Source organism: Pecten maximus, chromosome 3 (assembly GCF_902652985.1).
Source record: "Pecten maximus chromosome 3, xPecMax1.1, whole genome shotgun sequence".
NCBI lineage: Eukaryota > Metazoa > Mollusca > Bivalvia > Pectinida > Pectinidae > Pecten > Pecten maximus.
In genome coordinates this window covers 50,985,292-51,126,066 of record NC_047017.1, presented here as the reverse complement: position 1 = coordinate 51,126,066, position 140,775 = coordinate 50,985,292, and the positions used below count along the sequence as shown (strand labels likewise).

The 140,775-nt window shown below is 36.2% G+C and overlaps 4 protein-coding genes across 4 annotated transcripts in view; all 4 read right to left on the bottom strand.

Annotated features, from left to right (window-relative positions):
- LOC117324494 (clumping factor A-like) overlaps positions 1-10,814 on the bottom strand; it is an 11,274-nt gene extending 460 nt beyond the window's left edge. The window contains exons 1-3 of the mRNA XM_033880374.1: positions 10,751-10,814; positions 1,763-3,894; positions 1-194 (exon numbers count right to left, since the gene is read on the bottom strand). The exon at positions 1-194 is cut by the window's left edge and continues 460 nt beyond it. Of these exons, the coding sequence (XP_033736265.1) occupies positions 189-194; positions 1,763-3,856 (2,100 nt within the window). The 5' untranslated portion in view covers positions 3,857-3,894; positions 10,751-10,814 and the 3' untranslated portion in view covers positions 1-188. The remainder of the gene's footprint in view (positions 195-1,762; positions 3,895-10,750) is intronic.
- Positions 10,815-40,291: 29,477 nt separating this feature from the next.
- LOC117324492 (beta-N-acetyl-D-glucosaminide beta-1,4-N-acetylglucosaminyl-transferase-like) lies at positions 40,292-84,552 on the bottom strand. The gene is made up of 8 exons (XM_033880373.1): positions 84,367-84,552; positions 71,552-71,732; positions 53,406-53,641; positions 52,881-53,071; positions 51,583-51,705; positions 50,757-50,852; positions 50,263-50,402; positions 40,292-44,745 (listed from the first exon to the last, which is right to left on the bottom strand). Exons 2-7 carry the CDS (start codon positions 71,730-71,732, stop codon positions 50,360-50,362), a joined length of 870 nt encoding a protein of 289 aa, XP_033736264.1. The 5' UTR covers positions 84,367-84,552; the 3' UTR covers positions 40,292-44,745; positions 50,263-50,359.
- On the bottom strand, positions 80,231-80,843 carry LOC117322801 (late histone H1-like). The gene is made up of 2 exons (XM_033877745.1): positions 80,746-80,843; positions 80,231-80,711 (listed from the first exon to the last, which is right to left on the bottom strand). The coding sequence occupies exons 1-2, from the start codon at positions 80,841-80,843 to the stop codon at positions 80,231-80,233; spliced, it is 579 nt and encodes a 192-aa protein (XP_033733636.1).
- Positions 84,553-106,028: 21,476 nt separating the features above from the next.
- On the bottom strand, positions 106,029-130,293 carry LOC117324491 (steryl-sulfatase-like). The gene is given in 8 exon segments (XM_033880372.1): positions 106,029-106,286; positions 106,288-106,397; positions 107,014-107,298; positions 107,836-108,154; positions 108,156-108,535; positions 109,824-109,946; positions 120,498-120,790; positions 130,138-130,293. Coding segments are annotated over 7 exon segments (1,737 nt in total). The 5' UTR covers positions 120,781-120,790; positions 130,138-130,293; the 3' UTR covers positions 106,029-106,049.
- Positions 130,294-140,775: the final 10,482 nt, after the last annotated feature.

The following is a 140,775-nucleotide window of genomic DNA, read 5'->3' as shown; positions in this document are numbered from 1 at the left end:
TAGAACATAACAGTCGTTAAAAGTCTAGACCTACGTTGGGTCTGTTGCTTAATTATCTTTAATATAATTATGACAGCGAAAAGAGTTTTTCACCACGTACGAAACATAGGTTGGAAGTAAGTTCATTTAGAATTGTGATAAGATGACGTCACGTCGTCGCACAGCTGTTCAGGAAGGCAGGTCATACTTTAGATCTGAAAGTACAGGAAATATATATATGATTAGTAAAACAAGGATTATTTATGATGGTAGGTATAGTTCAACCTGTCAATATCGGTATAATATCGAGGGTCGTTTTTCAGCGTTTATGTCTTATTAGACTCTTTCAGCAATTAACCGATTACTAAGTGGTCTCTACTTATAGATGGTAGTATCTTTATGTGCTTACACAGCTGCATTATTTTATGAAATAAAAACATAAAAGATGTTGTAAAAGCTTGTGTCCATTTCCGGCATATTTTAATGATAATGAATCTATTTGAAGCCATTTAATCTAATAAACCACAATGACCACGAATGATGGATGAAACATATTCGTTATAACCGAGTCGAAGCCTATTAAAGAAAATCCCTGAAAATTAACATTCATCAATATGCAAATTACTAATCTGACCCTATCGATGTTCATACGGAATTCCACTTAATCATCAGTCATGACTATGTTGTATTTCATTTCCTTGTATAAAGATTTGACATGGCGTAATCGATAAAAGTGTAAAATTAGAAACCACGTGATCACACATTCACGGCACCGACCACGCCCCTTGTATACGCACAGTTGATCATTGTCATTAATCGTTCAACGGTCATCAAATGAATATCTGTATGTCGGTCTGCGTGTCTGTGTACATATCTCTGTATGTCGGTCTGCACGTGTGTGTACATATCTCTGTATGTCGGTCTACACGTGTGTGTACATATCTCTGTATGTCGATCTACACGTGTGTGTACGTATCTCTGTATGTCGGTCTACACGTGTGTGTACATATCTCTGTATGTCGGTCCACACGTGTGTGTACGTATCTCTGTGTGTCGGTCTGCGTGTCTGTGTACATATCACTGTATGTCGGTCTGCGTGTCTGTGTACATATCTCTGTATGTCGGTCTGCACGTGTGTGTACATATCTCTGTATGTCAGTCTACACGTGTGTGTACATATCTCTGTATGTCGATCTACACGTGTGTGTACATATCACTGTATGTCGGTCTGCGTGTCTGTGTACATATCTCTGTATGTCGGTCTGCACGTGTGTGTACATATCTCTGTATGTCGGTCTACACGTGTGTGTACATATCTCTGTATGTCGATCTACACGTGTGTGTACATATCACTGTATGTCGGTCTGCGTGTCTGTGTACATATCTCTGTATGTCGGTCTGCGTGTCTGTGTACATTTCTCTGCATGTCGGTCTACACATGTGTGTACGTATCTCTGTATGTCGGTCTACACATGTGTGTACGTATCTCTGTATGTCGGTCTACACATGTGTGTACGTATCTCTGTGTGTCGGTCTGCGTGTCTGTGTACATATCACTGTATGTCGATCTGCGTGTCTGTGTACATATCCCTGTATGTCGGTCTACACATGTGTGTACGTATCTCTGTGTGTCGCTCTGCGTGTCAGAAGTCCTGTGCTTGCGCATTGCTACTATAAGTGTTTTTCTGATTCGTTGAGGAGCCTGCCGTCAAATGCTTTTTTTCGAACTATTTTATTTTTCGAGCCATATCGGTGCTGACTAAAGCATATAATTTAAACTTACCGCAATCTTTGACATTTCTAAGTTTTGCAAGAGTTGATTTAGTAGATGGTCTGAGGCACCGTGAGCTGTAATGCTTTGTGAAGAACTGCTTGATGCCATGTGTTGTGTCCCTTGGTCCTGTGCTTGCGCATTGTTACTATAAGTGTTTTTCTGATTCGTTGAAGAGCCTGCCGTCAAATGCTGCGTTTGAATGGTGTTTGACGCAGCGCCGCTGTAACTGTCTTTTTGGCTTGCAGCAGTGTTTGCACTCAATTGTTGTGCGTTCTGGATTTGAGCTTGTTGGGTTTGTGCTTGTTGGGTTTGTGCCTGTTGGGTTTGTGCTTGTTGGGTTTGTAAAAGCAAGCCTTTAGAATGTGCCGTTTTGCTCTGGCTACCCTCAATTTTCCCTAATGCTTGTAAAAAGTTTTCATAGTCAGCGCCGTTATTTGAAGATCTAGTTCTTGTCACTCCTCCTATCAACTGCTCAATAAGAGCTAAATCGTTCCCAGTACTTAAACTAGAACTGGCATCAAGATCATCATCACCAACATCATCATCGCCATCAGCACCAATATTCGATTCGCCATTACGGTCAGTTTCAGAGCTTGAATCCAAGCCCGCTTCCATGAGTGCTAATTCTTGTTCCATTTGTTCAATACTGTTAATATCTTCATTAGCAGTACTCGGTTGCATGTCGTTGTCTTCAGCGCTAGTTTGTTGGTTGGATTCCTGTTGCATTTGTTGCATACCATCATCTGAATCCTCCGTCGACTGCATGTCACCGACTTCACCGCTGGTCTGTTGTTTCATGAGTTGTTCTAATTCCTGTTGCATTTGTTGCATCTCCTCATCTGAATCCTCCGTCGACTGCATGTCACCGACTTCACCGCTGGTCTGTTGTTTCATTAGTTGTTGTAATTCCTGTTCCATTTGTTGCATATCCTCATCTGAATCCTCCGTCGACTGCATGTCACCGACTTCACCGCTGGTCTGTTGTTTCATTAGTTGTTGTAATTCCTGTTCCATTTGTTGCATATCCTCATCTGAATCCTCCGTCGACTGCATGTCATTGTCTTCACCGTTGGTCTGTTGTTTCATTAGTTGTTGTAATTCCTGTTCCATTTGTTGCATATCCTCATCTGAATCCTCCGTCGACTGCATGTCATTGTCTTCACCGTTGGTCTGTTGTTTCATTAGTTGTTCTAATTCCTGTTGCATTTGTTGCATATCCTCATCTGAATCCTCCGTCGACTGCATGTCATTGTCTTCACCGTTGGTCTGTTGTTTCATTAGTTGTTGTAATTCCTGTTCCATTTGTTGCATATCCTCATCTGAATCCTCCGTCGACTGCATGTCATTGTCTTCACCGTTGGTCTGTTGTTGCATGAGTTGTTCTAATTCCTGTTGCATTTGTTGGAAATCATCAGCATCCTCAGAGGGAATGGTTCCCCCCATACCTCCACCCTGCATACTGCTTGTCTCTTCATCGTCATCTGTTTCGTTACTGTCCTCACCGCTCAGCCCTGCTAGTTGTGCTTCTAGTGCCACAATATCGCCATCCATGTCCTCAGAGGCACTGTTTGCAATATCTGTATCCTGAATAGTTGGTATTACTTGGCTTGATCCTTGTTCACTTTGCTCCATACTGTTTGTCTCTCCATCGTCATCACCTCGCAAATTTTCCAGATTTTGAAATTCGGGTTCCATAGCTTCAATACTGGCAGTATCTGCTTCGTTACTGGCCCCACCGTTCAGTTCTGCTAGCTGTGCTTCTAGGGCCGCAATATCGCCATCCATGTCTGCATTAATCTCCTGGCTATTGGCAATACTAGGATTTAATCTTTCCATTTCCGCTATTTCTGCCAGTAGACTTTCTATACCGTCATCGGAACCATCTTGTGCCATATTTGCAGCTGCCATTTCCGCCATTAATGGACTACCTTCTACCAATCCTAGTATGTCACGTAGGCTCATACCTGGTTCACCTACGGCATTACCAAGCGTGGAAGATTTGTCCTGTAAACTAGTGAAGGCATCAGAGTAGCCATCGTCCTGACCATTAGCATAGCGTGCGAAGGCTACTGCACAAAGGGCAAGGAAAACGTAGAGCGTCATTTTGTCTTCTTGGTGCTAGTTCCTTTAGTCAAATCGATCTGGAAGATAATTGATTTCTTTTAATATATATTAATTACTCTTAAAAAATACACGTGTTGAACGATGTTTTAACTATAGTCTTCATTTCGTAATTAAAAGATAAGATTTTCTTGCGACTACGTTATACTACATATACATTAAATTATGTATTGTAGCTATTTTTAATACATTTTCAGATGCTCATGTTTTAGATACGTTTCCAGCTTGATATAATGTTTACATACAAATATATCAACATAACATTAAATATAACTTAATTAATATACACATTTATCACATACATTGTTAACTCAAATGTTACAAACGTTATTAAATTATCTTGTTATCTTACTGACTCCAGTATAACAACGATTATCACACCTTGTTATCGAACTGACTCCAATATAACAAAGATTATCATACCTTGTTATCGCACTGACTCCAGTATAACAAAGATTAGTATACCTTGTTATCGTACTGACTCCAGTATAACAAAGATTATCATACCTTGTTATCGTACTGACTCCAATATAACAAAGATTATCATACCTTGTTATCGTACTGACTCCAGTATAACAAAGATTATTATACCTTGTTATCGTACTGACTCCAGTATAACAAAGATTATTATACCTTATTATCGTACTGACTCCAATATAACAAAGATTATCATACCTTGTTATCGTACTGACTCCAATATAACACAGATTATTATACCTTGTTATCGTACTGACTCCAGTATAACAAAGATTATTATACCTTGTTATCGTACTGACTCCAGTATAACAAAGATTATCATACCTTGTTATCGTACTGACTCCAATATAACAAAGATTATTATACCTTGTTATCGTACTGACTCCAATATAACAAAGATTATTATACCTTGTTATCGTACTGACTCCAGTATAATAAAGACTAGTATACCTTGTTATCGTACTGACTCCAGTATAACAAAGATTATTATACCGTGTTATCGTACTGACTCCAATATAACAAAGATTATTATTCATTGTTATCTTACTGACTCCAATATAACAAAGATTATCATACCTTGTTATCGTACTGACTCCAGTATAACAAAGATTATCATACCTTGTTATCGAACTGACTCCAATATAACAAAGATTAGTATACCTTGTTATCTTACTGACTCCAGTATAACAAAGATTATCATACCTTGTTATCGTACTGACTCCAATATAACACAGATTATTATACCTTGTTATCTTACTGACTCCAGTATAACAAAGATTATCACACCTTGTTATCGTACTGACTCCAATATAACAAAGATTATTATACCTTGTTATCTTACTGACTCCAGTATAACAAAGATTATCACACCTTGTTATCGTACTGAGTCCAGTATAACAAAGATTATTATACCTTGTTATCTTACTGACTCCAGTATAACAAAGATTATCATACCTTGTTATCGTACTGACTCGAATATAACAAAGATTATCACACCTTGTTATCGTACTGACTCCAGTATAACACAGATTATTATACCTTGTTATCTTACTGACTCCAGTATAACAAAGATTATCACACCTTGTTATCGTACTGACTCCAATATAACAAAGATTATTATACCTTGTTATCTTACTGACTCCAGTATAACAAAGATTATCACACCTTGTTATCGTACTGAGTCCAGTATAACACAGATTATTATACCTTGTTATCTTACTGACTCCAGTATAACAAAGATTATCACACCTTGTTATCGTACTGACTCCAATATAACAAAGATTATTATACCTTGTTATCTTACTGACTCCAGTATAACAAAGATTATCACACCTTGTTATCGTACTGACTCCAGTATAACAAAGATTATCATACCTTGTTATCGTACTGACTCCAGTATAACAAAGATTATCACACCTTGTTATCGTACTGACTCCAGTATAACAAAGATTATCATACCTTGTTATCGTACTGACTCCAGTATAACAAAGATGATCATACCTTGTTATCGTACTGACTCCAGTATAACAATGATTATCACACCTTGTTATCGTACTGACTCCAGTATAACAAAGATTATTATACCTTGTTATCGTACTGACTCCAGTATAACAAAGATTAGTATACCTTGTTATCGTACTGACTCCAGTATAACAAAGATTATTATACCTTGTTATCGTACTGACTCCAGTATAACAAAGATTAGTATACCTTGTTATCGTACTGACTCCAATATAACAAAGATTATCATACCTTGTTATCGTACTGACTCCAGTATAACAAAGATTATTATACCTTGTTATCGTACCGACTCCAATATAACAAAGATTATCACACCTTGTTATCGTACTGACTCCAGTATAACAAAGATTATCACACCTTGTTATCGTACTGACTCCAGTATAACAAAGATTATTATACCTTGTTATCGTACTGACTCCAGTATAACAAAGATTATCATACCTTGTTATCGTACTGACTCCAATATAACAAAGATTATTATACCTTGTTATCGTACTGACTCCAGTATAACAAAGATTATCATACCTTGTTATCGTACTGACTCCAATATAACACAGATTATTATACCTTGTTATCGTACTGACCCCAATATAACAAAGATTATCATACCTTGTTATCGTACTGACTCCAGTATAACAAAGATTATTATACCTTGTTATCGTACTGACTCCAGTATAACAAAGATTATCATACCTTGTTATCGTACTGACTCCAGTATAACAAAGATTATTATACCTTGTTATCGTACTGACTCCAGTATAACAAAGATTATTATACCTTGTTATCGTACTGACTCCAATATAACAAAGATTATTATACCTTGTTTTCGTACTGACCCCAGTATAACAAAGATTATCATACCTTGTTATCGTACTGACTCCAGTATAACAAAGATTATCATACCTTGTTATCGTACTGACTCCAGTATAACAAAGATTATCACACCTTGTTATCGTACTGACTCCAGTATAACAAAGATTATCATGCCTTGTTATCGTACTGACTCCAGTATAACAAAGATTATTATACCTTGTTATCGTACTGACTCCAATATAACAAAGATTATCACACCTTGTTATCGTACTGACTCCAATATAACAAAGATTATCATACCTTGTTATCGAACTGACTCCAGTATAACAAAGATTGTCATACCTTGTTATCGTACTGACTCCAGTATAACACAGATTATTATACGTTGTTATCGTACTGACTCCAGTATAACAAAGATTATCATACCTTGTTATCGTACTGACTCCAGTATAACAAAGATTATCACACCTTGTTATCGTACTGAGTCCAGTATAACAAAGATTATCATACGTTGTTATCGTACTGACTCCAGTATAACAAAGATTATCATACCTTGTTATCGTACTGACTCCAGTATAACAAAGATTATCACACCTTGTTATCGTACTGAGTCCAGTATAACAAAGATTATTATACCTTGTTATCGTACTGACTCCAATATAACAAAGATTATCACACCTTGTTATCGAACTGACTGAAACAGTCCTAAGATTATTATAAATTGTGATCTTACACACGCATTCATCATTGAGGTTATAATACAATACCGTGTTATCTTACTGACTCCAGCATTATTACGATTATCATACCTGTGATCTAGGTTGAAATATTACTCTCATTATTTTGTCAAATCTATATATGTATATATATATTGTATTCATCACAGTACAACTACGACAGATAGATATATAACATAGTATCACAAATGATGAAGGAAGACAACTCGTGCCCTGACCGAGCCTCGAACTCAAGATCTACGCCACCCAATCGCCTAGCCAGAAATACCTATAGCTTATACCGCTTGGCCACATCCACGTTCTTATATAGAATGTTTGAATTGCGCAGTGATGATCAGTCAGAAACTCACTTACATGATCATTGTGACATATCGTCTATTGGATGTCATGAATAAATAGACCGCAATGTATATACATAGTTACACGGATGCGAATTTTAAACATATTATAAATATTCATCACAGTACAACTACGACTGGAAATTATTGATTAGGCAATGTTGCTTGAAATTTTTGAAGCATTTTTGAAAATAGCAAATAAAATTGCATAATACTGCTCTTTAATTTAAGATATGGCATATTTCCATAATAAATATTTTATTGTTTAGATCATTTGGGACAGGTTTTTTGGAACCTGTTGTATACACTAAGAACTACGTGATGCTATATATATGTTATATCTATCTATAACTGATAGGAGTTGCAATATCTAATAATCATACAGACTCAAATATTACTTCTATTATTATATCTAATAATTATACAGACTAAATATTATTTTCATTATCATACTTAGTAATCATATAGACTCAAATATTACATTATGATATTTAATAATCATACATACTCAAATATTTCTCAGATCAATTATATCTAACCATACAAATATTTCTCATTATTATGCCGAGTTATTGCACATGTTTAAAATTGTATTATACCAAACAATAACTTATGGGATGTTCGCAATAGGATAGCAATAGTTTAATCATCCAATCGGATGATCTTCCCTTCAACAGTCGGTATGGTTAGTAATTAGATTGTGGAAATAAATAACACACCTATCGTTTATAAGTGTTCTTAAAATGATTTACATACTTCGTCTGTAAATTATCGGAGTACATAAGTTTACTAATAGTAGTGTATTGTGGATATGATTTATTGCTTACGCAGTTTTTCTTCATACATAAAAGTTTTTTTTATCTTATAAGATAAATGCATTGTAATATTAAAGATATTTTTATTTCGAAGTTAATTTGACACAAAAATAATTTCAATTAAAAAATTCACATCTGGCAGGTGATATGAAACAACGTTAATATTGAGCATTTTTTTTATAAGTAAACGTATATAACACAATGTGTTGGTAGTCGGTACTATGTTACATAAAATGTCTTAAGATGAATAATGTTTAGATATATTCTTTGCAATGTATAAAAACATGGATACAATCGTCAGATATAATCCCTTTAAGCTGCTTCGGTAATGACGATGACTTAAAAAAAACGAACAAACATCTACAGTATATACTCAGCACCATATAGTTACTTACTAAGGAATATCTTCATTTACATCACTATAGATAAATAGATAAATAAATAAGTTAGAATAAAACAAGAAACTTTACGCATTGAAAGGAATGTCTTATTCGCAACAACACAAACGTGTGTAAGAATTCATTCAATGCAACAAAGATGCATGCATGAAAATTCTAACCATATAAATTGTATTTATAGAAGTTTACAATCTACAGCTATCAGCTTTCAATTTATTAAAGGCCATTCTACGTAGTTTACACTTCGCTGAGATTGAATACAAATCCACTTATTTTCTTTAAGCGGAACAAATGAAGTGGCATGTATTGTGTTTCATAAAGCGACCATAACTGTATACGTCATACTCATTTAACGGGGATTTCCTCTTAAAGATAGTGAGCAGGCTTAAGATATAGCGAAACACGGGCACATGACATGTAAATGCTTTCTATGTATATTTTTTGACCGGGTTTTACCATGTGTTACCTCGCCTTATGTTTTGAAAACAATGATACAGGGAGAAAGCCTGATGGAGTCATGTGAGTGTGAATTACGTGGAATGTTCTGCCTACTAACAAATTCATTAAGGTTTACCGAATTGTCATGTTCCTGTTTTGGACTGGTTTTAGATAATCATCAATCATTGGACATTTTTACTTTTCTTAATTAGTTTAGTTTAATATTATATATCTATCTTATCAATATTCTTTTAATAGTTTCCAACAGTGATATCTACAGTTACATATGCTTTTAAATTGTATTGATTAGACAAGTCGGGAATTCAGACATTGACATATTTCACTATCAGCAGTATATAAAACAGTATTTATTCATAAACCTTACTCATTAATAATTTATAACAGCACAAACGCATTTTTCGTGAGTTATGAAATCGCATTTTTAAGGAAAGAAGCGAATTCACAATACAACAATAAAATGTCAGCAAATTCAGTATGTTCCATATAAATATATATATAGTTACATCGATAACCCAATTATTGTTTTCCCCTTTAAAACACTAATGCACTATATATTGTGAAGATATTCTGATTACAACCTTTTAGAACCATTGGATATGATGAGATTTGAAGTAAATTGTGCTGGTGTGTGCATGGAAATGACCTTCAATTATGCACCAACATTCTACAATATACAACATCTAAATAAAAAAAAAATTACTTTAATTGATTTTGATAGATAAATTTACATATCGGAATATGATAACATACCATTTACGTGTTGATAACTCTTATTCCGGAATTGTTAAACTTAGAGAATAGGCCAAACTTTTTATTTTTTATTCTGTATGGGGTTTTTTAATCACCAACTTATATCGGTCACAAACTTGATTTGAAGATATTTTTTTTTCCAAAAAAGCAGAATGCTTGTCAAAGGTCGTGATGCACTGTACATTAGGGATGCACAGTTTGGAACTAACTTGTACAGGTAACGATTCATTGAAAACTACAGATTTAAGTTTTCATCTTTTGAATAACACTTATCAATTTTTACAGATTATAAGCAAAAATATCGAAGCAAATGTAATGCAATCAATAACTTTGTTTTATAGTGACGTAAATCCTTTCAGTTCATCATCATTTTACCATACAATTTACAAAAACATTGGATATGAGACGATATAAATACCAGCAATAATTGTCTATCATTTGGAATTGATCCTTAATATATTTTGTAATTAATAATTTTGTGTTGACTATAAATCTTTGAAGCGGTAAATAAGGTAATCTGAAATCCATGAAAATCGATTGGTTTTTGTAAAAACGAGCTTGTTCTTACCTTCCTGTCACTGGAGCTACGGCGAAGTTATAGCGTCCTCCGGTGTCCTGGAGACTATGCGGTGACTTTAAAGCAAGCATTACACATTTATATAATCCCGTATACACATTATGAATACATGAACACGTGACTAAGCCCGTAATGAGATACATTATATTTGACAGATGTTTTAATACAATTTGGCATTGTTCTACATAATAGCATTCGACAGTACTGTGCCTGTTTTATACCGTCAGTAAATAGTCATCATAAGAAAGTGATTACGTATGAAACAGCATACGCAATAGATATTTTACACTTGCAGGTGGATTTGATACGCAAATCAAGGAAAATCACAACATTATCTTACTCGTTAGAAAAGTATAATCTAACTTTGTCTGACGTCATTATAAATATAGCAATTAAAGTACCAGCAGACACATTTGATTGATAAATAGATGAGTGAATGAGTTAGAACTTATATTATTCTATTTTCTCACAATATCCTTATTTTTTTTAATTAAAGCCATTTAATAGTTATTTTCGTTCTTATACAATCACGTTACTCCCGGTGTTTCTGGGGCGTCCGTAATTTACTTCCGGTGTTTCTGGGGCGTCCGTGTTTTACTTCCGGTGCTTCTGGGGCGTCTGTGATTTACTTCCGGTGTTTCTGAGACGTCCGTGATGTGTTTCCTGTTGTTCTGGTATCTGTACATTTACTGATGATGCTTCAGTAATCGGCATTTGTGTGTTAATGAAAAGTATGTTTATATAACTTTTAAAAAGTTATCAAACAACCAGATGTAATCTTCACACCGAAACGTTTAACTGAAGCATCGCATTCATGTTATATACAAATAACACGTGTTTAATCTATAACAATAGACTCCAAAGTATGGAATTGGATTCATCAGGACTTAATATACGAAACGAAGACTTGAGAACATGTAAACTAAAACGTAACATCAATGACTGTATAAGGACATGCTGTTTAGGATTTAAACACAACTAAAGGATTTGGGATATATTATCTTAATAGTCAAATTAATGACTTCCGACATGTCTTTTTAGTTTTATACATAACTGGAGAAAAAGAGAGTGTAAATGTGTGTACGGAGTGAAAGTAAAATATATGTATGGAGTAAAAATAAAATGTAGGTATGAGTAGTGAAATGTAGGTATGTACTAATAGTAAAATATATGTATGGAGTAAAAATATATGTATAGAGTAAAAATATATGTATGGAGTAAAAATAAAATGTAGGTATGGGTAGTGAAATGTAGGTATGTACTGAAAATAAAATGTAAGTATGGAGAGAAAATAAAATGTAGGTATGGAGTAAAAATAAAATGTATGGAGTAAAAATATATGTATAGAGTAAAAATATATGTATGGAGTAAAAATAAAATGTAGGTATGGGTAGTGAAATGTAGATAAGTACTGAAAATAAAATGTAAGTATGGAGAGAAAATGAAATGTACATGTAGGTATGAACTGAAAGTAAAATGTAAGTATGGAGAGAAAATGAAATGTACATGCAGGTATGGACTGAAAGTAAAGTGTAAGTATGGAGAGAAAATGAAATGTACATGTAGGTATGGACTGAAAGTAAAGTGTAAGTAAGGGGTGAAAGTAAAATGAAGGTATGGACTGAAAATAAAATGTAGATATGGACTGAAAATAAAATGTAGATATGGACTGAAAGTAAAATGTAGATGTGGACTGAAAGTAAAATGAAATGTGGACTGAAACTAAAATGAAATGTGGACTGAAATTAAAATGTAAGTAAGGGGTGAAAGTAAAATGTAGATATGGACTGAAACTAAAATGTAGATGTGGACTGAAAGTAAAATGTAGATGTGGACTGAAACTAAAATGAAATGTGGACTGAAATTAAAATGTAAGTAAGGGGTGAAAGTAAAATGTAAGTAAGGGGTGAAAGTAAAATGTAAGTAAGGGGTGAAAGTAACATGAAGGTATGGACTGAAAGTAAAATGAAGGTATGGACTGAAAATGAAATGTAGATATGGACTGAAACTAAAATGAAATGTGGACTGAAATTAAAATGTAAGTAAGGGGTGAAAGAAAAATGTAAGTGAGGGGTGAAAGTAAAATGTAAGTGAGGGGTGAAAGTAAAATTAAGGTATGAAGTGAAAATTAAATGTAGGTATGGACTGAAAGTAAAATGTAGATATGGATTGAAAGTAAACTGTAAGTAAGGGGTAAAAGTAAAATTTAAGTATGGACTGAAAATAAAATCTGACTATTGAATGAAAGTAAAATGTAGGTTTGGACTGAAAATTAAATATAGGTATGGACTGAAAGTAAAATGTAGATATGGACTGAAAGTAAAATGTAGATATGGATTGAAAGTAAAATGTAAGTAAGGGGTAAAAGTAAAATTTAAGTATGGACTGAAAATAAAATCTGACTATTGAATGAAAGTAAAATGTAGGTTTGGACTGAAAATTAAATATAGGTATGGACTGAAAGTAAAATGTAGATATGGACTGAAAGTAAAATGTAGATATGGATTGAAAGTAAAATGTAAGTAAGGGGTAAAAGTAAAATTTAAGTATGGACTGAAAATAAAATCTGACTATTGAATGAAAGTAAAATGTAGGTATTGAATTAAAGTAAAATTTAAGTATGGAGTGAAAATAAAATTCGGTTTGGGAATCAAAGTAATATGTAGGAATGAGTAAAAACTCTAATTGCCTGTAGACTCTATAGTACAACAAAGACATTTATTTTAGTGACATGCAGTCTTAAAATAGAAATGCTTTATGTTTATGGATCAGATAATTTAACATTCTTACTTACTTGCTCTTTAATCATGTTGGTAAAAAGGATCTGAATAGACTCTTTAATGCTTTATCATTATCAAACACTGCTTTTTGTACTGTAAAATGTTTAGTAAACTAGTCGTTTTGACAAGGTAAAATGATTTTAATTATATTGTATACCATCATTTACCAACGTTCTTCGATCGAATTTTCTTCCGTATTTATATGAATTGAATTTAAGTGATCAGGTGTTGTCTATTTTGCCCTCTGGTGTTAATTTGACAAATGACACATATGACACGACCATTGAGCGATAAGTCGTATTAACATATACATATATAATCCTTTAATTTGGTTAATCATTATCTACCACAGATCGTACATATTCATAAAACATTGTACGATAGTAATATCACGCCGAACCAGATGTCGAGGCAGCACCAGTCCTGCCATTGTTACGATAAACCATTAAGCGTATAAATAAAATCAATTCTAAGATTTTTATTATATAGCTTAACTTATGATATTTTGAAGGCGTATTCATGTTACTCTTATTATTCTAAAGAATAGGGACTGTGCCCCGACCAAATTCTTGTAACATGATGCGATTTGAGAACAGAATCAAAGGCCAAGCCTGGACAATTAAAACGACATTCTGCTTTGAATACCTCCATAATTCTTCAAAACAGTTAAGGACATTGGAAATATCTCCTCCAGGTTAATTGCTATCATCAACCTTATGATAGACTGTGGAAATGCTGACTGAAACCTTAATAAAAGGCTATATACAGTTAAGATGGATGATCTGTTTGAGAGTTCGTAACATACAAAGGCGTAGTCTAGTAACCTAGTTGATTCCAGTTGTGATTAAAGGCATGCTCTTTGTGATCGCAATAAATTACTCGTGGATTTGACTTCTGACATGTGTTGTTCTACTTTTACCATATACTGACCTACTTCTTCAAATTGAAGATTATGTCAGAGATCTGCAAATTAATTCGACGGGAGTAATTAGAATAGTCTTTTTAATCTTAAATAAGGAGAGCGGCTGTGAATGAATAAACTGTGTTGCACTCTACTGTAACAGAGGGAAGTTTATTCCAATCACAGACAGTTCAAGGGGAGTAGGATTGCTGCCTATATGTAGTTCTTGAGTGCAGTGTTTGGAGCAGTATGTATGATGTAATCTGCTATGTGTTGGGTTTGAGGTTGTTCTGTTGGAAGGAGACTGTGTTGTATTTTGTTGTCTAATAACATGTCACCGACGCTGGAGGTTGGTACCAAAGCGTGCAGCCTTTTTTTCCATTTCTATTGTATTGATGTTTCATTTAAAGTGAGAGTCCCAAACAGGAGATGCGTACTCAAGGGATGGACGGAGGAGTGACGTTTAGAAGTGTTCTTTAACTTTCCTGGGACTTAGTGACGTTTAGAGGTGTTCTTTAACTTCCCTGGGACTTAGTTACGTTTAGAAGTGTTCTTTAACTTTCCTGGGGCTTAGTGACGTTTAGAAGTTTTCTTTAACTTTCCTGGGGCTTAGTGACGTTTAGAAGTTTTCTTTAACTTTCCTGGGGCTTAGTGACGTTTAGACGTTTTCTTTAACTTTCCTGGGGCTTAGTGACGTTTAGAAGTTTTCTTAAACTTTCCTTGGATTTAGTGACGTTTAGATGTGTTCCTTAACTTTCCTGGGACTTATTTCTGAATTTCTTTTTCAGGAAGCCTAGGATATTGTTTGCTTTCCCAGTGATATTATTGATATCTTATTCCCATAAGATCTTGTTGTAGTGTGACTTTTTACATAGTACAAGTATTTTACCTTCAGCATTCTCAAGTGTTTGATTGTTAAGAGTGTAGTTATATTGGGTAGGATGTTTGTTTCGACTTATTCATAGGACAGAGCATGTGTCTGGGTGGGGGTAGGCTGCGTCCGCCACAACCAAATACACCATAGTGTCGTCCGTGCAAAGACGAATTGAAGAAAAGAGCACCAAGGGAACGTCATTTACATAGATTAAAAATAGACTTGATCCGAGGATCAACCCCTTGGTGACCCCGACTCAATTTTGACAAAATCCTACTTTACTCCCCTCAAAGACAACAGGTTGTTATTTATCACTAAGTAAAGAAGTGATCCAGTGTTAACACATTCCCTCTGACGCCATAGAGATTAAGCTTGAGTACCAACAAGGAGTGGTTGACCTTATCAAATGCCCTATTAAATGGGAAAAAAAGAGTGTTAATCATTTTCACTCATCACGTTAAGGAGGATAACACGTGGAATATGGATTACTTCCACCTTATTTAACATCGTATTTCATGATAATAAATAGGTGAAATATGCTTACTTTCACATTATTTAAATTACATATTTAATGATAATAACCAATGGCCAATATATAACCAATAGAGATATAGTGAGGTATTGATGATATAAACAATACTGATATAGTGATGTATTGATGATACAATACTGATATAGTGAGGTATTGATGATATAAACAATACTGATATAGTGAGGTATTGATGATAAAAACAATACTGATATAGTGATGTATTGATGTACAAACAATACTGATATAGTGAGGTATTGATGATATAAACAATACTGATATAGTGAGGTATTGATGATATAAACAATACAGATATAGTGAGGTATTGATGATATAAACAATACTGATATAGTGATGTATTGATGATACAATACTGATATAGTGAGGTATTGATGATACAATACTGATATAGTGAGGTATTGATGATACTGATATAGTGAGGTATTGATGATATAAACAATACTGATATAGTGAAGTATTGATGATATAAACAATACTGATATGGTGAGGTATTGATGATATAAACAATACTGATATAGTGAGGTATTGATGATATAAACAATACTGATATAGTGAGGTATTGATGATAAAAACAATACTGATATAGTGATGTATTGATGATATAAACAATACACATATAGTGAGGTATTGATGATTAAATAAATACTGATATAGTGAGGTATTGATGATATAAACAATACTGATATAGTGATGTATTGATGATATAAACAATACTGATATAGTGAGGTATTGATGATATAAACAATACTGATATAGTGAGGTATTGATGATATAAACAATACACATATAGTGAGGTATTGATGATATAAACAATACTGATATAGTGAGGTATTGATGATATAAACAATACTGATATAGTGATGTATTGATGATATAAACAATACTGATATAGTGAGGTATTGATGATATAAACAATACTGATATAGTGAGGTATTGATGATATAAACAATACTGATATAGTGAGGTATTGATGATATAAACAATACTGATATAGTGATGTATTGATGATATAAACAATACTGATATAGTGAGGTATTGATGATATAAACAATACACATATAGTGAGGTATTGATGATATAAACAATACTGATATAGTGATGTATTGATGATATAAACAATACTGATATAGTGAGGTATTGATGATATAAACAATACACATATAGTGAGGTATTGATGATATAAACAATACTGATATAGTGATGTATTGATGATATAAACAATACTGATATAGTGAGGTATTGATGATACTGATATAGTGAGGTATTGATGATATAAACAATACTGATACAGTGAGGTATTGATGATACTGATCTGATATAGTGATGTATTGATGTAAACAATACTGATATAGTGAGGTATTGATGATATAAACAATACTGATATAGTGAGGTATTGATGATACAATACTGATATAGTGAGGTATTGATGATATAAACAATACTGATATAGTGAGGTATTGATGATATAAACAATACTGATATAGTGAGGTATTGATGATATAAACAATACTGATATAGTGAGGTATTGATGATACAATACTGATATAGTGAGGTATTGATGATATAAACAATACTGATATAGTGAGGTATTGATGATATAAACAATACTGATATAGTGATGTATTGATGATATAAACAATACTGATATAGTGATGTATTGATGATATAAACAATACTGATATAGTGAGGTATTGATGATATAAACAATACACATATAGTGAGGTATTGATGATATAAACAATACTGATATAGTGATGTATTGATGATATAAACAATACTGATATAGTGAGGTATTGATGATATAAACAATACACATATAGTGAGGTATTGATGATATAAACAATACTGATATAGTGAGGTATTGATGATATAAACAATACTGATATAGTGATGTATTGATGATATAAACAATACTGATATAGTGAGGTATTGATGATACTGATATAGTGAGGTATTGATGATATAAACAATACTGATACAGTGAGGTATTGATGATACTGATCTGATATAGTGATGTATTGATGTAAACAATACTGATATAGTGAGGTATTGATGATATAAACAATACTGATATAGTGAGGTATTGATGATACAATACTGATATAGTGAGGTATTGATGATATAAACAATACTTATATAGTGAGGTATTGATGATATAAACAATACTGATATAGTGAGGTATTGATGATATAAACAATACTGATATAGTGAGGTATTGATGATACAATACTGATATAGTGAGGTATTGATGATATAAACAATACTGATATAGTGAGGTATTGATGATATAAACAATACTGATATAGTGATGTATTGATGATATAAACAATACTGATACAGTGAGGTATTGATGATATAAACAATACTGATATAGTGAGGTATTGTTGATATAAACAATACTGATATAGTGAGGTATTGATGATATAAATAATACTGATATAGTGATGTATTGATGATATAAACAATACTGATATAGTGAGGTATTGATGATATAAACAATACTGATATAGTGATGTATTGATGATATAAACAATACTGATATAGTGAGGTATTGATGATATAAACAATACTGATATAGTGAGGTATTGATGATACAATACAGATATAGTGAGGTATTGATGATACAGATATGGTGAGGTATTGATGATACTGATATGGTGAGGTATTGGTGTTACAATACTGATATAGTGATGTATTGATGATATAAACAATACTGATATAGTGAGGTATTGATGATACAATACTGATATAGTGAGGTATTGATGATACAATACTGATATAGTGAGGTAATGATGATACAATACTGATATAGTGATGTATTGATGATATAAACAATACTGATATAGTGATGTATTGATGATATAAACAATACTGATATAGTGAGGTAATGATGATATAAACAATACTGATATAGTGAGGTATTGATGATACTGATATAGTGATGTATTGATGATATAAACAATACTGATATAGTGATGTATTGATGATATAAACAATACAGATATAGTGAGGTATTGATGATTAAATAAATACTGATTTCGTGAAGTTAAGACTTTTTACACTTTACCTGACTTAATTATCATTACCCATTTAATTTTTTATGACGAATTGAGTATTAACGCGGTGAAGGACGACATGTCTGTGGTTACATTATTCGTATATTCTCTCTAAAGTTGAATACGTACATGCTGTTAAGGTATTAAAGTACAAGGAAAACACGATATGTTTATCTGTGTATGTAAATCCAGGTGACGGAACACATCAGGGAGATGTCAGACAATATCAGTGGAAATCGAACGCCCACCACAGACTCCATAGCTGACAGATTAATGTGGTTTGTTGTATGCTCCACAAACTGTTCATCTTTATTTCACTGTCAACTATGCTTAGGTTCAATGAATTGAGATGAAACTTCATACACGAATTTTGAAACTATTTTACAAATGTAATCTGGTTTTTAGAAAATATCTAAACGCGTGTAAACAGCGTATGTCAGATTTAACATTGGCGTCGACTACTGTATGAACTATGAACTACATTCCTAAGTACATTTGTTGTCTGTATGTTTAACATTATTCCTGGCAGATTCACTATATAATGACTAGGCATGTCGATTACTTTGTAAACGCAATATGCAATAGCCCGGTTTACAACGTGAAATATGTAGATGTTATACAATGTAATAATGGTGTAATTTAAAGAAATGGAACCTCCCTTTCTACACCATTATTTAATTCTATAGCATCTTTTTATTTCCCTCCAACCGGGCAACTTTCGAATCTATAGTTGCGTTTCTTTTTACTTTCAGTATATAATGGAATTCACTGAAAAACTAGGTCTGCCTCGACTAAAACGTTAAAGGTCATACTGTCGTCCGTGTTCGTAATAGCCAATACAGAGATGTAAACAATATGTATGTCGATCCAGCTACTCTTTATAGAGGTCGCTTTGCTACCTTTGAATTGGTCTATGATCCCCCTCGTCCCGATTTAGAACTTACCTTAATTGGGTTCTGCGTCTATATGTTGTCCTCGAAAACGGACATCAAAATTTCTCCGTGTTTCTCCAATAAATGAGGCGTCAAAGTCCTTGCAAAGTTTAGGAATTTGATGATTTCGTATATAGGCGTGATATGATTTGACTGCACAATGGTGTATAGGAAAGTCTTGAAAGGTCTCTTGAATACTGCGATGTCATGATCGCGATGTGTCATCTATACGGTTTCGGATAATATTTTTAAGTACGGGACGATTATAAACCTTTTCTTCCTGTTCTTATACCTGCTGGTCTTCTTCTTTTTCTTCTTCTTCTTCTTCTTCAGCTTTTCGTTCCTTGAGGGTTGATGACTTATCGTCTTGGGTGCCCAATTATAGTATCAACATGTCTTCATAGCGGAATGGACATGATTTTATCTCCGTATATTGCCATGTTGTTCTATGACAATTGAATCACATCTATTCGGTAACGTTTGTGCTACTCCCTACTTTGGTAAAGGGTAGGTGAAACTAGAATTTAAGTTTTTTGTGTGTATTATTTTTTCTTCTATCGATCAACACATTGGCAGTGCCGTCACCTTTCTAAATCAGAAGTGTTCCATATTAACATTCATTTCCGCCTCCCATGTGGTTTGATTTTGGTAGTATCTACGAAGTTAATTTGTCACATCCTTCTGTGACCCTTTATGACAATTTAATGTACGTCATCAACATATCGATTCCATAAGCAAGACTTGCGCTCTAAGGAAGCATTCGCTATAACTTCTTTCTCAAAATATTCATAAATGAGTTGGTCAAACTAGGCTGTCCATATCTGTGACAAAGCATTGGTGCTAGATGTATCTCGGAACTGAACTATAAATCTTACAACCTGAATGTCCTATCTGGAGGTTTGTATTCTTTACCCCAGTATCTCCCAGAGACTTGGAGACACTGTAACCAATGGGATCAGTATAGTACACAATGCATTGCAGTGGATTCTCGTGTTTATATGCCGTGCAGGTAGGATGTATGATCGTAAGAGACGACTAAATTTGGGATCTTATCTTTTCTTTTCTCTCTGAACAACTTCCTTATTTCTAATGTCTTCCTTGAAAAAGCCTAACATTTGGCATTTAGTTGAGCGTTTGCCCCTGTGATGAAGGCTGTGGGTTCTGTCCCCAGGCGAAGACATACCACAGTCTTGAAAAAATGGTAGTCGCTACTCCTGCTTAGAGCTCGGCATTTTGGTAGTTGAACGACTGGTTTGACCGTTGTCAGTATAATGTGACCGGGTAGGGTGTCCTGCTGGGTGTCTCCGGCAATATGCTTCAGTGTGGTAGCACTATAAATCGGCAAAAGTTCCGGCCTTTCACAAAGAGACTTAACACAAACATATTGCAAACTACCAAAACACACGTACGCACTCACCACACGCATGCATATCGCACGCACAGTAGGCCGTCCTGAAATGACCTTAGCTGTTGATAGAACGTTAAACAAATAAAACCAAAACCAACCTGTGTTTGTAAATCTTAAGCGTGCAGTTGGTGTTAACGGCATTTTGGCATATATGTCTGCGTTGTGATTCTGTAACCTTGTTTTCTCTTTTTAACCTAGATAGGATGGCTTTGAGGCGCCTTTATAATTGAGAATGGTGATAGGTTTTCGCACGTTTTATTGTCCTTGAACATATTTGTCGACGACCAAATTTAAAATCATGACACGTCTTTCTTTTGTTAAATTGTGGGTAAGTAGTTATTTCATCTCGTCACCTGGGTCTTAATGCATCTGACTCAGAACAGCTCCTCTAATCACTGTGGTTTATAAACGATTATTAGTATTGCTACTAAGTGTTATTTGCAGTAATATTATTTCGCCCTTTCACTGCTTTGGTCACAACTAACAGATTGGATTATTATTACTCTTCACAGGTTATTTGGAGTCGTAAGGCCTAGTTAAGCGCTCGTCTTCATTTGAACGTAGAAACTGCATGGGAGTAAAAACAATAAGCAAAAACACATCTGTACATGAACGACTGTCACGAATGAGACATATTTCTTGGTTTCTACATCCCGAAGAATATAGTATACAAACCTAATTGTTAAAACCAATTTGAACCACGGAATGAACTTAAATGAATTCCTTAAAACGTTCGTATAAGAATAATGCACGATATTTTTATGAACCGTATTGCACTTTCAAAATCCCCGTAATCATCCGATTGGTCCATATATATATTTTATAGTAACATTCATATTGATTTTAATCACATCTGAAAGCTAACACATTAACTAGCGGAATGAAATAAGATCGCAACTCTATTTTTCTATAATGAGTATTGGGAACATTCCGGTAATGTGAATTTAAACTTCGTTATCTGTATTCAATGTTGGATCAGGTTTATGTTAATTTTGTGTTTTGTCAATTTTATGTATCACGAAATCATTCATTTTTAAGGGTTGTTTTTATTAGTTACTTGAAAAAAATATATGCAAAGACAAGAATGCGTTAATGGTTTATCTATGGTATTGTTCCACTGGTATGACAGTCTTGTTTCTGGTGAGGTTATATGGAGACGGTAATACTCCAGAGATAGCTTTACTAGTTTTCAAAATTTCAGGTTTGCCAAAAAGTGTGCAACGAAGGAGATGCATTTCTTTTTATATCTTATTTATTTATGTTTTTTTTCTCTTAGGTTATGATTTGGGGATTTTGTTTTTTGTTTTATTTTTGAAAACAGGTAATTTTGAACCTGTGGAAGTGACAGCATCAACTGTATATCCTGACGTTGAAGTAAGTAACGATGGATATTCACTGCGACACCGAAATATCGTAGTCTGTACAAGATGATACAACAAAATATAGTTTAAAGGGATAATTCGTCATTAATGTCCGTGTGTATTTGTATCACGTATACACACATCTGATAAACATGATGTACTACTAATGATATATTACCTATTACTCACCGATGAAACACTTAAGTTTTAAAAAAATGTTCAACAATGTTAAAGTAAGTTCGCATTACTAATCTATTTTACAACTCATTGGTGATAGGGTAACATTTGTAGTTAATAATATGTGATATTCAGTTGTGAGACATTGACTTAATACTATCAGTTATGATTTATATTAGATTTCTCACACCTATGTAAACTATAGCTACTCTTGGTTCTTAATTATACATCCGCTGAAATTAAAAACATTTCCTACGTGTTTTTATAGTTTACGATAAACATCTATGTTTTCTATATCTTCATCTGGCATCAATGTAATTCAGCATTTAATTATGTGACATTAAGATACAGATATTGTGTTAACCTCAAACTACATAGTCCACATGAGGTATGTCCACCCTCTAAACCATGCGGTATGTCCACCCTCTAAACCATGAGGTATGTCCACCCTCTAAACCATGAGGTATGTCCACCCTCTAAACCATGAGGTATGTCCATCCTCTCAACCATGAAGTATGTCCACCCTCTCGACCATGAAGAATGTCTACCCTCTCAACCATGAGGTATGTCCACCCTCTTAACCATGAGGTATGTCCATCCTCTCAACCATGAAGTATGTCCACCCTCTCGACCATGAAGAATGTCTACCCTCTCAACGATGAAGTATGTCCACCCTCTCAGCCATGAAGAATGTCTACCCTCTCAACCATGAGGCATGTCCACCCTCTCGACCATGAAGAATGTCTACCCTCTCAACCATGAAGTATGCCCACCCTCTCAACCATGAAGAATGTCTACCCTCTCAACCATGAGGCATGTCCACCCTCTCATCATCACATAGGATGTAGCTTTCATCGTTGATTTAATATCACGTGACTAGTATTTCGCGGTTATCCGAGTCAGAATGGGTATTCAATTTCGAGCATTCTTTTTAAACATTCTGCATTAAGTTTGTTTTTTCTACATTTGTTAGTATGTGTAGATATTCATTTTCACCTGATATCTAATTACCACGAATATAGCGAAAATAAATCCACCATGAATATTACATGTATCAACTTGACGGTATTTCTATGTAACTGTTGAGAAGTAATTACAATCAGAGATGATATATCACACTTTTAACAGAATGACGATGTAATTACCTGTGTTATTTTAAGAAGAAATGATCGACGAGGAGAAATATCTAACTCATAAGTATTCAGCACAGGTGTAGTATGGGGCCATGAAAGGGGGTTTCAGCTAGTATAATCTTAAAATAGGGATTTCTCAAAACGGGTGCGGAATAAGGCCATGGAAGGCTCTCATAGCGAGCATTGTGTCAGACCTTGTTAAGTACAGCAATCAAAATTGAAGTGTACAGAAATGAAACATATTTCATTTCAGAATATTTTATTGAAGATGTTAATTCAAAGGGAATTGGGCAACAGGCAATGTCTATATTATCCCTCTCCCGATAATTACATTGATAACAGTACAATACATAAAATCCACAATTAGAAAATATATGTAGTAAAGCAAAGATAATATGATTAAACAGACAATTTTGGAGAGTCTCGCAAGTTGAATATAAATAAATCATGAAGCGTATGTTAGACATGTCAAAATGCCTCTTAGATTAATAATTTTTCACATCTTAATTAATAAATCTAAAATCAACTAAATCAATCATTTTTAAATCAATCTAAAAAGTAATTAATATCTTATATAAAGCGTTTGGTATCTCTAACGTATTCCTGTACGATCTTCAATAACATATCATTTGAATTAAAAACATGACTATTATATCCATAGAGGAAAGTTTCGATAGAAAGAGGAAAGTTAACATCTAATACAGCAATGGAGTTACTTAAGCGAATTCTTTGATTAGTATAGAGAGGACAATAAAGAAAATAGTGATAGGAATCTTCAATCGGAAAACCACAGGAATATTAAACAATCTAGCATGGCGAAAATTATAGACATCATTGGTGTAAATAAAAGGTCGTAGTAAGTCAGTGATATGATGCGGACAGTTATTGTTAAAAATATTATAAAAAGTAATATTTTGATGTAGATGTCTTCTAGCAATGAGAGGTACAATACCAGTTTCATAATATAATACTGAATGACTAGTTCCTTTTCTTAAGCCAGCAATTATACGTATTGCATCAAGTTGAATTGACTCCAAGAGGTTACATTCTGCCTGGGTACAGTTAGACCACACAATACTAGCATATTCTAGGATAGGCCGAATAAAAGAAGTATATATAGTTGTAAGAGACCTTCTATCAATTTTTTATTTCAACATCCTGTGTATATTTATCCTTTTATATGCTTTTTCATAAACAAAATTGATATGAGTCGACCAGTTAGCCATAGAATTAAAGAAGAGACCAAGATGTTTGTGATTTGTTACATTTTTGATAGTAAGGTTATTAAAGACCAGATCAGGATGTAAAGTCTGGGAGTCAACCCGCCTTGAAAAAAGAAGAGCTACTGTTTTTTCTGGACTAAAAACAATTCCCCAGGCGTCTGCCCATGAGGAAATTTTCTTGAGATCAGAATTTAAAATATTTGCAGATTCCTGTCGGTCTCCCTCTTTAAGTGTATACAAAGATGTGTCATCAGCAAACAGTTTCAAATCTGAAGTTAAATTTTCACATATATCATTTATATATAATAAAAACAGATATGGACCCAACACGGAACCTTGGGGCACACCTGCTTGAATGGTTTTCCAAGAAGATCTTAATCCATCGACGACCACTCTCTGCATCCTACCGTTTAAATAAGATGAAAACCACTTAATCATATTTCCGCTGATACCATATTTTTTTCAATTTATATATTAGACCATCATGCCAAACTCGGTCAAAAGCTTTACTTATATCGCAAAAAACCATTCTTGCCTCTTTACCCTTATCCAAATGTTTTACAATTGTGTCATATATATTCAATAGTTGAAAAGTAGTTGAATCTTTAGGTAAAAACCCCGATTGATTTCTGGAAATGATATTATTCTCTGATAGAAAATTAAACATGTACTTGAAGACAATTTTTTTTCTAATATTTTACTAAAAATAGGAGTAACAGAGATTGGTCGAAAATTCGATGGATCAGATCGTAAACCTTTGTCTTTATAAACTGGAGTGACATTAGAATGTTTCCATACCAGTCGGAAGAATACCAGTAGAAATAGACTTGTTAAATATTACCTGCAGTGGTTTAATAAGCGAATTAGAAATACCTTTAATAAATTTAGGGGGAATAGTATCCGGACCTGCAGGTTTACTTGCGTTGAGAAGACGTAACTGATCTATACTGTCTTGTTCGGTAATATTGATAGTAGAGAAGGTCTGTTGAGGTTGGGGACAATCAGGTGGTAAATCGTCAGCATTCTTATTGGAAACAGATATAGACGTAAAATAGTCGTTGAAAGATTCAGCTTTGTCAATAGGGTGTAATTTTAACACTCCGTTTATAACCAAAGGGGCATCTGTTTCATTTTTGTTTTTTAGATTCATAACTGATTTGGCAATACGCCACCATTTACCGGGCGGAATAGACTTATTAACTAAGGATGATTGGAGTTTAGAAAGGTATTTTTCTTTTGCCTCTCGGATAGAAGAAATCACTTCGTTCCGAATAGTTCTAAATTTGTTCCAAGAGGCAGGAGTATTGGTTAATTTAGCTTTCGAATGCTGACGATTTCTCTGACGAATTTTTATTCTAATGTCATTCGTCATCCAGATTTTATCGTTGGGCCTAATAGTTACAGTATTTTTTGGAACATATTGGTCAATAGCTGTAAGAATTGTATCAGTGAGGATAGCATTCATGTTATTGGTATCACCTTGTAAGCGTTCATTCCAATCGATAGCATTAAGTTGTTAGCACCGTCGTAGTCTGTATTATTAAAGTATAGGAGTGTTTTTTTATAAGCATGCTTTTTAAGAGATTTAAAATTGAGCTCTAGTTACTGGACAGTGATCACTACAAGATGGACTATGTACTGAAGTATTAGCTATAAGATTAGTATTATTAGTTATTATTACGTCTATTAGTTTTGAAGAAGAAGAAGTAATTCTTGTAGGTTCCGAAACGGTATTTTCTAATCCATACTTTAATAAAATTCTTTGAAAATGAGAATTTGGATTAAGATTAATCATATCTTGATTTATATCGCCCACAAGAAACATATACTGGAATGATCATCGTAATGCATAGGATGATTAACACTTTAATTAACCGATGGATTTGTAAATAACCTGCAAGCGACGCTCCATAAACAATTGTTAAAATGTTGGTGAACGGTGATTAACCTACTGTATATAACCTGAAACCAGTTCTACATTGACGAGATATTACCGTTTGTAATATGTGGGTAATGTTTCATATACTAACAGCATGAACGTGTCCACAATGAATCAGAAGACACTTCATTCTGGAACATTAACATATATTACATGCTGAGCATTGCTTCATGAATTAAAGCAACAAACAGTTTCCCTCTTTTTATTGACATTTCTGTAAAATTTATGTTCGTTCACATTTTGCAAACAGATATTCTTAAGAATGAAATAAATAAAACAACACTTTATAAAACGAGAGTACGTTAATTACTAATACTAGTGGTTGAGAGTTTCGTTTGCTGATTCATGACATGTAGAACTTAACAAAGAAATACTTAGACACGACCTCCTACGCATAACCTACTTAAATAATGAAATGGACACCACTGACACGTATTCTTTACTTAGTGGTTCCTATGTACGATGACATATTTCAAAATACATATAAATGTATGATAACAGATAGAAATTTAATTTTTGATATAAACCATGCCAAGTCTGTGGGTCCCGTTGTTAAAAATATGAGGAATTTGGCGACAAATCCATACAAACATACTGCCTAGTATATGTTGAAAATGACCATTATGAAAAGAAAAAAAAAATCTTTGAAAAAATAGTTTTTATATATTTATATATTTTCAGAAATTCTGACCAACAATTGATTTAAAAAAAAAGAAAGGCATTGAACAATTATGGTCTGGAATAAAACTGTTAATCAAACGCGGGAACAAATCATTGTCATATTTTGATGACATAATTTTGAAGCAGTAACTGGAAAGGAGTAACATTCTGTGAGGATGGCGTGTTTTGTCGACGCAATAGTGTGCTCAACAAAAATGCATGTCCATGAGTACAAAGAAAACCTCCGTAGTTTCTGATGTAGCAGGTGGAGGAACGATTTGTAACCACTGTCGTTTAATCGTGAATTCTATATTAACATAATAGCCAATTAATGTCAAAATCTACATTGATGATGATAGTTCAACTCGTCGTAATCGACCTTATAACATCGTTAGAGTAAGTGATTTATTATATCCGTGGTGTTTAAGTATGAAGATCGATAGATCCTATTAGTCCGAGAATTTTAACGAGTTCACGAAAATGTATTAAATTTTATATTGATACAATGAAAATGGACAGTCTACTTCCACAAATGTACATCGTGTAACAAATGCTAAATGTATATGTATATCTGAAAAGTGTTTTAGAAATAATGATTACAGAGATGTGTTGTTAAGGGAGTCCAACAGACGTGTTAGGGGTCAGAGTCCAACAGTCGTGTTAGGGGTCAGAGTCCTACAGTCGTGTTAGGGGTCAGAGTCCTACAGACGTGTTAGGGGTCAGAGTCCTACAGTCGTGTTAGGGGTCAGAGTCCTACAGACGTGTTAGGGGTCAGAGTCCTACAGACGTGTTAGGGGTCAGAGTCCTACAGATAGGTTAGGGGTCAGAGTCCTACAGACGTGTTAGGGGTCAGAATCCTACAGTCGTGTTAGGGGTCAGAGTCCTACAGACGTGTTAGGGGTCAGAGTCCTACAGATATGTTAGGGGTCAGAGTCCTACAGACGTGTTAGGGGTCAGAATCCTACAGTCGTGTTAGGGGTCAGAGTCCTACAGACGTGTTAGGGGTCAGAGTCCTACAGACGTGTTAGGGGTCAGAGTCCTACAGATAGGTTAGGGGTCAGAGTCCTACAGACGTGTTAGGGGTCAGAATCCTACAGTCGTGTTAGGGGTCAGAGTCCTACAGACGTGTTAGGGGTCAGAGTCCTACAGACGTGTTAGGGGTCAGAGTCATACAGACGTGTTAGGGGTCAGAGTCATACAGACGTGTTAGGGGTCAGAGTCATACAGACGTGTTAGGGGTCAGAGTCCTACAGAAGTGTTAGGGGTCAGGGTCATACAGACGTATTAGGGGTCAGAGTCCTACAGACGTGTTAGGGGTCAGAGTCCTACAGACGTGTTAGGGGTCAGAGTCATACAGAAGTGTTAGGGGTCAGAGTCGTACAGAAGTGTTAGAGGTCAGAGTCCTACAGACGTGTTAGTGGTCACAGTCCTACAGACGTGTTAGGGGTCAGAGTCCTACAGACGTGTTAGGGGTCAGAGTCCAACAGTCGTGTTAGGAGTCAGAGTCCTACAGACGTGTTGGGGGTCAGAGTCCAACAGTCGTGTTAGGGGTCAGAGTCCTACAGACGTGTTAGGGGTCAGAGTCCTACAGACGTGTTAGGGGTCAGAGTCCTACAGACGTGTTAGGGGTCAGAGTCCTACAGACGTGTTAGGGGTCAGAGTCCTACAGACGTGTTAGGGGTCAGAGTCCTACAGACGTGTTAGGGGTCAGAGTCCAACAGTCGTGTTAGGGGTCAGAGTCCTACAGACGTGTTAGGGGTCAGAGTCATACAGACGTGTTAGGGGTCAGAGTCATACAGACGTGTTAGGGGTCAGAGTCATACAGACGTGTTAGGGGTCAGAGTCCTACAGACGTGTTAGGGGTCAGAGTCCTACAGACGTGTTAGGGGTCAGAGTCATACAGACGTGTTAGGGGTCAGAGTCATACAGACGTGTTAGGGCTCAGAGTCCAACAGTCGTGTTAGGGGTCAGAGTCCAACAGTCGTGTTAGGGGTCAGAGTCCTACAGACGTGTTAGGGGTCAGAGTCATACAGACGTGTTAGGGGTCAGAGTCATACAGACGTGTTAGGGGTCAGAGTCATACAGACGTGTTAGGGGTCAGAGTCATACAGACGTGTTAGGGGTCAGAGTCATACAGACGTGTTAGAGGTCAGAGTCCTACAGACGTGTTAGGGGTCAGAGTCCTACAGACGTGTTAGGGGTCAGAGTCCTACAGACGTGTTAGGGGTCAGAGTCCTACAGACGTGTTAGGGGTCAGAGTCATACAGACGTGTGTTAGGGGTCAGAGTCCTACAGACGTGTTAGGGGTCAGAGTCCTACAGATAGGTTAGGGGTCAGAGTCCTACAGACGTGTTAGGGGTCAGAATCCTACAGTCGTGTTAGGGGTCAGAGTCCTACAGACGTGTTAGGGGTCAGAGTCCTACAGATATGTTAGGGGTCAGAGTCCTACAGACGTGTTAGGGGTCAGAATCCTACAGTCGTGTTAGGGGTCAGAGTCCTACAGACGTGTTAGGGGTCAGAGTCCTACAGACGTGTTAGGGGTCAGAGTCCTACAGACGTGTTAGGGGTCAGAGTCCTACAGACGTGTTAGGGGTCAGAGTCCTACAGACGTGTTAGGGGTCAGAGTCATACAGACGTGTTAGGGGTCAGAGTCATACAGACGTGTTAGGGGTCAGAGTCCAACAGTCGTGTTAGGGGTCAGAGTCCAACAGTCGTGTTAGGGGTCAGAGTCCTACAGACGTGTTAGGGGTCAGAGTCATACAGACGTGTTAGGGGTCAGAGTCATACAGACGTGTTAGGGGTCAGAGTCATACAGACGTGTTAGGGGTCAGAGTCATATAGACGTGTTAGGGGTCAGAGTCATACAGACGTGTTAGAGGTCAGAGTCCTACAGACGTGTTAGGGGTCAGAGTCCTACAGACGTGTTAGGGGTCAGAGTCCTACAGACGTGTTAGGGGTCAGAGTCCTACAGACGTGTTAGGGGTCAGAGTCATACAGACGTGTGTTAGGGGTCAGAGTCCTACAGACGTGTTAGGGGTCAGAGTCCTACAGATAGGTTAGGGGTCAGAGTCCTACAGACGTGTTAGGGGTCAGAATCCTACAGTCGTGTTAGGGGTCAGAGTCCTACAGACGTGTTAGGGGTCAGAGTCCTACAGATATGTTAGGGGTCAGAGTCCTACAGACGTGTTAGGGGTCAGAATCCTACAGTCGTGTTAGGGGTCAGAGTCCTACAGACGTGTTAGGGGTCAGAGTCCTACAGACGTGTTAGGGGTCAGAGTCCTACAGATAGGTTAGGGGTCAGAGTCCTACAGACGTGTTAGGGGTCAGAATCCTACAGTCGTGTTAGGGGTCAGAGTCCTACAGACGTGTTAGGGGTCAGAGTCCTACAGTCGTGTTAGGGGTCAGAGTCATACAGACGTGTTAGGGGTCAGAGTCATACAGACGTGTTAGGGGTCAGAGTCCTACAGACGTGTTAGGGGTCAGAGTCCTACAGAAGTGTTAGGGGTCAGGGTCATACAGACGTATTAGGGGTCAGAGTCCTACAGACGTGTTAGGGGTCAGAGTCCTACAGACGTGTTAGGGGTCAGAGTCATACAGAAGTGTTAGGGGTCAGAGTCGTACAGAAGTGTTAGAGGTCAGAGTCCTACAGACGTGTTAGTGGTCACAGTCCTACAGACGTGTTAGGGGTCAGAGTCCTACAGACGTGTTAGGGGTCAGAGTCCAACAGTCGTGTTAGGAGTCAGAGTCCTACAGACGTGTTGGGGGTCAGAGTCCAACAGTCGTGTTAGGGGTCAGAGTCCTACAGACGTGTTAGGGGTCAGAGTCCTACAGACGTGTTAGGGGTCAGAGTCCTACAGACGTGTTAGGGGTCAGAGTCCTACAGACGTGTTAGGGGTCAGAGTCCTACAGACGTGTTAGGGGTCAGAGTCCTACAGACGTGTTAGGGGTCAGAGTCCAACAGTCGTGTTAGGGGTCAGAGTCCTACAGACGTGTTAGGGGTCAGAGTCATACAGACGTGTTAGGGGTCAGAGTCATACAGACGTGTTAGGGGTCAGAGTCATACAGACGTGTTAGGGGTCAGAGTCCTACAGACGTGTTAGGGGTCAGAGTCCTACAGACGTGTTAGGGGTCAGAGTCATACAGACGTGTTAGGGGTCAGAGTCATACAGACGTGTTAGGGCTCAGAGTCCAACAGTCGTGTTAGGGGTCAGAGTCCAACAGTCGTGTTAGGGGTCAGAGTCCTACAGACGTGTTAGGGGTCAGAGTCATACAGACGTGTTAGGGGTCAGAGTCATACAGACGTGTTAGGGGTCAGAGTCATACAGACGTGTTAGGGGTCAGAGTCATATAGACGTGTTAGGGGTCAGAGTCATACAGACGTGTTAGAGGTCAGAGTCCTACAGACGTGTTAGGGGTCAGAGTCCTACAGACGTGTTAGGGGTCAGAGTCCTACAGACGTGTTAGGGGTCAGAGTCCTACAGACGTGTTAGGGGTCAGAGTCATACAGACGTGTGTTAGGGGTCAGAGTCCTACAGACGTGTTAGGGGTCAGAGTCCTACAGACGTGTTAGGGGTCAGAGTCCAACAGTCGTGTTAGGGGTCAGAGTCCTACAGACGTGTTAGGGGTCAGAATCCTACAGTCGTGTTAGGGGTCAGAGTCCTACAGACGTGTTAGGGGTCAGAGTCATACAGACGTGTTAGGGCTCAGAGTCCTACAGACGTGTTAGGGGTCAGAGTCCTACAGACGTGTTAGGAGTCAGAGTCCTACAGACGTGTTAGGGATCAGAGTCCTACAGACGTGTTAGGGGTCAGAGTCCTACAGACGTGTTAGGGGTCAGAGTCCTACAGACGTGTTAGGGGTCAGAGCCCTACAGACGTGTTAGGGGTAAGAGTCCTACAGACGTGTTAGGAGTCAGAGTCCTACAGACGTGTTAGGGGTCAGAGTCCAACAGTCGTGTTAGGGGTCAGAGCCCTACAGACGTGTTAGGGGTCAGAGTCCTACAGACGTGTTAGGGGTAAGAGTCCTACAGACGTGTTAGGGGTCAGAGTCCTACAGACGTGTTAGGGATCAGGGTCCTACAGTCGTGTTAGGGGTCAGAGTCCTACAGACGTGTTAGGGGTCAGAGTCCTACAGATAGGTTAGGAGAAGATCTCTTACTGAAATTAATTTGAATTCAATTCAAATTCAACAAATAAGATCCGTCATGATGATGCAAAAAATATATCTATAACTCATAGTTTTTTTTAAATAATGTTGAGCACTGTAATACATTTATTTGATATTTAATGTATTGCAAATAACAGGTATGCAAAATTGAAGAATAAGGTGCCACATGACACAAACGCTTCGTAATTATATATATCTTTTTTTAAAGAAATGTTATCGATGAGGCAATAATTATTTTATATAATAAATTATGAATATTTTATTACAATATCAATCACTTTTACGATATTCAGGGATTGATATGGGTGTGGTTGTTAAATGGAATAGATACCTTTGTTGTACTATTTTTTTGCTATTGTAGAAATAATTTAGATAAAGCATATGCAAAATATTCATCAGATTGTTTTTCTTTTTGGTTTCTTTCTTTTTACTATTTCATTTTTTTCTACATAGAATGTCTCATACTATACATAATTATTGCATTTCAATTTCAAAAGCAATATGTGAATTCATATAATCATATGCATTTGACCTTAATGATTTGTCTATTTGAGTCCGCCAAATCTCACAGGCACGAAGACTTATGATCTACAACGACACGTTAAAGTAGTTATGATTGATTATATATTACTTCACAATGACGGTTTTTATAGTGCACGACATATGTAGGTTTTTAGAAGGTTTTATACGAGGCTAATCATGGTTTATATACACTACACGATTAATCGTGGTTTATATACACTACACGATTAATCGTGGTTTATATACACTACACGATTAATCGTGGTTTATATACACTACACGATTAATCGTGGTTTATATACACTACACGATTAATCGTGGTTTATATACACTACACGATTAATCATGGTTTATATACACTACACGATTAATCATGGTTTATATACAGTCATGGTTGTTTACCTATTATATTTTGTCGGTATATACACGCAATAAGCATGTGACATAATTCAGATAGCGAATATTAACTTATTTCAATGCCTGCCTTCTGTACAATCCTTTAAGCTTGCAAGTGTTAGACACTTCTGATGGACATTTTCAGTCCACAAGGGTTTACCTTCATTTCAATATTGACACGTTTCAGAATATACACATACAGGTGTCGAAACATTTTTTTTTAAATCCAATTGAAAATGATGAATCTTGTTTAAAAAAAACGGGTCTTTTGCAATTCACCATCCAGATATTTCTTTCGGTCTATTTTGAGGTTTCTTTAGCCCCTTAGTGTCACTTACGAGTCATAGAAAGCCAATGGGAACAGCTGAATGGTGGTTGGCTCTACTGAATCTGACCCTAAACTTGTTTTGTAAGGTGTTACGATCTTATGTGTCTATTGTACAATTCAATGATTTTCACAAATCGAGTTATACTCTTCATGATCTTTATAAATTACAATTATGGTTTACACATAACGAATGTCGGTATCTATAAACAAGTGGAATGTTAATTTACATTTTGCTTTCATAAACGATCTTTCAATAGTTATGGTCATTGAGGGGCAGTCTCTGCTGTTTATGAGACACACACATGTACATTCGAAGGCTGCAGTATGTTCGTGTTTGTCTCCTTGTGATAACCTGGAACTGATGCTGACTTTATAGTGCTACCTCACTGAAGCATACTGTCGAAAACCCTGAGCTGCCGTCACATTAAACTGACTTACTGGTCGTCCCACTCCCAATAGTCGGATGCTAAGCAGGAGTAACAACAAGGAGACAAAACCGAAGGCCTTACTCTGTAGCGTGACAATCTGTTACAACGTCCCAGTTTGTTACAACTATTTGATAACAAATGTGGACGTACTTGACGGGATATCGATAACCAGATTGAAAAGAATTGTTACAAATCGGGACATTGTTACAAATTGACACACTCTATCATGTCAAGTACGTCCAATTTGTTAGATAACTGTATCAAAGCAGAAGAAGTGATGTATACATTTACTTTTAATGAATTCCCATATTGTTTCAATCAATGCCATATTTGTAATTTCCAATTTTTGTTGGACGAAACGTTAACTTCGTTTTCTTCAAAAACAATAAGCATATCATATTTTTTAAACAAATGAGCTATTCTAAACACAAAGATGGAAGGAAAACGTTGCAAATTATTTTATTTTGTATATCATGTTTTTAAGTAAAAGAATTTAAAGTCAAGCACGTGATTTTTCTAAGGTTGTTGATAAAGAAGATTTATCAAGACAATATCGTCAAGCCTAGTTGCCATTTTGCTCATTAGTATTAGTAATACGTTTGCTGAAAGACTTTAATTTATTTTAGCAACGCAGCGCACATTACAATTGTAACACTAGTTATTGAGTGTAAAGTAATTATTCTACACCGTCCTTATCAACCACAAATACCACAATGTAAACAATTTATGTTGAAACAGAGGACCGGCGTGACTATTATGTTTTATTGTATAATAATAGATCAAAGGCGATCTAAAATTGACAGCTTTGTTCATTATATGAAGTGAATGTAGTACTTATAGAAATCACGAATGTTCCGTGCACTCATTAAACTCTATATCAGGTAGTCAAAGTGATGAAATACCACATCGATGGATTACAAAATCACGAAAACGCGTAGAAATTACGACCTTTAACATTCGTCAGACAAATTCAGATATAAATGATTCTCTTTCTGTCACTGGTTTTATAAGAATGCTGAGAATGTATATGTATTTAAATTTCGCCTTCCATGTCGTATATAGTGAATTGATGGTTATTTGTTCTGATGTTTACATACTTCAAATGGCAAGGTCACGTCTTGTTGCCAACACAGGTGTGTTGATGCATACATGTTCATATGAAATCACGTGAAAGGTGATAATTGTAGTAAATAGGCTATCTACAATTGAAGCATTTTATGACAGCTGTGATCGTTGCTTTTTTTCATCGTAATTGAGATTATAATTTGACAACCTGTTTTAAGAATTACAGACTTAGTTAACTCTCTAAAGTGGTTTTCTATGGCAGCTTGTCTCTTAACTAAACTTCAACGTAGATGTATGAAGTTCGCAGGTCCTACATATTTACCAATTAGTACATTGACTGCTGCTGACCTGGGAACCTTGTGTAAACGCTATTCTTTGCAATACCTGTTAACGTTACGAGTTAATCCTATTGGAGCTATTACATATTCCGCACGTCAGAATTCAAGGCAGAGGTGCCATCATAAACTCGTCAGACACTGACGGAAGTACTTTACTTTGATCAAACTAGAGCATGTCGTTTGAATGAGTGGTGACGGTGTGAACTCGCTCGTGATAATTTATTGGAAGGAATGACTGTTTAAGCATGTTTACAGGCATCATATTATATGTCACTAGTTAAACTTCCTGCTGCTGAGAGGATGGTGAGCTTGTGATTAAATCGTGATATGCAACGCATAGCACGCCCTATGTATTGGTAAAATGGAATTAAAATGAAGTTCTACCTTTGTATTGAGAAGCTCGTACAGCAATGGTGGAAAATCGATTATGTCAATTCGTCCACTTTTCAGTATTTCTTTCCATTCTGTAAGTAGCCTAGAGCCAGGATTAAATAAACGTGCTGATATCGCATGGCTCGAACAGACTAAAAGACAATAACTAATTCAGTGTTAACGAGTGGCAGTTTATCGAAGTTTTATTGTAGATAAATATACTAAAGATTAATGAGTAACTATTTGTCGAAGTTTAATTTTAGATAAATACACTGTATATTAACGAGTGACAATGTATCGAAGTTTTATTGTAGATAGATATACTGTATATCAATGAGTAACTATTTATCGAAGTTTTATTGTAGATAAATATACTGTAGATTAACGAGTGACTATGTAAGTTTTATTGTAGATAAATATACTGTAGATTAACGAGTGACTATGTAAGTTTTATTGTAGATAAATATACTGTAGATTAACGAGTTACTACAATATGTATCGAAGTTTAATTTTAGATAAATATACTGTAGATTAACGAGTGACAATGTATCGAAGTTTTATTGTAGATAGGTAAACTGTAGATTAACGAGTTACTACAATATGTATCGAAGTTTAATTTAGATAAATATACTGTAGATTAACGAGTGACTATGTATCAAAGCTTTTATTGTAGATAGATATACTGTAGATTAACGAGTGACTATGTAAGTTTTATTGTAGATAGATATACTGTATATTAACGAGTGACTATGTAAGTTTTATTGTATGGATAGGGCCAAAAACAGTTCTAAAAAAACTATGTCCTAGTCGTATGTTTGTTGCCAAAGTGTCTCAATTGTATTTTACATTTTAACTAGAATTATGTGTATGTCAACTAACGTATTTGCGCGATTTCAATCAATAATTGAATATTGATATGTAATGTATAAATACAAAACAAGTCGATAGCAAACACAATACTTAAGCATTTAGTATCATCTTAATGTTTCTAAACTTCGCTGCCTTTCAGGTCCTCCTGTCGGGATATTGTACATAATACAAAACCTTTCAGGTAAATTATGTCCTCGAGATACTCGGCATATCGTACGTAATATCATACTTTTCAGGTACATACTTCTCTCCTCGGGATATCGTACGTAATATCATACTTTTCAGGTACATACTTCTCTCCTCGGGATATTGTACGTAATATCATACTTTTCAGGTACATACTTCTCTCCTCGGGATATTGTACGTAATATCATACTTTTCAGGTACATACTTCTCTCCTCGGGATATTGTACGTAATATCATACTTTTCAGGTACATACTTCTCTCCTCGGGATATCGTACGTAATATCATACTTTTCAGGTACATAATTCTCTCCTCGGGATATCGTACGTAATATCATACTTTTCAGGTACATAATTCTCTCCTCGGGATACTCGGGATATTGTACAGATACTAAGAAATACACATATTGGGTTTTTAATAAAAAAAAAATGGCAATATTGTTTTGTGTTGTTTTTATTCTCTCGCCCCTTCAATGATTTCATTGATATGAAAATAAAAACGACTACAGGATCTATAACTGACTATTGTGACGAGGTCGTCTCAGGCGAGTAGCTTCACCATCATGAAACGTGTGCTTTGATGAATTCAGTATGACAGTGATGTATTGCCTGATATATTCACTTTCTACAATGATTGAGTATTGCCATTTTATGGGGTGTTATGAATAACAGCAAACTTTTAAATCTTACGATTCTGACTACAAAACTAAGTAAAATACTGTTGTTTTTTAGTTGTGTTTATCTGATAACATTGTTAGACAATTAATTACAAAAAGTATCCCATGGACATCCGTCTCTATAATTTGAGTAAGATTTTGTGTTTGTTGTCTATAAACAAAATAGAATAAGTATGTGAATTTTAAATATCAAAATGTTAACCCATACAGTAAGCATTTTTAGTGTATTTAGTGATATTGATAAGCATATTTTTATTTGGTATTTAGTGAGTTTGGTAAGTATATTTTTACTTGGTATTTAATGTATTTAGTGATTTTGATAAGCATATTTTTATTTGGTATTTAGTGAGTTTGGTAAGTATATTTTTACTTGGTATTTAATGAGTTTGGTAAGTATATTTTTACTTGGTATTTAGTAAGTTTGGTAAGTATATTTTTACTTGGTATTTGGTGAGTGTAGTAAGTATATTTATACTTGATATTTAGTGAGTTTGGTAAGTAAATTTTCACTTGGTATTTAGTGAGTTTGGTAAGTATATTTATACTTGATATTTAGTGAGTTTGGTAAGTAAATTTTCACTTGGTATTTGGTGAGTGTAGTAAGTATATTTATACTTGATATTTAGTGAGTTTGGTAAGTAAATTTTCACTTGGTATTTAGTGAGTTTGGTAAGTATATTTCTACTTGATATTTAGTGAGTTTGGTAAGTATATTTTTACTTGGTATTTAGTGAGTTAAGTAAGTATATTTTTACTTGGTATTAAGTGAGTTAAGTAAGTATATTTTTACTTTGTATTAAGTGAGTTTGGTAAGTATATTTTTACTTGGTATTAAGTGAGTTAAGTAAGTATATTTTTACTTGGTATTTAGTGAGTTTGGTAAGTATATTTTTACTTGGTATTAAGTGAGTTTAGTAAGGATATTTTTACTTGGTATTTAGTGAGTTTGGTAAGTATATTTTTACTTGGTATTTAGTGAGTTAAGTAAGTATAATATTTACTTTGTATTAAGTGAGTTTAGCAAGTATATTTTTACTTTGTATTTAGTGAGTGAAGTAAGTATATTTCTACTTGGTATTTAGTGAGTTTGGTAAGTATATTTTTACTTGGTATTTAGTGAGTTTGGTAAGCATATTTCTACTTGGTATTTAGTGAGTTTGGTAAGTATAATTTTACTTGGTATTTAGTGAGTTTGGTAAGTATATTGTTACTTGGTATTTAGTGAGTGTAGTAAGTATATTTCTACTTGGTATTTAGTGAGTTTGGTAAGCATATTTCTACTTGGTATTTAGTGAGTTTGGTAAGTATAATTTTACTTGGTATTTAGTGAGTTTGGTAAGTATATTGTTACTTGGTATTTAGTGAGTTTGGTAAGTATATTTGTACTTGGCATTTAGTGAGTTTGGTAAGTATATTTTTACTTGGTATTTAGTGAGTGTAGTAAGTATATTTCTACTTGGTATTTAGTGAGTGTAGTAAGTATATTTCTACTTGGTATTTAGTGAGTGTAGTAAGTATATTTCTACTTGGTATTTAGTGAGTGTAGTAAGTATATTGTTACTTGGTATTTAGTGAGTTTGGTTAGTATATTTGTACTTTGTATTTAGCTATTTCATACCGAATTTACTATATACATATTATTAATCAAAATTACTTTAATGAGCAGCAAAACTTATAATAAGCGCCTGTCCATGTTTTGCTGTTTAGATAGATTGATAAAATGCAACACGTACAGTAAATAACTGTAAGAAAAGCTTGCATTAATATATATCCCAAATATAAATCGTATTATAAAACGCACCATTGGACTCCTCTCCTCTCATCTTCTCCTTCGATACCAATCGAAACACATATATTGTATTAAATTACGATTTCATCTGTACAAACAAATCAGTTATACAGTTAAGCGTATCCTAAAAGGCACATGTTAATAACAATTTAACAATAAAATCCACCTGTCTATAAGGTCACCTTGCTCTGGTCCCTTTAGTATCATTTGTAGACGATAGGCCGATTGAATAATCATCGAAATAAAAAATGAAATGTAAACAAACCTGCTACTCTAATATAGAGATAAAATGCATGATAGTATATGAAGGAAACATATATACGGCTGCTCCTGAAAGTGCAAATGAAATACACACAGTTGTTTCAGAATCAGTTCGTCAAACAAATAAGGACAAAAGACACGACTATCTAACATTGTTTTATTACTCATTGAAACATTTCATTTTTAAAACTATAAATAAAGTTATAATATGGCAATTGGCAATGACACACACAATCACCATACAGAAGTTGGTCTTCCTACGTCCGTTTAAAAAAGAAAAAATATATTCATTCTAGTTTGGAATGAATTCTCGTTAAAAGAAACCAATGAAAATATATGTAATCAATGGAATGCATTTTGTGAAGTATTTTAAGAAATGGATGTACTCAACGACAGTAAATCAATATATCAAAAACAACACCGAAATAATGAAACCATAATTCTAACATAAAACTGATAAAACAATATATACATTTGCATGGAAAATATCACTTTCAACTCACCACTGTTAGTTATAACGCAAATAACATTCGTAATATGTGGTTCATCAGCACTTTTCGAGCATACAAAGGTCAAAGTTACAGACCTTTTTCATTTGCTCGGTGAACATTTGTCATATTTTTCACTCATGTCGCATATAAATGTTTGCTTATTTGTGAAAATCGAAACACTCACCTCATCTTGTAAAATATAAGTAATCTTCAACTACAAACCAAATTATCGATATATATATATCAGATTTCTTAATGTGGCAAAAAATGAAATCATCTCCAGGAAACATTTGGAATTTTTCATTAATTTGTTTTAAATGACAGGGGAGGTAACCATGTTAAGCTTACCTATGTTTTTGAGTCAGTCCATGAAATGAGCTACTTTTAAACCCAGCCTGTAGAATTCGTGGATTGAATTTCGCTCACATGTAATCTACGATGCTATTGATGTCACTTACTCCTAAAAATCAACCTTTCTCTAACCCCCCACGATATACTTATAAAACATTTATGACGCCATGTAGATGTTGGGAGTATATAGAGGCCTGTCATTACTTTGTCATTACTGCATTGAAATGTCTATGTCCAAATAGGCTCGCATACGAACTTTAGGATATCACAATAGAGCCTAGCGGACGATTTGTTGCACGAAGGATATATGATCGTGTGGATCATCAAATCTTATCAGATACCCCGTTACATGTTTCATGATTTATAGTGACGTCAAACGAATAATATCATCCAATCAGATACCCCGTTACATGTTTCATGATTTATAGTGACGTCAAACGAATAATATCATCCAATCAGATACCCCGTTATAAATTTTCATGATTGATATAGATGTCAATAGAATAATATCATCCAATCTGATACCTCGTTGTTTGTTTCATGTTGATGTCAAAGGAATACTGCCATGCAATAAGATAACCCGTTCCATATTCAATGTTTTAAGGTGACGTCAAGGAATCATGTAATCCTATCAGATACTGCGTTATGTTTAACGCCATCCAATCGGATCGTCTGTTATATGGAGTGATACCTAATAACTATCTTAACGTTAGTGTTTGAACTATCCTCTTTTTAATATCCCGGATGTAAAAGTAAGTAGAGTTTGAGTTTGCCCATGGTAATTCATGGTGACGATAAAAACCGCTATCATAACCACATACAATAACTACAAAATCCATTCAGATTTCTCATTCATAAATGTACACATATATTCATACAATATACAATCATAACATTCATATTGTGTAGAAATATCTACACATCTTATGTAAATTCCTTTACATACATATATTTATATTTATTTATTAGCAATTTTTGTTTTCTTGTGCACTAGTTACCTGATTTTAAGTAGTTAAAAGATAAAGGGATTAACAAAAACAAATCCAAACAGATATATGTGTATCTATACCATCAAAGGGACATTATATCAAATAATGTGCCATGCGCTTACATGTTCACCGCTGATTTTTTTTATTGTTAATACAATATCAGGAAAAAACTTCAAAATAGAAGATTGATATTTGGAAAACAAAATCATTAATTCGCATCAACAAAACATTGCCATATATTTTACAGTAGTCTTGGTAAAGATCAAATACCATTTTGATAGATGTTTATAAAAACTTAAAATCATTAACTGTAATTGCTGTTGCAATTGATATTAAGTATAACTATGGTAACCAGTAAGTCTTCAATGATTGTCAGTTTAATGACGCCTCCCAATTAACGTGGATTTCAATAGAAACTTATACCCAAACGTGACCACAGTCCAATAATGTAGAGAATATTTCTATCATTCCTGTTTATATCACATATAACTGGTCATATTATGACAGTACTAGCTTTCCGAAAAGGTAAGATGGACACAAAAAGGATTATTTCTGACTGGACCAAACAACAACGCCACCATGAGTGGAATAGCAGAAGAATAAACGGTGACATTACAAACAGCAGTTAGCCAATCACTGCCTACAAACCATGCTAGCGAGCTAATCATATTACACAGGCTGTTTATATCCTTGTGAAAACCCTATAATATGGCTGGTACAGCGACCAATACATCCAGGACTGGTAGCAATAAAACTCGAAACGTTTCATATTTAAAAACAGATTTCAATGCAATAAAATCTCATTTAATACAATCATCTAATCACACAGTCAATCCCGTTGTCTTGAAGAGTTTGTTTAATCATACAAAATAAACATTAAACAAAATTCCTCCCTGAGAGATTCGTGAGAAATGGATGGGCGGAAGTTTGATAACGTTAGACAACAATAAGAGAACACCTTACATATACACTTCATTAACAATGGAATAACGAGCATGCTTTAGCTGATTTTCTGTCTTAATATAACATAAATAAAGTCCCATGGCATCATGAGAATCGTATGTAGAATCCGTTTTATTTATGTTTACTTCAGTTCAATCATCTGTTTGTGTTAGTTTTAATTTCTATTTTTGTTCCATATCGTAGTGCTGTGACGTTAATGTGTGGTATTTTGAAAGCCATATTCAACTTTTAATTGTAAAATGTAAATCTGGACAAAAGGTTAACAAAAATATCTGTTTTGAAATGCATTAAAATACCATTTCATGTCACTTCTCCAGGGATTATACAAATAAGTAATGCTTCAATAGTAGGAGGTTAAATTATAAACGACATATGTTGATCGTCATAATTATTCAAGCATATACGGTCAAAGAGACAGTCATGGTTCCTTCCCACGGTGGATATTTGTCATATTTTTCACTCGTGTTACAGATGTACTCATTTGTGAAAAAATCAAAATATTCACCTCACCTTCTGATGTACATTTGAACGAATACCAATAAACAAAAGCATAAAGATTTCTTTATGTAGAAGTGAAAAAAATCGAATCAGAGATTTTTATTTTTCAAAATTCACAATTGGAAATTCTAATTTCAATTATTTAAGATACGTTTTTATAAACAAAAATCCGGCCTTGATGAAGACAATCAAAATTTATAGTGAGGGTATTGGTTAATACGGTGACAAACATTGTCCAAAATTATTGTCTAGAATTTCTTTACGATTTTGCTTCGTACATCAATGCGGATATCTGTTAATTTCTTGTTGGACTTGACTCAATAAAACGACCACGATATGGCTTGCCAAAGAAGAATACCATATTTTACCCATTTGTATGTATAAATATCACATCGTTAAGGCAGTATTGGTTCTTCATACTATGATATTTAGATCTATGTAAAAAATGCACAAAGTTTTGACAAATAAAAAAGGTATGATAATATACTCTTTTATGTAATATAAAAGAGTGATTTCAAACATGACACATGACAAAATAACTTTGAATTAGGGAATGTACGTAACTGAATCTTGGTTTGATGAATGTCGTGATATAATGAATTCATTAGGTAGAAAGTTTGAGTTGAGACATAGTAAAAAAGAACTGCTTCCCATTCCATTACAATTGTCAGAAGGCTAAATCAATTCATAAAAATATGAAATCGTCAAAAATAACATTCCCCTTACAAATGATTTAGCACTCGTAAAACAATACACATTCAAATATCCAGGAGAGCTAAGGTAAAACACGTCATGTGCAGCAGGTATCTTACACATGTAAACATTGATTATGGCATTATGACAAAGTTGAATATAACGACGACGATCACTTACTGGAATAATTTGTTTTCAGTTGACATTCAAATTAATAATGAATGTCGTAACAACTTCAAAGTTTGTCATTTTTCTTTCTTTTTTTTCTTCTTTTTTTTCCCTTTTTAATATTACAATATTGAGAATACTGATATATCCTTGAAAATATCATTTCTAATAAAAAATAAAAAATATATAAAATAAACAACATGTAAAAGTATGTATACTTATTCAACTAACAGATCGGTCATCTTACAGCAAGTGTCGGTTTTAGCCAACGTGACAATAATGACGTCATGATAACCAGGTCATGGCCTTCATAGCAGTTTTGATGTCTCCTGGATTCGTTAGTTTATTTATAGTTTAAGGATTCATTGAATAACACAGTTTATCCTGGAGGTGACACATGGATCACAATGTTTCACTGCATCTTCTTAGAATCTAGAAAAATCTCTGAAATTTAAACGAAAGTAACATTCAACAGAGTTTTATTTCTACATATACAACAGATCTGTGTTTGATTTTTTTATTCTATTATTATTTACCGTCACTATACCACACGTGGAATAAACTCTTAATGCGGTTTGATTGGTTAATACGGTGACCTTTGACAGGAACTAGTTTTTTAATCACGTGGTCCAATGCATTTTTATTGGCTATCACTTGAAGGCCGCTAGATGGTCGCAGAAATGATGACACACAAAAAACAGTTCGCAGTTGTTTCATTCTTTCTTACAGATTTCTATCAATATATTGCTTTGAAAAATAATAAACTTGCTAATTATTTGTAATGATAAACAGTAAACATGTATTTCTGAACTTGTCATTTTTACATATTAATTAGCGGCATTTCACTTTAGGGCTAAGACTTACACCCCACCTGATATTGTGAGAACACACGTTGACACAAAACAGGTCATCCTCAGAATAGTTTTTCTATTGTAGTAGAAATAGGTCACACAAGCGCCTTGTCGTTCTATGGTATTTCCTTCACTCGCGTTAGCTACTTTAAAGAAAATACTAACGATCTTGTTTTTTGAAAATTCGGAAAAATAGCTAGCACATGCTTTTTGTGCGTTTAGAAAGATTTCTAACGCTCGTGTTTTTTTTAGTTTGGAAAAATAACTAACTCGATTGAAAGAAATATCACATACAATATATTCCTTGTGTAACTCAAATCTATTTAATAAGGTAGCGTAATATTTATATTTGTGAAACTCTATTCTTAGAACATAAAACAAGAGGCCTATGGGCCTTAACGGTCACCTACGTTCTGATATACATTGTATTTCTGTCAGTTTGGCCCTTTCATGTACCTCCATTAGCTTCTAGGGGTCAATCAGGCCAACAAGTACATACCATCAAATTGTCATCCCATACTGATTACTCAAACCAAGCTTGTATTATTTCCAGTGCAAATAGGACAAATCATGTCAGAAATGTGATATCCTATATAGTTTACCTATATAGATTTATTATAGATGATAATGATAATACCCATGTCAGTTTAGAGAGGCAACTCTCTAATATGTTCCACTACATCCCTGACGATGAATATTGTACACGGTCCAACCCTGACGACACTGTTAACCAGTTTGGCAATCGGTTAATTGATTTATGTAAATCTACTGGAATACGCATATTTAACGGTAGAGATGAAGACGGTTATTCTAATGATTATACATATTGTGGTCATAATGGTATGAGTGTTATTGACTATTTGATTTTAAACCCATGCCTTATAAACTTAGTTAAAAAATTCATAGTGTGTAATTTCAATGTTTTGTCTGACCACGCCCCCTTGCACCTGGAATTGTCTACACGATTCTCATTGGACGAGCGCGACACCGCGTATGCGGAATCAACCGAACACAAAAAAAATCCCGAATTATCGCTGGAATGAGGAACATAGTGGTCAGTTCTTAGATAACCTTATTAGTAATCTTGATAATATTAACGCGTCCGTTGTAATTTCGGGTGAGGTCACTCAACATTCAATCGATTCCTGTGTAAGTCGCTTTACCGACGAATTGACCCGGACGATGCGCCCGTTTACTCTGACTACTCGTACGTGCGATACACACACCAAAGGTGCAACAGGGCATGACCAGACGAACCGAACTAGAGGTTCACACGTGTGCGAGGACAAACCCTGGTTTGACACAGAGTTAAAAAAAAATGTTTTACAATTATAAAAACGCATTGAATATTTTCAATAGATGTAAATCCATAAATAATCATAAAATATTAATTGATAAGAAAAGGTTATATAAATTAGCCGAACTTACAAAGAAAAGGATGTATATTAGATTTGAAGGGGATATGCTTGAATACCTAAGGAAGTACAACCCAAAACAGTTCTATAAAAAGTTTTCATCTTCCAAGTCATCAGGTCCAGAAATGAATATCAGTACATTGTTTGAACATTTCAAAGGTTTAGCCACCAATGATGGTGATGAAACTGGTACCTTTTGTAATCACGATTCTGAAGAAAATACTGTCCCATTATATGAGGAATTAGACAGTCCAATTAGTATTGATGAAATTAAGAAGGCTATTAATAATTTAAATCATGGCAAGTCACATGGAATAGATGGAATTTTGAACGAATGTTTTTTAGTTGGAAAAGAAATAATTATGCCTGTTTTATGTACACTTTTTAATTCAATTTTGAACTCTGGTTACTTCCCAACCGAGTGGTCTGTGGCAATAATAACTCCTGTTCATAAAAAAGGTGTAAAAACTTATCCCAACAATTTTAGAGGTATCAGCTTGCTAAGTTGTTTGGGCAAATTATTTACGTCCATTCTGAATTTAAGATTGATACGTTGGTCCGAAACTTATGAGACAATTACAGATGCACAATTTGGATTTCGTAGTGGATTAAGCACTGTAGATGCGATTTTTGCCTTACACTCTATTATTACTAAATCCTTAAGTGAAAATAAACGTTTGTATTGTTGCTTTGTCGACTTTCGCAAGGCGTTTGACTATGTGAACAGAATTAATTTATGGTATAAACTCTCGAACTTAGGTGTCAGGGGCAAGCTTCTTCAAATAATTAAATCAATTTATAACAATGTTAAATCTTGTGTCAAATTTAAAGGTTGTTTATCTGATTTTTTCTCAAACGATATTGGTTTAATGCAAGGCGAAACTTTGTCGCCGATATTATTTTCCATGTACGTAAATGATTTTGAATCTTTTTTTTATATCGAAATGTAACCAAAGTTACGATTTTGGCGAATTAAGCTTATTTCTGATGCTGTATGCTGACGATTTAGTCTTGTTCTCTGAAACTGTCGAAGGCTTACAGGAATTATTAAATAATCTCGCAACTTATTGTGACAAATGGAAACTAACAGTCAATATTGAGAAAACAAAAGTTATGGTTTTCCGTAAAGGCGGGAAAATCCGTAACTGTGAAATATGGTCTTACCGCGAGAAAAAACTTGATTGTGTTGACGATTTCTCCTATCTTGGCGTAAACTTTAGATACAATAATAAATTCACGAATGTAAAAAAAAAAATGTCTGACCAAGGACGTAAAGCTATGTTTGCTTTGTTTTCTAAATGTGTAAACATGAATCTAAATTGTAAAACCATGCTGAGTATGTTTGACACCTATGTAAGTAGCATTTTATTCTATTCATGTGAAGTTTGGGGGTCGACCAAAGGGTTAGATATTGAACAGGTCCATTTACATTTTGTAAGAGATTACTTAAAGTTAAAAAATCTACAAATAATGCAATGGTATACTGGGAACTTGGCCGTTTCCCTTTAGAATACACAAGGAGATATAGGATAATAAAATACTGGTTCAAACTACTTGACACGAAAAATTGTATTTTAAATACTGCGTACAACTTTTTGTTAACTAAGAACACTGGGTCATGTTTCAATTGGGTACAATGTGTAAAGGATCTGCTTTGCTCCTTAGGTTTTGGTGATGTATGGCTCTGCCAATCATCACATAATTCTAAAGCTACTTTATCTTGTATACGTCAAAGAATTTTTGATCAAGCTAGGCAATATTTAAGAGATCTCTTAGAAAAGTCTTCTAAATGCTTTTTATATCAGTATATTGTCGACAATTTTTCCATTCAATTTTACTTAACAAAATATATACCTATGAATTACAGAATATGTTTATCGAAAATTCGTATGTCTGCGCATTCTTTAGCAATCGAAACCGGCCGCTACAAGAATATTGATCGACATAAGAGATATTGTATAATTTGTAAGTCAACGACTGAAGTAGAGGATGAATACCATTTTATATTGAAATGTAACATGTACAATAACTTAAGACGTCGTCTCATTAAAAAATATTACTGGCAGAAACCTTCAATGTTTAAATTGATACAGCTATTGAATGTAAATAATATCAAACAGCTAACTCGTTTAGGCAAATTTATTTTCGAAGCTAATAAGATTCGAGCCGCATGTCTTTAACTTGTTCACTTTCCCCTACATTCGCTCCATATATTTTAACTTGATACACATAAGTATTTCACCATACAATCAGATCTGCCTGATCTCAACGGGGGATGTGCGAGTTTCTGGTAGGGGTATCCCCAACCACTCTCGCATCTCCCTCACCGTTGAGATCATTCATTTAGATCAAATACATAGCTTTTAATATACTGTTATTATATCAATATTATATGTAACCAATAGTACATGATTTGACTAAGTATAGACTTTTATATTTAATATAACTTATGTCAGTGAATTGTATATGCAAATCTTATTTTCGAAGCCAATAAGATCCTGGCTATATGTACAAACTCTGAACTCGTTCTCCACTTTGTAATTTCTATTGCTGTTCACGTATATTATGACTTTGTATATTAAAATATGTGCTAATGGGCAATATGGCCCACAGTCAATAAAGAAATTATAGTAAAGTTTACCCCATCCCCATGGGCAAACGTGACACCCACCCGAGAGTCATGAAATTTACAATTTTGGTAAATCACATGAAGACCCTTCCATCTATGAAGAATAATTAATTCTACCTTATTTGGATCTTGAGAAGATTTTTGTGATTTCAGTCAATTTGACCCGCTTTTGCCCCACACATTAGCCCCGGGGGTCAGTGAGGGCAACATGTGCATACAATCAATGTGTCATCCCATACTGATAAATCTAACTCAGTCATCCCATACTGATAAATCTAACTCAGTCATCCCATACTGATAAATCTAACTCAGTCATCCCATACTGATAAATCTAACTCAGTCATCCCATACTGATAAATCTAACTCAGTCATCCCATACTGATAAATCTAACTCAGTTTGAATTGATTCCAAAAGAAATTTAACAAATGTTAGTCAAAAATTTGATTTGCCTATATTAACTAGAATAAAGTTTAACCTTCCCTGGGTCAAACACCAGGGAAATGAAATTATTAAGTACCATAAGACCCTTCCATCTATGAAGAGTATTTTGATTCTACATGTGAAGAAGGTCTTGTGAAGAAGATTTTTGAAATTTCAATCAATTTGACACATTTTGGCCCCCGCACCCCAGTCCCCAGGAAGGTGGGGGCCATAAAATTCACAAGTTTGGTTTACCTTTGGTCATGAAGGTTTCTGCAAATTTTCATTTGAAATTAATTAAGGGGTTTCTGAGAAGAAGTCAAAAACATAAATTGTTCACGGATGCACGACGCTAGACGAGGGACAAAAGGCGATTACAATACATCATCTGAGAATTTGTCTCAGATGTCCTAAACCCTGGTACTGCATAACAAATGTATACACATGTACCGGTATTTACGATAATTGTGTTAAAATAACAAAGAGTTCGAAACGGAAGCACATTCTGTTATTTTAAAATGAAAAAGACCGAAAATATAATGAGACCAAATTAAGACTTTAAAATAACACAAACTTTTATTCAAATCCAGGAATTTAGCTGATATCTGTCGAACAATAGCAATACATTAATTATTATAAACTTACCTTTCGTATAGCGTTTTCGTCTACCTCGACATAGATCCTAGTGAATAGCGGCAATTTTTTGAAATCTAGTAACGTATATTCTAAACTATTCAACCCTTCAGACTTGTAGTAGCCCTTCAAGAGACTCGTATATGGTCAATCTGAAATGATAATCATCCATTACTATAGAGTTTGAACTTCGTATTGAGGTGTAATGACTATAGAGGGGAATTGTCCGATCATAATCATACTGCCTTGATTGTCTAAAGATTTACTAGAGAATTGACATGAGAAACAAAATTATTTCTTCCACTTACTGTCTCCTATCAGTAACAAAATTAGGTAATAAAACGTTTGTAATAACCAAGCCATATAAGCTTTTGGAAACTGTCTCGTAAAACTCAAAGCAATTTAAATTACCAATAATTTAATTCTGTGACAAATCTAAATCTCCTTGAAATACCAAACCAATAGGAATTCAAATGTACTGTACGAACATGTAGTCTATAGCTTACCTAGCCTTGAAAATAGGATCTGCTACGTGTTTGAGTGTCGTTATAGTTGCTATAGGATTTGGGGGTCTTTCTATAAGTAACCCTTCGCCGACTATCCTGAAACATACATTCATACAACATGTTTATCTCGTGAACTTTATATAGCATAATAGTAACACAGATGACGAAGGGAGACAACTTAATGACTCGTGCCCTGACCGGGCCTCGAAGTCACGACCATGTCACCCAATCGCCTAGCCAGAAATACCCGCATCTTATACCGCTGCACTACATCCACATTCTTCAAAAAAGAACGTTTCAATGGCGCAGTGATTGAAGGCCCGATACCCTGACATGATGATAGTGACAGGTCGTCTATTAGATGATACCTGGATATACCTGTATATGCATGCATGAATGGGGGTTTACGGATAAAAACGATGATCAATTAAATGTTGTAAAGAGAACTTACCTTCTGTATAGATCGTCTTCTTATGGGTTTACAGATAATAACGATGATCAATTAAATGTTGTAAAGATAACCTACCTTCTGTATAGATCGTCATCTTCAGGGTTTACAGATAATAACGATGATCAATTAAATGTTGTAAAGAGAACTTACCTTCTGTATAGATCGTCATCTTCAGGGTTTACGGATAATAACGATGATCAATTAAATGTTGTAAAGAGAACTTACCTTCTGTATAGATCGTCATCTTCAGGGTTTACGGATAATAACGATGATCAATTAAATGTTGTAAAGAGAACCTACCTTCTGTATAGATCGTCATCTTCAGGGTTTACGGATAATAACGATGATCAATTAAATGTTGTAAAGAGAACTTACCTTCTGTATAGATCGTCATCTTCAGCGCCCCAAAGGAAAAATAAATTCGAGTAGCCATTGATATGTTGGAATTGCTCTGGAGTAAACCCAATGATTCCTCCTACTAGTCTATAGTATGGCAATCTACAGTGAAAATGTGTTAGATATAGCTCATCGGTCATTAGGCGAGAGCAGACATAAAGGAATATACATATTATTAGGTTTAATGCAGTACTTATAAATATGGAACATTAATTTTGTCATTAGGTTCCACACAGAACAGACACAAATTTACATTACATCTCGGTTTACCATAGAAATAATGGACGCTTTACATTAAAACTCGGTTTACCATAGAAATAATGGACACTTTACATTAAAACTCGGTTTACTATAGAAATAATGGACACTTTACATTACATCTCGGTTTACCATAGAAATAATGGACACTTTACATTACAACTCGGTTTACCATAGAAATAATGGACACTTTACATTACAACTCGGTTTACCATAGAAATAATGGACACTTTACATTACAACTCGGTTTACTATAGAAATAATGGACACTTTACATTACAACTCGGTTTACCATAGAAATAATGGACACTTTACATTACAACTCGGTTTACCATAGAAATAATGGACACTTTACATTACAACTCGGTTTACCATAGAAATAATGGACACTTTACATTACAACTCGGTTTACTATAGAAATAATGGACACTTTACATTACAACTCGGTTTACCATAGAAATAATGGACACTTTACATTACAACTCGGTTTACCATAGAAATAATGGACACTTTACATTACATCTCGGTTTACCATAGAAATAATGGACACTTTACATTACAACTCGGTTTACCATAGAAATAATGGACATTTTACATTATACCTAGGTTTACCATAGAAATAATGGACAACTTGCATTACACCTAGGTTTACTATAGAAATAATAACGTTATCAAATTGACAATTCCTGTTGATTCTCCAAATTTGGAAATACTAGATACAATATGATTAAATAATCTGTTCGTGCCTCCATTGACTTCGTACTTCGCCTGAACAATGGAGCCTTGAACAGATGATTTTAATTAGATTGTACTGGTTAAACCCTTGACAGTATCAACACGTATTTACAGTAACTTATAAGACATTTTATATGACATGTGTATAGTGTTGAACAACTTTTTTTAAAAGCTAATGAATTATTACATTTAAAAAGCTAATGAATTATTACATTTAAAAAGCTAATGAATTACTATATTTAAAAAGCTAATGAATTACTACATTTAAAAAGCTAATGAATTACTTGTAGCCATCTCGGTCGACACCAGACACCATATGTCGCACCATATTAGGATTACAGTAGAAGATGTTCCGGTCATCCTCTATGATGGTATCGACGTCATTGAAGATAAAACAGTCAAACGGACCAGATTTCATTGCTTCTACGAAACCAACATTTCTTATCAGTCCTCTGTTAAAGCTGGAGCCTTCACTCTGAATTAAAAAAAAAATGTTTGATTGGGAAAGATACGTCTCGGATACAAATTAAAGCTCGTGTGATCCTGAGGGTAGGGGATTCAGGCTCAAATGTTACTGACGAGGCTCAATAAAATAGGAAATAAGACAATTACATCTGCTTCACTACAAGTTGCTCCGAGTCATAAAAATATCTTTATGTGCCATAATCAACACGCGTCGTCAGAGAAGGTATACGTCAACAACAAAATACACTATTTCAGATACTAGTAGACAGCCATTTACATTTCGCCGGAGAGCGTGTTGGAAGGGAGATAATTCAATCAGACTTAATGATTATAAGAAACACTACCTGTTCAATGACGAATATAGTGAAGTCGATTTGTTGTCTGAGAAGTTTGGGCAGTACATTGTTAAGGTACTGTAGTAGATGTTTCTTTCTGTCCCGGTATGGTATTATAATAGCTGTCCTACCCACACCTGTACATATAGAAGGGCGAAAGTGACCACCCAGTAGACTTCTATTACTGTAAAGTCTCTCCAAATACTCTAAAGTGACCTCGGTTTCCTCCACTGGTTGTCGTTCCACTTAAATTAGAAAAGAAAATTTAGTTATTATGCGGTAACCTCCATTTAATACCGAAAAACGAAAAATAAATAAATAGATAAATAAAAAACAAAAACAAAAAACACGAAACAAAAAACACACACACACAAACATAACCAAAAACGCTTGCTTGTGCACCTTACTTATCGGAGTATATTTACATTTTGGTGACAAAGCCACGATATAAACTAAGTAAAAAGATTTTCAGTCTATGTGAGCATAATTGACACCCAAAACGTGACGTCAATCATGCCGCGCATGAATATATTCACCCAACGGAACTACTTGTAAATAACGTAAACAATCATGTATGGAAAAAAAAACTAGGACTACGTCGTTTTTTATGTTAATTAAAAAGTATCAAAAAGAAATTTTATGCAAAATTGTTACACAAATAATAAAAGAATTGAACAGACAGTGGGTTTTTTTTCGTATTATTTCAATGCACTTTTTTGTTTGCCAATCAGCACGTGACAAATGAATTTTGAAAAAATAAGCTGTTCTATTTGTTGAAACCCATTGGCGAAGTCGCTGACTATTGGCATTTTTAAGCTAACTAAATTTCAATTTTCAAAAATACCAAAGAAAAATATGTCGAGAATGTTAATATAAGAATTAAACTGTCCTTTTTGGTGTCTATGGTCGATATAGATGTAGATGTCAGAGCTTTGCAAACAAATGTGTCATATTATATGACGTTTGTTTGCAAAGCTCTGACATCTATATCGACCATAGACACACAAAAAAGACAGTTTAATCCTTAAATATAACATGTTCAATATGCCTATCGTTTCCCTGTTACAGATATAATCATACACCTGGCAGTGAAGTGAATCATTCATATGTTTTAAAACACTTCGGCCAAGTATATCCCTGAGGTGATAAAATCGGATTCAGTTTTGTTATATAACACTAACATATACAAGTTTTCTGGGCATTCCGGATATTGTTTACATATATTACTCCTATACGTAATTTGTAATCTTACGTACATCAATGTATTTCCTTATTCATCACGTGAACGCATCGCTATCTTACTTGTGAAAATGCGTTTTCACCTTACTTTTAAAACATGTTACTTAAATACAGTAACACTGCCCTGAGAAACTCCACTGCTTATTCATGCATCCATTTTGAAACTACGACATTTACTGATACTCTTTGTTTTCATTCTGATAAAAAGCATTGTATCCATTTAATAATTTCTTGTGATAGTCCATACGAGTGTAATTTGACAATTAAACGTTTGTGTGGCACAGTTTTGAACGTCTTCATATAATCTAAATATACAGTTGGATTTGATCATCCATGGTCGAGAATTTTTGTCCAGTTATCAATTACCTTGATTATTATGTGTTATGTGGTACACATACATTGTAGATTCTGTATGATAATGTGTTATGTGGTACACATACATTGTAGATTCTGTATGATAATGTGTTATGTGGTACACATACATTGTAGATTCTGTTTCATAATGTGTTATGTGGTACACATACATTGTAGATTCTGTATGATAATGTGTTATGTGGTACACACACATTGTAGTCCGTATGATAATGTGTTATGTGGTACACATACATTGTAGTCTGTATGATAATGTGTTATGTGGTACACATAATTTGAAGATTCTGTATGAAAATGTGTTATGTGGTACACATACATTGTAGATTCCGTGTGATAATGTGTTATGTGGTACACACACATTGTAGTCCGTATGATAATGTGTTATGTGGTACACATACATTGTAGTCCGTATGATAATGTGTTATGTGGTACACATACATTGTAGATTCTGTATGATAATGTGTTATGTGGTACACATACATTGTAGATTCAGTATGATAATGTGTTATGTGGTACACACACATTGTAGATTCCGTGTGATAATGTGTTATGTGGTACACATACATTGTAGATTCCGTGTGATAATGTGTTATGTGGTACACATACATTGTAGATTATGTATGATAATGTGTTATGTGGTACACACACATTGTAGTTCGTATGATAATGTGTTATGTGGTACACACACATTGTAGTCCGTATGATAATGTGCTATGTGGTACACACACATTGTAGATTCTGTATGATAATGTGTTATGTGGTACACATACATTGTAGTCTGCATGATAATGTGTTATGTGGTACACATACATTGTAGATTCTGTATGATAATGTGTTATGTGGTACACATACATTGTAGATTCCGTGTGATAATGTGTTATGTGGTACACATACATTGTAGATTCTGTATGATAATGTGTTATGTGGTACACATACATTGTAGATTCCGTGTGATAATGTGTTATGTGGTACACATACATTGTAGATTATGTATGATAATATGTTATGTGGTACACATACATTGTAGATTATGTATGATAATATGTTATGTGGAACACAAACATTGTAGTTCGTATGATAATGTGTTATGTGGTACACATACATTGTAGTCCGTATGATAATGTGCTATGTGGTACACACACATTGTAGATTCTGTATGATAATGTGTTATGTGGTACACATACATTGTAGTCCGTATGATAATGTGTTATGTGGTACACATACATTGTAGTCTGTATGATAATGTGTTATGTGGTACACATACATTGTAGTCCGTATGATAATGTGTTATGTGGTACACATACATTGTAGTCCGTATGATAATGTGTTATGTGGTATACATAATTTGAAGATTCTGTATGATAATGTGTTATTTGGTACACATACATTGTAGTCCGTATGATATTGTGTTATGTGGTACACATACATTGTAGTCCGTATGATAATGTGTTATGTGGTACACATAATTTGTAGATTCTGTATGATAATGTGTTATGTGGTACACATACATTGTAGATTCTGTATGATAATGTGTTATGTGGTACACATACATTGTAGATTCTGTATGATAATGTGTTATGTGGTACACATACATTGTAGTCCGTATGATAATGTGTTATGTGGTACACATACATTGTAGTCCGTATGATAATGTGTTATGTGGTACACATACATTGTAGTCCGTATGATAATGTGTTATGTGGTACACATACATTGTAGTCCGTATGATAATGTGTTATGTGGTACACATACATTGTAGATTCTGTATGATAATGTGTTATGTGGTACACATACATTGTAGATTCTGTATGATAATGTGTTATGTGGTACACATACATTGTAGTCTGTATGATAATGTGTTATGTGGTACACACACATTGTAGTCCGTATGATAATGTGTTATGTGGTACACATACATTGTAGATTATGTATGATAATGTGTTATGTGGTACACATACATTGTAGTCCGTATGATATTGTGTTATGTGGTACACATACATTGTAGATTCTGTATGATAATGTGTTATGTGGTACACACACATTGTAGATTCAGTATGATAATGTGTTATGTGGTACACACACATTGTAGATTCTGTATGATAATGTGTTATGTGGTACACATACATTGTAGATTCTGTATGATAATGTGTTATGTGGTACACACACATTGTAGATTCCGTGTGATAATGTGTTATGTGGTACACATACATTGTAGATTCCGTGTGATAATGTGTTATGTGGTACACATACATTGTAGATTATGTATGATAATGTGTTATGTGGTACACACACATTGTAGTTCGTATGATAATGTGTTATGTGGTACACACACATTGTAGTCCGTATGATAATGTGCTATGTGGTACACACACATTGTAGATTCTGTATGATAATGTGTTATGTGGTACACATACATTGTAGTCTGCATGATAATGTGTTATGTGGTACACATACATTGTAGATTCCGTGTGATAATGTGTTATGTGGTACACATACATTGTAGATTATGTATGATAATATGTTATGTGGAACACAAACATTGTAGTTCGTATGATAATGTGTTATGTGGTACACATACATTGTAGTCCGTATGATAATGTGTTATGTGGTACACACACATTGTAGATTCTGTATGATAATGTGTTATGTGGTACACATACATTGTAGTCCGTATGATAATGTGTTATGTGGTACACATACATTGTAGTCTGTATGATAATGTGTTATGTGGTACACATACATTGTAGTCCGTATGATAATGTGTTATGTGGTACACATACATTGTAGTCCGTATGATAATGTGTTATGTGGTATACATAATTTGAAGATTCTGTATGATAATGTGTTATTTGGTACACATACATTGTAGTCTGTATGATATTGTGTTATGTGGTACACATACATTGTAGTCCGTATGATAATGTGTTATGTGGTACACATAATTTGTAGATTCTGTATGATAATGTGTTATGTGGTACACATACATTGTAGATTCTGTATGATAATGTGTTATGTGGTACACATACATTGTAGATTCTGTATGATAATGTGTTATGTGGTACACATACATTGTAGTCCGTATGATAATGTGTTATGTGGTACACATACATTGTAGTCCGTATGATAATGTGTTATGTGGTACACATACATTGTAGTCCGTATGATAATGTGTTATGTGGTACACATACATTGTAGATTCTGTATGATAATGTGTTATGTGGTACACATACATTGTAGATTCTGTATGATAATGTGTTATGTGGTACACATACATTGTAGTCTGTATGATAATGTGTTATGTGGTACACACATTGTAGTCCGTATGATAATGTGTTATGTGGTACACATACATTGTAGATTATGTATGATAATGTGTTATGTGGTACACATACATTGTAGTCCGTATGATATTGTGTTATGTGGTACACATACATTGTAGATTCTGTATGATAATGTGTTATGTGGTACACACACATTGTAGATTCAGTATGATAATGTGTTATGTGGTACACACACATTGTAGATTCTGTATGATAAGGTGTTATGTGGTACACATACATTGTAGTCCGTATGATAATGTGTTATGTGGTACACATACATTGTAGTCCGTATGATAATGTGTTATGTGGTACACATACATTGTAGTCTGTATGATAATGTGTTATGTGGTACACATACATTGTAGTCCGTATGATAATGTGTTATGTGGTACACATACATTGTAGTCCGTATGATAATGTGTTATGTGGTATACATAATTTGAAGATTCTGTATGATAATGTGTTATTTGGTACACATACATTGTAGTCCGTATGATATTGTGTTATGTGGTACACATACATTGTAGTCCGTATGATAATGTGTTATGTGGTACACATAATTTGTAGATTCTGTATGATAATGTGTTATGTGGTACACATACATTGTAGATTCTGTATGATAATGTGTTATGTGGTACACATACATTGTAGATTCTGTATGATAATGTGTTATGTGGTACACATACATTGTAGTCCGTATGATAATGTGTTATGTGGTACACATACATTGTAGTCCGTATGATAATGTGTTATGTGGTACACATACATTGTAGTCCGTATGATAATGTGTTATGTGGTACACATACATTGTAGTCCGTATGATAATGTGTTATGTGGTACACATACATTGTAGATTCTGTATGATAATGTGTTATGTGGTACACATACATTGTAGATTCTGTATGATAATGTGTTATGTGGTACACATACATTGTAGTCTGTATGATAATGTGTTATGTGGTACACACACATTGTAGTCCGTATGATAATGTGTTATGTGGTACACATACATTGTAGATTATGTATGATAATGTGTTATGTGGTACACATACATTGTAGTCCGTATGATATTGTGTTATGTGGTACACATACATTGTAGATTCTGTATGATAATGTGTTATGTGGTACACACACATTGTAGATTCAGTATGATAATGTGTTATGTGGTACACACACATTGTAGATTCTGTATGATAATGTGTTATGTGGTACACATACATTGTAGATTCAGTATGATAATGTGTTATGTGGTACACACACATTGTAGATTCCGTGTGATAATGTGTTATGTGGTACACATACATTGTAGATTCCGTGTGATAATGTGTTATGTGGTACACATACATTGTAGATTATGTATGATAATGTGTTATGTGGTACACACACATTGTAGTTCGTATGCTAATGTGTTATGTGGTACACACACATTGTAGTCCGTATGATAATGTGCTATGTGGTACACACACATTGTAGATTCTGTATGATAATGTGTTATGTGGTACACATACATTGTAGTCTGCATGATAATGTGTTATGTGGTACACATACATTGTAGATTCCGTGTGATAATGTGTTATGTGGTACACATACATTGTAGATTATGTATGATAATATGTTATGTGGAACACAAACATTGTAGTTCGTATGATAATGTGTTATGTGGTACACATACATTGTAGTCCGTATGATAATGTGCTATGTGGTACACACACATTGTAGATTCTGTATGATAATGTGTTATGTGGTACACATACATTGTAGTCCGTATGATAATGTGTTATGTGGTACACATACATTGTAGTCTGTATGATAATGTGTTATGTGGTACACATACATTGTAGTCCGTATGATAATGTGTTATGTGGTACACATACATTGTAGTCCGTATGATAATGTGTTATGTGGTATACATAATTTGAAGATTCTGTATGATAATGTGTTATTTGGTACACATACATTGTAGTCTGTATGATATTGTGTTATGTGGTACACATACATTGTAGTCCGTATGATAATGTGTTATGTGGTACACATAATTTGTAGATTCTGTATGATAATGTGTTATGTGGTACACATACATTGTAGATTCTGTATGATAATGTGTTATGTGGTACACATACATTGTAGATTCTGTATGATAATGTGTTATGTGGTACACATACATTGTAGTCCGTATGATAATGTGTTATGTGGTACACATACATTGTAGTCCGTATGATAATGTGTTATGTGGTACACATACATTGTAGTCCGTATGATAATGTGTTATGTGGTACACATACATTGTAGATTCTGTATGATAATGTGTTATGTGGTACACATACATTGTAGATTCTGTATGAAAATGTGTTATGTGGTACACATACATTGTAGTCTGTATGATAATGTGTTATGTGGTACACACATTGTAGTCCGTATGATAATGTGTTATGTGGTACACATACATTGTAGATTATGTATGATAATGTGTTATGTGGTACACATACATTGTAGTCCGTATGATATTGTGTTATGTGGTACACATACATTGTAGATTCTGTATGATAATGTGTTATGTGGTACACACACATTGTAGATTCAGTATGATAATGTGTTATGTGGTACACACACATTGTAGATTCTGTATGATAATGTGTTATGTGGTACACATACATTGTAGTCCGTATGATAATGTGTTATGTGGTACACATACATAGTAGATTCCGTGTGATAATGTGTTATGTGGTACATATACATTTTATATTCTGTATGATAATGTGTTATCTGGTACACATACATTGTAGATTATGTATGATAATGTGTTATGTGGTACACATACATTGTAGTCCGTATAATAATGTGTTATGTGGTACACATACATTGTAGATTATGTATGATAATGTGTTATGTGGTACACATACATTGTAGTCCGTATGATAATGTGTTATGTGGTACACATACATTGTAGTCCGTATGATAATGTGTCATGTGGTACACATACATTGTAGTCTGTATGATAATGTGTTATGTGGTACACATACATTATAGATTCTGTATGATAATGTGTTATGTGGTACACATACATTGTAGATTATGCATGATAATGTGTTATGTGGTACACATACATTATAGTCCGTATGACAATGTGTTATGTGGTACACATACATTGTAGTCCGTATGATAATGTGTTATGTAGTACACATACATTGTAGATTCTGTATGATAATGTGTTATGTGGTACACATACATTGTAGATTCTGTATGTATGATAATGTGTTATGTGGTACACATACATTGTAAATTCTGTATGATAATGTGTTATGTGGTACACATACATTGTAGATTATGTATGTATGATAATGTGTTATGTGGTACACATACATTGTAGTCTGTATGATAATGGGTTATGTGGTACACACACATTGTAGATTCTGTATGATAATGTGTTATGTGGTACACATACTTTGTAGATTATGTATGATAATGTGTTATGTGGTACACATACATTGTAGATATCGTATGATAATGTGTTATGTGGTACACATACATTGTAGTCCGTATGATAATGTGTTATGTGGTACACATACATTGTAGTCTGTATGATAATGTGTTATGTGGTACACACACATTGTAGATTCTGTATGATAATGTGTTATGTGGTACACACACATTGTAGTCTGTATGATAATGTGTTATGTGGTACACATACATAGTAGATTCCGTGTGATAATGTGTTATGTGGTACATATACATTTTATATTCTGTATGATAATGTGTTATGTGGTACACATACATTGTAGATTATGTATGATAATGTGTTATGTGGTACACATACATTGTAGTCCGTATAATAATGTGTTATGTGGTACACATACATTGTAGATTATGTATGATAATGTGTTATGTGGTACACATACATTGTAGTCCGTATGATAATGTGTTATGTGGTACACATACATTGTAGATTATGTATGATAATGTGTTATGTGGTACACATACATTGTAGTCCGTATGATAATGCGTTATGTTGTCCACATACATTGTAGTCCGTATGATAATGTGTTATGTGGTACACATACATTGTAGTCTGTATGATAATGTGTTATGTGGTACACACACATTGTAGATTCTGTATGATAATGTGTTATGTGGTACACACACATTGTAGTCTGTATGATAATGTGTTATGTGGTACACATACATAGTAGATTCCGTGTGATAATGTGTTATGTGGTACATATACATTTTATATTCTGTATGATAATGTGTTATGTGGTACACATACATTGTAGATTATGTATGATAATGTGTTATGTGGTACACTTACATTGTAGTCCGTATAATAATGTGTTATGTGGTACACATACATTGTAGATTATGTATGATAATGTGTTATGTGGTACACATACATTGTAGTCTGTATGATAATGTGTTATGTGGTACACATACATTATAGATTCTGTATGATAATGTGTTATGTGGTACACATACATTGTAGATTATGCATGATAATGTGTTATGTGGTACACATACATTATAGTCCGTATGATAATGTGTTATGTGGTACACATACATTGTAGTCCGTATGATAATGTGTTATGTAGTACACATACATTGTAGATTCTGTATGATAATGTGTTATGTGGTACACATACATTGTAGATTTTGTATGTATGATAATGTGTTATGTGGTACACATACATTGTAAATTCTGTATGATAATGTGTTATGTGGTACACATACATTGTAGATTATGTATGTATGATAATGTGTTATGTGGTACACATACATTGTAGTCTGTATGATAATGTGTTATGTCGTACACACACATTGTAGATTCTGTATGATAATGTGCTATGTGGTACACATACATTGTAGATATCGTATGATAATGTGTTATGTTGTCCACATACATTGTAGATTCTGTATGATAATGTGTTATGTGGTACACATACATTGTAGTCTGTATGATAATGTGTTATGTCGTACACACACATTGTAGATTCTGTATGATAATGTGCTATGTGGTACACATACATTGTAGATATCGTATGATAATGTGTTATGTTGTCCACATACATTGTAGTCCGTATGATAATGTGTCATGTGGTACACATACATTGTAGTCTGTATGATAATGTGTTATGTGGTACACATACATTATAGATTCTGTATGATAATGTGTTATGTGGTACACATACATTGTAGATTATGCATGATAATGTGTTATGTGGTACACATACATTATAGTCCGTATGATAATGTGTTATGTGGTACACATACATTGTAGTCCGTATGATAATGTGTTATGTAGTACACATACATTGTAGATTCTGTATGATAATGTGTTATGTGGTACACATACATTGTAGATTCTGTATGTATGATAATGTGTTATGTGGTACACATACATTGTAAATTCTGTATGATAATGTGTTATGTGGTACACATACATTGTAGATTATGTATGTATGATAATGTGTTATGTGGTACACATACATTGTAGTCTGTATGATAATGGGTTATGTGGTACACACACATTGTAGATTCTGTATGATAATGTGTTATGTGGTACACATACTTTGTAGATTATGTATGATAATGTGTTATGTGGTACGCATACATTGTAGATATCGTATGATAATGTGTTATGTGGTACACATACATTGTAGTCCGTATGATAATGTGTTATGTGGTACATATACATTGTAGTCTGTATGATAATGTGTTATGTGGTACACACACATTGTAGATTCTGTATGATAATGTGTTATGTGGTACACACACATTGTAGTCTGTATGATAATGTGTTATGTGGTACACATACATAGTAGATTCCGTGTGATAATGTGTTATGTGGTACATATACATTTTATATTCTGTATGATAATGTGTTATGTGGTACACATACATTGTAGATTATGTATGATAATGTGTTATGTGGTACACATACATTGTAGTCCGTATAATAATGTGTTATGTGGTACACATACATTGTAGATTATGTATGATAATGTGTTATGTGGTACACATACATTGTAGTCCGTATGATAATGTGTTATGTGGTACACATACATTGTAGATTATGTATGATAATGTGTTATGTGGTACACATACATTGTAGTCCGTATGATAATGCGTTATGTTGTCCACATACATTGTAGATTCTGTATGATAATGTGTTATGTGGTACACATACATTGTAGTCCGTATGATAATGTGTCATGTGGTACACATACATTGTAGTCTGTATGATAATGTGTTATGTGGTACACATACATTATAGATTCTGTATGATAATGTGTTATGTGGTACACATACATTGTAGATTATGCATGATAATGTGTTATGTGGTACACATACATTGTAGTCCGTATGATAATGTGTTATGTGGTACACATACATTGTAGTCCGTATGATAATGTGTTATGTAGTACACATACATTGTAGATTCTGTATGATAATAGTGGTACACATACTTTGTAGATTATGTATGATAATGTGTTATGTGGTACACATACATTGTAGATATCGTACGATAATGTGTTATGTGGTACACATACATTGTAGTCTGTATGATAATGTGTTATGTGGTACACATACATTGTAGTCCGTATGATAATGTGTTATGTGGTACACATACATTGTAGTCTGTATGATAATGTGTTATGTGGTACACACACATTGTAGATTTTGTATGATAATGTGTTACGTGGTACACACACATTGTAGTCTGTATGATAATGTGTTATGTGGTACACATACATAGTAGATTCCGTGTGATAATGTGTTATGTGGTACATATACATTTTATATTCTGTATGATAATGTGTTATGTGGTACACACACATTGTAGATTCTGTATGATAATGTGTTATGTGGTACACATACATTGTAGTCTGTATGATAATGTGTTATGTGGTACACATACATAGTAGATTCCGTGTGATAATGTGTTATGTGGTACACATACATTGTAGATTCAGTATGATAATGTGTTATGTGGTACACACACATTGTAGTCTGTATGATAATGTGTTATGTGGTACACACACATTGTAGTCCGTATGATAATGTGTTATATGGTACACATACATTGTAGATTCTGTATGATAATGTGTTATGTGGTACACATACAGTGTAGATTCTGTATGATAATGTGTTATGTGGTACACACACATTGTAGTCTGTATGATAATGTGTTATGTGGTACACATACATTGTAAATTCTGTATGATGTGTTGTGTGGTACACATACATTGTAGTCCGTATAATAATGTGTTATGTGGTACACATACATTGTAGTCTGTATGGTAATGTGTTATGTGGTACACATACATTGTAGATTCTGTATGATAATGTGTTATGTGGTACACATACATTGTAGTCTGTATGATAATGTGCTATTTGGTACACATACATTGTAGTCTGTATGATAATATGTTATGTGGTACACATACATTGTAGTCTGTATGATAATGTGCTATTTGGTACACATACATTGTAGATTCTGTATGATAATGTGTTATGTGGTACACACACGTTGTAGATTCTGTATGATAATGTGTTATGTGGTACACATACATTGTAGTCCGTATGATAATGTGTTATGTGGTACACATACATTGTAGATTCAGTATGATAATGTGTTATGTGGTACACATACATTGTAGTCTGTATGATAATGTGTTATGTGGTACACATACATTGTAGTCTGTATGATAATGTGTTATGTGGTACACATACATTGTAAATTCAGTATTTTAATGCGTTGTTGCTATACTCTGTATATGTACGTACGTTATACAGAATTGGCTTTTCGTTTTACCGTTTAAGGTCAAAACCATGCAGATTTATATGTTTTGTTTATATTTTGCTCTGGATTTATCGATTTTTAGGATCATGGTTTCGTTATTATGTCGGTATTCTCTGTTGTTGGTGTACGTTTAACGACTTGAATATTAACTAGACGAGTGCTGTCTATTGATATCGCAGTCAATAGCGATGTGCTATAGGGATAATACATCCATGAGGCTATAAATACCACATTATGTGCAGTTAATGTTATTGTTGTGTGTCGGCTTGTGTATTTACTGGTGTAAAAAATATGGTGACATGAGTCGGTGTGTGTATTTACTGATGTAAAATCTTTGGGGACATGAGTCGGTGTGTGTATGTACTGGTGTAAAATCTTCGGTGACACGAGTCGGTGTGTGTATTTACTGATGTAAAATCTCTGGTGACATGAGTCGGTGTGTGTATTTACTGATGTAAAATATTTGGTGACATGAGTCGGTGTGTGTATTTACTGATGTAAAATCTTTAGTGACATGAGTCGGTGTGTGTATGTACTGATGTAAAATCTCTGGTGACATGAGTCGGTGTGTGTATTTACTGATGTAAAATCTTTAGTGACATGAGTCGGTGTGTGTATTTACTGATGTAAAATCTTTAGTGACATGAGTCGGTGTGTGTATGTACTGATGTAAAATCTTTGGTGACATGAGTCGGTGTGTGTATGTACTGATGTAAAATCTTTGGTAACATGTGTCGGTGTGTGTACTGATGTAAAATCTTTGGTGACATGAGTCGGTGTGTGTATGTACTGATGTAAAATCTTTGGTGACATGAGTCGGTGTGTGTATTTACTGATGTAAAATCTTTGGTGACATGAGTCGGTGTGTGTATGTACTGATGTAAAATCTTTGTTGACATGAGTCGGTGTGTATGTACTGATGTAAAATCTTTGATGACATGAGTCGGTGTGTGTATGTACTGATGTACAATCTTTGGTGACATGAGTCGGTGTGTGTATGTACTGATGTAAAATCTTTGGTGACATGAGTCGGTGTGTATGTACTGATGTAAAATCTTTGGTGACGTGAGTCGGTGTGTGTATGTACTGATGTAAAATCTTTGGTGACATGAGTCGGTGTGTGTATTTACTGATGTAAAATATTTGTTGACATGAGTCGGTGTGTATGTACTGATGTAAAATCTTTGGTGACATGAGTCGGTGTGTGTATTTACTGATGTAAAATCTTTGGTGACATGAGTCGGTGTGTGTATGTACTGATGTAAAATCTTTGGTGACATGAGTCAGTGTGTGTATGTACTGATGTAAATCTTTAGTGACATGAGTCGGTGTGTGTATGTACTGATGTAAAATCTTTGGTGACATGAGTCGGTGTGTATATGTACTGTTGTAAAATTTCTGGTGACATGAGTCGGTGTGTGTATTTACTGGTGTAAAATCTTTGGTGACATGAGTCGGTGTGTGTATGTACTGATGTAAAATCTTTGGTGGCAGGAGTCGGTGTGTATTTACTGATGTAAAATATTTGTTGACATGAGTCGGTGTGTGTATTTACTGATGTAAAATCTTTGTTGACATGAGTCGGTGTGTATGTACTGATGTAAAATCTTTGGTGACATGAGTCGGTGTGTGTATGTACTGATGACAGATGTAAAATCTTTGGTGACATGAGTCGGTGTGTGTATGTACTGATGTAAAATATTTGTTGACATGAGTCGGTGTGTGTATTTACTGATGTAAAATCTTTGGTGACATGAGTCGGTGAGTGTATTTACTGGTGTAAAATCTTTGGTGACATGAGTCGGTGTGTGTATGTACTGATGTAAAATATTTGTTGACATGAGTCGGTGTGTATGTACTGATGTAAAATCTTTGGTGACATGAGTCGGTGTGTGTATGTACTGATGTAAAATATTTGGTGACATGAGTCGGTGTGTGTATGTACTGATGTAAAATCTTTGTTGACATGAGTCGGTGTGTATGTACTGATGTAAAATCTTTGTTGACATGAGTCGGTGTGTATGTACTGATGTAAAATCTTTGATGACATGAGTCGGTGTGTATGTACTGATGTAAAATCTTTGATGACATGAGTCGGTGTGTGTATTTACTGATGTAAAATCTTTTGTGACATGAGTCGGTGTGTATGTACTGATGTAAAATCTTTGGTGACATGAGTCGGTGTGTGTATGTACTGATGTAAAATCTTTGGTGACATGAGTCGGTGTGTGTATGTACTGATGTAAAATCTTTGGTGACATGAGTCGGTGTGTGTATTTACTGATGTAAAATCTTTGGTGACATGAGTCGGTGTGTGTATGTACTGATGTAAAATCTTTGGTGACATGAGTCGGTGTGTGTATTTACTGATGTAAAATATTTGTTGACATGAGTCGGTGTGTATGTACTGATGTAAAATCTTTGGTGACATGAGTCGGTGTGTGTATTTACTGGTGTAAAATCTTTGGTGACATGAGTCGGTGTGTGTATGTACTGATGTAAAATCTTTGGTGACATGAGTCAGTGTGTGTATGTACTGATGTAAAATCTTTAGTGACATGAGTCGGTGTGTGTATTTACTGATGTAAAATCTTTGGTGACATGAGTCAGTGTGTGTATGTACTGATGTAAAATCTTTAGTGACATGAGTCAGTGTGTGTATGTACTGATGTAAAATCTTTGGTGACATGAGTCGGTGTGTGTATGTACTGATGTAAAATCTTTGGTGACATGAGTCGGTGTGTGTATGTACTGTTGTTAAATTTCTGGTGACATGAGTCGGTGTGTGTATTTACTGGTGTAAAATCTTTGGTGACATGAGTCGGTGTGTGTATGTACTGATGTAAAATCTTTGGTGGCAGGAGTCGGTGTGTATTTACTGATGTAAAATCTTTGGTGACATGAGTCGGTGTGTGTATTTACTGATGTAAAATCTTTGTTGACATGAGTCGGTGTGTATGTACTGATGTAAAATCTTTGGTGACATGAGTCGGTGTGTGTATGTACTGATGACAGATGTAAAATCTTTGGTGACATGAGTCGGTGTGTGTATGTACTGATGTAAAATATTTGGTGACATGAGTCGGTGTGTGTATGAACTGGTGTAAAATCTTTGGTGACATGAGTCGGTGTGTGTATGTACTGCTGTAAAATCTTTGATGACATGAGTCGGTGTGTGTATGTACTGATGTAAAATCTTTGGTGACATGAGTCGGTGTGTGTATTTACTGGTGTAAAATCTTTGGTGGCATGAGTCGGTGTGTGTATGTACTGATGTAAAATCTTTGGTGACATGAGTCGGTGTGTGTATGTACTGATGTAAAATCTTTGGTGACATGAGCTGGTTTGTGTATTTACTGATGTAAAATCTTTGGGGTCATGAGTCGGTGTGTGTATGTACTGATGTAAAATCTTTGGTGACATGAGTCGGTGTGTGTATGTACTGATGTAAAATCTTTGGTGACATGAGTCGGTGTGTGTATGTACTGGTGTAAAATCTTTGGTGACATGAGTCGGTGTGTGTACTGATGTAAAATCTCTGGTGACATGAGTCGGTGTGTGTATGTACTGATGTAAAATCTTTGGTGACATGAGTCGGTGTGTGTATGTACTGATGTAAAAATATTTGGTGACATGAGTCGGTGTGTATATGTACTGATGTAAAATATTTGGTGACATGAGTCGGTGTGTGTGTGTACTGATGTAAAATCTTTGGTGACATGAGTCGGTGTGTGTATTTACTGGTGTAAAATCTCTGGTGACATGAGTCGGTGTGTGTATTTACTGATGTAAAATCTTTAGTGACATGAGTCGGTGTGTGTATTTACTGATGTAAAATCTTTGGTGACATGAGTCGGTGTGTGTATTTACTGATGTAAAATCTTTGGTGACATGAGTCGGTGTGTATATGTACTGATGTAAAATCTTTGGTAACATGAGTCGGTGTGTGTATTTACTGGTGTAAAATATTTGGTGACATGAGTCGGTGTGTGTATGTACTGATGTAAAATCTTTGGTGACATGAGTCGGTGTGTGTATGTACTGATGTACAATCTTTGGTGACATGAGTCGGTGTGTGTATTTACTGATGTAAAATCTTTGGTGACATGAGTCGGTGTGTATATGTACTGATGTAAAATCTTTGGTAACATGAGTCGGTGTGTGTATTTACTGGTGTAAAATACTTGGTGACATGAGTCGGTGTGTGTATGTACTGATGTAAAATCTTTGGTGACATGAGTCGGTGTGTGTATGTACTGATGTAAAATCTTTGGTGACATGAGTCGGTGTGTGTATGTACTGATGTAAAATCTTTGGTGACATGAGTCGGTGTGTGTATTTACTGATGTAAAATATTTGGTGACATGAGTCGGTGTATGTACTGATGTAAAATATTTGGTGACATGAGTCGGTGTGTATATTTACTGATGTAAAATCTTTGGTAACATGAGTCGGTGTGTGTATTTACTGATTAAAATCTTTGGTGACATGAGTCGGTGTGTGTATGTACTGATGTAAAATCTTTGGTGACATGAGTCGGTGTGTGTATTTACTGATGTAAAATATTTGGTGACATGAGTCGGTGTGTGTATGTACTGATGTAAAATTTCTGGTGACATGAGTCGGTGTGTGTATTTACTGGTGTAAAATCTTTGGTGACATGAGTCGGTGTGTGTATGTACTGATGTAAAATCTTTGGTGACATGAGTCGGTGTGTGTATTTACTGATGTAAAATATTTGGTGACATGAGTCGGTGTATGTACTGATGTAAAATATTTGGTGACATGAGTCGGTGTGTATATTTACTGATGTAAAATCTTTGGTAACATGAGTCGGTGTGTGTATTTACTGATTAAAATCTTTGGTGACATGAGTCGGTGTGTGTATGTACTGATGTAAAATCTTTGGTGACATGAGTCGGTGTGTGTGTATTTACTGATGTAAAATATTTGGTGACATGAGTCGGTGTGTGTATGTACTGATGTAAAATTGCTGGTGACATGAGTCGGTGTGTGTATTTACTGGTGTAAAATCTTTAGTGACATGAGTCGGTGTGTGTATTTACTGATGTAAAATATTTGATGACATGAGTCGGTGTGTGTATGTACTGATGTAAAATATTTGATGACATGAGTCGGTGTGTGTATGTACTGATGTAAAATATTTGATGACATGAGTCGGCTTGTAAACTAATGTTTAATATTTGGTGGCATGAGTCGGTGTGTGTATGTACTGATGTAAAATTTCTGGTGACATGAGTCGGTTTGTGTATTTACTGGTGTAAAATCTTTGGTGACATGAGTCGGTGTGTGTATTTACTGATGTAAAATCTTTGATGACATGAGTCGGCTTGTGTATTTACTAATGTTTAATATTTGGTGGTATGAGTCGGTGTGTGCACAGTTTTCACATATGCACATGTACTTACAATAGTGTAGCGTTCGGTGACACGAGTCGAGATTGTCCACTGGCATGGCGATGACAAAATTTTGATGCGCAATATAGGATTCCTTTAGATGCATACAGAGGATGTAGCAGATGGGAACGAGTACGAAGACTGACACGCACCTGCATCTTCTCATCGCCAATCCAAAGTAGCTCACTTTCATCTGTATAAATACAATATATTCCAAATATAAGTACATTGTATACTCAAACAAAATGCTGAAAAGCTGACATTGAGCATTGATTTTGATTCCATTCAGAAAACCAATGGAACTGTTTCCTGGTATTGACACAATTGTCAGAACAATCCTTTCTTCATCTGAAGATTAATCCCTTGAGTCAAAATCAACATTTCAGTAGAAATATCGACATCTTTATGTAGTATAATCTGATGATGTACATTATGCAGGAATACCTGTGGAAATACACAATGATGATTTTGTTTCCATTAAGATATATCCGCATCTATTAATGATTCGTGAAATATTTAGTTACAAATCTGTATAACAAATATCAAGTTACAAATCTTTATAACAAATATTTAGTTACAAATCTTTAAAACAAATATTTAGTTACAAATCTTTATAACAAATATTTAGTTACAAATCTACAAATATTTAGTTACAAATCTTTATAACAAATATTAAGTTACATATCTGTATAACAAATATTCAGTTACAAATCTTTATAACAAATATTTAGTTATAAATCTTTATAACAAATATTTAGTTACAAATAATGATACATTCCATGGTGTTACACTGAAGTGTTTCGTGAGCGTTATACTGCATTTCCAGTCGATCGTGTGACATAGTTGGTTCATTCGTTAAAACTGATAGTATGTCAATGATAAACATTTAGGGAAGTCCTGCTGTTACTTTCACTTGATGCAAGTTTGAATTTCTGTCAATCAAAGAAATGGTATTTAAATTTGTTTCAGTCAATCAGAGAATAATTCGAAGTGTTTGCTTGCGCGGTATTATCGAAAACTTTAAGTGTAAGTTAGAAATGTTTAATATCGCGAACATTATAGACCGGTCGGTATTACATGTGTATGAAAAACTCAAAGTGTAAGATAGAAATGTGTAATATCGTGACTCACAATAGACCGTTCAGTATTAATGAAAAACTCAAAGTTTATTTAGAAATGTTTAATATCGTGACTCACAATAGACCGTTCAGTATTAATGAAAAACTCAAAGTTTATTTAGAAATGTTTAATATCGTGACTCACAATAGACCGTTCAGTATTAATGAAAAACTCAAAGTTTATTTAGAAATGTTTAATATCGTGACTCACAATAGACCGTTCAGTATTAATGAAAAACTCAAAGTTTATTTAGAAATGTTTAATATCGCGACATCTGCTGTAGGCCTACTTATTTCTTATTTTTACTTGGGAACTTTCTCAATATATTGCTTCCCATGGTGACTGTTGTCCTGTGACCCAAGTCATTAACATATAAAATACCAGACAAACATTTCAAAAGGAAATTGATCCTTTCTGCTACTTGTGTACCGCGTTTAAACACCTTTAAACGGTAGACAAGAATCAATCAATGATTAAACGACGATGGCGGAGTGAATTCTATAGCGACAACATACCACATTTTATCCAGCTTTTAATTGATTTTGATTAGGCGATCGACTGATGCAACAGACTGCCTTGGTTTCCCTTTCTGTATACATACATACTGTCTTGGTTTCCCTTTATGTATACATACATACTGCCTTGGTTTCCCTTTCTGTATACATACATACTGTCTTGGTTTCCCTTTATGTATACATACATACTGTCTTGGTTTCCCTTTCTGTATACATACATACTGTCTTGGTTTCCCTTTATGTATACATACATACTGTCTTGATTTCCCTTTCTGTATACATACATACTGCCTTGGTTTCCCTTTCTGTATACATACATACTGTCTTGGTTTCCCTTTCTGTATACATACATACTGTCTTTGTTTCCCTTTCTGTATACATACATACTGCCTTGGTTTCCCTTTCTGTATACATACATACTGTCTTGGTTTCCCTTTCTATATACATACATACTGCCTTGGTTTCCCTTTCTGTATACATACATACTGCCTTGGTTTCCCTTTCTGTATACATACATACTGCCTTGGTTTCCCTTTCTGTATACATACATACTGTCTTGGTTTCCCTTTCTGTATACATACATACTGTCTTGGTTTCCCTTTCTGTATACATACATACTGTCTTGGTTTCCCTTTCTGTATACATACATACTGTCTTGGTTTCCCTTTCTGTATACATACATACTACCTTGGTTTCCCTTTCTGTATACATACATACTGCCTTGGTTTCCCTTTCTGTGTACATACATACTGCCTTGGTTTCCCTTTCTGTATACATACATACTGTCTTGGTTTCCCTTTCTGTATACATACATACTGCCTTGGTTTCCCTTTCTGTATACATACATACTGTCTTGGTTTCCCTTTCTGTATACATACATACTGTCTTGGTTTCCCTTTCTGTGTACATACATACTGTCTTGGTTTCCCTTTCTGTATACATACATACTGTCTTGGTTTCCCTTTATGTATACATACATACTGTCTTGATTTCCCTTTCTGTATACATACATACTGCCTTGGTTTCCCTTTCTGTATACATACATACTGTCTTGGTTTCCCTTTCTGTATACATACATACTGTCTTGGTTTCCCTTTCTATATACATACATACTGCCTTGGTTTCCCTTTCTGTATACATACATACTGCCTTGGTTTCCCTTTCTGTATACATACATACTACCTTGGTTTCCCTTTCTGTATACATACATACTGCATTGGTTTCCCTTTCTGTATACATACATACTACCTTGGTTTCCGTTTCTGCTTACATACATACTATGGCGCGGGAAAGATGTCATAATTAAATATTTTTGCCTAAGCAAAAATAATTTTACCTAGGCAAAATTCGATTTCTGCTTGGGCAAAATTTGATTTCTGCCTAGGCAATAATCGAAACAAAATAATTTTTGCCTAGGCAGAAATAATTTTGCCTAGGCAAAAATCGAATATTGCCTCGGCAGAAATATGTTTGCCTAAGCAATATTCGATTTTTGCCTAGGCAGAAATAATTTTGTCTATGCAATATTTTATTTTTGCCTACTTCAGTAGGCAAAAATATTTAATTATGACATCCTTCCCGCGCCATAACATACTGCCTTGGTTTCCCTTTCTGTGTCATATAGACCTATACGGGTTTATATGACAAGTGGAGGCTTTAGTTGGATGCTAATTTCATAACATTTTTTTTTAATTTGGTATACTTTGGTATATCATTGTCTTAATAATGAAATGAATATCATCCTAACGTATTTTTCTTTGGCTGCATGTAAACCTGCAACTAGATTGTGGTTATTTTGGTACAACGACTGAAATAGGCTAAAGTAGAAGCTATTCCAGCTTGCGCGAGACTGTTTCAGCATCCGAAGACGACCCGCAGAGATAGGCAGGGATTATCAATAGTGTTTACACTTAATTATCTACCGCTCCACTTCAGACACCTTGACCCATATTCACAAACTATTTATAGAATTATAGGCCTACCTTACTTAGCTATGTTGCACATGTCTGCCGATTGCCCCGAACGGAATCTAACCCAGGTCTCTGTCGTGATGAGACAGTATTCAGCCGAATGGCAGACACAGACCCGTCCCTTTAAACATAAACTCAAATATGAAATTAATGTTTACATTAAGTTAGTAGATAAATTAAATTATTTCATGAGAGTGTTTTGTTCTTTCGTGAATTTTATATTTCTGGAGCTCTTGGCATTGAAGACGAATTTTGGAAATGGCGACAAAAAGCCGAGACCGTCAAATATTGAACGCAAGATGAATGCCTGGTGATGGCTAGTCGAGACACGAATGAGTATATACCTATTATACAGTACAGCTTCAAAGACGGTATGTCGGTATTTTCTTAAAAAGACAAACAGGATTATCAATACAAGTTACCGACAAAATCAGTAGTAGGTTCTAATTACGATTCGAGGTTAGGAGGGAACCATGCTGGTGCGAAAAATAGGCCTGTCTTGTTGTTCTATCTAAAATACATAGAATTTAGTTTGTAAATTCCACTTGACAACACAAGGAAAGTTAGAATGCATGCCTACCTATCCAATCCCCAGTCTGCTTATGATACATGAATGATGTAAATCCGCAAAATCCCGCTTCACAACACCCTTGATATTAAGCTATTTTTAGATGCGGATTTCCGATACGTCATCAATGCAAGAAAACACTAAAACCATGAATAGACCCGAATTGACCTGAAATGGTTTCAAACCAAATATCTCAATGTAAGTAGATCAAGAATGTTTATCCCCAGAGTGCTAATAGGATTATAAATCTAGGACTTTTGATTAATTAGATAAAGACATTTTAATCTTTTGGTCTTTAAAATATGGCATGGCCATACCCTTTGAATGTAGTTTAAGGCCATTCATCCCAGCATGCTACCTGCTCAATATCATGAACCTGTGCTTTGTGGTTGTGTAAGGATATGAACACATTTGCCCCCTGTGATCTTAGAAGTTTTACATGAAATTAGTGTGGCTCCACCGATAATCGAACCCGCGACCCTCGGCTTACTGGTCCGTCGCTCTATCCACTGCGCTAACGGGAAATTGCCCTAGTTCGAAGCGACCGTAACAATATATGCCCGGTCAGGGTACGAGTCAAAAAGTTGTCTTCCTTCGTCATTTGTGTTGCTATCATATATATCTATTTATTAGCACAATGTATCGTATACACTATGTGTTGGTGATCCGAAGATATAATTTTGAATTTCCTGTCGTAGTTATACCGAGAGAAATATATATAACAATATATATGTAACATAGTAACACAAATGACAAAGGAAGACAACTTCTTGACTCGTGCCCTGACCGGGCCTCGAACTCATGATCTACGACACCCAATTGCCTAGCCAGAAATACCCGCAGTTTATACCGCTGCGCCACATCGGCGTTCTGAAAGAAACGTTTCAATGGCGCAGTGATGGTCGGCCCGATACCCTGACATGATAATTGTGGAAGTCGTCTATTAGATGATATGAATACCTGGATCGCAATGTATTTACATACATGGATACAAATTGTACATAAATTATAAATATTTCTCACGGTACAGCTACGACAGGAAATGCATATCTGTATCTTTTGATCACCTACACACACACACACACGCTTAGCGCGCTTCATGGAATTTGCCTCTGTCCAGTTGGCATTCATATTGACTATGAATGCCAACTGAAAGCCGTTCAATGCTTATATTTACCATCTGCGATTTTTTATTTGTCGTGCGATATTTTTTTTGAAATTTTCAAATTCAAATTTCAGTTGGCAGTTCATAAGCTGGTGAACTCGCAACTGAATTGGTAGGGTTATATAGTGGTAGTGCCATGCAATGGTAAATATACATATATAAATACTGTTTACCATTTAAAACCTGCCAAAGATGTAAATGAAGATCGTTTATCTAAGGAAACGTAGTAAACACTCACCCAAGCACACTACGGTCTAACATTCCTTTATGAAAAAAAGAAGACAAAATACAAGTTTCTGATGGGATAAAAACATAGAAAATGTTGTGACATTGACATAACTTACGTGTCAGTAGATAAACGAAATAAAAAAAAAAGTTTTGGCGAAAATTAATGACTAGGAGCTAGACCGGTGCTTTAACTTCCGTATAATTTATTCTACTGCAACCGTCACTCCCGCTGGCGGTCTTTGTCAGCATGTATTGAGCAGCAAGATTTGTTCTGGTGCAATATTAAACATGCATAATCCACATTGATGAAATCAACGGATTAGACCAGAAGTAGATTACATTCGTCAGAAATTCTAAACATGCGGTTGCAAAGTAATCTTGTTTACACTTGTGACGGTGACGTAAAACCTGATAAACGCTTCAGGAGGTTGTGATAAGCGACTATATCCCAGAGTGAAATCACCATCAATTTGATGATAGAGACCTTAAACACTTTTAACCATTATTTTGCCCGATCAGAAAAGTAATCAATAAATAAATGAAAATATTTTGATGTATATTTATCAAATGGTGTAATGTAGAACAGACTGATGAAATGTAACAGTAAGATACAAAATTGGTCCTCGTAGTACCGACCACAAGTTATACAATGTACGTATTTCAACCTATAGCCAAGTGTATACTGGACAGGGTAGGAGCTAAAGTACATGTACATCATCCGTACTTTTTTTTGGTTTGTTTTTGTTTAACGTCCTATTAACAGCCAGGCTCATTTAAGGACGTGCCAGGTTTTGGAGGTGGAGGAAAGCCGGAGTACCCGGAGAAAAACCACCGGCCTACGGTCAGTACCTGGCAACTGCCCCACGTAGGTTTCGAACTCGCAACCCAGAGGTGGAGGGCTAGTGTTAAAGTGTCGGGACACCTTAACCACTCGGCCACCGCGGCCCCACATCATCAGTACATGTACACACTCTGTCTGAAGTATATGTACATCATCCGTACACACTCTGTCTGAAGTATATGTACATCATCCGTACACACTCTGTCTGAAGTATATGTACATCATCCGTACACACTCTGTCTGAAGTATATGTACATCATCCGTACACACTCTGTCTGAAGTATATGTACATCATCCGTACACACTCTGTCTGAAGTATATGTACATCATCCGTACACACTCTGTCTGAAGTATGTATTTATTTATTCATTTCCAATTCTACAGACCCGGGGTCCACTTACAGAAAGGACAACAAATACAACGTAAGTATAAGATATCACAGTCAGTTATGCATGTAACACAGACTTATATATACAAGATACTAAACAAGTGAAAAATAGTATTCTTTAGTCATTCCTTGAACATAGCAAGATGCAAATAAAACATATCACAGACTGGAACAAGATCAAAAGAGTTAAATTACATTGAATCCTGTTTAAAACACTATACTTTCTAACACTGATGCGACTTCTCTGACAGTAAAACTGAACGGAACGAGATGATCGTAGATTATGACCGGGTACTAAAAGACACATTTGCTCAACTAAATAAGGACAGTAAAATACACTATTTAGTCATTTGAAAAGAAAAACACAGTCTAAAAATGCTCGCCTATGTTCCAGGCTTGGAAGTTTAAAATACTTACAAACTTCAGCGTAAAACATTGAATTAAAGTCGACATGTGGCTTAAAACATAACAAATTCAGAAACGTGCGCTGAACAGTTTCGATCTGGTGGATAAAAAAAGATTGGTGAGGAGACCAGATCTGACAACAGTATTCTAGCTGGCTCCTAACAAGACTTATATATAGACCTTAAAACGGATACTGGGGTAAAATGTTTACATGTACATTTGGACTTGGTAACAGTTTGTCTAATGTGTGTGATAAAACTCATCGTAGAGGTCAACTAAACACCAAGAACTTTCACACATCGTAGAGGTCAACCATACACCAAGGTCTTTCACACATCGTAGAGGTCAACCATACACCAAGAACTTTCACACATCGTAGAGGTCAACCATACACCAAGAACTTTCACACACGTTTCATTCTTCAGGTTCTCACCGTTCATACTTTAATTAAAACCGATACACTTCTTTTTATTTGTAAACATGACCTGGCAGCACTTCTTCACATTGACTTCCATTTTCCACAACTTACACTATTCATACACTCTATCTATGTCACTCTGTAACTGCTCACACTCGGACAACGTTCTTACACACTTAAAAAACTTACTGTCGTCAGGAAACATAGGACTTTTAGAAAATTTTGCAATACTTGGCAATTCATTTACAAAGACAAGAAAAAGTTTTGGTCCAAGTATTGAACCTTGGGGTACACTGGAAGTTACATCACACCAACCCTAACACTAACCTAACCCTGCCCCGTTGACAGTAACACGCTGGAATCTGTCTTTCAGATAAGTAGTAAACCACTTAAAAAGACTGTCTTCTACACCATACCACATATGATAAACATTCGTATCAAGCTGGAAGGAGGAGTAAATTCTTGATAAAACCTTCGGCAAAACGGAATGGACGCGAGACTACGCAGGAGGATGGATGGGAAAATGTGATTTTAATCTGTCAAAAAAGGCAATGACCGCCATAGACCTCACGACAAACTAGGTTGTATTGTAGCCGTATTGTCATAGACCTCACGACAAGCTACGTTGTAGGGCAGCCGTATTGTCATAGACCTCACGACAAGCTAGGTTGTATGGTAGCCGTATTGTCATAGACCTCACGACAAGCTAGGTTGTATGGTAGCCGTATTGTCATAGATCTCACGACAAGCTAGGTTGTATGGTAGCCGTATGGTCATAGACCTCACGACAAGCTACGTTGTAGGGCAGCCGTATTGTCATAGACCTCACGACAAGCTAGGTTGTATGGTAGCCGTATTGTCATAGACCTCACGACAAGCTAGGTTGTATGGTAGCCGTATTGTCATAGACCTCACGACAAGCTAGGTTGTATGACAGTCGTATTGCCATAGACCTCACGACAATCTAGGTTGCAAGGTAGCCGTATTATCGTTGTATGATTGAAAGTCCGACCAAGTAAGCTTCGCTAGCCTCCTGAAGAGCCATAACAGCAGAGCTCTGGAACCTTACGTCGGTCATGAAATCCTTGGCAGACGAAACGCTGGAATGGCGGCTTCCTGATAAGGAGCTTGGTGCTCTTCTGATTTCACGGAGATCAACTGTTCCTTGTAACGGGCGGCCTTGGTAGCCAACTGTTCCTTGTAACGGGCGGCCTTGGTAGCCGACTGTTCCTTGTAACGGGCGGCCTTGGTAGCCAACTGTTCCTTGTAACGGGCGGCCTTGGTAGCCGACTGTTCCTTGTAACGGGCGGCCTTGGTAGCCAACTGTTCCTTGTAACGGGCGGTCTTGGTAGCCGACTGTTCCTTGTTACGGGCGGCCTTGGTAGCCAACTGTTCCTTGTTATGGGCGGCCTTGGTAGCCGACTGTTCCTTGTTACGGGCGGCCTTGGTAGCCAACTGTTCCTTGTTACGGGCGGCCTTGGTAGCCGACTGTTCCTTGTTACGGGCGGCCTTGGTAGCCAACTGTTCCTTGTTACGGGCGGCCCTTGGTAGCCAACTGTTCCTTGTAACGGGCGGCCTTGGTAGCCAACTGTTCCTTGTAACGGGCGGCCTTGATAGCCGACTGTTCCTTGTTACGGGCAGCTTTGGTAGCCAACTGGTCCTTGTTACGAGCGACCTTGCTAGCCATCTTTAACGGGCGATCAGCTTTGTGCGATCCATTCCTTATGTTTACCAGTCGAAGAGTAGAAGCAACGGTGTAATTAGTTATATTTCTATACCGTGGATACCACTTCATCCATCTTGGTAACAAGAAGTGTACAGGTCTTTAATCATCAACAGTCTTTTAACTGTAGTGATTCAGAAGTACTTTGCAAATTGCTCAAACACATTTTAGTTACACACTATCCTATAACCGAGATGACTGTTATGATAATGCTTTGATTCTCTAAACTGACCTAAATAATCTGGGTAAAGTTATATAGATAGTGTAAAGCCATCAGACTAAACATGTCTGCCATTACTTTACATTATTGTGTGCCAAATAAATTTCACCTCATAATGATAACGTGTTCTTAAAATATTTTGTAGTAGGTTTTGTTGCATATGATATTTCCTTTTCATAATTTCAAGCGGATGGTTACTTAAGTGGGATGTTGCGGCCGCTCAATTGTCCAACACATTGATGGTAACCCTTTAAAGCTCATTAACTGTGCGGCATCATGAGAAACGCATTTGTATGAATTCTGCATTTACAGTATTGCTAAAAAAAACAACAACATATAAATGCAAGGTTTCGTAAGACGAAAACTCCGGTTGTTAATAAACAATTATCTGACAGAGTATATAACGGTTGACAGGAATTCTTTGAGAAATAAAATAAAACATGACTTTTCGTATGCTTTTATTTTCTGAAACGTTCCATATATTAGAACATTTAAAGTTATAACGAACTAGAATCCCCGTCAACGTCAGTATTGAAACTTGTTCTATCTATATGGTTATATAATGTCTATGTCTCGTTTAGTTGGCGGAATTTGTTTCATAAATATTCATTTTACAACACACTCGACGTGTAAGATGAAATAATTATTCACGAATCGTCTGCTTTGCGAGGTAAACAAAGTAATGTACGTAGCCTTGTACCTCGGGCCGCTTGTGTTACATTCAGATTTCTCTGGTTACTGCCTTTTATGTAAATTTTCAACCAGGAAAACCTACCTACTGAGTCAAAAAAAAAACCACGATGGATATCAAATATAATTCTCTTTACTGTATATTGTATACCCTTCAAAACATTGTATACTGTACCATTCATTGCGTACTGCAAACATTTAATACTCTAGAAAATGTAATATTAGAACTAACTTTAAACCTTGTATACTTCACATTAAGAAATATTTCATGAACACTCTATTTAATATCCTGCATTACTTTTTGATATTGCATAATCTACTAATACTCGATTATTCTACTACACAGTAAATACTTTAATTCGTGTAGTATTCTCCATCTCTAACCATTGTATGCTGTAGATTGGTCACTAATAGTCGTATTTTGTATAATGTGCCTGTACTATTTGGGATATGCTGTAACATGAACCCAGTTATTGATAATTTGAATGTAAAGGCACTGAAGGATAATCTGTTTTTAAATCGTTGATGCAAAAACACCGATAAGGCGATACAAAAGAAAAATTACCATAAACAAACAACCTCACATGGACACCAAGTACCAAGGAGAAAACATTACCGACATGAAAAATTGATATGCACAACTAGACACTACTGTCTTTCACGCTGTCCATCAACACCACTCGAAACCTACGGTTCACTTTACGCAAGGTGCATAATAGCTATGTTATCAGCTGTGCATTAAAATATGTTGTTAATAAGCCCATTGTATTTATAAGGAGTGAATGTATGTCAGAACTGTGTAAGTGTAGATCATGTTGCAGTCTGTCTTAAAACAATTTCATCATTTCACGTCTAATGACCATAGAAGTATGAAAGCCACACATAAATCAATACATCAAATTATCTCTCAACAGTACCTATTGTGGAAAAAGCAAAGATCAAGTAAACGATTCAGCCCATTCGTGATTCGTCCGTGTATTATTAATTTACAATTTGTAAATTTACAGTAATGTGACAGCAGAAATTACTGTCCTTTCATACCTGCGAATTACCAAATACAATAGCATCTCTCTAAGGAGACTTAACACGAACATACCGCAGCCTCCCAAAACACACATACCCACTCACCACACGCATGCATGTCGCACGCACGGGAGGCCGTCCTTAAATGACCTTAGCTGTTAAAAGGACGTTAAACAAAATAAACCAAACTAAACTCCAATGACTAAAAGGTTCAGAGCCTGGGGCAGGTTTTAAAAAATATCTTATGACTAGACGGTTGAGAGCCTTGATCAGGGTGTAAGATAAACCAGCCCACCCCACCACGGCATTCCAAACACTATTGTCTACTAGCGTAGTATACCACTGAAATATTGTCTTTTACCGTAACTATACTACTGAAATCGATATTCGTCCGATATATAGTGCTTTTTATGATTCCCGATTCCCGTAATAAATAAAATCATCCCCCCACCCCAACCATCGTTTCATCTCTTTCTGCTTTTAACTGTCGGTGTCCCTGTAGACACTCCAGATCATATGACCCTGGCTGTTGGAGTGAGGACGTTTAACAATCACGATATTTTATTCATAACTGTTTCCGCATCGCTACGTTTCAGAACAAGGACATACTTAATGCGCCGCTCTCACATACTAGTGTAGATATCTTCCCTGGTTTGTGAACCGTAACTGCATTTCCGTCGTCTCGGATTTTCCCGACATCTATGATAGGTCATAAGATCTTTGTCAGAGAACAAATACTGGTCTCATTCCCAGAAATCAATATATAAACTATACAGTATAAATTACTTATAAATGACAGGTGTTCCTATGGCGTTTACCTGATTCAATCAACAACTCGAAAGTCTGTATTGCTTCAGACAATATGAACGGATTCATAAATTGTATCGAGGATCACAGCCTCAAAATATTCACCAAAAGGACGGCCATGAAATTGACGTGTTTGACAAGTCCACAACGATTGAATTTTACACTGTATTTGTTATCCTGCACACTATTAGATAGACATCTCATTAATACAACTTTCTGATACGTACTGCATTTGTTGGTGACACATGGATTAATGCCTGGTAAAGGTATGACGGCGATCGTTCTGGCTGTCACGACAATAATCTGGTATACACATTAAAATATATATTCTGTCGTCGATTGCGACTACTTCGCTTCAACACGATAGCTACAGTAAAAGGCTTGTCATTGTCGTGGGAAAAAATGTTAAGTTACATTTCAAATTATTATGATGTTCTTAGTTATAATTAAATGTCCACCAATGCGTAGATCCTGTGGTCTTTCTAGTATTGAATTAAATTGTAGTTTATACACGAGACACTTTCATTTATTAACTCGGCGTTATGTTAGATAGCATGAGTACGCTAGTTATAGTTGATATCATCTGTAATATACTCCATTGCCTTATATACACCGTGGTAACGCTATCAATAGTACGATTCTCTCTGGTCGTATACACAGGTAAAAACGGCAGACGAACACAGCTACATGAAACACACCTGTTAGCGATACATGTGAAACAACAGCATATGAAACCAACAAACTTACCTGTATTTTTCTCTGTCTCCAGAAGGAATAAACAATTTTGGAATTGATGACATCCCAACTAAAACATTATACAATAACCGTCCAATACATAATTATACATCATACTTGGGGATCTTTAAATCCATTCAAATTACGCCGGCTTGTCTTCATGTGCTTTCCTGTCAAAGGGAACTCTCCTGTGCGGAGGTAACATTTGTATACTTGCTTTTCTGTTTTCTTGTTGCGGGTATTAGGGGGAAATGTAGATTTATAGCCTTTTGTACCTACCTTTGCGGCAGCGTAGAAATCGTTTGAATACAGTTTATGGTGAATTATATCAAAGACTTTTCAGAGTTACCACTCACTCGATGATAAATATTATGAGTGATCATGAGTCAGGGGATTTCGGACCCATAAGCTACAAGTATTTTCTTAAAATGTCAATTTAAATCCAACAATAGTACAAAAAAACTACATTCGCCCACTCCGCTCAGTATTATTACAGTGACAATGTTTATTGGACAAATGAAAAGGGAGACAGCATCATATCCTGGTAAAAACAATATTTAGAACATGTCTCTAATAAGATATGGCATGATTTATACATTTCTCTGTAACTTACTACCAAATAGACATTTACTTTAACACTTATTTTCACATAAATCAAATCTCAGCATTTTTTTGCATTTCAACAAAGTGTTATTGTACAAGATGAAAAAGTACAATTGGATTAGACAACAACCTATATCAGTCCTGTCCTATACCGCAGCGTAATTCTATGTCGACCTTCTGAGACCCGTCAGTAATGCAAATGTCCTAAAGTGTTGATACCTACAATGCATAGGAAACAATCAATTAAGGAAACTAAAAATAGGTTGAACTAAATGTCAAAATTTAAATGCGAAGGGGCATTTGCTGATTTGTATGTCCAATATGTAACTAGCTGAATATTAAATTCTCAAATAATAAGGGATCCTTAGTAATAGATGTCAGAGACACTAATGAGAAAGAGGTATCCATGTGTATATCTGAGATATGCTTCATCGCTGTTTATTTTGTATTTTAATTCAGTTGATTCCCATAGAAAGAAGAACGTGACCTTGAAATATGCTAGAATTGATGAATAAACATGGACTATTGTATAGGTATACAAAATCTATACGCAATTTAAATGCCACAAAAAGCTGTGTGTCATTTTATCAGGAAACTAACTGTAACATTTGGATAAAGTTACCCCGATTTGATACGCTTTTCGTCAGGGGTCTCCCACCCGAAGATGTGGGTTTACCCCGGGTACTCCGGTTTAAATATTTAATGACATCCCACCAAACCAATCTTATATTAACATCATTACTGTTTACATTAGGTAAGTCATTACAAAAATCATGAACATTTCAGTATTTAAAAAATTGTTTTAGAATTGAACGTATCATCAAGCATAGTTCGACTAATTACCAGCTGGGTTTTAGGGGGGGGGGGGGGGGGGGGGGGGGGGGGGGGGGGGGAGGGGAGGGAGGATATTCATCTGAAATTGATCTGAATTTCACCTGGAGTTTCTTCATGTCAATTTCAGGGTCAATTTAAGGTCATTTTCTCGACATAAATTGACTAGTCTGCTCTTTTCGGGTCAATTTGGCCTGAAAATACTGACCTAAGATTGACCTGAATTAGACTTGAATTGACACCAAGACAGTTTGCCTGTTTATAGCTGAGCATTATTAAAGGATGAGAGAGCTGTATGGTGCGGCTAATATTCATTCTGTGTATATTATATTCCTTATGATAAGACCACACAATGTGATATGTATTCTAAAGAAAAACGATTAAATACAAAACTACCCGTTTGGAATTAATTCTAAATTAGTGTTTAGGTATTACATTTGATAATAGATAATAGATATAAATATCAATTTTAATAACTGTTATATGGTATCACCATCATGTAACCACGTCACAAACTTATCAAAATATATTAACAAAACGCGTATTAATATGACCGTAATTAGGTACATATAAGTAGATCCAGTACTAGTAAACACGTCTATAACGGGGTACAATTCCAATATGTTCACGTCTTACTTTTCGTGAGACCGAAATGATGGGCATACACTGATTACGCCGAGTGCAACTGCTTTATTGAACTATCGTATAATATAAATTGATGTGCTGAAGTATTTTGACTATTTTCTATCAAAACCATGAACTGTCATCACTATGCGTTCGTCAGCTGAAATGCCGTAAATAGTGGACGTAAAACCCGTTAAATAAATCATTATGCGCCCCTTACATTGTAGTAGTACCGGTCATTGTTTAGGATTTAGGTAGCCCCCTATTAGGAAATACTATTAACATCAGCAATTAGACTAAATACAGGACGATTTGGGAGAGGACATCAATAGGAAATCCTAGGTTTGATTCTTCATTTCTGATGAATTGGAATGTAACTGACAAACAACTATTCGATTAGGATATGCTTAGTAAGGTGTAGTGAAACTGTACAAAACGTCACTTGTGACAGTAAAAGAAAAGGCCATCACATTTACTATCAAAATTTATAAAAAAAGAAATAGCTGGATATATATGCAAGTTTAAATATATGAGGGGAACCTGAGACGGAGATAGGAGTATTATCACTTTCCCTTGTCCTCATCGAGTCTTGCAGATAATCTATTAAGTTATTGCCAATGTAATATGACAAAGGACCTTTCTTGTATGCTTCCTAACATTTGTGATATCTTTTGTTTTTTGTCGCATAATTTTGTCCTTTTTGATAGCTGCCCAGGCCTCAGGTGGCGATATTGTGCAAATAATTTCCCAATATGTGGTGTCCCCATGGTCTGGGAAAACTTGATATTCTCATATAAAACTTTCAACGATACAGAAATGTAACCAAATTTAAATGTAAACAAAAACCCCAAAATAGAGGCTTTCAAACTACATGGAGTCTGTATCACTACATTCCTACAGAGTGTGACGTTCAGGTAATGGCTTTCTGCTCCATCGCCCATCAAAACTGTCAAACATCACGGGATACCTGTACGTACCCACAGACGAGTTCAGCGCTGATATAAAGCAAACCTGTTTGGCGAGGTTCACGTATACATTTTGATCGAACAGACACTTTACAATCCTTAGTGATAAAAATGCACGAAAACAATCAGTATAATGTAGAGTTAGGCTCGACACTTTCGATAACTTGTTCCGAGCTTAGTATAATGTAGAATTAGGCTCGACACTTTCGATAACTTGTTCCGAGCTTAGTATAATGTAGAATTAGGCTCGACACTTTCGATAATTTGTTCCGTGCTTAGTATAAGGTAGAATTAGGCTCGACACTTTCGATAACTTGTTCCGTGCTTAGTATAATGTAGAATTAGGCTCGACACTTTCGATAACTTGTTCCGTACTTAGTATAATGTAGAATTAGGCTCGACACTTTCGATAACTTGTTCCGTGCTTAGTATAATGTAGAGTTAGGCTCGACACTTTCGATAACTTGTTCCGAGCTTAGTAAAATGTAGAATTAGGCTCGACACTTTCGATAATTTGTTCCGTGCTTAGTATAATGTAGAATCTAAACATTTTAGAGTCTAAACAAAGGGATGTTGACGACACTTCAAAGGTCTAAACAAAGGGATGTAGAGGTCACTCCCAAGGTCTTAACAAAAGGATGTGGACGTCATCCCAAAGTCTTAACAAAGGGATGTGGACGTCACTCCCAAGGTCTTAACAAAGGGATGTAGAGGTCACTCCCAAGGTCTAAACGAAGGGATGTAGACCTCACTCCCAATGTGAAAACAAAGGAATGTAGAGGTCACTCCTAAACTCTAAACAAAGGGATGTGGACGTCACTCCCAAGGTATAAACAAAGGGATGTGGACGTCACTCCTAAGGTATAAACAAAGGGATGTAGAGGTCACTCCCAAGGTCTAAACAAAGGGATGTGGACGTCACTCCCAAGGTCTAAACAAAGGATTGTAGACGTCACTCCCAAGGTCTAAACAAAGGGATGTAGACGTCACTCCCAAGGTCTAAACAAAGAATTGTAGACGTCACTCCCAAGGTCTAAACAAAGGGATGTAGACGTCACTCCCAAGGTCTAAACAAAGGGATGTAGACGTCACTCCCAATGTATAAACAACGGAATGTAGACGTCACTCCCAAGGTCTAAACAAAGGGATGTAGACGTCACTCCCAAGGTCTAAACAAAGGATTGTAGACGTCACTCCTAAGGTCTAAATAAAGGGATGTGGACGTCACTCCCAAGGCCTAAACAAAGGGATGTGGACGTCACTCCCAAGGTCTAAACAAAGGATTGTAGACGTCACTCCCAAGGTCTAAACAAAGGATTGTGGACGTCACTCCCAAGGCCTAAACAAAGGGATGTGGACGTCACTCCCAAGGCCTAAACAAAGGGATGTGGACGTCACTCCCAAGGTCTAAACAAAGGATTGTAGACGTCACTCCCAAGGTCTAAACAAAGAGATGTGGACGTCACTCCCAATGTATAAACAAAGAGATGTGGACGTCACTCCAAATGTATAAACAAAGAGATGTAGACGTCACTCCCAGGTCTTAACAAAGGGATGTGGACGTCACTCCCAATGTATAAACAAAGAGATGTAGACGTCACTCCCAGGTCTTAACAAAGGGATGTGGACGTCACTCCCAAGGTCTAAACAAAGGGATATATTTACATTTGGATGGCAAAGCCATGATATAAACAAACTAAACAAATTTGCAGTCTATGGGAGTATAACTGACACCCAAAGCGTGACACCATTCTATGCATAACTGACACCCAAATCGTGCATTCAGGTGTTATTCATACGCGACCGGATGTACGGACGGGATCCCCCGGAACTACTTGCAACCAATGTAACCAAATGGCATCTATCATTGCTCATCATGCTATCGGATAGAGTACGAGACCAGAAAACAAATCTTAAAATGTAAAACGAAAATAAAGGTAAGAATGGTTAACAATCACGAAAATGGAAATAAAACAAGATTTAATAAACACATATGTTGACAGATATTTGTTCCGGGGCCAGAGTGGAAAATCATTACACACCACATTGTTTGCGCGCCACCGCCATCCAGTGTTTGAATGACAAAAATTTTGAAACCCGACACATCATGTTTATGTCAAATCATAAGAACGAGGCTTCTCTCCGGTCGTACAATAGAACAGTTTCTTCTTCACAAAAGAAAGCATCAAGTGGTGCATTATCGTGTCTAACGCATCCTAAACTAGAAACAGCCATGATACCCGTCACAAGCAACGTTGTCGCTGAAGCTCGTCTAACTCCCTCGGCCACTGTCACTTCTCTCATTGGTCGTATCCCTGACACCGGTGCTGTTGTCGCTACTATAAACTGTAATGCTGTTTCCATGCAATCAAAGAACATGTTTACATCTGGTTTTTGGCGAATTCCACTTTCTCCCACTGCACATTCAACTTTCATACCTAAACTCTGTCAATGCTGTCAGCCGTTGCGTGCGCGTGGTGACGGGTGAAATTTCCATCCGCATAATTGTTCCGGATGGTAAATTTTTTTTTTTAATCTGAAATCGTTAACAAACTGAATAATTCATCCGTATATTCTGAAATACTGACTACCAATATTATTGATATTGTTATTAAAATATCTGATGATGTTTTCAGTATTTTTTAAATTATTTCCACGCACTATTTTTTTTTTTTTTTCGCCAATCAGCACGTGAATCACAATAGGCTGTTCAATTTGTTGACCTCTGACAATGGAAACGTCGGTTAAAGTAAGATTTTAAATTATAATGAAAATTAAAGTTGAAATCGAAAAGAAACTAATATAGAAAACGTAAATATAAGCATTTAACTGTCTTTTTATGGATTATATGGTCTATATAGATGCCAGAGCTTTGCAGACAATCATTTCATAATGCGCTAGCACGCATTATGAAATGATTGTCTGCAAAGCTCTGGCATCTATATAGACCATAATTATAATCCATAAAAAGACAGTTTAATGCTTAAGTAGACGTCACTCCCAAGGTATAAACAAAGGATTGTAGACGCCACTTTCAAGGTCTTAACAAAGGGATGTAGACGTCACTCCCAAGGTCTAAACAAAGGGATGTAGACGTCACTCCCAAGGTCTAAACAAAGGGATGTAGACGTCACTCCCAAGGTCTAAACAAAGGGTTGTAGACGTCACTCCCGAGATCTAAACAAAGGGATGTAGACGTCACTCCCAAGGTCTAAACAAAGGGATGTAGACGTCACTCCCAAGGTCTAAACAAAGGGATGTAAACGTCACTCCCGAGATCTAAACAAAGGGATGTAGACGTCATTCCCAAGGTCTAAACAAAGGGATGTAGACGTCACTCCCAATGTCTAAACAAAGGGATGTAGACGTCACTCCCAATGTATAAACAAAGGGATGTGGACGTTACTCCCAATGTGTAAACAAAGGAATGTAGACGTCACTTCAAAGGTCTAAACAAAGGAATGTAGACGTCACTCCCAGGGTCTAAACAAAGGGATGTAGACGTCACTCCCAGTGTATAAACAAAGGAATGTAGACGTAACTCCCACAAGGTCTAAACAAAGGGATGTAGACGTCACTCCCAAGGTATAAACAAAGGGATGTAGACGTCACTCCCAATGTGTAAACAAAGGAATGTAGACGTCACTCCCAATGTATAAACAAAGGAATGTAGACGTCACTTCAAAGGTCTAAACAAAGGAATGTAGACGTCACTCCCAGGTTCTAAACAAAGGGATGTAGACGTCACTCCCAGTCTATAAACAAAGGAATGTAGACGTCACTCCCAAGGTCTAAACAAAGAGATGTAGACGTTACTCCCAAGGTCTAAACAAAGAGATGTAGACGTCACTCCCAAGGTATCAACAAAGAAATGTAGACGTCACTCCCAAGGTCTCAATAAAGGGATGTAGACGTCACTCCAAGGGTCTAAACAAAGGGATGTAGACGTCACTCCCAAGGTATAAACAAAGGAATGTAGACGTCACTCCCAAGGTATAAACAAAGGAATGTAGACGTCACGTTCAAGGTCTAAACAAAGGGATGAAGACGTCACTTCAGAGGTCTAAACAAAGGAATGTAGACGGCACGTTCAATGTCTAAACAAAGGGATGTAGACGTCACTTCAGAGGTCTAAACAAAGGAATGTAGACAACACTTCAAAGGTCTAAACAATGGAATGTAGACGTCACGTTCAAGGTCTAAACAAAGGAATGTAGACGTCACTTCAAAGGTCTAAAAAAGGGATGTTGACGGCACTCCCAAGGTCTGAACAAAGGGATGTAGACGTCACTCCCAAGGCATAAACAAAGGGATGTAGACGCCACTCCCAGGGTCTAAACAAAGGAATGTAGACGTCACTCCCAAGGTCTAAACAAAGGGATGTAGACGTCACTCCCAAGGTCTTAACAAAGGGATGTAGACGTCACTCCCAAGGTATAAGCAAAGGAATGTAGACGTCACTCCCAAGGTATAAACAAAGGGTTGTAGACGTCACTCCCAAGGTATAAACAAAGGACGTAGACGTCACTCCCAAGGTCTAAACAAAGGGATGTAGACGTCACTCCCAAGGTCTAAACAAAGGGATGTAGACGTCACTCCCAAGGTCTTAACAAAGGGATGTAGACGTCACTCCCAAGGTATAAGCAAAGGAATGTAGACGTCACTCCCAAGGTATAAACAAAGGGTTGTAGACGTCACTCCCAAGGTATAAACAAAGGACGTAGACGTCACTCCCAGGGTCTAAACAAAGGGATGTGGACGTCACTCCCAAGGTCTTAACAAAGGGGTGTTGACGTCACTCCCAAGGTATAAGCAAAGGGATGTGGACGTCACTCCCAAGGTCTTAACAAAGGGATGTAGACGTCACTCCCAAGGTCTTAACAAAGGGATGTAGAGGTCACTCCCAAGGTCTTAACAAAGGGATGTAAACGTCACTCCCAAGGTCTAAACAAAGGGATGTAGACGTCACTCCCAAGGTCTTAACAAAGGGATGTGGACGACACTCCCAAGATCTTAACAAAGGGATGTGGACGTCACTCCCAAGGTCTAAACAAAGGGATGTAGACGTCCCTCCCCCGAGGTCTAAACAATGGGATGTAGACATCACTCCAAAGGTTTAAACAAAGGGATGTAGACGTCACTCCCAAAGTATAAACAAAGGGATGTTGAAGTAACTCCCCGGAGGTCTAAACAAAGAGATTTAGACGACACTTCAAAGGTCTAAGCAACGTGATGTATACGTCACTCCCGAGGTCTAAACAAAGGGATGTAGTCGACACTTCAAAGGTCTAAACAAAGGGATGTAAACGAAACTCCTAAGGTCCTTAGCAAAGGGATGTAGACGTCACTCCCAGTGTATAAACAAAGAGATGTCGACGTCACTCCCATGGTCTAAACAAAGGGATGTAGACTTCACTCCTAAACTCTAAACAAAGGGATGTTGACGTCACTCCCAGTGTATAAACAAAGAGATGTAGACGTCACTCCCAGTGTATAAACAAAGAGATGTCGACGTCACTCCCATGGTCTAAACAAAGGGATGTTGACGTTACTCCTCCGAGGTCTAAGCAAATGGATGTTGAAGTAACTCCCCCGAGGTCTAAACAAAGAGATTTAAACGACACTTCAAAGGTCTAAGCAACGTGATGTATACGTCACACCCGAGGTCTAAACAAAGGGATGTAGACGTTACTCCCAAAGTATAAACAAAGGGATGTTGACGTTACTCCCCGAGGTCTAAACAAAGGGATGTTGAAGTAACTCCCCCGAGGTCTAAACAAAGAGATTTAGACGACACTTCAAAGGTCTAAGCAACATGATGTATACGTCACTCCCGAGGTCTAAACAAAGGGATGTTGACGTTACTCCCAAGGTCTAAACAATGCGATGAAGACGTAACTCCTCGAGTCTAAAGAGTATTCACATACCTTATTACTCTGGATGGCATGCGACGGGCCTCCTTCATGTTTTTCAGTGTGGTAGTTACCAACTACTACAAAACGAGCTCGCCTCAAAATGACCCTTGCTGCTCACGGGGAAATAAACCAAACAAACAAAATATGTAGGTGGGTAATAGCTTTTGAATAGATTGAATTTAACTTAAGTGCTACTCGCTGCCTTATGTCTGTTCATTCGTGTAAGTTAGCGGATCCACGTATCTTTGTCAAGAGGACGTAAATTACGTGACGTTACACAATTAAGGAAGGATTTCGACAACATAAAATTCGTATGGATAACAATAAAATGGACCCGACAAATGGAGACACGTTATCAACGCTGTTACACTAATATCATTTATACCTGTACAAAAATATCCAAATGTTAAAGCCCCATTCCGGGAAAGTTTGTTTAATATTTCTTATTTTCTACAGAAAACATTCCTAACAAAGGAAAAAATTAATAAGAAATTAAAATTCGTCGTATTTATGGAGTTATTAACGGAATTCCATCGAAACGCTAAAATTTCTAGTGGTGAATGAGATATGGTAATTTCATATGTTAATGAGATAAAGCGCCACCTAAAACAAAAACGCCAAAGCTCGTTCGAAAAAACAACCTAAGTGACTCTGAAAAAAACCGCAGGAAACAGCGAAATGCAACGGAGCATAAGCAAATAACACTTGGAAAGGAGCATACCCGTTGGAGAGCTCTGAGTGAGAAAAAGTACGTTTTACTTACCGAGACGTTGCTGTCAGAACTCACCATGCTGCACGCGTTTGTTTTGGGTATCATACAGCCTCGTTTTCGATTTCTCTTCATTACCATACTATTTTGGGAGTTTATCAATAGATATGTACGCTCGGAATTTCCCGCGATTAATTAACTAATTAATTAGTATTCAACTCTAAAAATACGACGAAACAACATGTAAATAAGCATTATATGCACACAGAAAAGTTTATTTATGAACATTGCTTCCCGGGATAGCCGAAGTATAATTCGGGTTTTAATACATTTTGTGACTCATGTTAAGGCAGATGTCGATGATATATTTTACATTTTAAAACATTTTATCAAGTCAAAGATTTAACGAGAAAATAGGGCACTATATGTTATATCTATTGTAACCGTCTGACTTTCGACATATACATTTGGAACATCAATTCAAACATTTCCACTGACTTGTAACATTAAACATCACTTTGCAAATAAATGTACACACTAATATCTGTAGATACATGCATATACAGGATGACAAGTCAACGTGCAAACATAGAAACAATTATTGAATATAAAAAGCTCACCCCAGCTTACAGCACTGACTCATATTGTAACGACAGCACAGCTTTGTCATCTTAACACGGACATTTTGTTTGTATGCAAGCAACCCGGATCGTGTTCATGGTAATGTAAAGCCGTTTAGGAAAATACCTGTTATCGTTACGTTGTATTAAGACTGGTGTGAATCACATCCTTGGTCAACATTGTTTCCGTTAAATTGTAAGTATAAGCTCGTCAGTGTCATTGTGCTTCACTTTACCTTTAATTTACTGTAAACTTGAGAGATACGTATGATATTGTGAGATAAACAAGGCTGGATAGACGAAAAGTAAAACATATCTAACAATCACTGTCCTGTGTTTGAGATTAGTACCCGACAATTCCTGTCCTGTTTGAGATAAGTACCCGACAATCACTGTCCTGTGTTTGAGATAAGTACCCGACAATTACTGTCCTGTGTTTGAGATAAGAACCCGACAATCACTGTCCTGTGTTTGAGATAAGTACCCGACAATCACTGTCCTGTGTTTGAGATAAGTACCCGACAATTACTGTCCTGTGTTTGAGATAAGTACCCGACAATCACTGTCCTGTGTTTGAGATAAGTACCCGACAATCACTGTCCTGTGTTTGAGATAAGTACCCGACAATCACTGTCCTGTGTTTGAGATAAGTACCCGACAATCACTGTCCTGTGTTTGAGATAAGTACCCGACAATCACTGTCCTGTCCTGTGTTTGAGATAAGTACCCGACAATTACTGTCCTGTGTTTGAGATAAGTACCCGACAATCACTGTCCTGTGTTTGAGATTAGTACCCGACAATCACTGTCCTGTGTTTGAGATAAGTACCCGACAATCACTGTCCTGTGTTTGAGATAAGTACCCGACAATCACTGTCCTGTGTTTGAGATAAGTACCCGACAATCACTGTCCTGTGTTTGAGATAAGTACCCGACAATCACTGTCCTGTGTTTGAGATAAGTACCCGACAATTACTGTCCTGTGTTTGAGATAAGTACCCGACAATCACTGTCCTGTGTTTGAGATAAGTACCCGACAATCACTGTCCTGTCCTGTGTTTGAGATAAGTACCCGACAATCACTGTCCTGTGTTTGAGATAAGTACCCGACAACCACTGTCCTGTGTTTGAGATTAGTACCCGACAATCACTGTCCTGTGTTTGAGATTAGTACCCGACAATCACTGTCCTGTGTTTGAGATAAGTACCCGACAATCACTGTCCTGTGTTTGAGATAAGTACCCGACAATCACTGTCCTGTGTTTGAGATAAGTACCCGACAATCACTGTGCTGTGTTTGAGATAAGTACCCGACAATTATTGTTAACGTGTGCGTATGTTATCGATTGTCTTAATACGTCGTAATAAGGTCAAGGGTCAAATTCTCCCCGTGAGGCAAGGTTCAAACAGAATTTACTTCACATCCAATGGTATATCCGAAATAAGGATGGAGTCGCACAGTTAATACCATTAAAAAGAATGATTGATTTTACATCACCAATTTTCCAATAAGTTGATTTATAATCGATTTAAAACGAAAAAAAAAAATCTTTATTTTTTTCCTTAGATCAGGATAACGACTTTAACCATCAGATTATTCAAAAGACATGTCCAGATGAGAAAAAATTAAATGTATGAATTGAATAAACAAATAACTAAGTATATCATAACTACACCTATCTAATACGGCTAGACCGTCCTTACTTGTTAGTAAACATGTTAGTAGCAAAAATAGAGGTTTTAAACGAAAGTCAGGAAAATGCAAGTAACAAAGGTAACATAAACTTAGTGTCATGAAGACGATGATTTCTCTAGGTTACATGAATGTAGATATGTTTTACCTGTGAAATGACACACCAATAGTGATGACTATCATAGAATGCTGGTGTAATGTTAAAATGATCCAGTATAGTATGCTAAAGACATCAGTTTAAATGCGTAGACAAGTAGTGCATGAAACACACAGAAGTTGAGAGAACAGTACACATTGGTCCCCTTCGCTGAAAATATATGTACATCTGTATTTAGACATATTATACACACTACACTTACAAGGTGTGAGGTAAAATATTAGCGACTTACAATGTGTTATTGACGGTAGAGCTAAATATAAACTGCATCAAATAGCCGTCATTTCCTCCTAGGACTGGTCAGTGATATTGTGTTCCTACAATGTTAATGCTAAGGAGACTACAATATAGTTATGTAGTTGATGTTGTAGTTGTTGCGTGGAATTATGACCATGTCGTGGATTGCAGGTTCCTTTGTTTATTGGTGTGGGTGAAAGTACGGCTACGAGCGACATTCACTCACAGCAATATTGAACGCTCAACTCTACAACATCAACTACGTAACTATACTTTAGGACATCGGATAAATATAAGGATTCGGGACCATGAAACATCAGTTCAGGGAATGCATGCATATTTATAAAGATGATAAATATCAAAATTCCAAAATTCCAAATAGTGTAAGTTTAATTCCATATCAACAAGACTTATTATTATATGTATATTCGTAAAGGTGATAAATATCAAAATTCCAAAATTCCAAATAGTGTAAGTTTAATTCCATTTCAACATGCCTTATTATTGTTTTATTGTTATATTTAACTTAGAATAAACGATACAATAATCAACATAAGGATCCATATCGACCATTGTGTTTCTGCTAATGATGGTGTCAGTGAGGGACGAATACCTTTGACCAAATATCAACATGGACTAGTAACGAAAATGCACTGTAACTAATTCTTCACATGTCTAGTAAAGCAAACTGTTACCGCCAATGGTAACATGGTCGTCATGTGACCAATACGTATATGTTTGATATGTCTCCTCAAACTTTCACACAATAGAACTTTTGATTAGAGGTGTTTATATCTTGTCTATCTTTCGTTCAGTTATGACTATGACTTTCTGACGTTTAATATAGTTATTTAATTTGGTTGGCGGTGATGGTTTTCAACTGATTTTGCATACCTTTACAAAATCCTTAAAGCCATTTTCCGCTCCCAAACTCATCGCCTGGGCTTACACATTCTAATTGGTCTAGCTACGCCCTTGTTTACATATGATCTGTAAGCTTTACTGTAACTCCTCTCACAAACTATATATACCTCTCTGGTGAAATTGGGTTTTGATCCCAATCAGTGGATGGCTATTGTGTTATATACATATGGACTGTCTGCCTGTACCTATTGGGGGAATAAACTCAATTTCACCAAATAGGCATACCTCTTTTACTTTCTTCTAATCACGTCAAAATCAGAACAAACTAAGAAGATACCTCCCTTCGTATTGTATAATCCATATTGGTTGTATGTAAATATGTTTAGGTTTGTTTACCTGTTTTATGTAAGGAGATGACTTATATAGGCTCTGCCTGATGTCCAACCCTATATTGATATAACACCAGTCAATAAGAAATATGTTGAAATTGAGCTGATGTTCTGAAACACTTGTTCCTATTACGTAACAACAGATGATATAGTAAGAGGCACATGGGCCTTAACAGTCATCTTAGTTCTGAAATACATTACGACATATTGATGTTTTTGTTTGAAATTAAGAATTGAACGCATTTAATCAGCTTGACCTTGTCAAGGTTAATCAATTGAACTTTTCCCAAATCTGTTATCCAAGCATGCCACGGAATCAATAACATGTCTCTGGGCCTCTCGGTTATTGAGAAGTTGTCTGTTTAAAGATTTTTAGCACATTTGAACGCTGTGACCTTGAAAGTAAACAGATATCATTCTTTTGAACAACCTAAGTTACCTAACATCCTAACAGGCTATGTTCATATTGCCTGTCTCTAGACAAAAATGTAAATTGTTTACGACGAACATCGCACGACGCACACGCCGGACAAAAGGCGATTGTAATTGGTCATCTGATATTTCGTCTGACGTGACCTAAAAATTAAACCGACAAGGTAAGAGACTGATAGAACCCGGACAAAATAATGTACGGGAGGATGGACGGACAGATGATAGAGCCCGGACAAGATAATACACGGAAGGATGGACGGACGACTGATAGAGCCCGGGCAAGATAATATACGGAAGGATGGATGGACGATGAATAGAGCCCGGACAAGATAATACACGGAAGGATGGACGGAGACTATAACCCGACAAGATATTACGGAAGGATGGACGGACGACTGATAGAGCCCGGACAAGATAATACACGGAAGGATGGACGGACGACTGATAGAGCCCGGACAAGATAATATACGGAAGGATGGACGGACGACTGATAGAGCCCGGACAAGATAATATACGGAAGGATGGACGGACGACTGATAGAGCCCGGACAAGATAATACACGGAAGGATGGACGGACGACTGATAGAGCCCGGACAAGATAATATACGGAAGGATGGACGGACGACTGATAGAGCCCGGACAAGATAATATACGGAAGGATGGACGGACGACTGATAGAGCCCGGACAAGATAATGTACGGAAGGATGGACGGATAGCTGATAGAGCCCGGACAAGATAATACACGGAAGGATGGACGGACGACTGATAGAGCCCGAACAAGATAATACACGGAAGGATGGACGGACGACTGATAGAGCCCGAACAAGATCATGTGCGCAAGGATAGACGGACAGATCGCAAAACTACCCTCTCGGGTTCCCGGTGAGGGACTAATAACTGAATTAAAGGCACGCTTTATGTTAGACTTAAAATAATCATACGGATCCTTATAAATTCACTTTAACAACAAGTTGGCGTTACCAAGAACATACTTAAAAAGGCAGTTATTTTTTAGGTAATAAAAAACTCGTTAAGGTTACTAGCGCATCATTTATAAGGAAGTAAGGGATCCCGAAAACCCAGTGTAATAGATATCCTTTACCATTAAGTCCTTGAAACACACCCGCTCTCTGTGAACTTCAGATGTTATCTCAATATCGGATAGAGTCTGATTTACAACCTCAATCCTCCAAACCTACCGACACATTTACATACGTAGCTAGAAAATTGTTTAACATAACATTTCATAAGCAATTTATCAAAGTCTAGTTATATCTTGTATCTAGTCGCGCGATAAGGATAGGTTACAAAATATATATTTCTATGCAAAATCGTTCGTTTAGATTATAACTTATTTTAATTTAATTACTAATTATTTATATGTATTAAGACACACTGTATACGCTAGTTATACGTAATCCTAAACACCAGCAGGTACCTACTTAAATATTCACGAATTAATCGTTTTCCAATAAATCCGACAGCCCGGGGTTGTGTCTTTGGGGACGAGAATCCTACTATTCAGTATAAACCTCGATGCATATATAATGTTATGTTGACTGCCGGGGACAAAGGAGTTAAGATATCGTACTTCTACATTTACATACAGACCCGTTATTTGAATATGTTATGGCTAGTGGACTGCACTGTCGATATAAGTGTAGATACATACATTAATACATGTAAAAGAAATAGGTGAAATGATCACAGCAGGTAAATCAAATTCGGTTTACGTGTTAGGCCTTAAATCGGCGGCCATCTTCAGGTGGCTGTTTACAATGATTAAAGGCATTATGGGTTATAGAAAAATAGCTATACACTAATATTCAAATACATGGTGACACATGTCAGATATTTCCTCTATAAATACGTGTTTTACCACAATAATATTATAAATCTCTCATTGATGCGTTATAATGTATTACCGGCACATCAAAGTTATTAGTCAATCAAGCTAACAAAAAGTTCTCTATAATGTATTACCGGCACATCAAAGTTATTAGTCAATCAAGCTAACAAAAAGTTCTCTATAATACATTACCGGCACATCAAAGTTATTAGTCAATCAAGCTAACAAAAAGTTCTCTATAATACATTACCGGCACATCAAAGTTATGAGTCAATCAAGCTAACAAAAAGTTCTCTATAATACATTACCGGAACATCAAAGTTATGAGTCAATCAAGCTAACAAAAAGTTCTCTATAATACATTACCGGCACATCAAAGTTATGAGTCAATCAAGCTAACAAAAAGTTCTCTATAATACATTACCGGAACATCAAAGTTATGAGTCAATCAAGCTAACAAAAAGTTCTCTATAATACATTTCCGACACATCGAAGTTATGAGTCAATCAAGCTAGCAAAAAGTTCTCTATAATACATTACCGGCACACCAAAGTTTTTAGTCAATCAAGTTAACAAAAAGTTCTAAATGTCCTCAGCAAAAATGTATCGTACGGGGTTAAAATTTACAAATAAAGACTTTACCTAGTAGACACCAAAATGGAGGACAGGCGCTTTTCAATTCTACTTTAATTGACTGTAAGTTGTATCCATCATTCAGCAATAACGTCATAATTACAGTGGTAATGGTTTCGGAACAACTAACCGTCAAAGTGGCTGCTGCATATTATAGATGACGCAATGAATGACCTTAAATCGAGTGACATAGTGTTTGATAGTATTAAACTGTCATTCTATGGTATTTATAACGACCATAAACACCACATTTAGACACGTGTTTAGATAAAGAAGTCTTTACTACAGTCATTGAAATAACTAGCTTCCCTTTAGTAAAGGCCACATACAAACATAGTCGATGATGTGACAAGATACTTGTATCGTTCCTAATGTAAAGCTATCGAATAATAAGGTGGGGTCAACATTTGGCCCCCACATCAATTTCTTTCATATTTTCCTCATATGTAGATATATGAAAATAAACCATAACCTCATAAAGGATAAGCCATTATCACTACGGATAGTCATACTGTATCTCCTGGCATAAAACCAGATTGAGTGACTGGGCTACTCCAACAAAACGCTTGATATTTGTCTCAGGTGAATGTCAATTTTCAAATTGACTGATATCATTGTATAGTGTATAAATACAGTTATTGTGATACCAAATATGTTATATTGGCATACACGATGTAAGCGTAGTGACACCTTTAATTAGAAAAAAAAATGCGAATATTTCATGAAAAAAAAAGAAGAAAATAGATATATATCCAACATTGTCAACATGATTTTGAATCACAGTCTACCTTTTATATTTATCAAAAAACTTTCCACATATATATGTTTTATACAGACAAAAATAATGTAATTTCAAAACCGGTATAATGCTTTTTTGAGCATAAAAACCAATAATTATGAAGATTTGCCTATCATGTTTTTTATGCAAAATCTAAACCAGATCAATTATATTATTGATGATTTGAAATGATCTTCAGCAATTTTAACATTAGGAATATGCGTTTTTGCAAAAGTTGTCTATCCTCTGAACCGCTACTTTAAGGCTGATATTGTAAACTTTAAAAAAGAAATTGATAAATATTTATAAACATGTTAATTATCATTCCATTTTGCTTTATTAAATAAAACGTGAATGGATATTAATAAATTTCATGTTTCTATTATACCTGATGGTACTTACATCTATGTTAAAAAAAGTGCTAATCACCCTCTTCAAAGATCCTCATGCTGTGGGCAAAAGAAACGCAACTATGTTAAGTTCATGAGCATTGTCTTTCCAAACGGGTATGTACTAGATACTATTGGTTCATTTTATGGGAATGAAAAGGATGCAAATATCTTGAAAACAATACTTCAATCATTTGAAAACCTGAATTAGTGGCTCAGTGATGATGACAATGTGATTGTTGACCGGGGTTTAGGGATGTGCGGGACCTGCTCCGAGGTTCAGGGTTTTCCGTTTACATGCCTTCCTATCTTCTACCAGGTCAAACACAGCATGGTACACTAACTGCCAACGAAGACCGCCAGTGTACAAAGTCAAGATGGTTAGTAGAAAGTTACCATGGAAGACTGAAACAGTGGAAACTGTCAGAGAACAGCTCAGTTTAAACTATTTCCTTAACGTGATAAAGAACTGGTGAAAGTAGCAACAGCTTCCTTGAATGCTGTACACGGAACAATTTATGTGTCTAGACCAGAGAGGGATGTGAGGGACCGACGCCTTGCTGAGCACATGCAATCCCGTTTTGCTCTGCCCAACACTTTAGCCTCAAGGGCCGCTGATGAACCCGACCTTTCTAGACGCAACAGGGTCAATTGGGTAAAACTTGATGCCAGTGCGATCGAGTTTCCAAAACTTGATATGGAATATCTGGAGACAGTAACCTGTGGATCATATCAGTTAAAAGTAGCACCATGGTACATTGCAGAGCATCTGACACCAGCTGGAGACTTTGAAGTGTGGGTCTACCAGCACGCTAAAAATCTCATCCGAGGACAATCCATTCAAGGCAGAGATCACAGACAAAATACAATGTTTGGATTGTGTTTGACAGAAATGACCAAGACGGCCCTGTAAAAGACTACTATTGTGTCTGTCCAGCAGACAAACAAACAGTTGGTATGTGTGCACGTGTTGCATGCATTTTGTATTTCTTGGGTCATGTTCTTCACCAAGATCACAGTCTACCAGCCCATGCGACACCCAAGTTCAAACAAACAATCACTTGTGTTGTTTTCACAAGAATCGAGCTGTATTCATTTTGCAATGTATTGAAACTGCAATAGTTGTATATGCAGGTGACATCTCGAAAGTGACACAATGTAATGGTTTGGAACTGACGAAATCAAAACTAGTCACTCTATCTGTAATATATAGTCTTAATATATACAATGTCACGTCATTGAACCTAATAACCTACATTAAAATCTTGTAATTTCAACTCTATTTCACACACATTGTAACTATCTCAGCAAATCGCATTCGTGTGACCTTGAACAAAGGTCAGGGTTACCAATGTTAACTAAAATGATACCATTTGACATGGACAACCATCTTGCCAAACATCAAGAGTCATCGACTTTTGGTTATAAAGAAACAAAAGTTTAAGGACAAATGGTCACTAATCTGTATTTTTGTTTTTTAAAGCATATGTGTAAAACGACAAATTTACCGGTTTTCATTATTTTCATAAATCGTCATGTTGAAAGATATCATGAGTGACCAACTTTTAACCAAGTATAAAAGGTAGACTAGTTCTAGAACTAAGCAAATCCTGTTGTCTAAAATGGGAATTTTCACATTTGTGATTGACTTTTGGAAGGTGTTTTGCTCAATCAGCAACGAAAATGAACATATTCCCTCGAAATATCCTAATATACCCATACTTTTCTGTATTTAATATATTTTCAAAATCCAAGCGGGGGCCGTTGCTAATGTTAAATCACCATATATTTTGACCCACCATATTAAATTCAAACACCATCAATTGATGTTGACGAGTCGTTTCATATGATACTATCAAACGATAAAGAATCTGTTACAAAACAATACCCGGTGACCCTGTTTATTTATTATTTCAGTATGACATTTGCACAATAGTGCGAAAACAAATTATTGCACAATAGAGCGAAAACAAACAATATTTTCTTGAAGTCGTTTGAATTGTTGGAATACACATCTCAGTTTCCGCCAAAAATACATCTAAATTCAAACTTTTATTTAAACCGCGAAAATGTTCGAACCTTAAAAAATAAACAATAACAACCAAAAATCAAACAGAAACCAATTACAATATGTCGTATGAGCTGTAATGGCGGCGGCCTACCTTATCTAGTTATTTAAGTAATCCAAAGAAATAATACGTGTTGAAGTATCCTCCATAGATTAAAAACATTCACAACATCGGTGGTTTTTCTCTGACCATTCTTTGTGTCACAAACCGACTTTGTTTCGTCTTTATATGATAATGGATATTATCATCTTTCAGAATGTGTCTGTAGTCGTTTGTATGTTTGGCAACATGTGGTTGTAGGCGTGTTTTAATATAGTTGTAATTGTTTTACTGGCAAGTGCGCGAGAACTGTTTACGCTACTTGTATGGGCAAGCTAGAGTTATTGTGTAATTAGTTAACGCCTACAAAAATGTTCTTATGAATATCCAGTTTAGAGTTTAATTTTACATTTTGTAGCTCTAGGTGAGGGGACATGCTGTCCAGTGGATTAATGTATGGAAGCCGGGTGGCACCATTGAAATGATCTAATCTATAGATTGTAACGATGACGTGGTGTACCACAAATCACAGTACCTGGTGGTTGTGGTTGTGGTTGTGGGGGGTGGGGGTCGATACACTGATTCGCTGAGCCAGAGTAGCTGCTTGTCCTTCTTGTGGAATCATCATATGGAGCCCCGGATGGGTCCAATCAGATCCAGAAGGTCATATATTGACTTACTGAACGGACGCTATCAGCGGTGGGAAATAGCCGACCCAACGAGGAAACCGGCAGTTCCAGTTATGTGAATAGTCATTTAACCCGGAAATTTTGACCAATTTTGAACGGTCAAGGATTATATTATGTCATGTTACAAAGACTTTAGTTTAGATTTAGGGTTTTGTGTATTTTAGTATCATATGTTATGTTTATAAAGGACCTGTGATTATGTGTACTTTCTGAGCACAAAGTGTATCACGGAAGGGGATGGTTGAGTGGGCGTAAGCGAGGTTTTTACAAAATACATGAATAGCAAAAATAATCCCTGTTGATTGTATGCTGCTTATGAGTATAGTGTATAATAGAAATTGTAAATATGTACTTCCTGATTCTGTTATTATTTCGGATACCTGTGTGGCAATCTCTTGGCTAGGTTACACTTTGCTTTGATCCATTTTTATCAAAGGATTCCACTGCTACATCACGCCATAAAGTCACATTTAGAAGGGAAAATATAGACATTATGTATGCGATCTTCATACAAACTTGGCTGATTAAGATTCCTGTCTGACGTATACTATTACAATATTGATACATATATAGAGAGTTTGGTTGTTTTTATAACAACATCAATGTTAAAATCTCCACGTCGACAACTGTTTAAAGTGTTCATTCAAGAAAACCACAATCTGTAAGCCTCATCAATACAAAATGGCATTATTGTTGAATCAAAAGGTTGAGAAATAAACACGACATCATCACCATAGATCGCAGTAGTCTACAATGTCATACATGATTCGTGATAAACGATTTTTTTGTTTTTGTTTCATAAGATAGACCGATTCCCATAAAATGTCTCAAATCATCAAACTGATACAATAAGTTGTTGATTTTGGATTTCCACAGATTACCGCACTGACATGTTCCATGGTAATGGTCCCTATAGGGGCCGCGGTGGCCGAGTGGTTAAGGTGTCCCGACACTTTAACACTCGAAACCTACGTGGGGCAGCTGCCAGGTACTGACCGTAGGTCGGTGGTTTTTCTCCGGGTACTCCGGCTTTCCTCCACCTCCAAAACCTGGCACGTCCTTAAATGACCCTGGCTGTTAATAGGACGTTAAACAAAAACAAACCAAACAAACCAATGGTAATGGTAGCTTGATCCGATAGCATTATTCGACATATACAGTACTTTAATAATCACAAGTAAGATATGCCTGAGTAATAACATATAACCTTTATTGTATATTCTGATACTTATCATCAACACAGCTACAATACGGAAAATTACAACAGGGTTGCATGTGTGGACGCCACAGCAACTTAAACAGGGACAGTCTGCAATCGACAGGCACAATTGAAGCCTTGTGTTTCTCTGTAGCTTTTATCATGATTTCGGCTAAATCTTTATACTTCTGATAACTTGTGATGTCGATTGGTTTGTTCTCTCCGGGGTCTGACGTAATGTCGTAAAGACGCGGGCCGTGGCAGTTTGACAGCATCCCTACAGTTACAGACGAACCGACATTTCTGTGTACCAGGTAAGTATTCAGGTTCCTCATAAACAAGTTTCCAGATAGTAGAACCTACAGGTGAAATATAAAAGAATGACATGTTTATTCAAGAACAACAGTACCATTCAGAACCCTTAAAATAAACGACTCTTCAACACTGCCAGTATTCCTCTAAATCCATCAATGGCCTCAGCGTGCTGAAAGGACGAGACGTGTGAGGAAATTCTAATGAGTGAAACAAACATTGGCAGGTAGGCGAGCATGGTAATATGTATAGGATGATAGCCATGTGAAATGAAAACACCGTTAGCAAACATGATCAAAACTGTGAAAAAATAATCATATCATTAACCTATAACAAAGACAATACATAGTGTTTCTAGACAAACCCTGGAGTTATCTATATCAGAATGAGTTCGTAACTAATCAGTCTTATTCATTGACGTCCTAAACAAATCACCGCTTATACGTCATATATAACGGCGATTGATACAGAAGACGGTAACTCTTCTGGGACACCCGGTCTTATAATCCTGGTAATGTTTCCAGGGTCTCCATGCACATACATGTTTTGTTGGTATTTAACCTTTATTTATCGATTTTGAATTTTAATAAGGTAATCTCTGTTGCTTATTTATTTATTTATTTTTTAATCTGATAAATATTTTGTAACGCTCGTTGACTTTACCTGAGCGTGGTCTGTATCGAACTGCCTGGACTATTTCGCCACAATAGTGGAAGAAAAACTCCTGAGGACTGATGTGTTCCTTTCCTTCCAGTAGTGAGTACATATCCCGTCCATCGATTGGCCGATCACGTGGTACATCTGCACCAATCAAATTCGATATGGTTGTGAACATGTCCATTTGCATAGTGGGCTCGTCGACCACAACATTAGCAGGTAGTTTGCCTGGGTACCAAACCGAAGATGGAACTCTAATGCCCCCATCCACAGCACCATGCGCCTTTCCTCCTATAAAGTAAAAATATATATTTAGTTTCGAGAAATAATTTCATACACACACACACACACACACACCCAACAGAGGGATATTTCGGGGGAATATTGTTTGACATCATCTCATTGGCAAACTTCTATTGTTTGTGCAATGTGAAGATCGAGGTGGTTCCCTTCCCTCCGCCGCAGTTCTTATTTTGATGACGTGACTGACCTAGGATTTGAAATACTATTGCCAGACGGGTGCATTCGATACAGAAGAGGACGCTTGTCCTTACCAAACACCTGGTTGTATTCTCCTAGTACATTTCTGAATGTTCTCCTTGATTATTTATTTCATTTTACCATCGATTAATCGATTTTGAGAATGCCTGTCAGTATTTCTTCTGTTTGATTTTTATGGTTTAATAACATTACAAAGAGTCTGTAACTAAAAATGAACTCTGATACACAAATATGTCTGAATATTGATAATCACTATAATATCAATCTGACCTCTGATACATAAATATATCTGAATATCGATAATCACTATAATATCGGTCTGTTCACCTTTTAGAACCCCATTCGATCCACCGTCACTGTTGCCATGTATATCTGACTCTTCCAAATGTGCCCCGTTATCAGATGTAAAATAAACCAAAGTATTCTTGCCGATATCCATGTTTTTAAGTTTGGACATAATTTCACCTGTTCCCCAGTCAAGTTCTAACACTGAATCTCCATAACGTCCATGTTTTGAGCGACCTTTGAACTCTTTGCTTGTTCGCATCGCCGTGTGAACATGATCCCAGGAAAGAAGTAGTAAAAATGGCTCCTTGTCCTTTTCACGGGCCTCCATGAATTCGAGTCCCTCCTGAACATACCGCTTTCATCAGACTTTCCAATCTGATTGGCTGTTCCACCACCTCGTGATTTTTCATGACAATGCCGTTCAAAATTCTCAACATGTTGAAGATGAAGACAAAATAAACGGCGGGGGAAAGCACGATAAGGATTCCAATCACCATGGCTACCTTACCAATATAATTTTGTTTGTACAGCCACACAAACAGGAGTACCCCGAGCGTGACGAGAGAACCTACAACGTAATAAATTGCTGGTCGCTGTGACGTTAACACTCGTTCGCCATCTCCACTGAAATCCTTCATATTGGTCAGTATGTGTCCGTAGTACTGGTCAAAGCCCTGATTCATTGGATGTAACAGATGATCCCCAAAGGTGTCTTTACTGAGACCCAAGTGCCATTTCCCTATAAATATGTTAAAGAATAGCCATATAATGTCAAATGTTTAATGGATATAAATAGGTTAAAGAATAGCCATATAGTGTCAAATGTTTAATGGATATAAATATGTTAAAGAATAGCCATATAGTGTCAAATGTTTAATGGATATAAATATGTTAAAGAATAGCCATATAGTGTCAAATGTTTAATGGATATAAATATGTTAAAGAATAGCCATATAGTGTCAAATGAATAATGGATATAAATATGTTAAAGAATAGCCATATAGTGTCAAATGTTTAATGGATATAAATATGTTAAAGAATAGCCATGTAGTGTCAAATGTTTAATGGATATAAATATGTTAAAGAATAGCCATGTAGTGTCAAATGTTTGATGGATATAAATATGTTAAAGAATAGCCATATAGTGTCAAATGTTTGATGGATATAAATATGTTAAAGAATAGCCATATAGTGTCAAATGTTTAATGGATATAAATATGTTAAAGAATAGCCATATAGTGTCAAATGTTTAATGGATATAAATATGTTAAAGAATAGCCATATAGTGTCAAATGTTTAATGGATATAAATATGTTAAAGAATAGCCATGTAGTGTCAAATGTCAATGGATATAAATATGTTAAAGAATAGCCATATAGTGTCAAATGTTTAATGGATATAAATATGTTAAAGAATAGCCATGTAGTGTCAAATGTTTAATGGATATAAATATGTTAAAGAATAGCAGATATGTCATGTTTAATGGATTATAAATATGTTAAAGAATAGCCATATAGTGTCAAATGTGTAATGGATATAGATATGGTTAAAGAATAGCCATATAGTGTCAAATGTTTAATGGATATAAATATGTTAAAGAATAGCCATATAGGTGTCAAATGTTTAATGGATATAAATATGTTAAAGAATAGCCATATAGTGTCAAATGTTTAATGGATATAAATATGTTAAAGAATAGCCATGTAGTGTCAAATGTTTGATGGATATAAATATGTTCGAGTCAAATAGTATGAGCAATGCACTGTAGCATTTTATGGCACCAATGGTTTTGTTCTTCATTCGGGTCTTACTTATTAATGTGAAATACGAGACTATTGATCTGGGCATGGCATTACATCAAATACAGTATACATATACAAACACAGTGTAAAGATTTCATGCACAGAACTGGTAGATAACATTTTAAAAGTATATTTATATGTGAATGAAGGTAAAAAGTTTATCAGAAAAAACACACGCACAGAGTCACATGACACCAAATGTTTAGCCATACACGACGTTCTTACCTACAAGTGCAGTTTTGTATCCCACGGATTTCGCCACTTCAGCCAATGTAGTTTCATTCGGGAGCATTCCTGCCCTGTTGGCAACAAATATATTCACTCTGATCAAGCCAGATGGCACCATACCTGTGAATATATAATTTAAGAAGTAATTTACAAAAAGAAATGGCATATTTACGGTACAATTTCATCTATCTATAGGCCAGATGATTTTCTCTACTCTAGTCACTGTCAAACACACGAATTATGTACTGTACTAGATATGTTATATTTAAACCTCATAATGGCATCTTAAAACCCATATGTACGATATGTTATCTTTAAACTCATTATGTGCTATATATCATATTTGATCCTCATATATACTATATGATATTTTTAAACCCCATATATATTATATGGTATCTTTCAATACTGTCAATCACACGAATTCATCTTTTCCTCTGCCGTGGCGGTGGGGAAGTCAAGTCGTCCAAGTATAGTTTCCCACCAGAAGGGTTTTTTCTTAAGTTCTTCATTATGTTGTTCTCAAGTCGTTTTTAAGTTGTTCTCATTTTCATCAGGGGATATAATTTATTTCTCATGTATTCAGCAGCTGCTATATTATATATACATATGTAGTATATAGATGATAAATTATATTTATGTACTGTACTAGATATTTTATATTTAAACCTCATAATGGTATCTTAAAACCCATATGTACGATATGTTATCTTTAAACTCCATATGTGCTATATATCATATTTGATCCTCATCTATACTATATGATATTTTTAAACCCCATATATATTATATGGTATCTTTCAACCCCATATGTTCTATATGCTATATGTAAACCCCATAATGGTATCTTTAAATATGTTATATGTAAACCTAAAAATGGTATCTTTAAACTCCATATGTACTATATGTTATATTTAAACCACATATGTACTATAATCATCAAACACGTTTTGTACTATATGTTATATTTAAACCCCATATGTACTATGTTATATTTAAACCCCATATGTACTAAATGTTATCTTTAAACCCCATATATACTATATGGTATCTTTAAACACGTTTTGTACTATACGTTATATTTAAACCCCATATGTACTAAATGTTATATTTAAACCCCATATATACCATATGGTATCTTTAAACACGTTTTGTACTATACGTTATATTTAAACCCCATATGTACTAAATGTTATCTTTAAACCCCATATATACTATATGGTATCTTTAAACCCGTTTTGTACTATATGTTATATTTAAACACCATATGTACTAAATGTTACCTTTAAACCCCATATATACTATATGGTATCTTTAAACACGTTTTGTACTATATGTTATATTTAAACCCCATATGTACTAAATGTTATCTTTAAACCCCATATATACTATATGGTATCTTTAAACACGTTTTGTACTATATGTTATATTTAAACCCCATATGTACTAAATGTTATCTTTAAACCCCATATATACTATATGGTATCTTTAAACACGTTTTGTACTATACGTTATATTTAAACCCCATATGTACTAAATGTTATCTTTAAACCCCATATATACTATATGGTATCTTTAAACACGTTTTGTACTATGTTATATTTAAACCCCATATGTACTATGTTACATGTAAACCCCATATGTACTATATACTTAATATTTAAACCCCATATGTACTAGATGTTATTTTTAAACCCCATATGTACAGTACTTCATGTTATATGTTAACCCAAAATGTATTATATCTGTTATCTTAATACCCTGTATGTACTATATATGTTTTCTAACACCTTCGCGTATGTAAGATACATTTGCATGGGATATCCCACCACCGGAACTTGAGAAGACGTTTGCTGATTGCGCAATCATGTAACATGTCAAAGGTCTGAGGCCGAAAAATAGCAACACTTTGTTAGCTCCCCTCCCTTAACATCCTCACTAGAGAAGAAGCTTAAATTGTACTTTTTTTAAAATGGCGGCCATGGCGGCCATCGTGGATTTTGGACTGACCAAAATCAATTACAACACTTGATCAGGACCATCACAGGGTCAATTAAGGTAAGTTAGAGCTGAATCTCACTGATGGAACTTGAGAAGAAGTTTGAAATAGGTGTTGTTCAGGAAAACCATGATTGCGCAATCATGTTCCAAAATAGCCGCCATGGCTCCCATGTCAAAGTTTTTACGAGGCTGCTAGATAAGAACACTTTGTTGGCGTCCTTCACTTAATATTCTCACCAATTTCCAGCTCGATGGCACCAGTGGATCTTGAAAAGAAATTTAAAGAGTGTTTTTCAAGATGGCTACCATGGCGGCCATCTTGGATTTCGGACCTATCCGAAACACTTGGTCAGGACCATCTCAGGATCCTTCCAGGCAAGTGTCATCTCAATCCAACCAGTGGAACTTGAGAAGAAGTTTGAAATGTGAAAAGTTTACGCACGTCGGACGGCGGACGGCGCACGACGACGGACGAAGCACGATGACTATAGGTCATCCTGACCCTTCGGGTCAGATGAACTAAAAATGTTCAACCGCTGAGTTAGGTGTAAAAGATGCATGTTTCATGCCCCAAACTCCATAGTTTATCAATTTGTCTTGATAACGTCCTTCTCATTATGATAGGATATCTTAAAAGTATGATATAGGAGCATATTTGTCTTGTTTGAAATGCCTCCCTTTATGCAATAAAGGTGAAAACAAATGTTCCCATCATGTGCTATATACACTCGTGAACATAACGGTATTTTTTGTGTTACTTACAATTATTCCCTGCTGCAATTTAATCACAAAGTAACTCTAAAGAAGAAACGTTTAGCATTTGCAGCAAATTATTGATAATTGTAAAAAAAAACTTAATGTCCAATCCTTTTGGTAAATAACAGGACTAGTTTTGTGCAAATGTATTGATATTTATTCGTGTTTAAGATGAAATATTATTCTCCAATATAAATGGCCTTGTTAATTTCCCTGACTTTCCCTCTTGATTTCCACACATTTGATCATCGACATCACTGAGAGGTCACTGACGAATCAGCTGTTAAATGTAGTTCAATTTCCCCCATATGTTGTGTATCGATTACTAAACATATTTAAGTGTTTTTCACCTGTATATTTTATATAACCCTCTAATCACTTTACCAGGAAGTTAGGTGCATGCATGGATCCGATAAGGTCTAGTGATCTAGAGGGTTAATCAGCATGCATAATCTTGATATGTTTTTCTGGATTGACAACGCCCGGTCTGATGACGTGTAAAAATAATGATGATCTCCAAGGTAACGGAGACGCTTGGCAGCACCGCCATGGAGAGATATACAACCAGTATGACACATCGCTGTTCCACTTGATTTCATCAGTTACACGCCGAGAGAAGGTGCGATACTCATGTATAGTCGGAAGGCATACGGATTCGAGTTAAGAGCAGGACGTCTGTATTTATGTTGTATATGTACTGACAAGTAAATAGTTGGCATCAGTCCGACATGTTGACGATACCCATGTTATATTCATGGAAATAACACGTAGTATCCTTATACTGTCTGGGTGTCGAGTGCCTGGAGCCGACGGCACACGTAACTTGTTTATAAAAGGTCAATGTGCTCCTCGTGTTATCAGCCCCCTTTATCAATAAATACTACACACGTGTAGTCACTACATAATTCATATCGCAAAACAAATAGTTGGAGGTCGATTGTTCAGCTTTTTACAGATATCATATGACAACTACTCAGTATATGGCATTATATTAAATATTACATATCACCGTATATATTCTTACTCAGCATTACATAATCTATATTCTTACCTAGCATTACATAAAACATAGTCTTACCAAGCATTACATAATATATTGTCTTACCAAGCATTACATAATATATATTCTTACCTATAATTACATAATATATTGTCTTACCTAGTATTAATTAATCTAGTCTTACCAAGCATTACATAATATATAGTCTTATCTGGCATTACATAAAAATTTTTTTTTTTTTTTTTTTGCACTCAGAACTGAGAATATATATTTGTTTTCGACTTTCAGCTTGCAGAAATTATATTTTTCCATTAAACATGTTTTTCTCTCTTTTACACTCATTTAAATGGACACACATTCACATATAACAAAAAACTCATCTTACACACTTTATAATACATGTACACCTCGCTTTTACAAGGACAACAAATTGATATACATTATTTAGACGGAGACAAGAACACGAAACCAAACCACCATACCGAACACAACCCGACTCTCTGGCTTCAAACATTGCACACATGCAGACAAAACAAAAAACAAAAAAACATGTATAAACATATTTTGAGCAATCTTCGATATATGTATAAACAATACAAATAAAAGAAGGATAACACAAATAGTTGAAACAAACTATAGACATAATGTACAAAATGTAAACATTGTAGACCTAATGCCGAGCACACTGACTGATATTCTCTATATAGTACACATTCTTACAATCATACTGACAACTTGGAATAAACCAATTTCGAACTTTTTATATATTCAATATATATTCTTACCTATAATTACATAACATATTGTCTTACCTAGTATTAGATAATCCAGTCTTACCTAGCATTACATAATATAGTCTTGCCTAGCATTACATAGTCTTATATTGAATATGAACACCGACCATGTACATCGAGGACGCGATCAGTACAATCCGATCTCTCTTAACATTGTATTGAGAGTTCGACTCCAAACACAGGTACTCGCTTCGTTCACGTAGTAATATTAGGTGTATTGACAGAGGAGGCGGGTGCGTGTGATGGGCTGTGCTAAGGGAGTTAACTCTTTCGTATCACGAGACATCTAGGTAAAGTAAAGAAATTAAGTAGAGTGCTTGTATTCGAGAAAATATTTCTTAACTCTTCAAAATGTGAAAAATTGTCTGCTTGTAGGAAAACGTTCAGTCTTAAGTTAAAGAGTATGTTAAGGGGCGTCCAACAATCTACCATACCTGTACAATGTCCATCTTCAGTAGGACTAGAACTTGTTTTTGGCTAACTTAGATATGATCTCCGCGTGTATTGCCTCTTACACGTATTAATTATTCAATGTTAATGTTAAAATGTGTATAATAGTGTATCTGTACGAGGAATGATTGATATGTTGTGAGCCTCGTATTGAAGAAGGTACTCAGAGGATGTTCTTTATAAGTCCTACTACTCTCTGACTATAAAGGGCCGTGCACCCAAGGACTGGTGTCATTTGGTTTGTTTATATCGATGAGGTAGCACTCTAAAGTAAACAAGACATTTGGCGTTTGCAAAATGGACAAACTTGGTGAAAGAGCAGTGATCCAATATTTGCATAAAAAGACTTAACACCTAAGGATATTCATAGTGATATGGGAGCAACACTAGGCAAAGATGTCCCTTCATATGCTACAGTGAATATATGGATGACGGAATGTAAGTGCGGCCGACAGAGCCTCGATGATGATCCCCCGTACTGGAAGGCCCGTCAATGTTGAACCCCAGAAATGGTCAATAAATTCATGATATTATAATGACTGACAGACGAGTCACAGAAAGATATATAGCCAGTAGATTTGGCATTTCACAGGAAAGAGTACATTCCATTCTGACTGAGGACCTTGAAATGAGAAAGCTTTCGGCCCGATGGGTATCTATATACCCCTGACAGTTGATCAGAAGCACACCAGGCACACATTACCGCGTGCTAATCTTAACCTTTTTTGAGGAAGATCCTGGCAACTTTCTTCAGAGAGATTTGTCACTATGCCCCAGAGGCCAAACAACAATCGAAGCAATGGAAGCACCCTGGCTCTCACCTGCCAAAGGCAAAGACTGTTCCATCAGCTGGGAAGGTTATGGCCTCGGTTTTCTGGAATGCAGATGGTATTCTGCTGATAGATTATCTCCAAAAGGGACAAACAATCAATGGCACATAATATGCTTCATTTCTGAGGCAGTAACGGGAAAATATTAAACCTAAGCGCAGTGGAACCTAAAGTTCTGTTATTCCATCAGGACATTGCTCCTGTTCACAAGTCTGTCATTGCCATACGTCTGCCATTCACGATTGTGACTTTAAATTGATTGATCATCCGCCTTATTCACCTGATCTCGCTCCATCAGTCTTTCATCTAATTCTAAAACTAAAAATAGCTATTCCATGCACCCACTTTCAGTTCGATGATGACGTCATACATGCAATGGATGACTTTCTGAACAGCCAAGAAAAGGAGTTCTATAAAAGTGGCATTGAGGCCCTTAAACAAAAAGTATATAGATACTGAAAGGGATTGTGTTGAAAAATAATACAACACACAAAATTCAGATTCTTTATAACAACATATCAATCAGCCCTCGGACCGGAATCTCCTTCGCGGAAACATTTAGGTTTAGTCTATTTATTATCGCTTCAATCACCTCAACCAGCACGGCCATATTTGTAGGCCTGTTATATATCAGCCGAATTCTCGGACTGCATACACAGACCACTCAACTCCATCAATGGCTGCTCACGTTCTGCTTCTTTTTCGGAACACTCGTATAACAATATACAAAAGGTAAATGAAAGAAAAGGTGTTCTGGGAGGTACTAAAAACATCAAAGGTTCTGACCTCACTATATGTAGCTAAACTGAATTCACTACATTCCTCCCTTTCTAATTGAGAATTTTAAAATAGAATTTATCAATATACATAACTGTAAACTGAATAGACTTCTTTTCCCTACAAGGAACTAAAACAGTTTCATCTATAATAGAACCATGTCTCTGCAGCACTTAAATTTACTGAACACATAACCAATTAGCTATAACACAATAACTCTTGGAATTTTTTAACACTTAACAATGTTCATAAATCCAGTTTTTGGGAGCTCGTCGTTCCCTGACTGGATAGCATCTCACTGGTTGGGGGGTCATGACACTTGTTCGCGCGGGCGTCAGCACGGTTTCACTAGCTCTAGGTTCTGCAATGACCTTGGGAACACTTGGTGGAACACTCGCAAGTGGTTTGTCCTCAATCTGAATATTTGGCGGTTCAGTCCCAATTGCTTTGTCTTCAATTGGAATGTTTGTCTGGGGACTCCTGATCGGTTGATTCTCATGTTGAAATGGTTCAACAAATTCCTCACCAGTAGCTAGGATATGGTCAACATGCACATACCTCAATGTTCTACCAATACGTATTAAGTATGTCAATGGCCCAAGTCGTTTCACCACAGACCCTATGATCCATTTTCCTTCCCTCCACGGAAGTTCTGAACACGTACGACTGGTTATGAGAGAATGTCCGTACTCGAACACGGCCCTTATCGTAATGCATTTTCTGTAATTCCTGTTGAAGGCCCACTCGTTTTCCTAAACCAGGTTTCAGCAAACTGAGTTTGGTACGAAATTGCCTCTTCAGGAACAGTTCTGCAGGCGAGACCCCTGTTACCGTATAGTGGTATGGCTGGTCCTTCTCCGCAAAATAAATATGGAGTCGCTGCTATGCGCGTGTTGGCCAACTCCAGGATTGGAGTGGGGCTGTCACATGGAGATTCCGTACCGACTGATACACACTACAAGCACCAACTGCTTTTCGAGCTCCGAGCCAACGCTTTTATCCTACATATACCTATGTGTTGATCGTGAAGATCCGCGAGTAACCGTTCTCTGTATGCGGGCGGAATGATAATACGGAGACCCCCAGGATACACCCCTGCTCTGTTGACAACTGCTCTAGTAGGGTTGGAGCTCAGCGTCTGTTACACTGTTGGGCCATACTCTCAGAGTGTAATCAAGCACGCGCGACATGATCGGATCTTTCCGTGTTGCTCGACTGATATCTTCAGCTACCACTGGAAGTCCATCTACATGCGAGAATTGAAAAATGTCAGCCTTTTCGGGCTCTACCTTTCCTTGAACCGGTAATCTCGAGAATGCGTCAGCATTGCCGTGTTCTGCTGCCTTCCGGGATATGATATCATATTGATATGTAGACAAAATTAACCCATTGCTGCATGCGGGCCGAGCCAGCGTTGGTACTCCAGTTTTTGGTCCCAAGATGGTCATCAAAAGCTTGTGATCCGTAATGAGTGTGAACCTACGACCATACAGACATTTGTGAAACTTCTTCACACCAAATATAAGTGTTAAGGCCTCCTTTTCCATTGTGCATAGTTCTTTTCGCTGTGAGCCAGTTTACGTGACGCAATGCAATTGGTCTTTCCTCGCCATTGTCCATTATGTGCGATATAACAGCACCCAATCCGTAGGCAGATGCGTCACATGCTAGTTTCAAAGATGTGTTCCCATCATAATGTACTAGCATAGTGTTCTCGGAAAGCATTACACTTCTAGAATGTTGTCTCATATTCACGGGTCCATTTCCATGGCTGGTTTTTCTGTAAGAGTTCATGCATTGGTTGCAAGATGGTTGACAAGCTGGGTAAGCATGACCCATACTAATTCAGCAGCCCCCAAAATGACTTCAACTCTGTCACATTGGTTGGGCTGGGTGCTTTCCCAATGGCTTCTACCTTCGCCGACGTTGGGTGTGAACCTTCTCGGTTGATCATGTGACCCATGTACTCTACCTCATTCTCAATGAACTTACAGTTGTCAGCTCGTAACGAATGTGTCCAGGCGCTTCAACACTTCTTCCAATGTTGTGAGATGTTTCACCTTAGTAGGAGCGGTAATCAGTATGTCATCAATCATACACAGGACGTTATCCAAACATTGTAAGATCTGGTCCATGACTGCTTGGAAAATGACAGGAGCTGAAGACACTCCAAACGGCAACCTATGATATCGATACAACCCCAGATGGGTGTTGATAGTCAGGTACTGTTCTGAATCACTGTTCAACAGTAGCTGTTGATAAGCTTGTAACAGATCAAGTTTAGTAAACTGTTCTCCGCCTGCTAACTGTGCCAACATGTCGTCAACATTTGGTAGTGGGTACTGCTGCTCATCCAGACACTGATTGACAGTACATTTGAAGTCACCACACAACCGTATAGACTATCAGTCTTTGGAACTATCACGATGGGAGTAGCCCAGTCACTGCGGTCTTTTTTGCCGATAATCCCCGTGACTCTAATCGGTTCACTTCCATCTCGAGAGACTCTCTCAGCGCGAATCTTTACAGAATATCGGTTTTGCGTTTTGGTCTAAGTGTATCTGAGCCTTAAAATGTTTTTTGTTCCCACATCCTTCTGGAACAAACGACTATACTTTGACTTTAACTCCTCCACTCCGACTGACGGACGACTGGTAGTTCCCTTTGAATCTGACTGAACACTGAAAACTTCTTTCCAATTAAGCTTGATAGTTTTAAACCAATTCCGGCCAAGCAAGGAAGGCTTGTCTCCCCTTGCTATGATCAAAGGCAAAGCCACATGTTGATCTCCATACCTCACTGATACATCAACCTTTCCCAACAACTCCATTTTGTCACCACTGTAGGTTTTCAACTGTGCTGAAGTTGATTGTAAAGGTAAATTGGTCAAACATGTTTTGTACAGTTACTCCGATATAATACTAACAGCTGCCCCAGTATCTAATTCCAATGCGCTCCACGTAACATGTGAAGTTCTGCGACCCCTCGACAAATTCGCCAATTTTACCAACGTGCGCCATGTTGTTCACCGCAAATGGAACTGCAGAAAATGCACTAAGCATCTGTGAACACGTGAAGTTCGTCTTCGACTGTCCTCGTCGCCAGTTTGTAATATATCAGCCGAATTCTCGGACTGCATACACAGACCACTCAACTCCATCAATGGCTGCTCACGTTCTGCTTTTTATTTGGAACACTAGCGATCGTATAACAATATACAAAAGGTAGATGAAAGAAAAAGTGTTCCGGGAGGTACTAAAAAACATCAAAGGTGCTAACCTCACTATATGCAGCTAAACTGAATTCACTACAGGCCTACTTCTTGGAAAAGACGCCAGAACCAACCAGAAGTATTCTACTTTCATTTTAAGTATCAGATGTTGAACTATTCGGAGATTTCATTTATCGATTGCCAGTTGAAGAATCCGAGATAAAACAGTATTCGACGGGCCTTTGAGGGCTATTTTTATCAACCTCAACAAGAGTGTGTACGAGTTGCCTCCCCTCTGCCAAACCAGGCAGCAAGCGTAATAATTCAATGATAAAACAGTCATTATATATGATATTAACGTTGTTTTTTTCTATAATTCATTTATCTTAAACAGATGTCTTCAAATACATAATTCGCGGATGTAGATATTGTGTTGTTAGTGATTTTGGCAAGAATATATCCGGTTCCATCCTGAACCCATCGGGATTTATCATAGAAATAAGCGAAGATTCCCCAAATAGTTCCGAATAAATGTGTTCTCTAGAAGTGATGATAGCACTTGAGTGTAAGGAACGACAACTCTGGTAGAGATTGGGTAGCTATAGCCGGTTGATCCAAAGCACCTAATTACTTATAAGGATTTTGTAACAAATGGCCGGTTAATTTTTTTTTTAATCTCTATATTATATGGCGCATACACAAGTTCGAAAAGGGGGGACTCTTATGAGCCATTAAATCATCTGATTGTCCAAATTTAGAGGCAGTTATCTCCAAAATACCCTAAAACATGACAAAATGTTTCCCATACAGAGCGAGTGCCTGGATTTCACAATGTGTAAAACAATAACTTACCAAAGCGGACCGGGTAGCGGCCTGTCAACAGAGCGGCTCTGCTTGGCGTACAGACACTTGCTGCCGCTAGATGATGTGTTAACTTCACTCCTTCTCGCATTAACTGGTCGATGTGGGGTGTAGGCAGGGTGGTGTTTCCAAACCCACTCAGGTCTCCGTACCCAAGATCGTCTGCTAGCATGATGATGATGTTCGGAGGCTTGTCGGCTGCGCGAGCAGTTGAAACATGACCAAAGACCAAGCCAAACAATAGAATCACATGGCGTGTTGTACCCGGTCTCATGATGTCACTCCTGTAATTGAAAACAGGGAATAAACATATATGTGGTTGAAGGCACAATTCTAGTTCGATAATAACAGAAAAAAGTTGTGTAGTTCATTAAAACAGAAAACAAAGATTCACACGAATAACTGACAGATCTAGAGTGTCTCAATCACAGGGGGTAGGCGCGGACCTACGTCACAAAAAAATAATTGTCAGATAAAAAAAAATAGCCTCTCCCGAGTATGACCCGTCCTACGACCACTGTCAAGGATATGTTCATCCTTCGCACCGTCTAGCTTGTCCGCACTATATTATCTTCTACACCACTGGAACTTTATACTTGGGTATGGGTTCACCTAGGTGATGAAGCGTGCCATGTATCAAATACAAATCACTCTAACCGTTTGACCTTTGACTTCCAATTCATATGTTGGATAGCTGTGACCATTTCTGAAATCACTTATATACTGAAAGCAAATAGGTAGCATTTGAACTTTTCATATAATATACATCCCTACTCAACACTGTCCCAAATGAACACAAGGTTATTAAATTTAGTGTAACCCTGGTAAATACTAGTGTTATGTATATAGTTATATGGGTGTGAGGTGATTACACATTACAGTCTAAGGGAGATAATAAAACTCCAGTATGTATCGGAGTTATTCCCCCCTTTTGTAAATCTCTTGTGATAAAAGATTATAATTGTTAGAATACAGAAAGATTTGGAACAGGAAAGACGTGTTTATTTGCATTGCCTAACTATAATATCTGGAATGTAAATCAGCGAGTCCCCAACCAACCTCACAGCTCACTACATTAGCCGCAATATACCGCTCGGCTAGAGAGAGCCAGAGGTCCCGGGTTCGATCCCTAGCGGAGGAAGTGATTTACATTTAATTAATCATTAGCCCGAGTTTTCTCTGGCCCTGTCACCATGTCTGGTGTAGGGCCAGAGCGCACTACTATATGAAAACGTGGAATTATCCGACACCGTTTGGTGTCGCTAAGAATCTGGTGTAAATACAATAAAATCGGGAGTGACATAACACCTACCATACATATATGGATAAATGAGATATTTATTTACCCCAGAACACCCATTTAGTCCCATCTAGGTGTTTTATTCCGTCTGTATAGACCCTCGCTTTATGCTAGTCAAAATTTCGTACTGTTGACCCGCCATTTTGTAAGTGACAGTACTGGTACGACTAACCACCCGAATCGGAACGCAATGGTCCGAAAAGACCACATATGATTTATTGTGTTTTTCTTCTTGCATAGTTTAAATTTAGATAACTAAGCTTATTATTCCCCAAAACCTGTTATATTAAATTCAAAAATTCATTATTTATAAATTATAAGGGGTAAAATATATATACAAATAAATGTTGTATTTTTTCGTTTTCGCTCCATCGCGTACTGATTAGGGTAATTAGGCCGACCGCGACCTACATAGTTAGCAATATGGCATCGAGTCAAGTATGAAATTTTGACTAGAGTAAAGCGAGGGTCTATACGGACGGAATAAAACACCTAGATGGGACTAAATGGGTGTTCTGGGGTAAATAAATATCTCATTTATCCATATATGTAAGGTAGGTGTTATGTCACTCCCGATTTTATTGTATTTACACCAGATTCTTAGCGACACCAAACGGTGTCGGATAATTCCACGTTTTCATATAGTAATGCGCTCTGGCCCTACACCAGACATGGTGACAGGGCCAGAGAAAACTCGGGCTAATTAATCATGCGCTCTGTTAAATTAGCATACATACTGCCCTTGGACAATCTAAAGTACTATATTATATCGGGGACGTACATAGATACATGTAGTATGTACGTACCTGATTATATAGTATATAGTACTGTGTTGTGTGTTGTGTATTGAAACTCGATCACCTGTATTTCAGTCCATTTTAAAAGTTTAAATCAAAACCAAATGTCTGTAATAAACGAATACATCTAAACAAAATGCTAAATGATTAGTTAACAAAATGAATATAGGACACCTTTACATTAGGACACATACCACACGATATATAGGACACCATTACAGTAGGACACATACCACCAGATAAATAGGACACCGTTACAGTAGGACACATACCACACGATATATAGGACACCGTTACAGTAGGACACATACCACACGATATATAGGACACCGTTACAGTAGGACACATACCACACGATATATAGGACACCATTAAAGTAGGACACATACCACACGATACATAGGACACCGTTATAGTAGGACACAAACCACACGATACATAGGACACCGTTACAGTAGGACACATACCACACGATACATAGGACACCGTTACAGTAGGACACATACAACACGATGCATAGGACACCGTTACAGTAGGACACATACCACACGATATATAGGACATAGGACACCGTTACAGTAGGACACATACCACACGATACATAGGACACCGTTACAGTAGGACACATATCACACGATACATAGGACACCGTTACAGTAGGACACATACCACACGATATATAGGACACCGTTACAGTAGGACACATACCACACGATATATAGGACACTGTTACATTAGGACACATACAACACGATACATAGGACACCGTTACAGTAGGACACATATCACACGATACATAGGACACCGTTACAGTAAGACACATACCACACGATAGATAGGACATCGTTACAGTAGGACACATACAACACGATATATAGGACACCGTTATAGTAGGACACATACCACACGATATATAGGACACCGTTACATTAGGACACATACCACCAGATAAATAGGACACCGTTACAGTAGGACACATACAACACGATATATAGGACACCGTTATAGTAGGACACATACCACACGATACATAGGACACCGTTATAGTAGGACACATATCACACGATACATAGGACACCGTTACAGTAGGACACATACCACACGATAGATAGGACACTGATACAGTAGGACACATACCACACGATACATAGGACACCGTTACAGTAGGACACATACCACACGATACAAAGGACACCGTTATAGTAGGACACATACAACACGATATATAGGACACCGTTATAGTAGGACACATATCACACGATACATAGGACACCGTTACAGTAGGACACATACCACATGATACATAGGACACCGTTACAGTAGGACACATACCACACGATACATAGGACACCGTTACAGTAGGACACATACCACATGATACATAGGACACCGTTACAGTAGGACACATACCACACGATACATAGGACACCGTTGCAGTAGGATATCTACCACACGATACATAGGACATCGTTACAGTAGGACACATACCACACGATACATAGGACACCGTTGCAGTAGGATATCTACCACACGATACATAGGACATCGTTACAGTAGGACACATACCACACGATACATAGGACACCGTTACAGTAGGACACATACAACACGATATATAGGACACCGTTAGAGTAGGACACATACCACACGATACATAGGACATCGTTACAGTAGGACACATACCACACGATACATAGGACACCGTTACAGTAGGACACATACCACACGATATATAGGACACCGTTACAGTAGGACACATACCACACGATACATAGGACACCGATACAGTAGGACACATACCACACGATACATAGGACACCGTTACAATAGGACACATACCACACGATACAAAGGACACCGTTACAGTAGGACACATACCACACGATACATAGGACACCGTTACAGTAGGACACATACAACACGATACATAGGACACCGTTACAGTAGGACACATACCACACGATACATAGGACACCGTTATAGTAGGACACAAACCACACGATACATAGGACATCGTTACAGTAGGACACATACCACACGATACATAGGACACCGTTAGAGTAGGACACATACCACACGATACATAGGACACCGTTACAGTAGGACACATACAACACGATATATAGGACACCGTTAGAGTAGGACACATACCACACGATACATAGGACATCGTTACAGTAGGACACATACCACACGATACATAGGACACCGTTACAGTAGGACACATACCACACGATATATAGGACACCGTTACAGTAGGACACATACCACACGATACATAGGACACCGTTATAGTAGGACACATACCACACGATACATAGGACACCGTTACAGTAGGACACATACCACACGATACATAGGACACCGTTACAGTAGGACACATACAACACGATATATAGGACACCGTTACAGTAGGACACATACCACACGATACATAGGACACCGTTATAGTAGGACACATACAACACGATATATAGGACACCGTTATAGTAGGACACATACAACACGATATATAGGACACCGTTACAGTAGGACACATACCACACGATATATAGGACACCGTTACAGTAGGACACATACCACACGATACATAGGACACCGTTATAGTAGGACACATACAACACGATATATAGGACACCGTTATAGTAGGACACATATCACACGATACATAGGACACCGTTACAGTAGGACACATACCACACGATATATAGGACACCGATACAGTAGGACACATACCACACGATACATAGGACACCGTTACAATAGGACACATACCACACGATACATAGGACACCGTTACAGTAGGACACATACCACACGATACATAGGACACCGTTACAGTAGGACACATACCACATGATACATAGGACACCGTTACAGTAGGACACATACCACACGATACATAGGACACCGTTGCAGTAGGATATCTACCACACGATACATAGGACATCGTTACAGTAGGACACATACCACACGATACATAGGACACCGTTGCAGTAGGATATCTACCACACGATACATAGGACATCGTTACAGTAGGACACATACCACACGATACATAGGACACCGTTACAGTAGGACACATACACAACGATATATAGGACACCGTTAGAGTAGGACACATACCACACGATACATAGGACATCGTTACAGTAGGACACATACCACACGATACATAGGACACCGTTACAGTAGGACACATACCACACGATATATAGGACACCGTTACAGTAGGACACATACCACACGATACATAGGACACCGATACAGTAGGACACATACCACACGATACATAGGACACCGTTACAATAGGACACATACCACACGATACAAAGGACACCGTTACAGTAGGACACATACCACACGATACATAGGACACCGTTACAGTAGGACACATACAACACGATACATAGGACACCGTTACAGTAGGACACATACCACACGATACATAGGACACCGTTATAGTAGGACACAAACCACACGATACATAGGACATCGTTACAGTAGGACACATACCACACGATACATAGGACACCGTTACAGTAGGACACATACCACACGATACATAGGACACCGTTACAGTAGGACACATACAACACGATATATAGGACACCGTTAGAGTAGGACACATACCACACGATACATAGGACATCGTTACAGTAGGACACATACCACACGATACATAGGACACCGTTACAGTAGGACACATACCACACGATATATAGGACACCGTTACAGTAGGACACATACCACACGATACATAGGACACCGTTATAGTAGGACACATACCACACGATACATAGGACACCGTTACAGTAGGACACATACCACACGATACATAGGACACCGTTACAGTAGGACACATACAACACGATATATAGGACACCGTTACAGTAGGACACATACCACACGATACATAGGACACCGTTATAGTAGGACACATACAACACGATATATAGGACACCGTTATAGTAGGACACATACAACACGATATATAGGACACCGTTACAGTAGGACACATACCACACGATATATAGGACACCGTTACAGTAGGACACATACCACACGATACATAGGACACCGTTATAGTAGGACACATACAACACGATATATAGGACACCGTTATAGTAGGACACATATCACACGATACATAGGACACCGTTACAGTAGGACACATACCACACGATATATAGGACACCGATACAGTAGGACACATACCACACGATACATAGGACACCGTTACAATAGGACACATACCACACGATACATAGGACACCGTTACAGTAGGACACATACCACACGATACATAGGACACCGTTACAGTAGGACACATACCACACGATACATAGGACACCGTTACAGTAGGACACAAACCACACGATACATAGGACACCGTTACAGTAGGACACATACAACACGATATATAGGACACCGTTACAGTAGGACACATACCACACGATACATAGGACACCGTTATAGTAGGACACATACAACACGATATATAGGACACCGTTATAGTAGGACACATACAACACGATATATAGGACACCGTTACAGTAGGACACATACCACACGATATATAGGACACCGTTACAGTAGGACACATACCACACGATACATAGGACACCGTTATAGTAGGACACATACAACACGATATATAGGACACCGTTATAGTAGGACACATATCACACGATACATAGGACACCGTTACAGTAGGACACATACCACACGATATATAGGACACCGATACAGTAGGACACATACCACACGATACATAGGACACCGTTACAATAGGACACATACCACACGATACATAGGACACCGTTACAGTAGGACACATACCACACGATACATAGGACACCGTTACAGTAGGACACATACCACACGATACATAGGACACCGTTACAGTAGGACACATACCACACGATACATAGGACACCGTTACAGTAGGACACATACCACACGATACATAGGCCACCGTTACAGTAGGACACATACCACACGATACATAGGACACCGTTACAGTAGGACACATACCACACGATACATAGGACACCGTTACATTAGGACATATGTATACAACACGATACATACAATAATGTAGGACACCGTTGCAGTAGGATATCTACCACACGATACATAGGACACCGATACATTAGGACATATGTATACAACACGATACATACAATAATGTAGGACACCGTTGCAGTAGGATATCTACCACACGATACATAGGACACCGTTACATTAGGACATATGTATACAACACGATACATACAATAATGTAGGACACCGATACAGTAGGACACATACCACACGATACATAGGACACCGTTACAGTAGGACACATACCACACGATACATAGGACACCGATACAGTAGGACACATACCACACGATACATAGGACACCGTTATAGTAGGACACATACCACACGATACATAGGACACCGTTACAGTAGGACACATACCACACGATACATAGGACACCGTTACAGTAGGACACATACCACACGATACATAGGACACCGTTACAGTAGGACACATACCACACGATACATAGGACACCGTTAAAGTAGGACACATACCACACGATATATAGGACACCGTTACAGTAAGACACATACCACACGATATATAGGACACCGTTACAGTAGGACACATACCACACGATACATAGGACACCGTTACATTAGGACATATGTATACAACACGATACATACAATAATGTAGGACACCGATACAGTAGGACACATACCACACGATACATAGGACACCGTTACAGTAGGACACATACCACACGATACATAGGACACCGTTACAGTAGGACACATACCACACGATACATAGGACACCGTTAAAGTAGGACACATACCACACGATACAGTACATAGGACATCGTTACAGTAGGACAAATACCACACGATACATAGGACACCGTTACAGTAGGACACATACCACACGATATATAGGACACCGATACAGTAGGACACATACCACACGATACATAGGACACCGTTACAATAGGACACATACCACACGATACATAGGACACCGTTACAGTAGGACACATACCACACGATACATAGGACACCGTTACAGTAGGACACATACCACACGATACATAGGACACCGTTACAGTAGGACACATACCACACGATACATAGGACACCGTTACAGTAGGACACATACCACACGATACATAGGCCACCGTTACAGTAGGACACATACCACACGATACATAGGACACCGTTACAGTAGGACACATACCACACGATACATAGGACACCGATACATTAGGACATATGTATACAACACGATACATACAATAATGTAGGACACCGTTGCAGTAGGATATCTACCACACGATACATAGGACACCGTTACATTAGGACATATGTATACAACACGATACATACAATAATGTAGGACACCGATACAGTAGGACACATACCACACGATACATAGGACACCGTTACAGTAGGACACATACCACACGATACATAGGACACCGATACAGTAGGACACATACCACACGATACATAGGACACCGTTATAGTAGGACACATACCACACGATACATAGGACACCGTTACAGTAGGACACATACCACACGATACATAGGACACCGTTACAGTAGGACACATACCACACGATACATAGGACACCGTTACAGTAGGACACATACCACACGATACATAGGACACCGTTACAGTAGGACACATACCACACGATATATAGGACACCGTTACAGTAAGACACATACCACACGATATATAGGACACCGTTACAGTAGGACACATACCACACGATACATAGGACACCGTTACATTAGGACATATGTATACAACACGATACATACAATAATGTAGGACACCGATACAGTAGGACACATACCACACGATACATAGGACACCGTTACAGTAGGACACATACCACACGATACATAGGACACCGTTACAGTAGGACACATACCACACGATACATAGGACACCGTTAAAGTAGGACACATACCACACGATACAGTACATAGGACATCGTTACAGTAGGACAAATACCACACGATACATAGGACACTGTTACAGTAGGACACATACCACACGATACAGTACATAGGACATCGTTACAGTAGGACAAATACCACACGATACATAGGACACTGTTACAGTAGGACACATACCACACGATACAGTACATAGGACATCGTTACAGTAGGACAAATACCACACGATACATAGGACACTGTTACAGTAGGACACATACCACACGATATATAGGACATCGTTACAGTAGGACAAATACCACACGATACATAGGACACTGTTACAGTAGGACACATACCACACGATATATAGGACACCGTTAAAAATGAGGGGAAGTATTTCCCTACACACACATGTAGATCGCTGTAGGTACATTGTAACGTGACGGTTAAAGTTTATATCTGCTCATGTTACTGTGACACAGTTTACAGCTATATCACTCACCATGCCTCGATAGGCGGACAATAACAGCTACACTGTAACTTTACCTTACCTCAACTGATGATTTGGATGTAAAAACTGGTGATACCACAGAAATGTGTCCGTTAGTCTTACCGGGTGGACAGCCGTACACCTTTGTGTGTTAACTCGTTATACTCATATATATCTGGTCCAAAATACGAACTAGATCTTGACACTTGTCCTGGTTTTTGACCGACTCGTCCCAGTTGTTGACCGTCCTCTATCTACATGTATGTTTACAATTCACTTCATTTGAAGGACGAGTATTTTTAAATAAAATTCCACTTGCTGTATACGTTACGAAACAACTACCCTTGGATGGAAATGTGAGTATAATTAACACGTGAATTGTCTCGTAATGTTTAAAAAAAAGAAAAAAAAAAGAAACTAACGAAGATTTTTCCCACATGAACTTCAGGATAATTTACGCCATATTTCAACTCATTGCATTTTGTAAGTAAAATGAAATATATAGAGGACATCTAACAGTGTCTTCATTCATACCAAATATATTTCACGACCGAGTGGGGTTAATATTTTGATATTTTTCACGAGTTCGTAGCGTGCGTTAAACCCTAACGAATGGCTATATGGTAGACAGTGGTCTCCATCCTCTCATGTTATATAGAATGCAACTAATAAGATACAGGCCTAATATACAGTATCCATGTACGAACGCGTAGGTCCTTATGGAATCCGATTACATTTTGTTTTATTATTGTACATAGACAATACTATACGTATTGTATAATTACGTCCTTATTGTATGAGGAACAATACTATAAGTATTGTATAATTACGTCCTTATTGTATGATGACATATGATAATTACATCCTTATTGTATGATGACATATACTATAAGTATTGTATAATAACGTCCTTATTGTATGATGACATATACTATAAGTATTGTATAATTACGTCCTTATTGTATGATGACATATACTATAAGTATTGTATAATTACGTCCTTATTGTATGATGACATATACTATAAGTATTGTATAATTACATCCTTATTGTATGAGGACATATACTATAAGTATTGTATTATTACGTCCTTATTGTATGAGGACCAATACTATAAGTATTGTATAGTTACGTCCTTATTGTATGATGACATATACTATAAGTATTGTATAATTACGTCCTTATTGTATGATGACATATACTATAAGTGTTGTATAATTACGTCCTTATTGTATGATGACATATACTATAAGTATTGTATTATTACGTCCTTATTGTATGAGGACATATACTATAAGTGTTGTATAATTACGTCCTTATTGTATGAGGACCAATACTATAAGTATTGTATAGTTACGTCCTTATTGTATGATGACATATACTATAAGTATTGTATAATTACATCCTTATTGTATGATGACATATACTATAAGTATTGTATAATTACGTCCTTATTGTATGATGACATATACTATAAGTATTGTATAATTACATCCTTATTGTATGAGGACATATACTATAAGTATTGTATTATTACGTCCTTATTGTATGAGGACCAATACTATAAGTATTGTATAGTTACGTCCTTATTGTATGAGGACCTATACTATAAGTATTGTATAATTACGTCCTTATTGTATGATGACATATACTATAAGTATTGTATAATTACGTCCTTATTGTATGATGACATATACTATAAGTATTGTATAATTACGTCCTTATTGTATGATGACATATACTATAAGTATTGTATAATTACATCCTTATTGTATGAGGACATATACTATAAGTATTGTATAGTTACGTCCTTATTGTATGAGGACCTATACTATAAGTATTGTATAATTACGTCCTTATTGTATTAGGACCTATACTATAAGTATTGTATAATTACGTCCTTATTGTATGATGACATATACTATAAGTATTGTATAATTACGTCCTTATTGTATGATGACATATACTATAAGTATTGTATAATTACATCCTTATTGTATGAGGACATATACTATAAGTATTGTATAATTACGTCCTTATTGTATGATGACATATACTATAAGTATTGTATAATTACATCCTTATTGTATGAGGACCTATATTATAAGTATTGTATAATTACGTCCTTATTGTATGATGACATATACTATAAGTATTGTATAATTACGTCCTTATTGTATGATGACATATACTATAAGTATTGTATAATTACATCCTTATTGTATGATGACATATACTATAATTATTGTATAATTACGTCCTTATTGTATGAGGACCTATACTATGAGTATTGTATAATTACATCCTTATTGTATGATGACATATACTATAAGTGTTGTATTATTACATCCTTATTGTATGATGACATATACTATAAGTATTGTATAGTTACGTCCTTATTGTATGAGGACCTATACTATAAGTATTGTATAATTACGTCCTTATTGTATGATGACATATACTATAAGTTTTGTATAATTACGTCCTTATTGTATGAGGACCTATACTATAAGTTTTGTATAATTACGTCCTTATTGTATGATGACATATACTATAAGTATTGTATAATTACGTCCTTATTGTATGATGACATATACTATAAGTATTGTATAATTACGTCCTTATTGTATGATGACATATACTATAAGTATTGTATAATTACGTCCTTATTGTATGATGACATATACTATAAGTATTGTATTATTACGTCCTTATTGTATGATGACATATACTATAATTATTGTATAATTACGTCCTTATTGTATGATGACATATACTATAAGTATTGTATAGTTACGTCCTTATTGTATGATGACATATACTATAAGTATTGTATAATTACATCCTTATTGTATGATGACATATACTATAATTATTGTATAATTACGTCCTTATTGTATGATGACATATACTATAAGTATTGTATAATTACATCCTTATTGTATGATGACATATACTATAAGTATTGTATAATTACATCCTTATTGTATTAGGACCTATACTATAAGTATTGTATAATTACGTCCTTATTGTATGATGACATATACTATAAGTATTGTATAATTACATCCTTATTGTATGATGACATATACTATAAGTATTGTATAATTACATCCTTATTGTATTAGGACCTATACTATAAGTATTGTATAATTACATCCTTATTGTATGATGACATATACTATAAGTATTGTATAATTACATCCTTATTGTATTAGGACCTATACTATAAGTATTTTATAATTACGTCCTTATTGTATGATGACATATACTATAAGTATTGTATAATTACGTCCTTATTGTATGATGACATATGATAATTACGTCCTTATTGTATGATGACATATACTATAAGCATTGTATAATAACGTCCTTATTGTATGATGACATGTATATACTATAAGTATTGTATAATTACGTTCTTAATGTATGAGGACCTATACTATAAGTATTGTATAATTACGTCCTTATTGTATGATGACATATACTATAAGTATTGTATAATTACATCCTTATTGTATGATGACATATACTATAATTATTGTATAATTACGGCCTTATTGTATGATGACATATACTATAAGTATTGTATTATTACATCCTTATTGTATTAGGACCTATACTATAAGTATTGTATAATTACATCCTTATTGTATGATGACATATACTATAAGTATTGTATTATTACGGCCTTTTTGTATGAGGATCTATACTATAAGTATTGTATAATAACGTCCTTATTGTATGATGACATATACTATAAGTATTGTATAATTACGTCCTTATTGTATGATGACATATACTATAAGTATTGTATTATTACGTCCTTATTGTATGAGGATCTATACTATAAGTATTGTATAATTACATCCTTATTGTATGAGGACCTATACTATAAGTATTGTATAATTACGTCCTTATTGTATGATGACATTTACTATAAGTATTGTATAATTACGTCCTTATTGTATGAGGACCTTTACTATAAGTATTAGGTATTTTACTATTACGTCCTTATTGTATGAGGACCTATACTATAAGTATTGTATAATTACGTCCTTATTGTATGAGGACCTATACTATAAGTATTGTATAATTACGTCCTTATTGTATGAGGACCTATACTATAAGTATTGTATAATTACGTCCTTATTGTATGATGACATATACTATAATTATTGTATAGTTACGTCCTTATTGTATGATGACATATACTATAAGTATTGTATAGTTACGTCCTTATTGTATGATGACATATACTATAAGTATTGTATAATTACATCCTTATTGTATGAGGACATATACTATAAGTATTGTATAATTACGTCCTTATTGTATGAGGACATATACTATAAGTATTGTATAGTTACGTCCTTATTGTATGATGACATATACTATAAGTATTGTATAGTTACGTCCTTATTGTATGATGACATATACTATAAGTATTGTATAATTACATCCTTATTGTATGAGGACATATACTATAAGTATTGTATAATTACATCCTTATTGTATGAGGACATATACTATAAGTATTGTATAATTACGTCCTTATTGTATGAGGACATATACTATAAGTATTGTATAGTTACGTCCTTATTGTATGAGGACCTATACTATAAGTATTGTATAATTACGTCCTTATTGTATGATGACCTATACTATAAGTATTGTATAATTACGTCCTTATTGTATGATGACATATACTATAAGTATTGTATAATTACATCCTTATTGTATGATGACATATACTATAATTATTGTATAATTACATCCTTATTGTATGATGACATATACTATAATTATTGTATAATTACATCCTTATTGTATGATGACATATACTATAATTATTGTATAATTACATCCTTATTGTATGATGACATATACTATAATTATTGTATAATTACATCCTTATTGTATTAGGACCTATACTATAAGTATTGTATAATTACATGCTTATTGTATGAGGAACTATACTATAAGTATTGTATAATTACATCCTTATTGTATGATGACCTATACTATAAGTATTGTATTATTACATCCTTATTGTATGATGACATATACTATAAGTGTTGTATAATTACATCCTTATTGTATGATGACATATACTATAAGTATTGTATAATTACATCCTTATTGTATTAGGACCAATACTATAAGTATTGTATAGTTACGTCCTTATTGTATGATGACATATACTATAAGTATTGTATAATTACGTCCTTATTGTATGATGACCTATACTATAAGTATTGTATAATTACGTCCTTATTGTATGATGACATATACTATAAGTATTGTATTATTACGGCCTTTTTGTATGAGGACCTATACTATAAGTATTAGGTATTACGTTATAATCATTCAATTTATAGCTACAGTTTGATGATGTACAATGAATCATTGAATATTGTGTAAATATGCATACTCTTAGTATGTGTAACGATAATTGATCCTATCAATGAATTCCATACATATAACATCAAATGGAAAGCCTGATGTCGAGATAAATTTGTCACCATTATCTATGACCACGATACGTTTTGTGTCCCCGTCTTACGTCCTACATTATACACTGTACATGTGTACATAAGAGATATAGAGGTTACAAAACGAGTGGTTGTTGGATATGGAATTTATTTCACACTCGTAAGTTATTTTTTAAAAGTTACAAAAGACACTCGCTAAAGCTCGTGTCTTTTGTAACTTTTAAAAAATAACTTACTCGTGTGAAATAAATTCCATATCCAACAATTTCGAGTCGTGTGACCTGTTTCTACCACAATAATATCGGTTTGAATCAAATTGAAACGTGGCAAAGTATAATTTCGCGTATGCAAATGAAGTGTACCGGTGACGTCCGGGACCCGGTGATGTGACGTCATTAGATTATTGATGACGTCAATAACAATTGCAGCTTGGGTCAAAGTTCACCGTGTTAGCCAAACAAAATGCGTACAGAGTTTATACCACGTGTGGTATAAACAGATTGTTAATCAACAGCTGTAATGATTAACTGATGGTCTGAGAGTTGAATAACACAGGGTATTGTGGTAGAAACAATGTTTACTAATCATTATATAATCAGTGATTTAGAGTAGCATGTATCAGGGACGTATGACCGTGAAGATTTCCTTATATCAAAGGTATGGTCCGATATCAGATCCTGTATACATCATCAAATCCTGTGACATAATCAAATCCTGTGACATCATCAAATCCTGTATACATCATTAAATCATGTACAACACATCATCAAATACTGTATACATCATCAAATCATATACAATACATCATCAAATCCTGTACACATCATCAGATCCTGTATACATCATCAAATCCTGTGACATCAACAGATCCTGTGACATCATCAAACCCTGTATACATCATCAAATCCTGTAACATCATCAGATCCTGTGACATCATCAAATCATGTATACATCATCAGATCCTGTACACGTCATCAAATCCTGTATACATCATCAAATCCTGTGACATCATCAGATCCTGTATACATCATCAAATCCTGTGACATCATCAAAACATGTACAATACATCATCAGATCCTGTACAATACATCATCAAATCCTGGTTTACGCTAAAGACGGGATTGCTTACGTCGGATGTACACTCTTTCATTTTTGTTCGTGAAATGAGGGTTATTTTCTCTTCGTTATCATACCTGTGTAGAGTAATAATTTTCAAGCTGGTCTTCGCTATCATACCTGTGTAGAGTAATAAATGAAGTTGTTCTTCGTTAACATACCTGTGTACAGTAATAAATGAAGTTGTTCTTTGTTAACATACCTGTTTATACGACATTATTTCTCATTTGGCCAATAATACTCCATATCTAATTTCATCAAAATTCATTCAGTTGTTCAGGACTGAACTTCATTTATTAGCTCACCAAGTCAGAAGGACCAAGGCGAGCTGATGTCATACCATCGCGCCCGCCTGTCCTTCAACAATTGACTTCTTCATAACTGCTGATTGGAATTAAACAACATATAGCTGGTAGCATCGTTAGGGGCCGGGACTTAAAATTGCACAAATGGTGGGGCTGAGGGACAGTGCGAAACTGGTAAATTAATATAAATGACTTCTCTGAAACTATGCATATGAAACATTCATCTTATAGTACCCCTATTGGATAGGGACTCGAAATTGCACAAATATTGGGGCTTGACCCCCTGGGGGAATACGGGGCGGGGCCAAAAGGGGCCAATTTGACAATATTGATATCAACGATTTCTCTGTCACTAAGCAATGCATGATATTTATACTTCAGTGGTAGCATCCCTACATGTAGGTGGCTGGGGTTCAAATTTATACAAATGATGGTGCTGACCTAAGGGGCCTAAGGGGTGGAGCGAGAAGGAATCAATTTGCCTATATGGCTATAAATAACTAATTCTGCTGAAGTATTGCAAGTGATGAATATCACTCATATTTGACAAGGCAGCATCCCCAAGGGGGCTGAGGGGAGGGGCCAAAAGGGAACAATTTGGCTATCTTGCTAAGAATTTCTTCTCTGGAACTAAATAATACCTTTTACTCATATATGACTGGTAGCATTTGTAGGTGATGCGGATTCGAAAAAAGAGGCCCAGAGGATCTGCATCGCTCATCTTGAAAGTTCAGCAATTATGGTAAAATAAACTAACTTAAGTTATACCAGGTATTTCAAATATTTTCCTACTTTTGAACTAACACTGCCAACAATGGTTCAAACTACAGGTAGACCATATCCTGCTGTTCTCGAAAAAGAAAAAGATTTCTTTAAAACATTTTTTTTGCTATATCCCCCTATATATTGGGCTCCATTGTCTCACCCTAACAGGGTCACATCCTATACTTATACAACATGATATTTTCTTTACCCAGTAATGCTCCAGATCAAATTTCACCAAAATACATTCAGTTGTTCAAGACTAGTAGGGATTTAAAGGATTTACCTAAATTGCCCTATTGGGCCCTGCCCCTCCACCCCAGGGTAGCCACACCCTCCACTTATACATCAGATCTCCTTTGTCCAATAATGTTCCAGACTTAATTTCATCAAAATCCATTCAGGACTAGAAGGGATTAAAGGATTTACCTCAATTTCCCCTAGTGGGCCCCGTGGGAGTCATATGCTTCATTTATACAACATCAGATCTCCCTTGTCCAATAATGCTCCAGACTACATTTCATCAAAATCCATTCAGGCGTTCAAGACCAGTAGGGATTACCTAAATTACCCCTATTGGTCCCTGCCTCTCCAGCCCCAGGGGAGCCACACCCTCTGTTTATACAACATTAGATCTTCTTTGCCAAATATTGCTCTAGACCAAATTTTATCAAAATCCATTTAGGCATTCAGGACTAGTAGGGATTTTAAAGAAATTTGGATAGAGGGGCAACAGACGCTGCACCATGACATAGGCTCACCAACCCTTCGAGCCAGGTGAGCTAAAAATGTGATATGAACATCATCTAACCCTTCAGATTAACAAACGGCTGTGTTCACAGTAAATGAGCAACTCTGGGGGACTATTTCTATATGCCACCAATGAGTGGTTGAATACTCACTAAAGACAAGAGATCCCAGAGGGATCTTGGCGCCCACCATTGAATGATCTTTATAGGTTCCATTGATCGATTGATTGATCTTTTCTCTACTTTTCCATTCCTCTAAGTCTTACTAATCTGTGTAAATTCAGAAACAGCCCTCTATAGCTAGTACTTTTCAAACAAGGGGAACCTATATATAAAATTTAAGATTTAGCGATAATGGCTGTCTGTCGGCCATGCTGTTTTCTGATTGGTCCCAATATGCAAAACTAGGCACTGAGGGGAACCTACATATGAAATTTGAGAAAGATCCCTTCAGTACTTTCACAGAAATAGCGATGACAAACTTCAATTGTCAAAATACAAGATGTCTACCTGTCGGCCATGTTGTTTTCCGATTGGTCTCAAAATGCAATATGCATAACTAGGCACCAAGAGGAACCTACATATGAAATTTGAGAAAGATCCCTTCAGTACTTTCCGAGAAATAGCGATAACAATCTTCAATTGTCAAAATCCAAGACGGCTGCCTGTCGGCCATGTTGTTTTCCGATTGGTCTCAAAATGCAATATGCATAACTAGGCAGCAAGAGGAACCTACATATGAAATTTGAGAAAGATCCCTTAAGTATTTCCTGAGAAATAGCGATAACAAACTTCAATTGTCAAAATCCAAGATGGCTGCCTGTCGGCCATGTTGTTTTCCGATTGGTCTCAAAATGCTATATGCATAACTAGGAACCAAGAGGAACCTACATATGAAATTTGAGAAAGATCCCTTCAGTACTTTCCGAGAAATAGCGATAACAATCTTCAATTGTCAAAATCCAAGATGGCTGCCTGTCGGCCATGTTGTTTTCCGATTGGTCTCAAAATGCAATATGCATAACTAGGCACCAAGAGGAACCTACATATGAAATTTGAGAAAGATCCCTTCAGTACTTCCTGAGAAATAGCGATAACAAACTTCAATTGTCAAAATCCAAGATGGCTGCCTGTCGGCCATGTTGTTTTCTGATTGGTCTCAAAATGCAATATGCATAACTAGGCATCAAGAGGAATCTACATATGAAATTTGAGAAAGATCCCTTCAGTACTTCCTGAGAAATAGCGATAACAAACTTCAATAGTCAAAATCCAAGATGGCTGCCTGTCGGCCATGTTGTTTTCCGATTGGTCTCAAAATGCAATATGCATAACTTGGCACCAAGAGGAACCTACATATGAAATTTGAGAAAGATCCCTTCAGTACTTTCTGGGAAATAGCGATAACAAACTTCAATTGTCAAAATCCAAGATGACTGCCTGTCGGCCATGTTGTTTTCCGATTGGTCTCAAAATGCAATATGCATAACTAGGCACCAAGGGGAACTTACATATGAAATTTGAGAAAGATCCCTTCAGTACTTTCTGAGAAATAGCGATAACAAACTTCAATTGTCAAAATCCAAGATGGCTGCCTGTCGACCATGTTGTTTTTCGATTGGTCTCAAAATGCAATACGCATAACTAGGCAAAGAGGAACCTACATATGAAATTTGAGAAAGATCCCTTCAGTACTTCTTGAGAAATAGCGATAACAAACTTCAATTGTCAAAATCCAAGATGGCTGCCTGTCGGCCATGTTGTTTTCCGATTGGTCTCAAAATGCAATATGCATAACTAGGCATCAAGAGGAACCTACATATGAAATTTGAGAAAGATCCCTTCAGTACTTTCTGGGAAATAGCGATAACAAACTTCAATTGTCAAAATCCAAGATGGCTGCCTGTCGGCCATGTTGTTTTCCGATTGGTCTCAAAATGCAATATGCATAACTAGGCACCAAGGGGAACCTACATATGAAATTTGAGAAAGATCCCTTCAGTACTTTCTGAGAAATAGCGATAACAAACTTCAATTGTCAAAATCCAAGATGGCTGCCTGTCGGCCATGTTGTTTTCCGATTGGTCTCAAAATGCAATATGCATAACTAGGCACCAAGGGGAACCTACATATGAAATTTGAGAAAGATCCCTTCAGTACTTTCTGAGAAATAGCGATAACAAACTTCAATTGTCAAAATCCAAGATGGCTGCCTGTTGGCCATGTTGTTTTCCGATTGGTCTCAAAATGCTATATGCATAACTAGGCACCA

Excerpts from the sequence above, each read along its gene's own strand:
- LOC117322801 (XM_033877745.1), bottom strand. The coding sequence starts at position 80,843 with ATGGCTAGCAAGGTCGCTCGTAACAAGGACCAGTTGGCTACCAAAGCT. Across the intron at positions 80,712-80,745 it reads GCCGCCCGTTACAAGGAACA|TTGGCTACCAAGGGCCGCCC; the intron begins GTTGGCTACCAA and ends TACAAGGAACAG.
- LOC117324492 (XM_033880373.1), bottom strand. The coding sequence starts at position 71,732 with ATGAAAGTGAGCTACTTTGGATTGGCGATGAGAAGATGCAGGTGCGTG. Across the intron at positions 53,642-71,551 it reads TCACCGAACGCTACACTATT|TGGAACGACAACCAGTGGAG; the intron begins GTAAGTACATGT and ends TTCTAATTTAAG. Across the intron at positions 50,853-51,582 it reads GATGACGATCTATACAGAAG|GATAGTCGGCGAAGGGTTAC; the intron begins GTAAGTTCTCTT and ends TGTATGTTTCAG.